The following is a 137816-nucleotide window of genomic DNA, read 5'->3' as shown; positions in this document are numbered from 1 at the left end:
TATGAGACAGCAACTGTGGAGAGGTTCTTAGGATTGAAATTTGGGATTTGAAGGCTAAATGTTGCCTAAAGCCCTTTTTCAGAGGTACACATACTTTTTTAATATCCTTAATTAAAATTTAAGTTTTTTATTTTCCACCCAGAAAGCAGAAATACTAGCGTTTCTTGCATCACTTGCACACCGTGAATGAAAATGTTAGGACTGCAAGATGATCCAGACACAGCTGCAACCTGCCTTATGAAGCTACTAAGCTAAACCAATTCAACCTGCTGAAGCTAAACTTATTCAACCTATAGCAGCTCCATCTTTCCGAGCATCTGAAGACTTGGACACTCATTTAATGTGTGATAATTCATAAGCAATCCTCTCTGCAGTAAACTTGATCACTCTGAACAGACATGTAACACTTTACAAAATATTTGAAAAAGGCTTCCAGAACTGTGAACCCTAGAGAAATAAGATATCATTTACATTTTCTGTTGAGAAAAGCAGTGTCCTGACAAAAAAAAAAAAAAATCCTAAACACTTATTTAGATATTCAAATATATATGAAATGCATATGTTCTTCTATGTCCTCCATATATTCTGAGATTGTTTCACTACAGATTCATTGCCCTTGCATGTGGAATGCTGACACTAAGAAGCATATTGCAGTAGTTCTGTAAACCACAGCAGAGAGTTTGCAGCCTTAAGCAGATATAAGTAATAAACCAGCTATGATTCTTGAATCTACAGGACTGAAAAGCCAGACAACAGAAATGAACACAGCACATCTATTTTTATCTCCAAAATGTACAGTAGTAAGATATCACGTATTAATAGAGAAAACAATATATTTGCTTTAGATCAAGTAACAGTAAAAAAATCTTTATTCAGCATAGATGAAAAGATTAACTTTTTCTTTCCTCTGTCTAGGCTACTTCTTCAATCTAATTTTCTAATTACTTATGTCTGTAGTTTTTTAGGACTCTGTAGTACATTTGTGGTTCCACATCCTTTCAACTCTCCATGGGCAAATACATCTTCTTTTAGGTGCTCATTTTCATAAACTCAAATATTATTGCCTTTTCCTTATGGGATACTGACCTCAAAGAGATTTTTCATAGTTTTTGTTAATTCTCTCTTAATCATTTATAAAACTACATCAGAGTATTAGGAATAGAATCTAATAACTACTTATGCAGCTACCAGTTTGGGTTTTTTTCCTCACTTTAAATGTAATTGTAAAACTAGATTATATCCGTTAGTTTGTTGTAAGTGACTTGACAACAGCCTCATAAATACTTTCAACTTGCAGGACATATAGACATGCATTTATCAGCTTGCATATTGCTGAATGTACAGAGCACAGGTATGGGAATACAAGCAGCCCTGTTGTTCTGTGCACAGAAATTGCTCCCAGAACCTCCTTTGCAGTTCCTGTGCAGTTGTCGTTGCACTCCCGTTGCTCGTGCTGGGTTCAGTATCAGTGTCTTCTACTTTGCGTGGGCCATTCTGCAGTACTTCATTATCATTTTCTAATTGTTTGTGATAGCACAAGGGACACAGCACTGTATTTGTGCAAATTCAAAGACCTAGAAACTCGTGACTTACTGAGCACATAGCCCTTACTGAGTGTGGTTAGGCAGTCAGTGACTACACAACCACAGGATACTCCCCCTTATCCCTTGCTCTTTGGACTGGGGTACTGCATCAATTCTGCCAGTTTATTTCATAGGAGGCACATGTGATTGTAGGTTTTGAGCAAGTTTTCCTCTCCTAACACTTCCACTGACCATGTGGATCTTTGTGATCTATGGATATCTGTGAGTTAGCAAATGGCAATTAAACAATTATTTACGTGAGGTGTAACAGACACATCCATACTAGGATACTATACACACATTATAAAAGATCCAAATTTGTCAGCTGAAATAAAAGGTGCTCTAATTTCGTGCTGTATAACAAATGAGCAGCCTAACAGTCTGATTTTCCCCATCAATGTGCCATTATAAATGATAAACTGACATAGTTTAATAAAAGCACAAAACAGAACTAACTACATACAACAGAATTGTATATTAAGGCATATTTATTTATTCACTTTGAAGAACTCTTCTGCCCTACAATCAGTGTTATTTCCCGATGCTGTAAGAAATTGCTGCCAAATAAGTTTTTCATTTGCAGATTTGTCTGTCTACTTAAATTGTCAAGTAAACCATCTAATTCTGACTTTCAAATGTCAGCTAACTTAATCTATACTGCTGAGTAAGTTGTGCTAATGAACAGTTGTACTTCGCCTACTTTACGAGAGTGTAGCTTCAGTTTCCGGTCAGCTATTTGCAACATCTTCTAAACTATCAATCTCCAAAATCTTTTCCCAGAAGGTAAATGTAGAGCACAGTCCAAAACACAGCTGACATGTCCCTTACTACAGTGAAATGATTTAACCGTAGCTGAAATCATTAGTTGTTTCTGGTCTCCAGCAATGTAAAACAGGATAATCATTGCTACAAAGCATGAAAACCAAATAAAAATATTACATTCTATTGTTTCAATTCTGCTCAGGATCATTGCTTATATGCCAACCGGACTTTTTAAACCTTATGTCATTAACTTGGAATCTTAGACCACTTGGAAAGGCTCTCTGATTTTATGGTATCAGTATAAAATAAAATATGATGATGTCATCTTCAGAAATTTAACAGATGGTTTACTAGTTAAAACAAAGTTCAGAAATATTTTGGTAGAATGTGGAGGCTGAAAATTTTCCAGACTCCTAGAACTAAAAGTCAGTAGTTCAGAGATGGCATTATTTTCAGGGACAGAAAAATTATTCTGGGAAGAAAAAGTAGGTTTGAGCAGAAACTGAAGTACCTGATAAAACTAAATGCCAAAGGATTAAAGAACCCCCTGAAAATGGATGGTTCCTTTCTCCTCTGTTTCCTAGATGCCGTGTTTCTTCACAACTGTACAGCACACACTTTGCCTCCACAGGCCACCCCCTCCTGCTACTCCACTCTGAACAGCACACTCATTCCAAGCAGCACAATCTCTCACACGGGCTGCATGGTACATGTGTCTGGCAGGCCGTGGGACTTTGTAAGCATCATCGTAAACACTGCCTTTAATTATGACCAAATGTGGATATGAAAAACAGCTATCTGAGAATCTTGTAGTGATTATTCATTGCTGTGTTATGCTCTCTCAGACCCAGATATATAAATATTATCCACTGTCTTATTGTCAGTCTTCTAGTTTAGCTGCTTTGCTGGCCCCTCCTGCTGTTTTATCTTTGTATTATTGATTTTATTTTTTTTTTAACTGAGAGACAAGGCAGTGAGATGAAGATTAAAGAAAACAAAATGCCTATGCTCCTCAAACTACATGTATTCCCATTACAGACTATAAATACCAACTCTTCTTCACACAGCTGTTAGAAGTGAAGGTTCACATCACACAGTGGAGCATATCACACAAGATTATCCCCTACAAGCCTTGTAGATTAACTGTGAAGTTAATTTCTTCTGGGAAGCTTCACTTTATCTGTAAGTGATCTGTATTTCAGTTGCATAGATAAGACTTGAAGCTCTCTCAGTTCATCTGAGAACTTTCCATGTTGAAGATAAAGAATCCATGAACATGACACATTTGTAATAGTGAACTGGCAATTTGCAAACAAAATGCAAACAAAGTTAAAAGTTGAAAATACTTTTACAAATAATAATAGCTTATTAAGTGGCATTGGCCTCGCATGGCCACTGTAATTGCCCATGTAAAATTAACTTCTAAAATAGCTATGTTTTGCTGTTTTCATTTAGCTTGACAGAAACTATAATTCATCCAAGAAAAGGTTATCAGCTTTTTTAAATCAGTAGTTTAAAAGAATCAGTAAATCTCTCAAAAAAGCATCTAGGACAGGATCACTATTCCTTACAGAAGAATAATACGGCTGTTGAGGAAGTTGAGGAAGGTGTATCTTTTATCTGTACTATTGTATATGTACCAGCTAACACTTGGCACCTGAATCTGTTTCACATTAGACAGCTTTCTGGTCCTCTTTCAGATCCTCTTTGAGCTATTCATTCTCATTTCAGGATCTAAATTCTGCTTTCTTTAAGGTCCATAATAATACTTCCCTTAATACTGCTTTGGTCAGAAATTCCACCGGAGTTGTATAAACACAGACAAAATAAAAACTGTCCAAGGAGAAGCAATTGCAGATTTCACTGAGTTAATCCTACTGAAGGCATTGAGTAATAATGTCTCACATGCCAGTTTGTGAAACATTAATAGTCAATGACTAAAGCAAATTTACAGCAGGCGCTCATGATAAGTCTTTAATATAATGGATAAAATACCAAATACTAGCAAATATTCAGGACTTGTAAAGGAAATAAATAGATTTATATTTCTTGTTGCCAGACTATCAGCTCTGAAATAATTCAAAGTGAATGGTTTCCAAGATTCTTATATTTCTTTCCAAACCTTTTTAAGAGCCAGTAAGAGTATGAAACATTAATGTCTTAATTTTAAATATATTTCCACTTGTAGTAGGGTTTTTCCAGGTCTTCAGCATATATTTAAAATCATGCTTCATTTTACATGAGAGGAAACACTCTGAGAACGAAAAAAATACTTTTAAAAGGAAAAGGGATGAGTAGGAGAGATGTCCTTCTCCTACTCTGGTACTCCTGAAAATGTTAGCTAGTTCTCCTTTCCCCCCTCTGGTGGAACACAGCTGAGTCTCCAAGTGATGTTTTTCCATTCCGGTGGAGGCCAATGATGCTTCCCAACACCACTGAGTTATTTCTTGTACTTCCTATCTTGCACACTGTGGTTTGGGTTAATTTGCATAAACCATTTCCATTTTCCAGACACATTTATAAAGTCATTTACATAGCTGACAACTGCATTTCAGTGAAAGATTCAGAGCGTAGCTTCTGATCTCCTGCTAATTGAGGTTAGAAAGGCATTACTGATGTAAAAATAGTATTGATATCCTGCAACTCAATACAAACCTGCTAATAATTCAGCTGTGGAAAGAAAATAATCTTTTCATATTCATTAAACATCATTTAAAAGCCTCATTAGTATTCCATGAAAAAGATCTTAACTGTTAGTGCAATACAGTCTACCAGTAAGAGGTTTAATTGTTTTGCTGATGGTTCACATTGTATGTAAACACTTTTATTTGACTTCAAGTTAATATTCTCCAGAATTTTAGGAAAAATAAGCTCCTAAAAGATTGAAGGCAAAGAGTTGGACTATTTTAAAAGCCTCAGCTAGAATTCATTTCTATCAAAGTTCACATAGGGTATTCCTGAAAACCAGTTTTGCACAACACAGTTCAATGAAGAACCTCAAAATAAGATATAACAACTTTAATGAACCTCTTGGCAAAAGTGACTCACAATGGAACATAATCTCATTTTCAGCTGCCTACAATATTCACATCCCTTGTGTCATATGTGAGTGTACAGCAAGAATTTCATGAGAAGTCTGCCAGGCAGGGACAGTTGAACATCTCATCTCCCTTAAAACATCTCATACAGCATATGAGATGTTTTGTACTGACCATGTAGAAGGCTTCAAGTAATTTCTGGCTCTCCACATATTTTCTTCCAGCCTAAGGAGGTCTCTCTCCCTTCTTCCCCCCTACTTCTCCAGGAGAGGGGTCTTGCCCAGCTACTGGGAGGATATCTGTCTTCAGTCCCTGAATCCATTTGAACACAAGCACTAGCTAATTGCTATCAAATTTGAAAAGGTTATGGCCCTAATAAGGTTAAATTCCCACAAGTATCCTGTAAATATCTGACTAGTAAAAAAAGCCCTTATAACTCACCAGTGGAGGAAGAGCTGTTTTGCAAGTTCTTAAGCTTTTTAGGCTACAGAGAAAAACCAGGAGAGAAAGATAACATTGCCTTCATTGCTCACAGGAAAGCTTGAAGCTGACTACACCTCAGGCATCTGTCAAGGCCCCTCCCTTGTTCCTTCCTTCCCTCTCTCTTCCTCCTCGTTTCTCTTGGGATGAGCACCAAGGCTGCTGTCTGACTGCCAAAAGCGGGGGCAGCGGGTACACTCATCCCAGCACCTGTACCGGTGGGTGTATCAGGGTGCAGGGATCCTTCTGAATACTACTGGCTGCTTTCCTCCCCCCGGCAGTGCCCTAAGGGAGAGATAAATTTCCCCTTTTTGACAATCACTGGTTGAAGGGTGCAATGAAGTTCAGGAGAAAGCTTTGACAAAATCGATCGACAGTATACAATAGTGTATTGTATCTGTGTAGTGTAAGAATCTGCCTATTCTTAACTGTCTAAATTTTTAGAAGTTCTTATTATGAATCTGTTAAAGGGTGATAGGTATCAAATATTTCTTTATAATTCCTAAAATGGACTTTTACTCCATGAATTTAGTGATTCCTAGATTAGATTCTCATTACCAACACTATAAGTGCACACAGAGATTTTGTATTTAGTCCACAATAAAACATAACCTTGGACAGCCTCATTTAAAAGCTCTTTGTGTATAGCTGTTTGGTGGTATGGGTGAACATGATTTTGTAAACTTATCTGCATATTCCATATTGTTTTAATAAAACTGGAAATTCCAGCGCAGCAGCATCAAGACATACAAGCTTCTTTTATCAAGGTATACATTATTTATAATAAAAAAATTTCTACTTTATTCTAAATTATGTATTATATTATATTAATGTATTTTTATTAAGTTTGTGCACCTGTTTATTTTTCTTTCCAATGTCTTCCTCGTTGCTAAAATGTGGCATAAATGTAATGCTCACAGTAACATAATAGATACTACAGGAATCAGAAGAGTTATAAGGCATCTGGGAGAGGTGTCATGCCTTTGTGTACAACTTACAAGATGGACCATGTCATCTGACTCTATTGTAATGCAAAAAAATGATCACTCCTCTCCCACTGATTCTGAGGGAGGAGTCATGTCTCCCTATATAATCTATATGATGGGTCAGGTCATTTGATTCTACTGTAATGCAAATAGTGGTCATTCTTCTTCCACTGACTTTGAATAATACTTTTCTTTCCTAAGCCACATTTCAAGGCATTAGAGCATATTAGTAAAAATTATTAAATAAGCCTCTTAAAATCCTTGGCAAGAAATTAACATTTTAGTGACAGGGAAAAAGAGGAACAGAGATGTTACAGATTTGGCTCCATTCTAGAATTTATTTTGAAATTTTAGAATCCAATCATGCTCCCTCCCCATCCTGCATGTCACTTTCTTGGCACACTTTCTGAGCTGGCATCTGCACTGTGTGCTGCAGGAGTGATGAGGAAATGCTGCTCTTTCTCCAGGCAGCATATGAGCCCATACTGAACCTCACTTCTCACGTGCCATGATGTTAGGAGGCACAAACTTGCTCTCCTGGGAGGTCACCAAGATTTTCCTTGGAGACTTGGCCCAGAATATTTTATGTTTCCTATGAGTCATAAACACCACGAGTCAGACCCGAGAGTGACACGTGCACAAGCATGTTGAACTTGCACACACATGGCACATGCTGGATATGTTAGACTCACATCAAATCAACTGCACACCAGCAGTGGCTCCAGTACCTCTCCTGCCTGAAATTTGGCACAGGATATGCCAAGTAAATGCCAGGCATGACAGCCAGGTGCCTCAGACCTGCCTTGTTTGCTGTCTGGTTTTGCTATCCTTTCCAGACTTCTTTCCATTACTAATTTCTTAAGAACTTTAGTCTCCGGAAAAAGCCTGAAGCAATTTGTACAATGCGTTTGGACAATGTTTTCAGGCACATGGTGTGATTCTTGGGTCTGTCCTGTGCAGGGCCAGGAGCTGGATTCGATGATCCTTGCGGGACCCTTCCAACTCAGGATATTCTATGATTAATATACAGTCAGTCACACTGTAGCTGGTCATGATTTGCCAAGATACAGAAAACTGCACTTTGTAAAACAGGATCATATGTCCAGAATCATCCCTGTGGTCAGAGGTGATCTATGAAGGAGGAATGTGGTCTAAAGCTTGTAACGCTGACACTGTTCAGCAGGAAGACATCAGAGGAACTTTAGAAACCAGATCCATGATCATGTATCCTGTCAGGAAATAGGGATGCTGACTAGGGCACTGGGAGAATGTTTAATTTAATAATTTCTAAAGCATAACTTTTACATACATATGGTATATGTAACTTAAAAGACAGTCAGATTGAATAACAGTTTTAATTTTTAATAAATTAGGTTATCCTAATAACCTTGTTTAAAGAAAAATTATCTTTATAAATGAAGATTCATGGATATGAAATTCAGATATCTTGTCTACATCTTCTTTTACATCAGTGGAGTATATGGACACTGAGCATTGCTGTAGTAAGCTAACACTTGCATTTTAATTTCATGAGTTTCCAACTGAAGTATAAGTAATTAGCACATGGATTCAAGTCAGAACCATCACTCTAAGTAGAGTTTACTTGTGTATAGTGTCCTCTCCATCCTTCCCGAACCATTCTGGGAAAAGTTACTGTCTAGAAAACACCAACCTGACCCTTTCCCCTCGTTCAGGATTTCAGAGAAGAGATTTGGATAAGAGGGTTCAGCTAAATATTTGTATTTCCCGTGTAAAAGGATTTTAAAATACCAACTCATCTTTACTTGGCTATGTAGAACTACAGGTGGTAATTATTGAAGAAGATGGTGGTCATTGAGCAGCAGGGATATAAAATGGTGTTGTCTAGGATGGATAAACTGAATAAGGCCTCTTTAGCAAAACATAAAAGGGAAGCAAAAAGTGTCACAAGTCAAAGAGCAGGGTGTGGAGTTTCACTAGGCCAAGGTCACCACTCAGAGATAAAAGACATAAAAGCTGTCTGGTGACCTTTGAGCTGTAAGCCAGGACCCAATACACAACAAAGCAATAGCTGGTGGACCTTGAACCAAGGAGCAATCCACCACTGGATATGGGCTAGTGGATCTCAAGCCATCCACAACAAGATGTGGGTTTGGTGCACTTGAACTGGGGTTAAATGGGGTAAAAACCTTTTATCTGTAGGCAGTTCTCCAGACCTTTTACCAAACATTTTCCCTAAAGGGACAGAGGATTGTGGTTATTGTCCAATTATGGGTTTCCAAGTAGAGTTTGTATTCATACAATAGATGGATTGTTGTGGTAGCATAAATGTGTAGACTGTAATTTAATTCTAACTCATATATAATGTATTTTTTGACGTACAAGTGACAATGACTTTTCATGGTACTTTCAAGCAAAAATTACTTCTGTTGGTGAATGGGCTGTGGGAGATGGAATCTTTTTACATGGTGTAGCATAAAACATACCCTTAGCTTGCTTTTAGCTACATTTATAGCAAACCATGAAGAGAACATGCAACTTCTTATTCTGAAACATAATGATCCTTTCTACTCCATAATTACTTCAGTTTTCAATCCCGTGCCATAAAAATTGATGTGATTTTGTTACGGACTTTATTAAAAGCTAGATAATGTGCTCAGGTTTTTAGTAAGTTAAAAGAGCATTTTCTTAGAAATGCATTAATGCATCTTTATGAAGAACAATGTTACGCTTTCTTCCCAGTTGCCGCACTGCATCTGGCAAATAATTCAAATACAGAAATGAAGTGTATTCTTATGGCACAGTGTAGTGCCATGCAGAAACACACAAGTAAACTCTGAATGAGCCACCACAGAACAGGAAGTCACATTGTCCCGTTAGCACTGTGCTCCATCCAGTACAGGTAATCAGCCTGGCTGCTGCAGTCTGTGCAACAGCCTAAGAAAACAATCTTTATTAATATGCTTTGGATGGGTAATTTGTTTATAATGGTCTTTCTGGAAAACAAGGGGCTTGCAAAAGCTTTTGCAGATTTATGTTCAAGCATTAGCTTCTCTAATTAGTCATCAAATAAATTGTTTTGTGCATGATTTGTTGACTCATGAGAAAACTAAAGAGAATTAAAGAAGTACATGATGGTTTGTTTTTATTTTTTTAAGTAATTCTTCAGTGGACAGGCACAAAGCTAGAATAAAGCTAGCTCCAACATCCAGAAATCTTGATTCACATTTTCAGTTTTGCTGGACAAAGAAAAAAGGATGATGTCTGTTCCACTTGTCTTGAGAAATACACTGTAGGAAAACGCTCCACCTAGATAAAGGTCTGCAAAATAGTGCTCCTCTCCCTGAAAGTCATGGCACTCAAAGTCTCTGTTTTTATTGAAATCTCTGCTTTGACTGACAAAAGCCTTTCCCATGTATCTGGAAGGTCAACATAAACAGAACATAAATCATCAAATTAGTACTTAATTGCATCTTATGAACCACTGGGACTGTATGCTTCATTCATCCCATACATTTGTTCTACTAAAATGAAAAATTACTTTGACTTCCACTTTTTATTTTAAACGTATTAGTCCTCCTCTTTAGACATTACTGTTATTAATGCTCAGGCTGCTGCAATGGCTCTGAATTCTTATCATTCATTCAGCTGATATTATTACCCAGTCAAAGCTCACATCAGAAATGGTACCTTAATATTAGAGAAAGAAATCGTGACTGGAATTATTCATAGATTACACAGCATACACTACTTGGAAGACAAAGAATCAGCAGAGGTGTTTTTTTAATAAGAATTTATAGCCTGATCCAAAGTCAATACAAAAATTCTCCATGACTTCAGTAAATTTTGATTTTAGCCCTTTGTAATGAAATTTAGGAGGGAGACCAGCAGTTGCGTCCATACCCTTTCTTCTCTATTTTGATATAATTTAGCAGTACTGACAAGACATTTATAAAAATACAGCAGAGATTTCTGTGTGTGTTCCCTGCAGAACTAAACAAGATACAGAGCAGCTTATGATACTGAAAAGTAACTAAAGGAAAGAATAAGCAGAATCACAGCATTTTTTCAATAATAATAAAGTAAATAATAATTATACTTACATTGCCCAAGAGCTAATATAAAGCTCAATACTTCCCAAACATAACTTATATAAAAGTGAGAAGAAAGATGTTTTCACTGTTAACAAAATTTAAAAGTGTTGTAAAGGTGAAAGAGACTGTACTTTCTTTCTAGATATTTTCTGGTGATGCAACTACAGACATTGTTTCTCTTTCCCTCAGCTGGTCCTTCACTGTTGATGTGTGTCTGACAAATCAAGCTTCCTGAGGTCTCCCTCGGGATAACCTCTACTATAACTGTAAAACAGAGATGATTCTGAAATCAAGAACAAGAAAATAAAGTGGAATATGTTAAAGCCACAACTTTATATAAATACACCCTTTATATAAATGCACACTGGAAATTTTGCTCTTAGCATATTTACTGACTTTTAAAATCTTATTATGAGTTTACTTGATTTTTCAACCTGTATTCATACACAGATCCAAAGCTATGAGATAGGAAGTCTTTGTAGCTACAAAGTGGTAATAATCCTTTTAACTGTGTATGGAAAGACCTAGGATGACTAGGCAGGGATGAATATGATTACATATGTTTGAGGAAGCTCTGATTCCCAGCAACATGGTTTTATCAAAGATAACAGGAGCCCAGGTAAATATCTCCTTGCTTATCTTCTAAAAACAATAAAAGGCTATTTTGGCAGATATTTGGTAACAGTTTTATTAAAAGAACATTATATTAAAAAAAAAAGAAAGTAGTTGGAAAACACAATGAGACGAGATGACTCTAAACCTTATCCCAGGAAGAAGTTGTCATCTATGATGGAAGTGCATTAAGATCGGAAACAGCTATGGTTCTCTGACAGTATTTAATAAAGTTTTGAATCACTGTGATGGGTGAAACTGGCAGTTCTGTCGGTACTTGCAGTGATTTACATATGGTGTCATCATTAGAGAACATGAAAGACAATTGCATGCAGTATTCCTCTGGTGACTTGAATGATCAATTCTTTTCTTGACAGTCTGGGTGGCAATGAGCAGTGGCTGGGATCAGCCTCCTTCAGTCATTTAAGGTCTTACAGAAGGTGTAGTTTTACACAGCATCTGGTTTTCTTGACGACACTATTTGGAGAATACAACCAGGAAGAGCAAGACTGATAACATCCTGAGCCCACTATCAGTTTTGTCAGCTTAAGAATATGGGAGCAAACTCCTGAGTGATCGGAGTTCGTTGGAATAGGAGCATTTTGAGTGCTCTCATTTGCTAAATAGCATTAGAACAAAACAGGATGTTAAGTGACAAGGATACTGATGAAAGATGCTGGCATGACTCCTTTTTGAAGATACTGAATTCTAATTAAAAATAGTCTGTTACCTAGCTCTGCTTCTGTGTGGTTAATGTTTTAGTTTTATTTAAAATGTCTTTCAGCTGTTACTTAATTGCACAATGGATCAAGATTTAATTAGCAAGTGGGTTTTTCTTAAGAATTGAAGCTTACCGCTTAACAAAACAGCAATTGAAATATTTGATACTAACATAATATCATGCAATATCAGCTTTTCAACTTGCTAATGATGCCTGTGACTAGATAGGCTGTTTTCATAATCTGTAATTGTTGAAAGTAGCAAGTTAATAATGAAGACTGAAAACCTGTTTAGCAAACATGTAAGAATACTGACATTCTGGTTACTTATTTAATAATTTGATGAAAATCATGTCATTATTATTATCATCTTAATAAGATTCAAGGGCTTTCAGATATGTATCGGAAGACTATACAGGAACATTATACAGGACCTTTTCAGATGGCTTCCCTGCTTGTTTTTTTTTTTCCTTTTTATTCCTTTTGCAATAGAGTCATGGAGTAATCTGCTAATAAAATATATGGTCTGTTTGCTATGTAAATGTACTCATCTAATTTAATTAGAGTTAGTAATGACAATCAAAAAATGGTAGCAGTGGTAAGAGAGTTGGTAAGACGTGGAACACCCCTTTTATAATAGACACCTTTCTTTTTAAACAAGGAGTTCATTAATAGTTTGGGAAAATGAGACTGACATACAAATTGCCTCAGCACGGTGTCTGAAAATGACACACCTATAGTAGGCTGCTATTAAAAGATTATAAGAGCATCAACAGGATGGGTAAGCTGCGGTCTGCATACATCTTTGTTCATTTCTTTAACATGCTTTTTCTTCCTGTATGTTGTCACTGTTAAACAAAACATTGATGAGTCAGTCATTTTAAACCACTTGCTGACTACTCATTTAGGCTTCCTGGCAGGAAGAACCGAAGATAGTACGAAACAGCTGCAGCCACACTGGCTGACTGACTATGCACAGCTGGTTTGCACAGCTGGGGAGCTCAGGGCATGGCCTCCACGTGGGGGGCTGCCAGGGAATGGGCCAGAAAGCCAACAGGAGCACAGTTAATCATCTCAACAGAAAAATTGTATTCATCTCACAGGCTCATACTGTGAAATTATTAATATGAATACAAACCAATCAATGGAAATATAACATAAACATAGTAAATAATAATCACAGAATCGCAAAGTCATAGAATATGCTGAGTTGGATGGGACCCCCAAGGATCGTCGAGTCCAACTCTTAGCCCTGCACAGGGCCATCCCCAAGAGTCACACCATGTGCCTGAGAGTCTCATCCAAACTCTGTCAGGCTTGGTGCTGTGACCACTTCCCTGAGGAAACTGTGTGCTGGACATTTTGTCCAGAGGGATACTGTGAGAAACAGTATCAAAAGCTTTTTTGAAATCCAAAAAAGATTCCACCAACTGGCTTCCCTTGATCAACTAGATGGGTTACCTCGTCTTATCAGGAAATCAAGTTGGATAAGCAGGACTTTCCTCTCATGAAGCTGTGCTGGTTGTGACCAATGACTGCATTGCCATTCAGGTGTTTTTCAATACTTCCCAGAATAATCTTCTCTATAACTTTATCAGGTACCAAAGTGAGACCAACAGGTCTGTAGTTTTCAGGGTCTTGCCTCTTGACTTTCTTGAAAATTGGGCTATGAGACCCAGTTATCTCTATGTCTAGATGGAATCATGAGTTCATTATTGTAGTACTATGAGATCTAAAAAATTAACTTTCCTATGAGATACTTTCAGTGTATGAAATAAACATAAATTCAATATAATTAAAATGGATTTGAAACATTAATCATGTCAGTATCATTTCCACACTTTGCTGTAAGAAGCTGTAGAATTCAATGTGCTATTTATAAATTGCATATTGACTCAAGATGTTATTTCACAACATCATAAGGAGATTATATGTCTAAACACTCTGAGTTGTGAACACCTTACATGTGGTTAATTGGGATATTATTTTATAGAAAATGTAAGTAAAAATGAAAAATAAGCCCCTTAATGATGACTTATAACTACAGTCTTAGTGGGGAGATGTACATTTTACCTTGTTATGTATAAATCCATATTTACTGAAAAATGGAAGATGAGTCATGTGGAAAAAAAAAGAAAGGTGACAAAGAATATGCAAATACTGTAAAGACAAATCTTCATATAGCAGTGCCACCAAATGCAATAATTTTTTGGATGGTGTATCAAGACAAAAATGTAAATAAAATTATACCTAACAATGAGAGACTCAGACCAGCTGTTACTAAAAGACATTTTCCTACTGCTTCCTTGAGCCTCAATTTTTCTCTCTGGTTATCTAATTATTGCATAGACTGTCACACTAGTCCTTCTTGAAAAATTGTGATGATGAGGATATTGGTCCTAACTTCAAATCTGAAGCAGTCAGGAGGGAGGTTTTCTCAAAATCCATTCATTTTCTGTAGATTTTGCAATATCTAAATTTTACTGTCCTAAGCATAATCCTTTAAGAAACCTCTTTGCCCTGGTAAGGTGAGAAATGGGCCCATCTGTGAACTTCAGATGAATTTAGTGCAAGGAGTGTCTTTAATCTGATGATAGCACTTTCCCCTTCTTTGAAACAACTGCTGCATTTCCCTGAACTGATGTAATCAAGTCACAGGTTATCAATGAGGGCAATTTGCAAACTCCTGTAAGAATTGCTGAGTTCCAGACAAAATCCCATGGAGATTAGCTCCACACTGAGCACTGGAGGTGTGAAAAGCTCTGCAGCTCTGCAGAGCTCATTTCTTCTCTTTGGCCTTCTGTTTTGGATGTGTAACTAATACCATAGTTGAAATTTTGGATAAAGTGCTTAAATTATCAAATATCAAAAAAACTAGAGGACCATTTTCTGCAGTAACTAAATTTTCTCTTTGTAATGTTGTTTGAAACATAGGCATCCAGATGTGACTGAAAAGTAAATAACGAGTACCGTCTCAACATCTGTCCAAAAGTTGGGCAGACACAAGACTAATGACTCAATTGCACTTTGACAAGTGGAGAGAAAAGAAATGCTACATTTATTTATTGTTTTGTGCACTGCAAAGAAGATACATGGGGTACCCTACAGCAATTAAACAGGATGTCAGCAGGAGGCCATAGGCCTTCTCATTGACCAGAGTTATTGTATCCTTCCTTCTGCAACTCTACTGTCTAGATGAATACTTCTGGCATACTGCAAGCTCATTGAAGGAGGAGCTTTGGTCCGTATTTATATACCTTGTACAAATACCAGTGCATCTTGGTCCAATACTGAGTGTCCCAGTTCCTATCACAACACAAATATGAAAACAATTAATGATATGGCAACACGTTGTAATTGAAAAAGACAGTGCAGCTTCTTTAGACCAGTGGACACCACAGCTGGAATAGGAAACTCTGAATGGGCTCTGCGATGTTGTTTGCTTTTCACTGGAGTACTGATTAATCCTTGTGGTATCACCCTGGGAAATAAATTCAATCCACTGCCATATGTAGTGATCCACATCTTTAGTGGAAGCAAGTGAAACACATTTATGCTAAAGCAGCTCAAGGGGTTAAAGAATGAAGGGGAAATGATCTTTGCAAGTCAGATTAAAATAATTCAGACAGCTGAAGATCCAATAATAATAAAATCTTCAGGTTTCCAGTTCGAGTTGCTGTATGCTGCAGTAACGTGGTCGTTACTTCTAAATACACTGGGAGGGCAGGGGAGGAAGGTGGAAAAACTCCACTGAGCACTGAATTTTCATGTTTTTGTCTGTCACAGCCCTCGACGCGGGACTACAACCCCCAGCAGCCCCCGCGCGGCCCGGCGGCCCGTTCGCGCACCCAGCGTGCCGCGCGCGGGGCGCTGTCGTGGCGCTTGTGGGTGAATGAGGCGCGGCCCCGCCGCCGAGCCCCGCTGCGGCCCCGCCGAAGTTTCGGCCGCCTCCTCCTCATCCTCCTCCTCTTCGGCTGCCTCCTTCTCCTCCTCCCGTGGCAGGCTCTGGGCAGAACCATGAGGCGCGCGGGGCTGGGTAAGCGCGGCGGCAGGGCCGGGCTGCGCTGCCTCACGGCCAGGGCCCGGCCCCGGGGAGGGTCTGGGGCAGGTGGGGCGTGAGAGGGGCTGTGCCCGTGGGCGCAGGGCTGCAACGGAGCTCGGAAGCTTTTTTGGGGAAACGCCGTCACTCCTGCTTCTGCCTCTTTCTACCTGAGCTGGATTTACGGAGCAGCGCTGGGGTTTGTATTTATCATAGAATCATAGAATGATTTAGTCTGGAATGGACCTTAAAGATCATCTAGTTCCAATCCCCCTGCCATGGGCAGGGACACCTTCAACTAGACGGGTTGCTCAGAGCCCCGTCCAACCTGTCCTTGAACACCTCAAGCGATGGGGCGTCCACAGCTTCCCTGGGCAACCTATTCCAGTGCCACACCACCCTCACAGTAAAGAATTTTTTCTTAATATCCAGTCTAAACCTACTGTCTTTCCATTTGAACCCATTTCCCCTTCTCCTGTCACTGCATGCTCTTGTAAACAGTCTTGGCTCATTTAGCTCTGATCATGATGTTCCAACGTGGTGTTAATTTGAGCCGTGTTCCCATGGATGGACAGATTTGTCACTCTTCAGTCAAGTCCTTTCCAATTTGGAGTTGTTTTTTTTTTATTTTAGTACTTCTGTATGTTTTCCTGTTATGTTTGCGGGGGGGGGGGAACAAAAACTCCCAACTATTATAAATTTGTTACAAATATAATCTGGTGCAAATGCAGAAATCTTTGCAGAGTTCCTGCTGAGTGTTTTGAGCAGCTTAGGCCTCATTTTTCAACCAGCAGTCATGTTGATGACTGTAAGAAAACTTTGAACTCCCACGTCATGTTCTACAACCACGTGGGTGCTATGACAGCATTGTTAAGCTTAGGGGATGTTTATGCCCCAGAAGTTTATGACTTAGTTCTGGTGCTTCTTCCTAGGAAGTATTTAGAGGCAGTAAATGCCACATGGCTAAACCAAGTGTGTCTAACACCAGCTTACGTTTACTTCTACATTTTAGATTTGTGTCACGCAATGGTATTTTCATGACATAAAACAAGTCTTGGGAACACTTCTTAGTAGAGCAAGAGAGGTGTTGGGATATTTATCATAAAAAAGCGGGCATTTGATAGGGCTTAGATCTTCAGTCCTTTCCTTTGTCAGACTGACAGTTTGCTGTTGAGTATGAACTGAGAGGGATTGGACTGGAGGCCACCCAGTGCAGTGTGCTATTTCTGAAGAGGTGATGGATGTTGGTGCAAGGAGCGCTGAAGAAAGAGCATGCTTTCTTTTAGGTTGATTCTGGCAAACAATGCCTTAAGAATCATCCTGAAACTGCTTTTTAAAAAAGTCTGCTGGAAGGTCAAGCAGAAGACTTAAATGTCTGTTATCAGCTGCAGTAAAATTTTCTACTTTACCTTGACATTTCAACTGTCAGTTTAGAACTATTTTTTATGTAATAGTCTGGAAATAGAAGCTGGGCACCAGCACTTAGACTGTTGTCATCATCTACCTGGTACCTCTTTTTTAGCCTGCAGTTGTGTTATAGCCATGTCCTTATTACGTGTCAATGAGCAGTGTTGTGGGACTGCCCGTAGAACTGCCACGCTGGACTTTCTGCCCATTGTGCTTCCTATGACATTTAAAGAAGCAACCATGCCTGTTGAAAAGCTTTGGGGCAGTTGTTCATATCTGCATTGTCACAGTCCATCTAAGAATCATAGTGTTTTGGCATGAAGCTGTGTGGTGTATTAACTTGTAGACGCACTCAAAATTGTGTCACAAAATACTGTAGTTAGATGCACTTGTAAAACAGACACAAGTGAGAACAACCCTAATTCTCTAAATGATAGAATTTTAGTCAGATTTCTGTATATGACATTGGCACTTTTGATTTAAGTGGGGGGAAAAAAGGCTTCTTGACTCAATGTGGTGAAATGAAAACATATATTTCATTGCAGTCAACAACTCCCTTATGAGGAGAAGAGGAGGGGCCGGCACTGATCTCCTCTGATGACCAGTGACAGGACTGAGGGAATGGCCTGAGGCTGTGTTTAGAGGAGGTTTAGGCTGGATATTAGGAAAAGATTTTTCACCCAGAGGGTGACTGGACACTGGAACAGGCTCCCCAGGGAACTGGTCACAGCACCAAGCCTGACAGTTCTAGAAGCGTTTGGACAATGCTCTCAGGCAGATGGTGTGATTCTTGGGGTTTTCCTGTGTAGACACAGGAGCTGGACTTCGATGACCCTTGTGTATCCCTTTCAATTGAGAATATTCTGTCATTCTGTGATTCAGTCTTGTTGAGGATCTGTCATTAGCTTAACTTGTAGAGTAACAATTTACAAGTACAAATTAAAAAATTGTCATTACTTAGATTTAAGGAATGGCTTCATGGGTTCATAAAATGATATCTATTGTCAGAATAGCATTGTAATTCTATTTTAAAATATTAATATTATGTATGCCAAGCACACAATGAAATGATTTGTAATGGAGTTTTCTCTGTGATTGGGATTGGTGTCTCTCTTCTCACCCTTTTTCCTCAAAAAGAAAAAAACCTCCACAAACACAAAAATCCTTACAGCATATTTAAAGTGCAATCAAAGGCATTCAATTTTAGTGTGCCATTCTGGCTAGCTATATAAGTATATATTAATGTTATAAATGGATTGTTAGTTGAATTAATCTAGTGGGATCTTTGTCATAAAGCTTGTAGTAGTTCTTTTCTGTTTGCATTTCTAAGTCTTGATCTCTCTTCATTTTTTTCAAATCTTAGATTTGAGGTCTAAGACTGATTTTTGTCCTGACTGGATGTGGCTTTAATTTTCCAGTGCCTATGCTGCTGTCCAGCTGCTGTCTGTAGGAAATCTTTATTAGAGGTTGGAGGAAGTGAATGTGTGGAGCTGAGCAGCTTTCACTCCTTTCTGCCGTGCATACTCTGCTGCCTCAGTTGTCTGGATGACAGTCCTGAATCTCCATCACCCAAAACGCCCAGGCAGGAGTGGGAATAGAACTGCAGAATGGTGACTGAAACAGAAATGCTCTGCTCAGAGGCCTGGCTTCTGCTCTCAGGTCTTGTTTGTAGAGAAACTCATGTAAGGATCAGAGTATGGTTTTTCCTTTAAATATGTAATCAAGTGATATTTGTCTTTGTTAGAGGATGGTCTCAACTCTCCTATTTTCAGTTTGGTTTCCCACATGTAGTGGCCTCAATGCTTCCTTCACATCTCTGTGTAATGCCTGGGTTGATTCCATAGAACTCATCTGAAAACACTGTCAGGAGAAAAATTTGATAGTGCTAAATTACAGCCATTCTCAGTTTTTCTTCTTTTATTTGCATATTGAAAGGTAACTTTCACATTTGGAAAAGGTAACTTACACATTTGAGTCTCTGTCTCAGGAGCAGGCAAATCACTTGTTCCAATGGTGTTTTCTGTCTCTAACTACAGACTGTTGTGTTTACAGGTGAGGGAGCACCTGCAGGTAACTATGGCTATACCAGCAGTGGATACAGTGTTTATGAAGAAGAGAATGACAGGTTAACAGAAAGTCTGCGTACGAAAGTCAGTGCCATTAAGTCGGTACGTATTTAATTACAGTGATATTGTCACATTTATTGAATTAAATTATATGAATCAGTGAAGCAGTAGACTTAGTTTAAAACATAAATTTAATACTGTGGTGAGTTAACCATGGCTGGATGCCAGGTGCCCACCAAAGCTGCTCTGTCACTCCTCTCCTCAGGTGGATGGGGACATAAAAATAAGACAAAAGACTCATGTGTTAAGGGCGGGGAGAGATCACTCACCAGTTACCATCATGGGCAAAACAAACTCGACTTGGGGAAATTAATTTAATTTATTGACAGTCAAATCAGTAGGGTCATGAGAAATAAAACCAAATCTTAAAATGCCTTCACCCTACCCCTCCCTTCTTCCTGGCCTCAGCTTCCTCCCCCTCTCCAATGCAGAGGGACAGGGAATGAGAGTTGCAGTTTGTTCATCACACATTGTCTCTGCCACTCCTTCCTCCTCGCACTCTTGCCCTGCTCCAGGGTGGGGTCCTCCTATGGGAGACAGTCCTCCATGAATTTCTCTAACATGGGTCCTTTCCACGGGCTTTAGTTCTGCACTGACTGTTCAGCGTGGGTCCTTCACTAATTGTTCCGATGTGGGTCCCTTTCATGGGATGCAGTCCCTCAGGAACAGGCTGTTCCAAGGTGGGTCCCTCACGGGGTCACAACTCCTGACAGTACACCTGCTCCAGCTTGGGCTCCTCTCTCCTTGGAAACACAGGTCCTGCCAGGAGCCTGCTCCAGTGTCGCCTTCCTACAGGTCACAGCCTCCTTTGGCATCCACCTGCTCTGGCCTGGGGTCCTCCATGGGCTGCAGGTGGATCTCTGCTCCACTGTGGACCTCCATGGCTGCAAGTGGACAGCCTGCTTCACCATGATCTGCACCATGGTCTTCAGGGGAATCTTTGCTCTGGTGCCTGGAGCACCTCCTCCTGCTTCTTCTCTGGCCTTGGTGTCTGCAGTGATCTTTCTCCCACATGTTCTCACTCCTCTCTATGCAATTGGTCTTTTGCAGTTTTTTTGCCCTTCTTAACTATGTTATCCCAGAGGTGGTACCACTGTTTCTGATGGGCACTGCCCTGACCAGTCATGAGTCTCTCTTGGAGCAGCTGACATTTGCCCTTTTGGACATTGGGGAAACTTCTGGCAGCTTCTCACAGAAGCCACCCCTGTAGCCCCCCCCCCAGTACCAAAAGTTTTCAAAAGTTTCCAAACCCAACACAAATACAAGAAATAATTAATGTCAGCCAGGATGCACAATTATTCCTGTGTAAAACTGATTCTTTCTTTAATTAGTTTTTTAAGCTAGAGATGTCCTTTTTTGTCTACCTTGAGCACACCTGTGGTTTAACTTATGGCTTACTGTCCTACAGAATGAATTACTATCCCTGCAGAATCTAAAATCTTTGAGTTTAGGTCAGTAACCCTGTTTCATTTAAGAAAATGGACTACTACTTTTTGGTCTTAGCTCACCGGTTTCTGCTGTATCTGCTTATAAATGTGTAATGTGAAAACTGCTCTTAGAAACACCATGCTAATATCCTCTGAAGAAGTTGTTCTAATGATTCGGATTCCTTCCAGAGACTGAGGACTTCTTTCAAACAAGTCTAACTGAAAGACAGCTCTGTGATTAAAATTATGTCAGTTTCTTGTTCTTAAAAACTACAAATTTTGTCAAATACATTCTTTGCAATAGGTACTGTTTCTACATGTAGAGTACAACCTAATGAATTCTTCCCATTGAAATTCTGAACTCAAAGTTCTATTGCTAATACTGCTGCTTAAATGTAATTTGTTTAGTCTCAACTAGAAACTAAAACAGATTTAGAATAAAAATTTAGAATAAGTTAAGGGGGTAAAAAGAAAAGTTTTGACCTTTGTTAGCAGATTTTATTTCTTGTCTTCTTCTTGATATGTTACATTTCAAAATCGATGTATGTCAACAGTGCAGTTGGCAGTGCCCCAAGGAGCAGCACATGTGCTCTTTCTGCAGTTGCATCTTTTAGTGCAACATAATAATCTTGGCGTATGGAGTAATCTTCGTATAATCTTCCCAAAAGCCTCATGTAAAATCAGTTTCACTCTTGCTTTACTATAGATTGCACTGAAATGCAGCAGTAAGAAATAATGAGATTCAGACTGTGACACATAAAACCAAATGTGTTCAGTCTAATCCAAAGCATGGGGGCCTGGAGCACATTTCCCTCCATTCTAGGAGTTGAGCTGGTTGTTCAAGGCCAGTGTGCTGCTAAGAACTGTGGCAGAGGAAAAGCTGCTAAAAATTAGGATCAGTGTCAGTTCTCCCTTATTTGATTCCAGAGCTGCTTTTAAGCCAAGGCTCTTCTGGCTGGCTCCTGTCTTTGAGATGTTGCAGCTGTGTTGCAGCTCCATCTGTGCCTGGTTTCATATCTCCCTGATTCCAACCCTTAGCCAGGTTCACTTTGTGGCTTGACCTTGGACTGTCTTGGGCTGCTCACCAGGCTGTTGCTGGCCCTGGTCACGATCTCAGGACTGACTCTCCCTGGCCTGTGCAGCTTTCCTCTTGGTCCTGTGGCTCCCTTGCTGTGAGGAGGGCTAGACAAGTTCACTAAAGAAAATCCCATTTATAGCATAACAGGAATTTGTCAAAAGAGACGCTTTAGCAGGTTACATGTGTCAGCTTGGGCTACACTGAGTCAAATGGGTGCTCATGGTCCTTTCTGCTGTGTGCCAGCAGTTTTAACAGTTGTTCCAGGAAATGGGCAATTGCTACTTTAGACTTGACTAGATCTTGAATTTTTGAAAGTGCATGCAATAATTCTAATAAGACATTATCTGGAAGAGGACCATTGAGCACATTCTGTGACTCTTTAGACTCACCTGATGAAAAATCTTTTCTTATGAGTTATTGATAGAATACTATGCATGTTATTTTGTTTTTTGAAAATATCAGGTACTGTTTTCACATTTTTCCTGGGGAAATGCTAGTCATGTTATGTATTTTAGACTGGGTTCTCTAATCTATGTATAACTGATTACTCATGCTTCATACTTTTTGGTGTTTTTTAACAGCTTTCCATTGAAATTGGAACAGAAGTTAAAAACCAAAATAAAATGCTATCAGAAATGGTAAGTATGTGGTAACTAAATTTCTTCAAATACAGGGCAGGACTGAGAAGTTAGTAATGTAAAGCATTCTGGTTTTTAGTATGAACATTTTTATTAAAATGTTGACAGCTTATTGACTGTAACACGTGACTGATTTGGTAACAGTATTTCTGTTCAAAAAGATAAGATGTGCAAATATGTTGCTTTCAAGGCACAACCAAGGCCTTTTTACTTCAGACGTGACTATTGATTTTCAATTAGAAAATGTATAGTACTATTAAAGAGGCAGTTCTATATTTAATTGTATTCAAGAATAGAAGAAGGAAGCAAAAAAATTAGAAAGTCAGAAATGCCTTTTTTTCTTGCACTTTGCTTTGGCTTGGGGAAAAAACAAGTTTTTCGTGGTTAATTTTTGCCTCTAAAATAATTTTAGTTTTGGAAATTTTGAAAAAACAAGGAAAACTACACTTAGCGAGCTGTAAGGGTATTTCTTTTCTCAGAGTAACCTGGTTTTTATTGCTTTGTTTGCTTGTTGTTTTTTTTAAATGTAGGAGAATGATTTCGACTCTACAGGTGGACTTTTAGGTGCAACTATGGGCAGACTGAGAACACTCTCCAGAGGAAGCCAGACAAAGCTATTATGTTATATGATGCTCTTTTCATTGTTTGTTTTTTTTGTAATATACTGGATTATTAAACTGAGGTGATGCACGGTACCTCTGGTTTACATTGTGTAATTTCAACTACAGTCTTAATTAATGAAGACATTGATCTAAAGTGGCATATTCTGTTGATAAAAAATGGTGAAATTGTTCTAAATTGCATTAACTATTAATGCAATGGTATATATAGTTTTCTTAATATGTCAGAATTTTTCCCATCATCCCTTGTTTTGGGGGGGATTGATTGTAAATACACAGAAAGTGCATAGTAGGTGGCTTTTTTTAAGGGAAAATAGTTTTTAGAATTGATTTTAAAAATACAGAAAACAAGGGGTTTTCGAATATGAAGTAATTGCAGAATTACAAGGCTTTCTCTTTCATTCTGCACCTTGCTCTAAATTAGAGCTCCAGTTTTGGGCATGTATTAATTTCTAGATTGCAAAAGCAATTGGTTTTATCTGTGGATTTTTAAAAGGCTGGCCTGAAGCTAACAAATGTAAAAGTGGTACCACCAAAAATTACTTTTGTGGCTAGATCTGATAGTGTTTAAGTAGCTTAAACTGTGTGCTTAAATGGTATTTTGGGGAGAAGTTAACTTAAAACTGGATTTTATTTTTTAATTCAAATGTGACAAATCATGCTTACACATCTCTTTTAAGCAAATGCCTTTGATCATTGGGATCAATTGGTATGGACACAGTACAAATGTTTTCTTTATATTTAAAGTATCAGAACTTAATGATTCCATTGAATCACAAACTTTTATCATTAGGATGTTTACTTTTCAATTTGTGATGGTCCCTAGATCTACACTGCATGATGCCTGAAATATAAGGGCAAATATTTTGAATTTTATATTAAAGTAAGTTATGATGCACCTGTTGGAGGTGCAGTCACAGTAAGGTTTTTTTATTTTGAAGACTTAGCTTTGGCTCACCAAATAGTTTCTAATCGTTGAAGCTATTATATTAGTGAGTTTAATGTACAAAAAAATTAAGTTTCCTAGATATTCAAGTTGTATCTACAATTTTTGAAAGACTTTTCTAGAAATACTGTATAATGTGTTGCCATTAATAACTAATTATGAAGTGTCAAATAAAGTGTGTTGTAGTATTATTCTAGCTAGTGTTGTTCATATACATTCTTCTCTATTGTAGAATACCTGTATAATTTTTGGAAATGGTGCTGCATTTAAGGGGCAATTTTTTTTTTTTAAATCTATAATACAGGCTGTCTCTTCTGGCTTAAATGACTGTTTTAGGAAGAGTTTAAGTAATTACACGCAATTTTCATATTAACACGTTTAATATTTTTCTTTAATAATTACGCACAAAACATGATACTTTGCTGCTGAAGTTCAGGCCTCCAAAATCTTCAGATACAATTAAAGAGTTGTTTATGGAATTCTGCAAATAAAAATCAACCACTACTCTCATCACCAAACATCCATGACAGAGTTGATGTGAACTTGGCAAAGATGACACAGCTCATTGTCATGATTGCTTGCTAAAAGTGAAAGATAGGGAAGGTACCTGTAATTGAGAGCAAAGGCACTGTTCTAGTATTTGGACATGGCAGAGAATCATTTGTGCCTTAATTACAGGTCTTAAAAGCAAAGCTACGCTGAAGTTAGATTAAACTACTAATGAAATCGTAGCTGTATCCATATAGAAGTTCTGTTTCTTAATTGGTGGCATAGATGCTCTAAAATGTAGATAAAGTTTGATTAAAGAACACATTTTTTCTGTGTGCTTAGCATGGATCCTTGAAAAACTTCAGTAACCTACTGAAAAAATGGAAAAATACCTTGCAGGAGGCTGCATTCTCTCAGGCTGCTCTATATCAACAGAATTTTGACATTGGAGAACACATAGAATGGTAATGCTGAAAGACCTGGATGTGCATTTTGATGACAAAATTACCATTAAGTTTTCTACTCAAAATGTACTGGCTGTTTACCTTCAGTGTGCAGCACGAGCCATGCTCTTGCTGTCCTAATTTTCCAGAAAGAGTGGAGCTGTTTCACTTGCTTGGAAGTATTTCCATGTATTTGCATATGATGGAAAGCATGGTTTCATCTGTCCCACCTCCTATTGACATCAATCTCAAGTCTCTGTAGAAATATAAAGAGTAGATTTAAACATGTGCATGCTATTCTGATGGTTTTCTGCTGGGAAACCTGATGAGATTACCTTCATGTGTCATACTAATTCCAGATGCCTGCAGAACACCTCATCCACTGCCTCCTCCTGGGGAGGTGGTCTGTGATACTTCCCTCAATATCCCTGCTGGTCCTCTCCCAAAGCGGTAGGTGCCTAAACCTGCAGTTGAATTTTAAGAGGGGAGGGAGTTTTTCCAGGGCCAGCAGCAAAAAGTGTTGCAGCCCTTAACTTTGATGAACTGTGTGGTAAATAAGAGTCAATCAGTACACGAGAATCGTACAGAGAGGGTACAATTTTCATTCAGGTTTTTTAACCAGTAAGCATCCTGGTCTCCCTAATGGCTAATGTGAGACCTAGCAGAACACAGATATATTATATAGCGGTATAGTGTTGTATAGTATTCTAGTTTAGTTTTATATAGTCTGTAAATCTGCTGTGCTTTAAAAAGGAATGGCTGCTCCAGGAATATTTGCTTTCAGTTTGATATATCTAATCACAGTCATTTAAAACCTGCCATTAACATCACTGAGTCATCCCTAACAGTATTGCCTAAATTTCCTGTGCTAGCCAGATTGCAAAATGCTGCAACCTCAAGCAACTTTACTCACAAATTTCTTTTCTCCTTTGGGGAGAATTAAAAACCACCATCGTCAACAAAAAAACCTACCAAAACAGTTCTAAACTACTTCTACTTAATAATCTGAAGATTCCCCACCTTCCTACAGGCCTTGTTGAAGGCTGCGGAGCTGGAACAGCGGTAGGTTACTTGTTCTTAGTGCTGCAGTGTTGTCTGCTTTGTCAAGCTGCAGAAAGCCCCTGCCCATGCTCAGCATTTTGCATCTTCACTGTAGCACCAGCAAGTAACTAATCCTTAGGACTCCTCTGTGATGCCGGTAAGAATCCTCCATTTGCAGCAGGAGTCCTGGACACGTGGCTTGTTTATAAGATGTTAGAAATGGGCAGTGGTTTTGGTGGTGTGTGTGACAGAAAAGTCAGGTTGTCATGTATAAAGACACGTTTTAAAAAAATAAAACACCTTTCACATATGTTTTGTGCATGTGTGTGTCTTTACAAAGTTGCTAGTAATTATGTTTTTGTAGGAGTGAGATAAGGAGTATTTCTTATATAATCTACAGAGAAGTGACTAATGGTGATCTCTCTCCTGGGGAGACAGGGTGGAAGGTTTCTCCTAATTTAACCAGATCAAGATGACAAAAGACTCAAGTGATTTTTAATCTAGCAACCCTCTTCTGGGAAAGAGGCTTTCAGAATAAGAAAACAAAATCATAGGACCAGCTATCCTGCCAGGAACTGCAAGGAAGCCGGGAAAGAGGACATAGTAAAGTAAGCTTTTATATCAGCTATTTATTGTATGCTTTTGGTTTGATAGTTTATATTATATCAATAATGCATAGTTAATATGGCACATAAATATTTTAATACCTATAAATATTAGAACTTAATTGCTTTACTTAAGCTACCTCTAGAATCTTTCCTGGCACAGTGACACTTTGCTTTCTGATTTCTCCATCGCCTTGTTACTGCCTCATGACAGAGCAGCAAGTCCTGCTCTACTACAGCCCCACTGAGGTGAGCACCGACCTGTCATGGCTTCACCCTGACCAAGGACAGTTAGGAACCAGCCTGCAATACACCATGCAGTTTTGTGAAGGTGTCATTGTGAGGAACCAAACCTCTAGCTGCTTGTTGAATGCTGAGAGAATGGGAGTTAGCCTGAGGAAAGAGAAAAATCCAGCTACTGTGTTCTATCCCTCTAAAACACTCCCTGCAAAGAGTTTCTTCTCATTCGGGAAATGCCATGCATCTGATACTATAGATTATAAGACTTATCCTAGTCAACCAAATCAAGAGATGTAAATGTTAAAAAAGTAATCCAACTTTTTGACAGAGAAAAAATTCTTAAAAGCCAAGTTAAAAAACTGCACTTATGAGGGAGCGTAAGGAGCCATTCCCACTCAATCCAGGTTATCAATGATTTCTAGTTATGTAGCAAAAAGAACCCTCTGTGTTGTCAAATCATGTTTCCCATCTCCATAGGTAATGTCATATAGCCTTCAGAAATGTGTCAAGCACTGCTTTGAGGAGAAAAAACAAGCTCCCTTTAATCTTGGACTATCCTAATTTGAAGGCTGTCAGATAACAAAGTTATTCTAATGATTAGGAACCCTCTAATTTACAGCCTGGATGTGTTTCTGAGTAGTATAATCCAATACAGTCTGCAGTTTAACATAACTCTGTTGGCTGTTGTTGACCCCTCTGCGTTCTGAGGGCCATTCAGCCTTTGCTTTGCACAAGCTAAGCCATGTCCATTACACTGCCTGTAAAGCAAGCAGCAAGTTTTGGTGACTCGAGCCCTGGTTTTCCCTAGTAGCCTGCCTTCATGGCAGTAGTCCCTCAGGAGTGGTGCTCTCTGCTTCCCTCCAATGGTTAGGAGGCCATTGGTAAATCCATACCAAGGTTTATGTGGCTTAGAGTAGCACTGCTTCCCAGAAGGACATTTTTTACACTGCTTCTTTTCAGCACAAATTGCACTTGATTACAAAATGTTTACCCTTTTTTTCTCAACAATTACTATTTTTAGGTTGCATTACTGGCAAGATTTTTCTCCACAAAATATACTGATGCACCCTCAAGCTTAATATTTTGTGATTTCTTCAATTTTCAGACTCAGCTAGTTTGCCTATAGGCTGTCCAAATCAAGCAGAATCTAAAGGAGACTGATCCACAGGGAGAAGTTTGAGCTGATGCCACTCAGTACAGCAGGTCTCTGGCCAGGCTGCCACAGCCCAGACACCCGAGGCTGTGCCTGCTAGTTCCCATGGCCCTGCTCTTTCCATTTAGGGACATTCTGAAGACCTAGCTGAAGAAATGGGCATCACCTTGGCCTGCTCTGGAGTGTAGCTCTGCTGTAAAGTCATCACTGTACAGTTGCTTGCTTTGATTTGCCATCTTAGAGCTAGGTGTCATGTGCTTTATCTCCTAAATTCCCTGTCAAGATACTCATAAAAGTTAAACAAAGTGGTAGACAGGCATCTGTCTGTCTCAAAGCCTCTGCAGAAAAAGGCTGAAACTACAGATTTTGTTTCACAGATGACAGAAACTGATATTAAGCCTTATCTCAACAATTAGCTACAGACTTCAAAGCAAATTGTTTTTGTCAGCAGAAATGGATGGATAGGTTTCATTTTGTTTGGTACAACCATAAATGGTTATAATGACAAAAACTGATTAAAAAACCCCAATTGTCTAGACTCACTCAAGTTTAGAGATTCTTTGTAAAGAAAGACTAGAAACAACAAAATAAAATGAATAAAATATTTCAAATTACTTTTTAAATATGTGAAGGATACAAAACCAGAAGGAAATCATTACTTATAAAAAAATCCACTTAAAACTGTACAGAAGTTTGTTTTTTTAACTATCCTCAGTTACAGGTAGAACTTCATATTGCAATAACAGGGGAAAATTGAAATCTGTTTGTTCTGCAGCTGTGTGCATTTGCAATGCTACTTACACTTCTATTTCACATGAATAGTCAATATTTTTCACTGCTGCTTTCTTGATTCTTTCACAATGCAGCAAGTAAAGAAATGGTAGCATTCTCCCCATCACAGCCCACAAGAGTAAAACTTGTAAGAACTGGCAGCAGTTAGACATGGTGATTAGTAACATTAGTCACAATCTTAATTTAAAAAAAAAAATCAACTCTTTTAAGAAGGCCACACAAGTTCTTCCTATAACAATTGAAGTGTACATAATTAGTATTATAATCACTATTAGATCACTACCTGAAATTTTTAAAAACTCTTTAAATTGGAAAAATTGCAATAAACTTGCTACTAGAAGGTTTCTTCCCTTTGATCTCTCATAAACTGGGGTTTTCATATAGATGATGGGTTTGTTCAATAACTGATTTTTCCCAAGTCATGATGGCTTTGAGGCCTTTCAGACAAGGGAGAGAAAAATAAACAATCATGACTCCAGGCTAGTGCTCTCCTTCTCTAGAATCCTGCTAGTAGGGTATATACTGGAAAGTCCATTCTTCATGGTTTTAATATTGGCTTTTATATTGGCTTTTATTTTTCTATGATACCCTTTGATATTTGGGCTCTAAACTTTTTTAAAAAAACCCATTCTCCTTATCAGAATTCATACAACTGAAAATAAACATTTACATATATAAAATCAGCCCCAGTATAGACACCTACATGGTGAAGCAGCTCTCTTTATGCCTTCTAGAGAATACTGCACTTAAGAAATGTCAGTTTTTCTACAAGGTTTAGAATACTCATGATTAAAATTACAGAAATGAATAAAGTAATCTGGCAAACAGTTTTGTTCCATTTCTGTTAATTATCTCTGTCCGACAGTAATAACTAAAATTCAAAGACTTCATGCACTAACCATGCATTGTGCTGTGTGTTCTTTCAGAAGTTTTTGAGCCCAACATGTCAAAGACTATGCAACATTTCCTTGGAAACTTTGTGAGGATTATGCTACAAAAATATTTGTGCATTAGGACTAGATGTCATGCTGTGCAGTTTTACTGCTACTACTTAAGAAATATCACAGTGACGTGAATGGTTACTCAAACTGCTGTACTGAAAAGAACAGATTTGGGAAAGTTGCTGCATTGCTTATCGTTACAGATTAACAAGATTCTCACTTGAACTTGTAATTGTTTATTTAGGTAATACTCTACTTGTCCTTTCCTGGACCTTTGGTTACTCAATGATGGAATTTTACTGATTCACAGAACAGTTTAGAGTATAAATATCTTATCCACCTTCAGCCTCATTTATAAAGGTGTTTGTGTTAGAGGCAGAAAGATACATTTCTTTAGCCAGCTGATCATGTATACCAATAGGAAACATTCTGGATTTCTCCTCAAGAAAAATGTGACTGTGCTGGTGTACTTGGAAACCACTCTGGAATCCACAGAGAAAACCTCTGCTCACAGTTAGCAATGCTATGCTGGGCTAGGAAATCTTAAGACAAAGCTATATATAAGCACATACACATTAATCTGTACAGACTACAACATTTACAGTAAGTGCTTCAAGACAGAGATTCATTTTATTCAGAGTGCCTACTGCAGTAGCTTTTAACACCTCCATCACCGGGGACCATTAGCTGTTAATAGAGGCTGTGAATAACATAACTAAGAAAAACCATCATAATGAAAGCTGGCTTAAAACCACCACCATAAAACAGTCTGTACCTTCACTAGGAAATTTCAGGAATCCACAAGTCAAAAAATGTTGAGGTTCTCTCTGATTTACTACAATGGCATTCTTATTCATAAAATGCTATTAAAAATAGAAAAAGTAACTCAACCTTCTAAGAAGAAACAAGGTTTTTGCAGATTTTTTTGAGTGTTCTGCTCTCACTTTACACAGATACATTTACCAAAACTTTCAACTAGCTAAACCACTTATTTTGCTAACCTTTGATTAGGTATTTTGTATGTAAGGGCTGAGTGCAAGAAAATTCAAGTTGCATTTTGGTCCATCTACAGAACATAAGACACTGGAGCCAGAACTTTCCTGAAGCTACCAAGAAAGCTGTTTGCTTAGAGAGAATTATGCTCTAAGTAGATATAGAGTAAAATTTGAAGGGACTTCAATTAATTTGCAAAAAGGCCTCTGTACCATTTTAATGGTCTAACAACTTGCTGGAAGCAACTACCTGTCTCATAGGTCTCACACAGTATTTGGTGTGACTAACCAGGTGGAGACTGCTATCAGAAAAGACAACTGCAGAAGACAAGTGGGGAACTCCAGTTTCACACACATGTGGGGAAAAAGATAAAGCTGATTTTCATTCATTTTGGAAGAAAGCTTCTGGTTTATTTCTGTCCTTATAATCAAGACTACAAGCAAACAAAAAGCAATGAGAAAAGAAAAAATCACTTGCTGCTAGCCCTTTTTTCCTTTGTTCTACTGTCTGGCATTTACCAGAGGACCATCAGGGAAAATATTGAGTTTATTTGACATCTAAGCCAACCTGTGGATAGTTCAGACTTCACAATCGTAATGCAAAGCCAAGATCTGGCAAAGGAATAGTCAGCCTGTGTCGTGACACACATCACCCCAAAATCAATTGCACTGTGTGTCCTTGCATCCACAACGCACATCAGCGACGTACCATTCCATAGAACAACACCGTTCACACTGGCTGGGAGCTGGTGCCCTTTTCAAGTAGGTTATCTTCTAGCAGGATGTTTAAGAGGCCAAATTTCACCACTTGCTTACCTGTAAAACCTGCTCACCAGAACTTCACTGGTGAATCCCATTCCTCCCCAAAACTGGAGACAGCTGTCAGTCACTTCACGGGCCAGACGTCCTGCCTTTAGCTTAGCCATGGAAGCATATTTTGTCACGTCATTTCCTTCTACATACAGAGCTAATAAAAAAAAGAGGATAAAAAGGAGTCACTGGCCACACCTACCTCTCTGGAAAGCACCTCCCTGTGTTGCTTTAGCCTGACAAGATTCTTTGCATGAAGAGAAGCACATCTGGGAAGGCAGATGTGGGAGCTCACCAACAGCACGGTGCAGCAGAGAGCGAAGGAGCTCCACTTCGGTTGCCAGCTCGGCCAGGCGGAAGTGCACGGTTTGGTTGTGCAGGACAGACTGGTCAAACACCTTCCGCTGGCGGGTGTAGTCGATAGTTTCTTGTATTATAGTTTCCAGTGGTGTCAGGACTTGAAGAAGCAAAGCACAGAACAAGACATGGTTTTAGCCAGATCTGTTGTTCAGCTTCTTGTTGAAAAAGACGTTTTTCTCACATTGTATAACCAATACATTAGGTTTTCTAAAGCAAGTTGTTCTACACACTTAGTTGGGGTGCAACTTCAATTCTGAAAAAAGCCCTCCTTGTACCTTAAAGACATCTATCTCACCTGAGCCCCAAACTGCCAAAACTTGGAGGAGAATCAAGGGAGGTGGATAGAAGGGAAGGAAAGTCATAGAAAGCAGTACATCATGATGAGTATGTAAACTTTATCCTTAATGCCTCATTTGGGGCCTTAGCAAAAGCCTGTGGTAACTCCTACTTTCCATTCTGCCTGTGTCCTGAGGGTTTGTTACAATCCCTGAAAAAATCTGAAGGCAGACAATGTAGTGTGCTCAGTGAGGGATGCTGTAGAAATGTAAATTGCAGGAAGCTTTCAGGGAGAAGGCAGAAACCTATTCCAAGATCAAGGAACACAAATTTACTGCTTATTATATCTGCATTCTGTAATTGGATTCCAGCATAGAAAGGAAGGGAAAAGATTCACAGCCACTTTTAATAAATGTTAAATAGTTCTTCTAATGGGAACAGAATCAAAATAGGATACTGCTGGAAAACAGGTTAGAGAGATGGCAGATGCTGCTTTAAAGCAAGAGTTTGCTTTAAAGCAAAGAAGTTTGCTGCTTCTCTTTGCGCAAACTGAAAGACACCCCATTTTAAACAAGAAGAAAAGGGAGAAGTTTCTTTTCCAAGGCCAGCCTTGAAGTGAAGGACTAGGCTATCAGTCTCTTGCAGCTTAGCTAGGATAAGAGCAGGTGCTGAATATGTGGAGAAATTTGTTTGGCAAATGTGGGCCCATGTCCCTATGGCAAGGAGCAGTGACAGTTCACAAATCCATCTGTGTAAGAAGGGTCACATTTTCTCTTTTCAAAATATGCATATCCACCTCAATTTACATTTAGAGTCTAAACCACAAAACTCTGAATCTGAAATGCAAAATAGAACCGAGCCCTGGAGTACTACAAAATCCCTTTTCCTACCTGTCAGTTACTCACATGAGAGTCCCTTACAGGAGCCTGATGTGGTTCCATATTCCTTTTTGCATTGCTTTCAAGACCACCTCTATTTAAATTTCATCTCTGTTCTACTCTCATATGCAGACTCCACATCCCACCAATTTCCTCGTGCCATGATCATTTACCAGCTCTTCCACAGAGCACCATTTTTCACGTGATGTCCCCACATTCCATAATCATCAGCTTTTGTCATTTCCTAAGTATTTTCCCTTTCTTTCTCATACAACTAGCCTCAGTGCTTATTTTTCAAAAGAGCATATACAGTAATGTCCTCATTTCTTCTGTGTTATTACACTATGCTGCCACACTAATGCTGGTTTTCTGGACAGGAAACTAAATTTCTGTTTTCAGGAACATCTCTTGAACAGAAATATTGTTATTCCAAAGGATTATGTCACACAACACTGTGGCATGTATAATACCAACAGCTTTTTCACTTGTATTTTTATGGTCTCCAGCTTGAAAGATGCTAAAGAAACAGGAAGGAATGTCCAGGTACCCCTTGTCCCCTGCCCCCAGACCAAAACCTGGGAAGCATACAGATGAGTCTGAGCTGCTGGGAGGGAAACTAAACTGTACATGCCAGTGCTAGGAGAGCAGAAGGAAGGCGGTAGGGATAAGGACAATCTTTAGTTGATCTGTCAGAGCAAGGTGCTCTAGCACAGCTTGTGTGGTTCCCAGCATCCAGCACCAGGGAAAGAGGAGATGGGAAACAACAAAGAGGAGGAAGGAGCAGGACCAGATGGGAGGGAACAGAACAAAAACTGTTTAGGTCCTGCTTGCAAAAGATCTGAAGATCATGAAGGGGCTTTGGCCCATCTCTGCTCAGGCTGTCACCATGCATCATGGCTCAGACCGGGTTCCTGAGAAAACTGCTCCCATAGTGTCCACCTCTCCACAGTGTCCACCTCTCCACTTCACTGCCTCCTTCCTGCCCCTGCTGATCCAACCTCCTATTTCCTTAGCTGCCTTTCTGCTTTTTCCAGGAACTGCCATTTGCACACAGAAATAAACAGAGAAAATCTTCTTAGGATTGCCCTGGGCTGCATCAAAAGCAGCATGGCCACCAGGTCAAGGGAGGTGATTCTCCTCCTCTACTCCATTCTTCTGAGACCCCACCTGCATCCAGAGCTGGAGCCCACAGTACAAAGCAGACACTGAGCTGTTGGAGCAGGTCCAAAGGAGGATCCTGAAGAAGATTAAAGGGATGGAGCATTTCTCCCATGAGAACAGGCTGAGAGAGTAGGGGTTGTTCAGCCTGGAGCAGTGAAGGCTCTGGGGAGACCTTACTGCAGCCTTTCCATATATAAAGGGAGCTTGCAAGAAAGACTGCAACTTTTTACCAGAAATAGTGACAGAATAAGGGGCACTGGTTTTAAGCTGAAAGAGAGTAAATTTAGATTGAACATAAGGAAGAATGGTATTGGAGTAGGAACTAGATGATCTTTAAGGTCCCTTCCAACTCAAGCCATTTTATCATTCTATGAGTCTAAGAAATCCTTATGATGAAAGTGGTGAACAGTTTGCCCAGAGAAATTGTGGATGTCCCATCCCAACAAGGAGGTTGGATGAGGCTCTGAGCAACCTGGTCTAGTGCAAGATGTTGGACTTGATGGTCTTTAAAGGTCCCTTCCAACACGAACTATTCTGTGATGATATGACTACAGGTATTTAGAGCTATGAACACAGCTCTTACATGGCAAGGTCTAGCTGCGCAGCAAACAGCAATGAAATGCAGCAGATCACGAATACCATGATGGCCAACACTCTTGTGCAACATAACAGCACACAATACTTTACCGGTCATACCAGTACAGAGAAACACTGAAACATTCACGACACTGAAACCCATTTTCCCTGAGAATTTTTTTCCCCTGTATATTTGTTTCCATTTTTCATCATAAAGTGTTCTCCACATCATCAGACAAATGTAGCCCCATGGGTTTCACCTGACAGCATATGCAGGACATATGTGATCTACCACACAGCTGAGAATTGTGAAAGCACTTGAAGTTGCCAAATGCAGAATAATCTTTTCCTCATACCTCCCTCCATCCAACTTATATTTTTCCACTTGAAACTTCTTCTCAATGTAAAGATGCTTTGCTTTGCTATGTTTCCTCTCAAAAGAAAAGGAAATAGATTTATTTTTCTTAGGTTGTGGCTGTAGTGAGATGTCCAGTGAGCTCTTAAGCTGAGCAATCTGTCTCTTAAGGACATGTGTTGCCCATGCAAAAGGACCTGTCATCCTGGTTACTGGCCATGACTCAATGGTGCTCGTAAAATTGAGATTGCAGGAGCAGATAGAAGTAATTAGANCCATGCAAAAGGACCTGTCATCCTGGTTACTGGCCATGACTCAATGGTGCTCGTAAAATTGAGATTGCAGGAGCAGATAGAAGTAATTACAAAAGCACCATTCTGCTCTCTCACGGACACTGAGACACCCTCTTTGTCTCCAAGTTAAGCAATTCACAGAACAACTGTTTGCTTTCTTGTCATAGCAACATTCTTTTCCTGTGATCAGTGCAACAGGTCCTCAAATGGACAGTATTTACCAAGTGTCACAACATGGCAGACACATGTGGCAGCTCTTCTCTTTCCATGAAGCAAGAAACACTGCGACTTTGACCAATGTCTTTGATAATGTGTCACTCAGAAGGAAAGACCACACCTGGAACCAAATTTTGCGATTCCAGGAAGTTAGTTTTCCATCTGTATTTTAAATCTGTTCAACCAAAAATACATTTTAAAAGAAAAAAAATCAGCGAAGAAGGAAACTGGCCACAAAGAATATAATTAATAAAGAGAAGGCTGGGGCACATGGTACTTGAAACTAAAAATACATAAAAAACAACCAACCAAACCAAAAAACCCCACCCACAACAAAGAAAAACCAAACACAACAAAACTACACCCAAAAACGAAAGGTGGACAAGAATGGTGATCAACTGCCTTCTCCAAGTTTTAGAAAGCAGTGAAAGTGAGGATGCCAGGACTGATCTGGAAAGTGTTTAAAAGCAGACTGACAATTTTCAGTGTCGCATGAATAGCCATGAACTGGGAAGGAATGGAAACATCATTCTGAGCGGAAGAAGTGACGATGAGGATTAAACGTGCAGACCTAATCACAAAACTACTGAAGGCACGTACATTGTTTTGCACATCTGAGAGCCTTCAGTGAAACACTCGTGGTTGGACATAGGTAAAACTATTTGAAGGAGTGGAAGTTAACAGCTAGATGTTGTGGTGTAACAAATCTCACTGATCAAATATTGGGCTCCCTTCTAAACAAGGGTTTCTAGTTTACCACAAATGGTTACCCCCAAAGTTTGGAACTCTGCCTAAACCATAGGTCTTGTCCCTGCTCCCAGTGCTTTCATGCATTTTATATCAGAGAGTGGATAAAAGCAAAAGCAGGGGGCTCAGCAAGGTATAACACAGTAGCCAGCACACTGTAGGAGGCAGATCCCTCTCTCTTGGTGAGCTCCAAGGCTCTTCCTCCCTGATGGCCTCTCCCTGGCCTTCCCAGGCTGCTCATCCAATGTAAGGGTTCACCTGCTTCCACTGGGTTGTTCTAGGGAAAAAGAAGAATTGAAATCTTGTGTCCCATTTCCTGGCAGAGCATGGTGACTGCCAGGCAGTTGTGCAAGGCTGGACAGTACCAAGCTGTCAGTGGTTTTAACAGGAGTGATCTAACCTGCCAGGCTTTGTGTGTCAACGCTGTTAGTGCGCATCACTTTTGCCTGGGGCATGACTAATGCTGCGAGCTACTCTGCTGCCTGGGGAGACTCACTGAAACTCAGAGCTTCTGATGGTTTGTTTAATTTAGACTTCAAACCAAGCATAAAAATGCACAATGCACATCCTTGCAGTCTGCGTACTCCTTGATTAAAACAGGACCAGTGGTAGGATCACATCTCTGGCTTGCCTGAGCCTGCAGTGACATCCCTTGCAAGTGTAACCTCCTGTCCTTTGCTAAAACTACTCTCAGGCTCTCAAACCAAAGATTTTTGTTTTAAAGCATTTGAACTCCAAAATATTTGGTCTGGGATCAACTCAAAACAGAGAGTCATTTTTTATTTGCTCACTGAATCAAAACACCACTTCTTAGTATTCCAAATTCCCCAGCCACACACAGACAGTAGAGACGGGAATGCGCAAGAGCACAAATACAGTGACATGATTAAGACAACCCCAAAATTTAAAGAGGACCAATTTTCTTACTGTGAACCACGTTATATTTAACTTCAAGAAGCAAACACTGGTGGATAGGGGGAAAGTTTGGAGGTTGAAAATGGACTATCCACACTTCGATCTGGTTTTCTGGAATATCCACAACTCAAGTACATGGATTTGAGTACTGCCTGAGTTCTGAGTAACAGAAACTCTGAAAACATAATTTCAGAGAAAGGAATTTGGTGCTGTAGCAATTTGGTGCTGTACAGACGTAAAACAGATCTGCAAAAACAAAGCTCTGGCATCCTGTAAGAGACACTTCTTTACACAGCCAATAAGTTAAATTTCTAAAATCCAGGATAAATATCATAATTTACTGTACTACAGGAGAAGTCAACGTCCTTCTATTTCATGCCAGTATTTTGTTAGCCTTTGCACTATATTTGTAGCAAACATAACAGGATGCCATATTTTCTTATCAGCAGAGAAGCACCAAGAGAAGGAAACAAAACAGCCTCTGTGATGCCTCACAAAATGCTTTCTATTTCAGGTTTTTCTAGAGAAATTGAATGTTGTCTGTATCTAGGCTACAACAGATTTCAAAAACAGGTTGTAAAATATCATTGCAGCTTACAAGAAAAGGAAAGTGCTGTTAGTCATGCGAAGAGTGACCCTTGTGTCCCTACCCAGCCGCAGAAGCGCAAATGATGACTTACCAGTGGCTACTCCCCACAGCCGCTCTTCTTGGAATTGCAACATCTGATATGTAAAACCCTTTCCTTCCTCACCGATGAGGTTTTTGCTGGGGACCTTTACATCTTCAAAAAAGATCTGAGCTGTATCCGATGATCTCATGCCCAGTTTGTCTATCTTTTTAGCAACATGAATGCCTAAAGAAAAAGGGGTATTAGAAAGGCCTCAAAAAATGAAAGCACTATGAACAAGTACAGCGTTTTCAGAAAGAAAAGTTTGCAGATGTGAAGGTACGTTCCAAGACTACAGTGAAACCTACCTTTAGGAAAAACCCAACAGTATTCTGGAGTAAAATGGCCCAAAACCCCTTTCGAAGACTTTTTCCATTTTATTTAACCAGCAAATCAGAAACTTGAATTGTAAAGGTCCCACTTTTCATTATGTCCCCAAATAATAAATGTTTACTAGTCATAATAATCTCACTTCAGGCACATATTCAAATAATGCATTATTTATTTGCTTATGTTTGATTTTTATCTAGCATTGTAATATAGTGCTGGAATTCAATCTGGCAGTATTTGCTGAGTGCCTGCACTGCTGTGAAACAGTAAAGAAATATTCAATAATGACAAAAATAGAGCTATGTTTTAAGGTGCAACTAGAGAATTTCTCCCTCTGGAAATCCTCTTCCTTCTCTCTCTTCCTCATTTGTTCTCCCCTTTCTATCCTACCCTGATTTTTTCTGGAACAATGATCATTATTCATTCCTCTGATTTTTCATGTGGACGTGTTTGTAGGAGGGTTTGCTTCCACAGAGACCTTCCTACACTGCACTGATTCTGACCCCACATGCAATGGTCTGTTGAAGATGAACCCATTTCCTTCAGGTCTGTCTATGTAAGAGTTCAGCTACCCCATCACACCAGGCAGAACTCCTTCCTGTTGTTTGTTTTTTCATAGCTTCAAGCTCTTTCTTCCTATTGTTCAGATGCCAGCATGGCTTATCCCACTGTGCCATGAGAGTTTAACAGGCACCTACTGTTTTCCTGTGGCAATTCCATTGCCTTCAGGTTTTACCTTCCTGTTGCTCTGAGGCTAATGCAATTATTCAGGATGAAAGCCAAGAATGGTTCAAAGGTAAAAGAAGGACAGCAACCAGGCACGAAATATCGAGCAAAACCTCCTAATTTACAACTGCCAAGTCAATACGTAGAAAAACTGTCTTCCAAATCAACATGTCTATCTTTGCAGAAAACCAAGCCTTTTTGCTATCCACATACATAGTATTCTAATCAGTTTTGTGATGAGGAGGTATTCTGTTAATATTTTTCTCTTTATTCTATCTTTGTCAATCCTCTACTACTCTCTAACGTGGCTCAGTAGGAGCTGGTCACCATGCACAGATTGTTGTGGTCCCTCTGTACTGGTTTGTACCTTGCTATCCTTCCTGGATTTCAGAGAACATCTATTTCGAACTAATGTAGACATCTCAACTTCTACTCATAGGAGGCTTTCAGCTGTGTGAAAATCACTTTGGTTTTGCAGCAGAAGAAGTTGGCAGTCATTTCCTTCAAATTCACTCTCTGGCTGCACTGAATAAGGTTGTGGAAAGTTTCATCTCTTCACAGAGATGAAATACTGACAGTATTTCCAAATGCCAAGACTGCTCTCAGAATAAGGTCCACATAGACATCCACAATTTTCACTCAAGATTTTCCCCCACCAACCAATCTGTAAACAGATTATGAGTTAGTTGATATGTGTTCAATGCGGGAAGAAAATCAGGACAGCTGTAAAAAAATTCTCGACTCTTGAATTGAAAATTATCCAGCAATTTGCACCCAGTCAGCCAAAAAAGCATTTATGGTTTGTTTCTGTATTAAAATCAGAGCTAAACAACCACATACTGAGCCATTTACAGGCCCAAATGATTTCTGGAACATTGTTTCCCATTGAAATATTACTACTTGGTTTCTTTGAGAGTCTCAAAGATCATGTCTTTGGTCTAAAGCCAGCTGGTTTTATGCAATCACTGTTCCTCACTCATATGAAGATGCACTTACTGCTCTTGTTAGTGGGTGGTTTACTAAGGTCTCTTCTGGAAAAAGCACAGCTGCTGCCAGTTCTTATATTACTAAATCAATCCTGTTGTTTTCTTCCCAGATCCACATACAACAACCATTGAGGAGAGCTCTAACAGGTTTGGTTGAACTAGCTAAATGTGCTAATAATTTCTGTTTGTAATTCTTCCAGATTGGGTTGTGTGTTCAAGTTTCATGAATCCAGCAGTATCTTCCTTTGTCATACCCCACCAGTTTCACTTGCTCTTAGATTAATTCATGGTTCTCTCAAACTGCATCAGCCTCCTGTAATACTCCTGTTGCTAGCACAGGCTTTACATTTTGGAAGACAGTGATACATAATTATCTCTTTGGCCAACATATGGGCATAAAAATCTTCCTTTACTTCATTTAATTATCTTCCTTCTCTTCATAAGGGGTACTATAAATGAAAAATTACCAGCAGCAGTACATGCCCAGATAACTCTTGGAATTTGTCTGTATTAAATAAATCACACACAATAACAAAAAAATCTGTATTTATTAATGCCAAGTGCTCGACTCACTAAAAGCATTCTAACAGAGCTATTTATGCTTCTTGCACCAGTATCACTGAGATGGATTGCTCTATTTCTTCCTGGGAAGTTCTTCCCAGACATCTTTGATTTTTCATTTTCTCCCACTCCTCAAGCCATCTGACAATCTCTTTTATTTCCTATATTCTATCTCACAAGAAAGGCAGTTGCTCTCTCCTAACACCATTTAGCGCCATTACAAATGGAAACAGACATGTTTGAAATTGCAACCTGAGAAATGTGCTCTTTTCCTTCTCCTGGATGCTTTTCTCTTTATTAACTCCTCCTTGCAACCTACTCTAGCGGTATCTGAGGGCTCAGAGGACAAATACTTACCAGATTAGAGCTGCAAGCCATTTATCTATATACCTTACACACAGACATTTTACAACTTGTTAGATTATTTTTCCTCCTATGAAAAATTCAGCTTTTTTTTTTAAAAGAAACTGTAAGTATGAGGACTATTCACCTAATTTGGATATCTACTGTGCATCCACACTGCTGCTACTGAAATTCCCTTTATGAGAAATGTATTCAGCAGTCTCTGTCAAACTAGACCATGATTTGCTTCACCTCAGAATAGACAATGTATACATCTAAAATTAGACAAAGCAAACCCTACTTCATATCTCCAATGAACTATCAATTGCTGAAATTAATAATTTGCTTTCAGACTTGAAACTTTTTTCTCTTTTTTTCCCCCACCACATCATAGAAGTATGAAATTATTTAGATTTTCATGAAAAATTATGGACGCTGCATGATGGATCATTCATTGCCCAGACATATAGGCTGGTGACTGCAGCAGTGAGTCAGACATTTGCTCTCCATTGCAGCTGTTCTGGAGCTTTGACACACATAGATCCACAGACGTTTGAAAGTGCATCATTCGGTGATATCCTCCAGCACTTCCTGTAAGTCTTGGTCTGCTGCCCTCCACAGAGTACAATCTTTGGCCAACAGACATCCTTAGGATGTATCAAAACAGATGGAGTTTCCTGAAAAACCTCACTGATACGACTCACCACTGAGCACAATCAGCTGTCTCAATACTTCATTTCAAAAGATCACCAATCTTGGTAGAGTGACCCTTTTGTAGAAAAATGTCTATATCACACATTAGAATTAAAATATACACTTTGAGGAGTGCAATTTTTGTTTCTAGGAAGACTTCTACGCTTCCTGCAGATCAGCTTCGATCAGGCAATCTTTCTACTCTAAATCTATTTAATGCAGGTAAAGAAGGTCTGCTTTGTGGCTGTGAGATCTAAAAACTTCCCCTTCCTAAAGTCAGAACAATTCATGTGTCTTTTTGGAATAGGCAAAGTAGCTGAAAACCTGTAAGTCAATTTCTGCATATTTGATTTGCCACTGACAGTGGGTCAGCTGCTTTGTTGTTTTAGGGAGACTGATCTCAGTGTAGTAGTATTGCATCTGCATTCTGACCCTTTCATGAAAAATCACAAGAAGGACTTCATTCACTTATCAGCAGACAAACCTGATAAGTGAATTTACCTGGAAATTCAGGGAGATTCTGGCTCTGAGTTATATGTTCACTGATCATTTATTGGTAAGGACAGTCTACAACTAGTGAAGCAGTTCAGGTCCGTCTCCTGTGAGCTCCCATTCAAAGCCTGTCCCAAATGAGCAGAGGTTGTAGAAACACAACCCACTCAGAAGTTGCTTAATTCCCAAGGCAACTCACTTGCTCAACTTACTCCATACTGAAATTCACTTAAAAGACATTCCCTTAGGAAGCTCTCATCATTCTCTTTTGCAACACTGGAGACCTGGGTTTTGTTCTCAGTCTAATCTGAACATATCACATTCACATCACTGCCGTGGTGGTGCTCCTACATGTGAAATGCCCATAATGCCAATAATGACATACATTTTGTATGTAAAATACTCTGAACTGAATTAACATAAATGCCATAAGCTTAAATGTTTTATATGTAAAATAATATACATTATTCAATATTAAAACAACATTAAATTTTAAATTATGTGTTAAAAATATTATATATTACATAAATTAATACATTGCATATTTTAAATATTAAAATTAATGACTACCAAAAATATTTTAAAACTTTTGAACACGTGTCAAACTGCAAAAGATCCCCACTGCTACAACCTTAAGTGCATCCTCTCTGAATAATGTCCTTCATGCATACAGCATATTATGTCTGCAAGGTCTGCAGACTACTCAGGAACAGACACTGTGGACTGTACCACTGAAACTTGTACCCATGGATCAGGATGTGTTTCTTCCACATCTTCACCCAAATTATTAGTCTTCTTCAAAACCAAATCCCTACTTCCAAGATATTTGAATCTTTTGCTCCAGCCCACGTTTAACTCACAGGCTATTTTTGTAATTTAGACTGATAGTGCCCTGGCAAAAAGATCCCTTTGCGCAGCACAGCCATGAAGCACTCACTATGCCTGCACTTCTTTTCAGCAAGCCCATCAGGCTGGATGGTGGAAGATGGTTATCAGAGGAAGATCAGGACACAGCACAGCATTGCATCCTTCTAGCATTTAATCCAACTGGTCAGTAAACCCACCCCAACAGCATCAGATCTGCTAATGCGTTCCTGGGAGGAAGGTAATGGCATATGGGATTAGAACTATTTTGAGAGGTATTTCCCAAGTTTGAAAGCTTTAAATTCTTTATCCTTCTATTTTCATATGGTTATTAAGCATTCCCATGCAAACATATCTTAAAAGCATCTATAAATTCATTGGTGGTGAAAAGGGCTCTCCATGTAAAATTATTTGGGAGTCACAAAATATTTAAATATTATTATATTAGTCTGCAAAATATTTAAATTTCTTCCCCTTTCTGTTTTTTCATAGAAGTGTGCAAATGCAATTCAGTATCAAATTTGTATGACACCTAACTTAGAATAACATTTATGGGTGCAGTCAAACACCTGTCAAGCACCTTTCCTTCTTTATTAGGCATATACAAAAACACCAATAAAATCAAATTAGATGTGTTATTACCAGGTAGATTCATTGGCAGACATATGAGAGATTTATTTCGATGGGGAGGTCCTTCACTGGTGTTTGCCAGCAGGCACATCCAGTCTGCTTGGCTCCCAGACGTAATCCACATCTTACCGCCATTTATGACATATTCATCACCTTTTCTCACAGCTGTTGTCTTGATATCTATTTCAAAACATAGGAAATGAAGGGTTATTCCTGTGAAGGGAAGATAAGTTGGTCCCTATACAACTGGCAGAGTCACTGTCTTGCTCTGACAGACAACTAATATTTGGTTCTCCCTCGTACCTCCCAAGTCCTCTAACCATTCCAGACACAAGATAAACCAGTATGGACAACTCTTAGAAAACAATCCAGGGAAACAGGACCACTACTCTTACCCTCCTTTAGGTGGAGTCTTCATCCCAGTGGATGAAAGCAGAAAACTCCCTTAGTAAATGTGGTGGTCAAAAACTTGGGACAGAAGCATTCCACTCTGAGGTGATCTATTAGTGGTTCTGTGCACATTAGGCACTGAGGAGGCCTTTAATTTCAGAGCCCTGACTTAAACATAAGTCTCAACACCCGTGTATGAATAAAGATATATCTACGTGCACTTCCTGCATGTTCTTGGTCAGAATGGTGCAATAAGTTCAAAGCTGGTTAACTATCAAAAGGCTAAGTCTAAATGCTATGAATGGCTGTACATGATGGAGTTCTAAACACCTACTGTTTATAGCCACTGTCAAAAAATTATTTTCTTCCGCGTGTTTGCACAGCCCTGGCTGCAACAGCCAGAGTGAATCATTAGTTATTATTTACACTTCAGCAGAATTTCCAAAGAACTGGCTTTTTTCCCCTGCAATTGAACTTCTTCAACCAGAACCCCATCTGAGGAAGACTCTCCAGTATATCCAGCTATAAATTGGTGATGTATAAGAGAACCCCACCATACCCCTAATAGCATCTATAAATCTAACGAGACTATAAAGTCTGTAAGAGCCCACCTACTGAGGGGGACTGTAGATTTGGAGAGTGGGAGTCAGAGAGCAAAGTGGAAGCACATTTGAATCATCTGGTTATACTTTCATACACACTCAATCTGCACATGAATGTTCTTCCAAAGGCTCTAAATACAAACCAAAAGCAAACCCAAGTATCTGATCTTCATTTACAAGACAAACTAGGACTGAGGTAAGCATGGCTGAAAAATAGTCTTGTTAATGAAGGAACAGGGGAAAAATGATGGGAAAAAATTGTATAAGGTATAAAACAAAGGAGTATGGGATATAGCTACGGCTAAAGGAATGTACAAGCAGATAATGATGAACAACAAAGAGATAGTACTAATGTGAATAAAAACAGCAGCCATAGAGCTATTCAGTCTGTGAAAGGACTATGCCAAATCTGTCCAAGGGACTTGATATGAAATCTGTATAATAATGAAGTCCAAGAAAGTGAAGGAATCTAAAGTACTGACGCTCATAATACATGGACACAGACACTGGAGACTAAATAACAAGCGAAGGACATAAAGAGCTGGAAAAAAAAATACAACTATACTGAAATAGCGTTACAGGGATGGCAACATACACAGCAATTTACATCACACATGTCTTTGTTGTGGAACAGCTACTGAAGAGATTAGATAGAGGTTCCATGGAAGGTCTGCAGAGGAATAATGAGCACTGTGATGTTACCACAAATGTAAATAGTTCTTGCAAGCATGGCGTCACAGGCTGCTAGTCACCCAAATACAGATTAAAGAACAAATGCCTTACTAATGAGAATGTTCAAGTACTCTCAGATTCAATGACTGACATTTTACTTCAAGCACTTGAGAAACAACTATTAAAAATGAACATATGAAGAGTTGATTCTTTTTAATTAGAGGAAAGATGATCAAGTCAATATGTTTTATGTTTAAAATACAGCAGGCTTTGAAAACCTACTTAACAACTTACTAAAGTCAAGTGGACTCAGTCTCAGGGATATGGCTATGAAGATAATTTGGAATGTTTGACTAACTATTCTCCCTGATAGAGCATAGCTCTGGGAAAAGCCTACTTCAGTGAGTAATTCATTTTTGCAAGCCCACGCCACTGATTCTCTAGATTTTCTAACTCAACAACTTACAGAGCATGTTGTAAGAACCCCTTCTATGAAAGAGCACAAGGCATTACTGAAAGGCATATGATACAATTAGTGCCATATAAGCAATCAGGGCTGGTCACTTCACTACTCAAATCACATATACTCAAACCTCAATTTTCTTTTTCACTGTTCTCTTGAGTCCAGCCATGCTCTAAACAGATTTGACTAAAGGCAAGGTTGGCTCCAACTTTGAAGGTTAATGTTACAATCAAAGATAAGCAACATATATTCTCAAAGTAAAATACGAAGAACACACATCTGGAATTTGCATCATCAGCAAAGGAAAAAAAAAATCCAAACTTTAAAGAAATACCTTCAAGTTTAACTGAATGAATAATCACTTCAAAAAAACATGAGATGACCTGCAGGAAAGGAACAATTAATCATCAAAGTAAGCTACAGTTTGGAGGTCAGAAATAAGAACCGTGACGAGTCAAACAAAGTTAAATTTTTTAGATGAGAACTAACAAAATCAAAGAAGATTGAGGTGGCAAACAAAACTCTTTTAGCCACAGAAATAAAAAGTGAATGGGAAAAAAATGAGGCATATAGAAGGCACCTCAAAAAGTAAATATTCCACAGGAGATTACAGAGAGATTCACGATATAGATGACAAAGTAAAACAGGAAGGAAGGACTGTACAGAAATTGAAATTAGTGTAAAGAGAGGTTGCTGGTTTTGGCAATCTGTGCAGCCTCAGAATACATTTGTAAAGAAAAGAGAATTCAATTTTTTCTGTGATATCTTGCTTAAACCCACCTGATTTATTATGAAAAGGGATTTTCTAGAGAAGAGCTGAACATGAAAAATCCTGTTAGACCACTCAAGCTAAAATTGACACTTCTAGGTAACTATGAATTAAAATTTGAAAAGAATTAGGAAAAAAGTGGAAATGTGCGTAAGGACCTAGTCAAGAGGGGAAATTGCATCAGGTTACATTAAAAGAGGAAGTGCTGATGTGCAGGGAGGGCACTGTTTGAGGTCCTCATTGAATATGAGCCTTTGGACAAAACTTATTGAATATTTCCATTAATGATCTTTAAAAGGATAGGAATACACTAAAGAAATTTGCAGGTGACACAAACCTGGGAAACATCATCAACACAGACAACTGAGATATTGCCCAGCAAGAAAGGAAAGATCTTTTTTCAAATTCAACATGGTAAGTACAAGTACCTCAACCCAGAAAAACAGAAGGACTGGATTCCACTGAGAAAAAATGGGGCAAGATATCTATGTTAAAGAGGTAGATATGAACAGCCTTATTAGGTACAGTTGCCTGGAAGACAGAACTTGAAGAAAGAGGAAGTGTCTTCCGTGCTGTGTTCTTACATATCCCCCACAGATAATCCCCAAAACATTCTATAAATTGTGGAATAGTAGTGAGATAGAATGAGACAAAATCATTAAAACTAACACAAATGTGTATAATTTGTGGTACCAAGAATCCTGAAATTAAAGACATATTCCATACCAACCGTACTGTACCGTTCTTCTTCTCAAGCCAAATCTGTACCAGATTTGTTGCACATAGTCATTGTACTATGTATATTGTATTATGTACAATATACAACAACTAAATTTGAAAGCAGACAGGTGTTTCTTCAAATTGACATGAATTTTGTATTAGACTAATGTTCACAGTACTTTTTGTTCTGATGAATTTTGGATAAATTAGTTTAAGGCACATTTCAGTTCTCACGTAGATAAACACTTCCTTTTTTTTCCGTGTTCATATCACTTTCAGTAATCTTGGAACTGGCAGCAGAAAATGCTAGAGATACCTTCCTCTGTGTCATTATTAAGTATAAAATATACCAGCTCACAGAGCAGAAGCATGTCCCCAACTCACTATGTCCCTCCACTTATCTGAGGGAGACAAACATCCTAAGAGCATAAGAAACCAAAGCAAGTACCACGAGCAGCTTCACACAGCTCAGTCTGCTTTAGAGCTGGACCACCTGAAGATAGCATATTCTCTACCTTGTGCAAAACAGTGCTACTCAGAACACAAGCTAGTGCTGCTCATTACTAAGTTGTCCATTAAATTATTCTTTGGAAGCACCGTAAGTTGTTTCTGAATTTATACCAGTAATCAGATCTTCCATGACAGGTTAGAAAGCATTGTCATTTCACCCTGCAGTCTGCCTTCAAGCTGCAGCATAGGTTCATCAGATAATCCTACTTGATTCCAAATTTGTTTGTAACTGCATTAATTCAGGTATATCATACCAATTAAACTAGATGATAAACAACAAGAATATTTATGTTACTTATTATCTGGAACACTGCATCAAACAAATTATATTCATAGTTAGAAATTTCTGATAATCACCTAATTAAACTAGAGGCATTCATTAAAATAAATGATGTTGTATTTCCTACATTAGCAAAATTCAAATTTCTGATTGTTTTAATGAAAAACAAGTCTATAAAAATTATGGAATTTTTTTTATGAACAAATTCAATTAACTAGAAAGGAAAACAGCAATTATCATTTAGTCCCATTATTTCATTATCCCCATTAACTCTCTTGAAATCTACCTGCTGCACCACTCCTCAAGCACTGGAAAAGTATCTATTTGTCTTGAGACAATGACATGAGTTGGGTCAAGGAGATAGACATAGGACTCCTCTGATCAAGAATTAAGGATGAGCGAGAGGAATCCGTTGTGAAAGTGATGCCATAACTTTCAGAACAGAGTGGCTCCACAGTTTGCCCACATTTAATGGAGAGGTCTGTTTTAAGGCAGTGCAAGTTTTAGTACAGTTGAACAGCTCATGTTACCTGTCATGTACATGTGCAAATTTGCATGCCTGACAGTGGCTGTGCAACTAACACGGTGCTGGAGCGCTCTGGCCACGGGTGAGCCCGGACAGACCGGGGAGGCAACAGCAGGACAACACTAGGAGAAAACTGGGGCCAGCACAACAGCTGCATTTAGCCTAGACAAGGTTATAGCTATTGATTCACCTGACAAATACATTAAATTTAATTGATTTTGGATGCATCATAAGCATGTGTTACCGCTCCTGGAATATTACTTTTTGCCCTCACCACACCAGACTTTCTATCCTTTGTATTTCTTACAAATGATAGTGGCAAACAGAAGGATCAGGTAAACAAGATTTTTTTCTATTAAAGTAACAGGCTGTCTAAAGTTGTCAGTTTGCTAGGTTAACTTACTTGCAACATCAGATCCAGCTCCAGGTTCACTGATTCCCAAGCAAGCCACAAAATCACCAGCTATAGTTGGTGCAAGGAACTGTTTTTTCAACTCATCAGAACCAAACCTGCAATAATATAATGAAAAAGATAGGATCTTAAAAGCTTTTGAAGGTAAATTTTATTTAGAAGTTAGTTACAAATTTTGCTCTACCCATACAATGATCAATTTTCCTATGACTAGGTAAAAGCTGTCCCAGAGCTAAAAGAGAGAATCGATACCCTCTAAAGGGTGATTCTATGACTTTATGATTCAGAGTTTTCACCAGAAATGCAGTCACAATCATTTCAAACAAGTTTTAATGAGTATTCAGGCATCTTACTCCCACAGAAATGTGTGGTCTAGATGCCCAAAATCTATCTTTATGACTGTTGTTTTGAAAGCTACCAGAACTAAATAAACATAACCCCTGGGGGTCTCCCCTCAATGCTCCTGCACCAGTCTACAGTCAGCCAGGACGGAGGACCTGCTCTCTGTACATCTTTTGACTTTTGCACACACCAGCTCTTTGCCAGGATTTAGTGGTGACTGAAAAGTTATGACGTGTGATGGACACCTTCTGCAAATATCAGTATTTAAATTATTAGTATTTCACATCTGCATTTAAATCACACAGTGAAATCCATTAGTCCTTCTTCTCAGCTGTCCTTCTAGTCTCCACAAAAATAAAAAAGGAAACAGCAAAGTGTTGATGGCATTTTAACACAAAAAATTCACTTCGCCACGTTTTAATCCCGTTAAGGGTCACATGCTATTTTCCCTTGCTTGCATCCATTCAAAATTTAGCTGCTTGCATCCATTCAAAATATTTCATGGTTGATTCTGTCCTAATTAACATTCACCGATTTTGTCTTGCAGTGTGAATTGTGAGTTCGTGGTCTAGTTCTCGAACCTCTCTCGTGCAAGTTCTCCTCAGGTCATGTAATGAGTTTTCTGCATGCAGAAATCCATAAAAGTTAAGTTCTTCCTCAGCCTCGTCTTTGGTATGAGGCTTCTCAGGTCATCATTGCCACTCATCTCCTTGGGCTCACTGGCTGCCTAAGAAAACTGCAGTTACCTGGGCTCTCCTTCTAAAATATTGTCCCAGTACTTCAAAAAAGTGATGCCATTCTAGCTAGGACTAAGCTGTCCCTTCCAGTCCAACCCTGGCACAAAGGACATAGGACAGCCAAGGAACAGTCTGGGAGCTGGCAGACACTTTCACTTAGTTCACAGAGGGAGCTCAGTTCCTAGTTCTATCTCTGCTGATAATCACTGCAGGAATCCCAAATAAATACAAGAAGCAAGTCTCCAGCATACTTGAACAAAGTCTTCATGGCTGTTATGTAGTGTAGTGCTTTTTTTTTTTTTTAAATTTTCCTTGGGACATGATCAAGTATGGCCAGCTGAACATTCATTAGACAGAAAAAAAAAAAATCCCAACCAACAACATGGAAAATCAAATTATGAAAGCAGCTAGTGGGGATTTTTGGCAACGCTTTCTGACGCTTGAAACTTTGCCAGCCTTTAGTATTTCAACTGAGGATTTTCACAGCAAGAACTTTTCTCAGAATAATGTTTTTGGTTTGATATCTTTGTTTGTATTAAGTTCCAGAAAATGGTTCAGTTCTTTCCAAAAATGAGGTTACAGAAGAAGTTATTTTGCAATTAAAGAAGTCTGGCAACACTATTTTCATACAATCATGGGTCTCTTTGCCTTGCAGGAAGCAATGCAGCTCAGCAAGAAGCTAGCTATTGTGTTAGAAATATGTAATTTCTGTAAAATTCTACCCATCTTATATGCATCCCAGAAAAATCTCAGTTTTGCACAAATGCAATACCCACTTCTTCCTAGTTTAACAGCTCCAGAATTAGAAAACTGTTCGCAATGAGATCGTGCTCTGGCTCAACACAGACATGCTTTCTGGGCTGGGGCCACATCCCTGAGCAGTTTCCCATGTGATTAACTGTGCAGATTTAGCATCACTCTAAAATACATTTCTATGCATGTGTGTATGCATACACACAGGAGTCTACAGTCAGTAAACCTTGCTGATGCTGAGTAACCTAGAAGTCCCAAGTGTGAGATTCTGACACAGGGCATTGCACAAAAGCGATCCATCCTTTCTTGCTCCACATTTTATAAGTAACATTGGTGTGATGTCATGAAAACAAAGACAAAAATGCCAGTGGTATACAATCTTGTAAACAGAGGGTAAAAGGAAAATAAAACCATGGCAAAATACAGAGGTAAGAACACTTCCGTGATCCACACAGTTACCTTTATATGTTTGGATTGACAGCTGCTGCTTCTCTCCTTTACAGCAAACAAGAAATCAGATAGTAAAACTAACTTTTTGGATATTAATTCCCAGGTATGCTGCTGTCTAGGGTGGGGAAAGAATCAGTGACAGGTAAGCTGATGAAATAGAAAAGCGCTCTCTTCCCGCTAAATAGTCATCATTATCCTTACTGTTTTCCTATAAATGATAGGAAAAAAAAAAAGGAGAGTTCGCTGCCTACTGCTGAGATAAAGCAGCTCTACATTGATCTGATATCACTCTGCATTTGACACCCTACGGGTTTGTTTATAAGGTGTGACAAATGTATATCCTTCACTTTCTCAGCGAAGAGTTGCTTTCTTCACTCTACTTGTAAGCAAGCAACTGAAGTATTAGATCTGAATGCATTTGGAAGACCTGACAGAAAGTTATGTTCTGAACCAGGTCCATTTGTGAATTATCTCTTTGAGCTTGTCTAGAATTGCCACAGTACACAGATATCTTTATAGAAACCATCCCTAGGCAAAATTTCCTGTAGCAACCAGCTTTCTCTTTTCATTACCAAGTTTCGCTTTTACATGTGAAGAGTGGGACATTTTACTGTATAAATAGACAGTGGAATTGACTTAACAGTGGGTGGAAAATTCACTAATACAGACACAAATTCAGTTAACAGATTTCATCAACTTAACGATATTTTCACACTTATTTTCCAAGAACATCCCCTCTAGGATTTCACTAGCACAAATGTGCATAGCTTCACTGCTTTACTACAGAAGACCAAAAAAACTGCAATGAAACAAAATCACGTCTTCTTTTACCCACAGATTTTCTTTAAATCCCTGGAAATAAAAAGCTGCCATGAGGGCAAGGTACTATTCTCTGAAGTCTTTTAAAATACAATTTTTATTATTGGTTGGACTATAACTAAGCTGTTTTTTCAACAGACATAGTGAACTCCATGCTTGCAGCAAGTTTTTGGTGTATTACACAAAGGAGAAGAAAACTTTAGGAAAAATTTGCCATAGATGAGATCTCCAAAGTCACACATACCGAGCAGAAGGATAAGTGGATGTCAAGGGAATAGAGCTTACATTCCAGACTACAGTAGATGTAGAGGCGTTTTCATTCGGGGGTGGGGGGGGAGGGAATAAAGCTGAAAAAACCACCAACAAATAACCCAACCCTAAAATGCTCTTCAGAGCAAAATTTCCCCTCTTGTATATCTGTTTTGTGCAGAGAAATTCCCAGTTTCATGATAATCATTTGAATTTCATTCCTACCCCCACCTTCCAAAATTTTAGGCATATTCCAGGGTCAAACTGTTGGACCAGCCTGTTGCCTCCCTCTAGTTTTGCAAACTGATGTTATGATGTAGAATGATTGTGAAACTATTACATGAAGAATTTGGTAATTGTCACTTCTACTGAGGGAGGAAAAAAAGAACAACAAAAGAGGTTCAGAAAGCACAGGAGCCTGAATGACAGCAAGCGCTAAAAAAAAGGAACGCTGACATAGCAGTTAAGAAAAAGTAAAATGATTAATTGCCTGGAATGGGCATATTTAGGAAGCATGATACATCTGCTACAACTTTAGGACATAGAATGACTCCTTGCAAAGCTGGAAAAGAGGAAGTAAACTATAAACCAGAATTAGACTGATCCTAATCATTACAACTAAATGCATCCTTAGTATGACTGCACTGGGAATATCTGCCTAAGAAAAAAGACAAATATGAACAGAGGGATTCTGGAATTAAAAATTTTCTATTGGCTGTGACACCAAGGTTTTGTGTTTGTAAACATATCATCTACTACTAAATAAGGCTTATGTTTAAATATGTAATAATCTAACATTAAAAAAATTTTCTTCCCTAAACCAAACTGTCTGAGAGAAGTAAAGAGTGGGTTCCTTCCTCAAGCATTACTGAAGAGCGACTGCACAGTATTGTTTTTTCCTACTCTTATACAGACTGGGTTTAAGGCCTACACCTAAAACAATTTGGGTTTTAGGCTAAACTAAATTTTCTGAAAATTACCTTGTAAGAGCAGGAGTAGCCATGCCAGCTTGCACTCCAATAGCCATAGGAATACCTCCACAGCGGATATTTCCCAGCTCTTCTGCCACTGCAATATTATAGGAGAAGTCCAAGCCCATGCCACCATATTCTGAGGAAAAAACAAATCTATGATTCTCATGTTCTAGACTGGCATAAGCAACAAGAAAAAAAATAGTATTGCTACTGCAAGGACTTGCCAACTGCAATCTCACTATTAATTTTTAAGTATTTGACAATTACCATCTTTCCTTTCACAAAAGCGATACCACACTATTCTAAATTGAGAATTACACCTGCTCCAATTACCTGTGTGCACATCAGGTCACCTCTAAATATCCTAAGTAGCCTCATTACTTTTACTGGAAATGGCAGGAAGAAGTGACATGCTGCTGAAAACAACATCAGAAGGCAAAATTATTCTTTCTAACAGTAAGGTCATATGAACAAATCACTCCACGAGGTAATAAGTGCTTTTATTTCTCCATGATAATGCCTGACACTGGCTCTCACCCCGCAATGCAAGCATTTTTCTCAGATGCAACACTCAAGTCAGCACAGAGCAAGACCCCAGGCAGGTCCTGTTTGTATGCTGAGTTACTGTCATAGCTCAAAGTCCAGGATTAGACACAACTACAATACAATGAACATGTGCATTTCATATCCTGGCCCTTGGTCTGGGCAGTCATTAAAGCATTCTTCGTTAGCAGGAGGCTGACGACCTGGGGTGCTGGCCAGGTCCCAGCACAGGCCAGTGCTCCCCCCACACACACATTCCAATCTGAAAATTCAATTAAAGAGGAAATTATTCTTCACCTTATTTCCATGCCCACTGATGATAAACCCACCATGTAGTGAAGCACAGTAAAGGGCTACGTTGCTATGATGGATGAGGTAGTTTCTAGTTGTATTAAACAGCTCGTAGTCCAAAGGAAATATGGTGAGAAAGTGAAGATTACTGCTTGACGTCGTTGGTTGACTGAGAAGCTTTGATTAGATAACATTTCCTCCTTTTTTTTTTTAAACTCATTTGAAGACTGATGAAGAAAATGTCAAACAAGTAGATATAACCCCCACCCCTCACACACACAATACAGGGCAATCAACCCTTTCTCTTTTCGCTTGCTGACATCAAACACTGAGCTCACCCCTCTACTGACCTGCTCTGAAGTTTTCAAAAAGCACCATTAAATAAAAGTCAAAACACCACAATGCGTACAAACACAGGGCTTTGCATGCTATCATCTGTTTTGTAAACCCACAGAAACTATCTTTGTGCATCCTTTTTCTGCTGAAAGAAAGGAAAACATAAATGGAAAAGGCTAAACATAAGTTCAGTTTTCAAACAGCATTTCTTCTTGGGTCATTCTGAATAGTCTGGATTGTCAGCATTAAAAATTGGCTACTTTTCCAGACTTTTGTCTGAAAGGAATGTTTCTTAGAAATATACACAAAATTCAAGTTCCTACTGGGAGCTTAAGCAGTGAAAGGAAAAAACCAGCACTAGGGGAATGTGTTTAATATAATAGATAATCCAATTCTCCTGCCTTTACAAAGCCCCCATCAATAAATACATGCTCTGAGGAGCAGTAAGGAATGCATGTGCATGTAAATGCAGGAGTATTTAAAGATATCTGGCATGAGACAGTTTTCGCTAATTTTATATGAATCCATAGCAGAGTTATAATACCTAACCTCAGTTTTGGCACCACACACATGCTTTTGAATTCATTTTTTTTTTTTAAAATCTGTCAATATTTTTATTGCCAAACTTCCGGTAATACTGACTTTATCTTTTGTTTCATCTACCAGGTAGTTATATTCCTGTCTTTCACTTAAATGTCACAAATCACAACCTTAGTTTTTTTGATTTGCATGCACAAAACTGACCCAAAGAAGGACCACTTTATCCAAGTACACGGCTTACAGGCGTTCTTTGTCCATTCCACAGTTCATTACATATTACCATGTAACAGCCTGCCTTGCTCTTATTTGAGATTAGTTACTAAGTGGCACATTTTAAAAACAAAATGCTGCAAAAGGCCAGCTCTCAAAGGGAGAAGGAATTTCCTACCAAAAGGAGTAAAGGAGCAGAATGAAGCTTTTGGAGCCAGAGGGGGAGGGGGAAGCCCTTCCAGGCAAAGAGATGATAAAATCCGAAGATTTTATAATCTGGAAATAGATAACACAAGAGACATCCACAGATGCAGGCAGGCAGGAAGGGCAGAAGCAAATGGTAAAAACATGAATCAGACCACACCTAAGCTTTCATTAGGTCTGTTCCAAGAGCCAAGGAGATAGAAATTCAGGGAGAAATGTGAGTGGTTGGATGGATAATTATAGGGAATGCCTCTTTTGAACCAAAAGTACTTGATCAAGACAGAGATTCACTTATCAGTGCAGTCTGTGCTGCTATATCCCCAGCAGTTTGGGTAACATGCCATGGCTGAGCACAGTTGTGTCCCATCTCTTTGGAGAATTGGACCTCTGCTCCAAGACAGGCTGCCAACAATATCACACACAGCAACAGCATGCAGTGCTGGCTCCCAGTACTGAAGGAACTTTCTTTCTTCCCCAGCACATGGGTGGCAGCCTGGTTCTTGCAGCCCTGCTGCCGGGCACTCCAGCTGGCTATTTTGGGGCCGGTCTGAGCACACTGCCTTGTGTGTCATGGGACTCAGCTCTTAAACTGAGAAAAAAACCACCAGGTTGTTCTTATTTCCACCTGCTGCAGTGATGCTGGTGAATGTTTAACGGAATGAATGTTTAGGTTTTTTATGGAATGAGACTTACTCTTTTTGGAATAACTCTTACTTGCAAAAAGAGGATATACTGTTGTTAGGAGGGTCATGTTTGCCAGTCTCATCAACAAACACCACCTCCTGGAAGTATCTGTAACATGATGCAATGCTAATAGGCCAATTAAATTTTCATTCAGAAAAGTGAACATCATGCCTAACATAATTTTTGGTGAAACATCCATAAGGAAGGGAACCAAATCAATTCCAGATTGGATTGCCCTAAAAAAAGAAAGGAATAAAAAGCTATATATAAATATTCACTCTCAAAACATTTCTAGGGTAAATATTTCATCTAAATTTCAAATAAGATGAGGGACCTTTAAAGAATTCTTTGGCTATATTACTGTTTTCAATTTACAAGAAACTTAAAAGAACAGACCAAAGACAAGCTAGGCAGAAAGTCTAATGCACTAATGCTTTTATAATCCAATACAGGTAGAAAAAGGCAACTGCTATTTTTGAAGTGTTTTTGATGATGACAGAACAATTTCCAGCTGTTAAATGGCTTAATTTGATATCATATCCATTGTTTGATTTCAGGTTAAATTACAAAACCCTAAGTGAGAACACAGGAACATACAAATAAATAAAAATACAAATAAATAAAAAATCTGCACAACAAACTACAGGCAGAACCCACATTGGAGGAGGTAAAAAGTGTGAGAAGGAAAGTGTAGCAGTGAGAAAACGCTGTGGACTGACTGCAATCTCTTGTCCCCAAGCCCCTGTGCCGTTTGGGATGCGGAGGGAGGTAGATGACTCAGGAATGAAGAACTGAAGCTGAGCTTAGAGGCGAGGGTGGGGGAACATGTTGTTTTAATTTGCCTTTGTTCCTCACTACATAAATCTATTTTAATTGGCAGGAAATTGCAATAATTTTCCCCCAGCAATGCTGCTTTGGCCATGATGGTAACTGCTGACCAGTATCACTGACTTTTTCAAGACAGCCAAGCCTGGCCATTGTATTTTCTCCCCTGTCCTGTTGAGGAGGAGGAGTGAGTGAGAGGCTGGCCACGGCAGGCCACTACACCACAGTCAGTATATTAACCTATTCTTTTAAATTTGCTCTGTGCTTTTCTACTAATCACAATCATCACCACATTATTTTAAAACTCCCAACCCCCAAGAGCTCCTTACTTCATACATACCAGCAAATTTCTAAATGTTAAGTTTGCGACACTAGCAGTGGAGTCCAAGAGAACACAGTGAGTTTTAAAAAACATTGTTTTTAAAAGATGCAGATGTACATTCTACTAAATTTGATAATTAAGGATATCAGGACTTTTATGCATGAATATAGGCACAGAGCATAGATGATGCCCAAAACTACAAACAGAAGTGTAAGACTACCTCATCTGCAGCTGCAACATGCCAAAACAGAAACACTGCTGGAAGATCAGTTGGGAAAACAAAAGAAAGGACTGTCTATGAAAAAGGACTCATAAAGGCAAATGAGAAGCTAAAGTCTTTCATATAATCATTTCATTTTTATGAAGATCAAGGCATTTCTTGTCACTTGTTCAGGCTCCCTATTCAAACATGACTCTGTGCAATGATGAGAGAGGCTCAAAGTCTCTAGTCCAAATTTTGTAAAAGTTTAGAAGTGTCTCTGTTTGAAATTTGCTTCTGAACCCCATCTAGTAACTGCCATTGGGAATGACACTATCTGTGGTGAAAAGCGTCTGTAAGTGAGCTGAGACAAGGCGAAACAGGGGGCCTTCAGAGTGTTTTAAGAATGTAAGTGAGCCTTGAAAAACTTTCCAAAGTTTGCAAAAGTGTATCTGCACCAAAGAAAATCACACAGTATTATTTCCACCATCAGCACCTACCTCAGTGCAAGAACAAATAAATGTGTGCTTTCTATTTCTAGGGACTAGAAAGGTAAATAATACATGAATAAAGTCCAGTTTTGAAGATAGGCTTGAGAGACTCCTACATCTGATACTAAGATGACAGAGCTAATTGCCAGTTTTAATCGCAGCCCACAATTTAAAATCAACAGAAGCAAAATTTAAGTGCTCAAACCTTACTCACCTGCCATAAATATAGTTCAAGAATTTTAACTCCAAGGAACTACAAAGAGCCCTGAATTAACATAACTGCAAATGTCATCAGGTAGGACAGTACAGAAATCCTACCATAATTCCTTTCCTCTTCTTTATATAAAAGGAACTTAAAGAATTACCAGAGGCGTACTCTCTGTGTTATACAATTTCCCATAAACCAAATCTGAAAAGCTGAAGCTGAAGAAGCTCAAAAAACACCTCCTGCCTTCTTGGTTATTTGCTCTGGCTGGGTGTAGAGGAAAAAACCTCTCATTTTGTGTAACAGAAACACCGTGATTCCACTTTAGTCTTGTTAAAATTAAGACATATGTATTTTTTGGCTACTTCCACAGAATCATTTCATGAAAAAGAAAACAAAACAACACAACAAACCATAAAAACACAACCAAACAAAAAACCTGCCCACATAAATGAAACCCTTGTGCCAGATGCAAAGATCCTTTCAACAGACTACCTTAGCCAGATAGACCAAACTCCCTCAGTGTGACTGAAAGTTTGTCCCAAACCAGAAAAAATAGTGCTTTATGATTTTGTTTGCTTGATCCTAGAAAGATCACAGCCACATGCAGTAGTTTATCTCTCATGGATATTCACTAGTTTATCCAAAAAATCCAAGGCAGATAAGGACTTATTCTGCTAACCAAAATTTTACTGGTAATACTGCTCTTGTGATCCACTAGCCCTTGGAAAAAGAAAATTATGGATTGGCTGCTCATTACTTTTCAAACATCCATGGTTATCAGCACAAGTAAAATCCCTGAGCAATTAACAATGCAAATTATGCATTTCTGTAATACTTCTGTATTCTATATGCTGCTCCTTCTTGCTATAGAAGTCATCACAGTTGCCCCCATAGAAACTAAATTTACTGAGATGAGTAAGGTGATCAGGTCTGTATGTTTTAGATTAAGACAGAGCTACACTGGAAAATACAGTGTAAGGATAAAAACTCCCCACCCCCCCCAGTGTAAGGATAAAACGAGAACACAAAATGCCACAGAGGAACTTAGCAGTGCCTGCCACTGAGCAGATAAATGCACGATAAATGTGCCACACTGACCTTGCCATAGCTAGTGACAGCATGGACATGTTCAAATAGGACACTGCTTTAGAAAGCCAGAACAGTATATTCTAAACCACTACTTGTCAACAGCTGTACTTGCTGCCCTCTGATTTCCAGAACTTCCCTCCCAACTTTGTAAGTTTTCTTAATTTTCTAAGGGGTTATGCAGTGTCACCCAGCGCCATCTGAGTCAGCAATCACATCTTCATAAAACTTCAAACTCAGATGGATATCAGAGCTCTTAAAAAAAAATACATACAAACCCCCAAACTTGCGTATGAACAATGTTATAGGGAAAGAAAAGCTAAGTTGCACAACACCATAGAATAAAATGCCCCCAAAGGGAACACAAGAAACACTAACAATCAAAAAGATGCAGTAGCCAAAAGAAAATGAGAAAGAAACAGGAAACCCAAGACTGCACACAGCCCCAAACACCAGCTGTTGTGTCAGCTCCAACTCAGAGAATAACTTTAAGCAATCACTGCTTACAGACTCCTCAGGCATCTTCTGTATGCTTTTAAATTGAGTTTATTTTTCCCCTCAGCTCTGACCCAACATCAATTCCACAGAAACTGGAATTTAATCGAAATAGTTAAACCACCCTAGAATTTTTTTCTTTAAGGTTAAAGAGTACAGATCTCAATTACTGTATGTTTGAAAATGTCAGTCAAACTAAATGCCACAGCATAAAGAAAACAAAAAAAAAAAACACACAGAAAAATGAAGTCAAGAAGTGTATAGGCTGAATATCACACCTCCTGAGCTTCAGTGGAAAAGCCTGCTACTTCTCATGGGGCTTTTTTTTGGACAAGCTCATAAACAGACAGTAGAATAGACTTCAAGAATATCAACTCTGCAACCTACCCGCTGCTTGAGCTCAGTCAAACAGTAGGAATTGCCGTCCTCCTCATGTACATCGAACACACACATTCCTACAAGCTGTTGCACATTCCCCTGGTTTAATCTTTGCTTGTGGACACTCAGGTTTATTCTCTGAGTTAAGCTTATCCAGCAGTGAATACTGCTTCTCTCCAGCTTGAAGGCTGACACCCTTCTGATGAACAGGTAAACACCATATCGACATACTCAAACACCGTGCATGCCCACTGCAGTCCTACTGACACCACTGTGAGTCAACCCTCAGAGGCACCGATATCTGCTGTCAGGCTGGGTGAGACATCTGTAAACATGTAAAATGTGCTCTTCCTCCCAAGAAAATGTCTGCACAGCTGCTAAGCTATCTTCTTTTAAACATATTTACTCGTTTTGAACAGGTAATAAAACAATCGATCTCCCACCTGTACAAGAATGAAGCAAGTACATCATCTTTACATGCTGCTGGTGCTCCTATTCAAGATTCTTGCTTTCACTTGAACTAGTAAAAACTCCTACAAAAAGTTCATGTTACTCTGCATCTGGCAAATTTTCTTCCAGCAGCATCTGACATGTGAATGCACAAATAGATATTATAAGGAATCTGTGGTAGTGTACAACAATGCAGAGGTCAAAAGGGAAAGAAAATGGGAACTGACTTATCAATAGGCAACAGACAGAGATATCCCAAAGAACCTTCCCCCTTTTAAGCACAATAGGGAGAAAAGATTAATAACAGGACTGAATATGTACATCAGTAAAGATTTTTTAAAAGCTGGATGAAAAGGGGTCACTGTACTTCGTTTTGTAGCGAATTCTATAGCAAAAAGCATATTTACTGCTTTCATTTCTTTAAGGGATTGAATTACTTTCATTTCTTTAAGGCTTCAGGATATAGAGTTGATAATAAAAAAATCCGGAGTTAATTATGTCTCTTCTGAATTCCAAATAAATAAATAATTAAACGAAGAAGCAATAGTAAGTGATTCAAGGATTACAGATTTATTAAATTTGCTACTTCTTAAAATTTCTATGCTAAGGTTTAATACAAAGGCTGATATTTATCAGCTGAAAGCTATGTTTAATTTTCTTCCCTACAAGATCTTTTATTCCAATCCAAGTTGATAAATAGCTTGTTGGAAATCCATTTTGGTCTTACATGAAGAACTTTAGCCACTTAGCTCAACATGTCACACACAAAGACATAATTTTTACTGCATCACATGTACCAAAACTTGCAATCTTCAAATGGAATAATAAACTGAGAATTGAAACTGTGGGTATGTGAGGAGAACCCTGAAAAATGCTGATTTTGAATAAATTAGGAAAAGAAGAATTTCATCACGGGTGCAGTAAATAATGAAATGAACTTCAGACATGCTCTGGAGCTAGCACAGGGGTTTTAGTTCAGTAGCACCAAACTTGGAACAGAAGTGCACTGCAGGGAGTTTCCACAGGAATTTCTGATCTGTACAGGCTTAAGGGGCCAAATGGCTTTCCAGTGGCTGAGTTTTTAAGTCCTTGAGAATCTGGACTAGATGCTGAGAAAAACATGCCATGCCATCCTAGAATACCTGCCACATTGCAGGTCAACATATTCCTAGCACAGTCGCAGCGAAGACATTAAAGAGACGTCTATCAACCAGTGCCACACCTAGAAGCACATTCCTCTCTCACTAGGAAATTCCTTGTTTATAAGCATTCACTGGCAAATTTCTCTTCAGCTGGTAACATCTCCACCTGCCCGTGATGCAGCCTTCAGCATGGGTAGGGCTGGGACTGCCAGTTCCACAGCTCCTCGTCTCTGTCAGCTCCCAAATCCTCACCCTGTGGGACAGCCCACTGTACTGCTGGAGCATCTCCAGAGGTTTCTGTTCCCAAGTACAGCAGAGACCAAAGGAGAGCATCTTCTGTATTTTGTGATTTTTTGTGAAATCTGATTGGTTTTGGAACTGCTTTGAGTTAGCAGAAGCAAAGCAATAAAAGAGCGTTCCTAGTTCTGAGCACTGGAGTGTGGTAAGCTTTTTAAGAAAAAATTCAAATTTGCAATTTTCTGGGAAAGCCAGTGGGTTTGATCTCAAACTGGGAACAAAAGTCAAATAAAAATGCAGAAATCTAAATATTTTTATAACATTAAATTGTATTCTTTTTTCAGGTTTTTTTTTGTTAGTTTGTTTTTTCCCCAAAAGACACACAAAGGAAATTTCACAATAAAAACCACTTCTAGGATAAAAATGAAAGATCTTTTGCAATGTCAGAACAATGCATTTCCCCTTCTTTTTCTCCAACAAAAGGGACATTTCAGAAAAACTTATATGTTCCCATGCTTGCTCCATTCTTGATAAATTTAATGGAGAAAACATTTCATTAACAACTTTTTAAGGAGGCTAAGGTTTTTAAGGTTTAAGGAGCATGGACAAACACTTTATGCCCTATTCTAGAGCTGAAAATATCTGATTTAGTTCTCATTTTTGCCTATCATACTGTGCACATCCTTGTCCTCCAGATTTGTCAGCCAGGCCATATCATGAAGTGGATTGTCCTTCCCTGTTAAAGAGCTAACAGAGCAAGGATTATAATATGAACTGCAATCTCCAATGTGAAATAAACTACACTGCTATTTCTATTTATGTTAACATTGGAGGGTATGCCCTGTATGTGATACTGGACACAAATGAAAGGATTTTCAGTATAGTGGAAAGCATGCTGGAAATCAAATTTCCTATTCAAGATTGTTTTCTTCAAAAAACTTTCTACTCAAAGTATTACATTATTTCCATAAGCATTTCATCATCCTATGTACTGTGCCCCGAGAAATTATTATTGATCAGGATTACCTGTTTCTTCTTATTGATTTGGTTCTAAAATCAGTAACAAATCAGCCCTCAAACCAATGAGAAGCAATTTCTTCCAAGGGGGAATGACAGTAACCTTCTGCAGAGCAGACAAAATTATAATATAATTTACTATTAAAATCACATCAAACTGCCTAATACACAATATTTGTGTCACACAACATATCAAGAGAATAACCTCAGGCAAAAAGGAACAGTGACATAATTAAAGGTATCTGTAGAAGACTGAGATGAATTAAGAAAATAAAACCTCAACACCCTGCCCAGAATTTTCTTGTCCCCTTACCCAAATCTGAATCCTACCTGAACTATAAGTAATGATCCTCAGCATTCATGCACCCAGCAGTATAACTACCCTTTTACTATACAGTTGAACTGCAGTTTTTTTCAACAGAAATAGAAAGTAGATTTAGTCATAGCAAATTAAAGTCTATGGTAAAGGTGCATTTGCACCTATATAAACACTTGCAGCTAATCAGACCTCTGTCAGTCATGAATACTACCTCTGCTATTTAGAAACCATCCAGGAACACAAGCAGGAATGTTCATGCAGTCAGCTACCACTCAGGAGCTCCAAGAATGTCAGAATGCATCACAATCATTTGCTTTTTTATAAGTAGCTATACAACAAATTACATCTCAAATTCTTATTCTTTAAATACCACATTAGAGTTACATAGTAATAGATACATTCTTCAGGACAAGAATACCTTGAATACATAGTCACATAGTAAATTTGCAAAGGAATTAAATTTTATCATGTCAGCGGGATCATTCTGCAAGGGAAAGTATATTAAATCAACATAGATTTGGTATTGTTATGGGATGGCCCTGAAACTTAGTTTTAAATATTTGCATTTTAAAATAAAAGTGGCAAAACAAGTTTGTATATACAGAAGGGAAAAAAAATACCCTTCTTCACAGAAATCAATAAATTATCCAGGACATATTTGAAAAATAATCTTAGAAGTATTGCCAAATAACTGAGTTATTATCTTCATGGCTCAGTAATCTAGCCAATAACACACCTTCCTTTCAAATCAAAAGAAAAATACCAGAGAAGATGGAGTCCTCTCCACCACCCACCTCCCAAGGAGACAGGCATTCCAGAGTCTTCATGCATCTCTCCAAAGCATCTATGAGTAGACAGAAAGTAGGAATGATGGGAGAAGGAAAGGTAGCCTCTTCAGGAAGGAAAAAGCTCTTGTCAAAACTACATATTATTACTATTTAAGCTGGTCTTGTACGATGGAATTTCCATTAGATCCATCTAATTGCAAAGAATTTTTGAAGTACCATCAGCTTGGCAACCATCCATCAGATACCAGGCATTTATTACAGTGCTGTCCATATTGTTTCTAAATGAGCAACTGAAACATCTGAAATAAAAAATAAAATCCCAGTAAGTATGTATAAGAATCTCCAGAAACAGAACATACAATTAGAAAATTATGTTAATATATTAAGGCTTTTTTTCATGTTTTTGAGTTACATTACTTTCCATCTCATAAGAGGAACTATTTTAGAAACACTAAACATCCAATAGTACAAACTACTTGCTGATTTTCACATGCATTTCTCTATCCATCTGTAAGAACACAAGCTTCTGAGGCCATGAGACCCTGCTGAGTAGCAGACGACTGTAAGGAAGGGAACCAAAGAGGATTTTATTACCATAGGCACCTTTTATCAGTGTTAGAGATCTCACTGTGTAGCCACTCCAGTAACGTTGCTGGTGAATCCTTTGTCTCCCTGTGGTCTCCCAGAAAGTATATTCTCTCTCTGTCCAGAGAGAGAAATATTTTCCACCACCTCCTTGTTACTTGTAAGTCACATCTCCAAAGAGATTGCTGATAAGCTTTCCAATATTTCAGAGACACACTAAGGAGGTGCTGGGCTGAATTTTTTCCTCACTTTTGGGCTGCTCATGACACAGGAGGTGGCTGGGACAGCAGGGATCATCTTGACCAACCATGCAAGGAGCCCATTGCTGCTGGACCTTTGGAGTTCACCTGCAGTTCTGATGCTGTGGGCTTTCCACATTGTGCAGCAGAGGTGGTAGACGTGCAGATGTCTGCCCTGAAACGGTTCTGGCTTAAAGACGCATCTCCAGTACAAAGCTTGTATCCCACAGCCATGGAAAAATATAACATAGTCAGCATTTCTGAATCCTTAGTCTGGTGAAGACACCAACCCCACACTGACTCCAGACTGTCTTCATAAACTGCCCAAGAGCAGCTCAAGTTTGTGAAACAGCTTTTTCATCAATATTAGCATGATCAAGGTCCAGAGCTAGATGTAGAAGAAACAAAGAGATATATATATGAGCAGCCACAACCAGTGACCCATTCTGAAGCTTCACAATGTCTCAGATGAAATTATAATAAATGTATTACAACTCATAAGTTTCACAATGCTGAATATACCACACATCCTTTTGGTGCTGCATTATTATAGTCTAAATACTACAACTATTTGCTAACTCATTATGATTAATCCAGGATACAGCATCTCAGCATTAGGTAGTCCCAAATTGAGTGATTTTGGCAACTGTAAATTAACAGTAAGCAAAGCAGCAGTGACTGTGCCTCTGTTTTCCTAACTACATCATTATACTGAACCATGAAGAATGAGAGAGAGCCCACATTTGAAACATAAATTTATGCTCAACTCTCACTCTATGTTTAAAATAGTTGAGGAAAGGGCGAAAACATTGTTCATTGAATACTGAATACTCAAAATTAGTAATAAGGTTTAAGACCATGCTATATGACATTGAAACAATGAAAAGTTACAAATGTAACTCAAATGTAAAGCTGAAATTCTCTTTCCATTAAAAAACAATAAAGAGAGGGGGCAAGTGAGGTAAGTTTTTCTTATGGAAAAGATCATAGCATCTTCTAAGCTACAGCCTCACTGCTTCAAGTTGGGAGATATAAAACAAATCAAACATAAATGAATGTGTATCTTCCTCCTCAAAAAAACCCCAACCCAGAAACAAAGGAAAAAATGAGCTTATTTATTTGTTCCCATTTATGCAAACATGGTAACTGTAATGACTGAGCTACAGATCTTCTGTTTTTCTTACAACACCAAGTGTCAATAAAGAGTTTTTTCTTGTTTGAAGTACTTCTCACATTGTGACTGTGACTAATGCTATTTTCTAAATTTTGGAGTAGCACTGATAAAGTATGGACTGAGAACAATTAAAGCAACACATGAAAAATTCAGCAAATACAAACTCACCTAAATAGCATGCTAAAACACAGACTTTAACAATTACACTTCCAAACCAAACCTTGCCACCATTCACTGCATTTTAAGGAGGTTTACACAAAAGAATAGATACATTTCTCTATTGTACAGATTTTTCTTACGTGTAAGAAATATTGCCATGGAAAGAGAAAAAAAAAGAAACACGAAAGAAACACCAAACTTTTACCATTTTAGGGAAATTTCTATGTTTGGGAGTGCTGCTGCTGCAGACTGAGGTTACCCTGGTTAATGTTTTACCACTGGAAAATATCTCCCACTTGCAATTTAATTGCAATTCACTCTGCAAGATTTGGCTTGCTCCTGATTTTGTGTCGGAGTGGTTAGTGCTGTTGGAGTTCTGTTTAATCTAGCCCTGCAGTTGAAAACATGTGTGCAGACAGTCAACTTCCAGAAAACTTTGGGCTAAATAACTTTAAGCAAAATAGAAGAAAAACTACCAAACTTTACTATATTGGAATGAAGAACATAAAGAAACTGGTTGCTCTTATTTGAAGACGAGTACAACACATCTTGATATGATTTTTGTTTGTTTTCCAGTTGTTTTCCATCTCTCAGAGTCTCCTTCTGTGCTGACTTTCCAGAGCTAGGATGTGTCTTCAGACAAATCCTGTCCTCTGGTTGATTTTTTTCCACCCTAACTTGGGGTGAAACTGCTCCCTAATCTCTTCCTCACTGGAAGGTCCTCATCAGTGCAACCCTGGCTTTGGGTGCTGTGCATCACTCAGTCTGGCTCCTTATGCTAATGAAGATTTATATTCTTATTTGCCACATTCTGGATGCTTTTAGAATATCTTATCAAGATGAATGGAAATTGCCAATTTGATTATTTGGTTGACTACAAACACAGAAAAGATGGAAAAATCCAAAACAAATTCATACCGATTTTACACTGGATCAGGAGACCTCTCTGTTCAGCCTGCCAGCAATGGAGAATGTGCTACAGCAAGGTTATATAAAAACTAATCATATTGGAATTTAATTATCCCTAATGTTTCCCTATTCACTCATTTGACTTTTTTTTTTTGATCTGACATCTTGCTAAGTTTCTTAACTGCTGTCAACAGCAGCCACAGTGCTGTGCTCTACCAACTGCTGAGCAAAAAGTCCTCACCTTCCCACACTGCTGTGCTGCCATCCCCATTTCTTGATGGTAAGATTTCATTTTAGAGTTACAAGGTACTACCTGCTATAAGGTCTTTCCTGCTGAGAAAATGTCATAAGGAAGAGAGGGGCCAAACACTCATCTACCTTCATTTTCTTGTCTCCTTGCGTAAGCACGGAAGCATTTTTTTATGTCTTTAAAATAAATGGTCAGTGAGGCAATAAAGCCTTGGTATTATACTATGGCCTTTCTTTTAAAATGCTTTACTACTTAGTGAAAACATTAAATATTTTTTCCCCTTAATGATGACAGCAGGATTTACAAAACTGGTAAAAGGCATGAAAGAGGATGGTATGGAAGGACAAATTAATTTACAAAAAGTGCATTGTCTGAAATTTAATATTGTGTTTTTTATGGTCTCTATGGCAAAGTAGATGCTGTGAGATAACTAACAGAAGTATAACAAACAAGTCTCTTGATACACAAATTACAAGACTTTGCCACAATTTCAAAGAAGGCAAAGGAGAAAAAAAAAAGCCTGAAGCTAGAAATAGTATAATTAATTAAGGAACACAATAGAGGAGCGATTTCAGGGAAGTGCACAGGGAAGTAAGGCAGACAGCTGGGGAGAATGATGCTCTGCATAGCACAAAACAAAGGAGAAGGAAGTTTAAGAATGAAAGTATTGTATTTTTAAACCTAATTCAGTGAAGCAGAGAGTGGAAGGCAGCACGAATCCTCACAACCAACTTGTTACGTGCTTTAACTTGAGATTCCTCCTGGGAAAAGCAAACAGTAAGAGAAAGCTGCTTCAGAGAGAGAAGAACTCTGAGTGGAGACTCTCGAGAAGCACAACCCAGCGCCACTTCTCAGAGTAACTCAGCTTTAACAGACTCAGCTTTTTTTACTGCCATCCCATAACCTTGTCTGGTATAAGAGCGGCCTCCGTGGAAATGGGCAGATACAGGACAAACCTAACCTTGGGGTGCCATGCAGAGACTGCCACCCCAAACACATTTGGGACTTCTACCAGCTGGGACTGTCATTTTCTTCATCCCACTGTGAAGACTGGTTTGAAGATAACAGATTATCCCTAAGTAAGTATGAACCACTGCCTCTTCTGCAAGCAGAAGTCAGCAGGAGGAAAATTTTTGACTCCTGGAGCTGTGATGAATGTCACACTATCCTGCTGTCAGCAGCTCTGCTGTTATTCCAGCCTAAGCAAAATTTGCCTCTGCCTCTTTGTTTCCCCATTCCTCAGCCACACAATCAGAACTGCCTGATGCAACAGAAAGAGTTATGAAATAACTGGTGCTAAAAAGTGGTAGATTGGTTTAAATTATACTACAGTATACTTCAGTGGTTATGCTGTCTCTCTACACAACGCAGTGGCCCCTACTTTTAATTCTTAGAAAGATACTTCTTATTTTCCTGAAGCTGTAAAATTTTTATTAGCTTTTGAAGAACCTTTGTGGCAAGAAAGTATGTTTCTACTTTAAAACTCCCTTTTTGTAATGCTAATGCCCATGCTACACGCTCTTTAATGATAAAAAGACCATTTGAATAATGCAAAATCAAACTAGATGTATACTAAAAACCTCCTGACCCATATCTAAACTCTATATGGAAGTTTCAGATTTATCTGTTTAATATCTTTCTTGGGTCTTTTAGATGACAGAATAGCAAAAAAAAAAATGGATAAAATCACACCAATTTTGGTGGTTTGTTCCACAAAACTTATTTTAAAAGTCTTTCCATCACATAAACTAACTTCAGTGTGACTGAACAAGATGTCTAGAGGGACTAACATGAAGACTGATGTTTTTCTTTTCTATATTATTCTGTTTACCACTGAGATTATTTTCTCATCAGTTTCACGATAAATGACTTCAAATTTTTCAATATTTTAAATGATGTCATGAGCAGGTTTTTTTTTTTACACAGAAACAGAGCAAGATCTTGTTTTTTAAATAAATATATGTGATAGAAATGTGCATTGCAAATAACTGGCAGTCAGAAGTGGTCTTTCTGCCTGCTTGCTAAAAGTCAGCAAACTTAAAAATGTGTTTGAAATTGCTTAATAAACACTTTTTCTGAAAAAAACTATGAAGACTGAACACAAACTGCCCATTGGCAATAACAACCTGATTCCCTTTTCATTATTCATACTCTGACACTGTTCACTGAAAAGAGACTTATTTATATCTCTCTTATCTATAAAGATGCTCTTAAAGATGATTGAAAAATGAAGACTTGAGGACATGAAAAAGAAAGCCAAGAACGTCTACCGATGCAATAATTGTAAAAGTAGTTGGCATATAAATTAAAGAATATTCATTTATGGAATTCCTACTTATAAACTTCAGATATAAGTATTAATATTGCCCATAGCACCTACTCTGTTTTTATCTTGGCTTACTGCCATTCCTACACTAAGTTATGAAAACTAGATTTGAAATTACTCATTGCATTGCTATTGCATTGTTATTTAAAGGAAAACCTTTAAAGCATTTCCTGAGTTTAATGGAAAAAAAAATTTGCGATCCTCATAACTTTTTTCATTCATCTTCGAAATGATCTAAAGAGATCCATAAACCACAGGCTGAAATTAGTTCCCTAATTTATCCACAAGTACTGAATTTGGTCAGTTGATTACTACATGGAACTTAATTACCCATATTAAAACTGAAGTCAGATGACATGCTCTGACAAGCAGTCCCTTGCTTGCCACTAAATCTGAATAAAAAACCCCAAGAAATTAAAGAATCCCATGAGTCCCAAAAGACTGAGTCCCGGCCATATATCTTCTCCTGCCCATTTAATGCAACTGGTATGTCTCTAGCAGTAAGGTTTCCAGCTTTTGGTGACAAGTCATAACCTCCCCATTTGCTGGCAGTTTTTCAGGCTGTATTTCTCCTTTTCTTCCACTGTCCTAAACAGCTCCTCCTTTCCTTGCTTATACTTGACACATACGTTGTAATCACATGCCTCTAATCACTCCCTAGCTCAACTACAGAGCTCTTTAATTGTTCCTACAAATCAATCCTTTGAGCTTTCTTTGCTTCTTACCTGACCTCATTAGTTTGCCAAAAACTTTCAGGCCAAGACATGCCCAGCTAAAAGCTTCCATTCCAAATCTGTCCTCAGTGTTAGTAAAATATGCAGTTAATTTGGTGTTTGTCCAAAGAGTTGCAGATGAAAATTCCCCGAAACACAGAAAAGATAGATTCCCTCTTTTTTGAGATTTCACTAGTAATTACAGTGATGACCTCTGCAACATGTGGTAAACAGATGCAGAAAGCAGCCTTGTAGCAAAGAGAAAAAGAAAACAACTTTTCAAAATAAAGAAGGGATCAAAATCTGCTCACGCTTACATAAAGGATAACTGCAAACTTCTGACAGTAGAACACGGTTCAGTGCTACTTACTGAACTTAGATCTTCTACTGGAAGAAGCAGTCCAGCATCACAGCAAAGTTATTCCAACAGTTAGACATGAAGAGCTTTCAAAAATGTCTCTGTAGTTGATGGAAAGATAGCTTACAAAAAATTAATTTTAAATCAAAATCACAGACCAAGTAAGACTAGATAAAATATAATACCTGTCTTTAGCAGCATGTAAAAAATGGTCTTTATTCAGTATTTTTTATTTTGGAAAAATAAAAGAACCATAAGAAATTAAGCTGAGTTAAAAAAAACCCTGAAAACAGATCTAAGATTTTTTTTTATTGCCACTAGACATGGCACATGCCAGGAAAAGGGCTCTGTTTTTTCTACCCTCTTAAACAAATTAACCACAGCTTTCCTCGTCAATAATGTGTACTGCATTAATTATAGATAACAGACTAAAAGACACCTCACTTAAGAATATCCTCAATTGCTACTTGGGATTTGAAGCAGCCAATGAATGGAGATCCAATACTAATCTTACTGCCGTCTAAATATGAAGGGTGACAGAAACTGCAGTCACCCTTCCTACCACAGACTCAAGTCATTCAGCCTCCAGCTCCTCATGAATATCCTCATGAAAATAGCTACACTTCATCTCCTATGTATTTCAGGAGACAGCACGGGAGGTTGGGAGACAAGCGTGAAAGCAGCCACAGTCTTTATGTCAGTGTGAAGAACAAACCCTCACACTGCATCACTGCAATTTACAGCAGCTGAGGATCTCTGAAACTGCAGGGCACCTGCAGTATTTTGTTTGGAAATACCTATTGCCACCACATCAGGAACAATTGTAAACACACAGAAATAAATCTTGCTAATATTTTCTCATCACAGTAACTTTTGCACTGATCTTAATCAGGCAGAAGTTGGGTTCACACTGCCATTTGAATAAAATGATGAACAGAAAAGTCTAATCTCCATATTTCTGCATGTCCAGACCCCACAGCAGCAGAGTGGTTTCTCAGACAGCAGGCTCTCTGCTCTGCCATCCACACCCTTTGCTGCCTGGCAGGGTTGCAGGTCTGTGGGAGAACAGCTAGCTGGGCAGGATTTGCACAGCATACCACAGCAGTGCTTCCATGCCCATAAGTCCACTGCTAACAAGTCACATCCAACCATTCAGCAAGATATAAGACTGAAGTCTCAGGTGAGAACCAAACTGCCAGCAGGAAAAATGGGCATCTTTGTTTTGGAAAATATAAAAAAAAATAGTATAATTTTACTTTTTATTCTTCTAATAGTGAGATCTGAGTCTGTATTTTTTCTGAAGTAACAAGGAAGTTCAGGTATATGTTCCTCATGACTCTTTGAGATTGCTTAAGAAGTGCTTACACAAAACTGCAAGAGTTACAAAGCATGAGCAAACTTCCTCACTTCAATCAAACTGGCACATTTTCAAATTTCAGTATGACACATTTATTGCAAGTTTACAGTAATGTCCATCTACCCAGAATTGAGAATGCAAAGCCTAAGAGTTTGTAATGCTTCACTGGAATTTCACTTGATGATTAACAGATCAGCATTTCCAACTAACAGAAGTATGTCTACTAGCCAAAAGAAAAAAAAAACAAACACGTTGAAACTCTAAGAAATAAAGCCTCCTGCACAGATACTCATACCTGTAAATCCAGTCAGGAAAGGGCCTAAGAAGAAAAGATGATGTTCCACAAGCAGTGCAATTATTTTGCCCTTTAAAATTAATGGCAAAATAAAAATTATTCATTAATGCTTCTTTAAAGCCTGGAATAGTTACATGTTTGGATGATGCTCTTAGTCACATAATTTAGTTTTAGGTAGTCTGGAGAGGGGCAGAGAGCTGGAGCCTATGATTCTCACGGGTCCCTTTGAACTGGAGGTAGTCCATGATTGTATGATGTGCTGTAAGATACATATGCACACACATTTGTATATGTGTAATAAAAGACACACGTCTTTAGTGGCAAAGCCACTAAAGTGAAAAGTTTCTCCTTGTAGGACAAACTCCAAGCACAGCATCAAGCCTGTTATGCCACTCACCTCTTTCCTCTTTGCAAATGACAAAAGGTTATAGACAAAGCTGGAGAGATTTCATTAAGTCTGTTCAGCCACGGCTGAGCTTCATCTTTGATGTAAAACTGAATCCACTGTCTTCATGTGGACCAATTTCTACATCTGCAAATCTGGGTAATTAATAGTCAGTGAATTAGTCCAATTAGTTTCAAATTAAATCTTTTAAAAACTGATGGAGAATTACAGCAACTAAGCCATCTTAATTAAATATTGAAGGAATAAGTGGAAATAAGCATCAGGAGAGGTGTTTCTGTGCTCCACTCCCAATGCACAAAGGTTTTAAGGGCATTTACTGGAACTCATTAATTGGATCTGTGAGCTTCTGCTTGACCCCTGATTTTTCTTTAACACATTAAGGCTGTGTAAAATATTTATAAATGTATAAATATGTAAAGCACAGCTACTGAAAATGGATTTATAAAGATTTCCTTCGAAAAACCAAACCAGTGAAGCCTTTGCTAAAATATCCTAAAGAAAAAAAAATACACTCAGCAATAGTAACTTACCATCTCAAAGCAGTACAGAAACACTCTATTGCCTGTGTGAAAAATATATAGTAAAAAAAGCACTCCTGCAAAAATAGCACAATCATTTCTCTCACAATATGTGCAACATTACAGTAGCCCAAAGTGTAGAGTGGTGAAAAATGAATCAAATGAGTAACCTGACAATAAGCAGAGAAACAGTGAGGATGAAAAATTCTCAGTGAAAGTGGAAGATGGGATGGAATTTTTTTCTATAAATATTTATGGCATCAGTGATGATCATTACTCTACTTGGTGAAGAGCAAACAAAAAAGAATTAGATTGTGGTATCTTTTGCCACCATGCCAAGGGAAATCCTATCTCATTGTTCTCTGCTCAGGGCTCTGCATCACCAGCTCCCCCCCTCCAGGCCCTCAGGCTGCAGGCAGGAAGGAAGCAGTGCATGGGATAAGTGGTTCCAAATGCAGCTGCCCCAGCTCATACCAAGGGAGCAGCTAAGACAGGTGTTGGGCCAAGAGAGTGAACAACTTCAACTCACACCACCACGTTTCTTTTCTTGGTGGTATGCATTATTGTCTTGCTTCTCTCCCCCATTAATGACTTTCTCGGACACACAGAAACTGGTTATCTTTGGGACCTTGAATTAATCTGACTAAGCTCAGTAATATCCAAAAGTATTAAAGGAAAATGAGCACTTAATAATGTAAGAGATTTATAAAAATACCTTTCAGTGCTCCCCCTTGCTTTGAAAGACCACTGATGCATACCAGGTAGCATTGGTATTTTTTCATCACAGCTATCTCTTTGCCCAAACTTTAAAAACTGTTCTGTTCCGGACAAGGAAGGGGGTGTGGTGACCTCTGCTTATCCCCTGGGTGACATATCCACTGGCGGCTCAGGAAGCTTCCTTTGGTTACAGAAGTTACATTAGATGTCTCCTGCCCTTTAATATAGGATTTAATAAAGTCAGTGAGGACGCTGCCTTTAAATCCACCATAAACAGTACTTGCCACCTATCTCATCGTTTCCTTTCTCTGCATTGCACCAGCATAATCATTCTGAGATACAGGAGAAGTCTACAGCAATGAAACACTTTGGACAGACTGACTGATCTGGTTACATGGTTCAATGCAACTTGAAAGCTTTATCAGAAACCAATGAGGAAAGATATCCTAAAGAAGTAAACAAAGAAGAAAAATATTTATGACATTATTTCTTTCCTCTCATTACAATCTCAATTTTCAAAAAACAAAAATTGTAAATATATGCCCAATTCTCATTGATGCTCAATAGCATTTAGGCCTTATATTGCACAGAGGTTATTTAAAGAAAGGCAGTTTTTGCCTCATAGTAGCTAAAGAGGCACAGGCAAGCAATAGTGACACTATATTCCATTATCCAAGTCTCAGCCAACAGCCCGAGTGTTTCAAGTACTCTTGCAAGAACAAGATACGCCTTCACAGAGTATCATCTTGAAAAAAAGTTTAACTATAATCCCTTGAGTTTCATCTTTTGAGACTGGATTAAAACACACATCTCACAAAAAAGAACAATGCGTTGATTCTGCTATTTATTTACCATCTTCACAAACATGATGAATTCAAAGCCTATGTTGAAAATGGATATTTTCATCTGGCCCTGTGCTTTAGAATGACTTCATATTGTTGAGCTATTTTTCATCCAAAATGATGCCCAGATCGGTTGCAATTTATTGCTTATGAGTAAAATTGCAGCTGACCATTAAAGGGTCAGCTGAAATAAAACCACCTCTGCCAAGTGATTTCACAGCCTGATGTTTGAGCAGCAGGAATGTTTTCTAATGTGTTTTAAAAACATTCCCCTTGTTTCTGAAATGAACCACTCTCACAACAAAAAAAACCAACCTTGACTGCAAAACATCACAGACCACAATGGCAAGGGTGATAGGGAGCTGAACAGGGATGTTGGGAGATGCTGGAGATAAGCACTTTTCTGCAAGGTTCATCTGCTGCAGTCTTTCAAGTCTTGGACTATAGTAACTCCCTCAAGATTTTCCGAGATCAAACAAAAACCATCCTGATCAGGAATCTCCTGTCATCGCAGCTATCCAGACTCCTAAATTTAGGGCTCAGTTTCTGGCTCTGCTCCAGATTTTGCTATCTCTGCATTTCAGCTCCCAGTTGTGAAGCCTCCTGACTGCAGGTGGGCAGCTACAAACAACCCAGAATCACAGGCCTGCTTACACTGGTGGCCTCTAGACAAAATTAAAAAAAGTATGACCATGTGAAGGTTTTCATCCCACTTTAATAACCCTGTAAGTGTAGCTCTTGGGCTGTTGTTTGGGGGTTTTTTTTGGTTAGTTGATTAGGTTTTTTGTTGTTATAGTTGGGGTTTTTTGTTTGGGTTTTTTTGGTGTGGTTTTTTTTTGTTTTGTTTTGGGGGGTTTTTTGTTGTTTTGGTTTGGCTTTGGGGAGGTTTTTTGGTTTTTTGTTTGTTTGGCTTTTTTTTTTGTTTTTCTTTTTTTCTTTTAAAATAAGACAATATTACCCTGGCATAAATAGAGATAAAAAGGTGACATTCAAGGGCTTGTGCAGCTCCAAAACCAGGGATAATTGCAAAACACAAGTCTTACCTCATCACTGTCTACTGCACATTTTTCAACTTTAGCCACAGACAAATTGGTGTTTATGTTATGTTTTGATTTTTCCTCTTATTTGCTGTCTAATTTTCCTACTTCTTTTTTAAAAATACATTAATTAAATGCCAATCCTTTTCTTTGCAAACTTTTGTTTACATTTGCATGTCCATGACATTAACTACTTAGAGTTATAGAATGGTTTGGGTTGACTTTTAAAAGTCATCTAGTCCAACCCCTCCTGCACTGAGCAGAGACATCTTCAGCTAGATCAGAGCTCTGTCCAACCTGACCTTTAATGTTTCCAGGAATGGGACATCTACCACCTCTCTGAGCAACCCAATCCAGGATTTTACCAACCTCCTTGATTATAAAAAATGTTTATCTTGCATTTAATCTGAATCAACCCTCTTTTAATTTAAAACCATTCCCCCCTGTCCTATCACTACAGGTTCTACTAAGACCTTGTCTCCATCTTTCTTATAAGCCCCCTTCAGATACTGAAAGACTGCAATGAGGTCTCCCTGGAGCTTTCTCTTCTCCGGGCTGAACAACACCATCCCTCTCAGCCTTTCCTCATGGGAGAGGTGCTCCATCCCTCTGATCATCTTTGTGACTCCTCCTCTGGACCCACTCCAACTGGTCCATGTCTTTCCTGTACTGGGAACCCCAGGGCTGGATGTAGCACTCCAGGTGGGGTCTCACCAGAGCAGAGTAGAGGGGCAGAGCCACCTCCACCGACCTGCTGGCCGCACTGCTTTTGATGCAGCCCAGGATTCAGCTGGCTTTCCAGGCTGTGAGCAGAGATTTGCCAGGTCATGTCCAGCATCTCATTCACCAGAACTCCCAACTGCAGAGCTGTTCTCAGCAAGGCTGCTCTCATAGTTCACAGCTAGTAGATATTTGGGACTCTGAGTTTGGGTATTTTTTGGATATTGTTCCATTTCACCTTTTCTCACCAAGCTCTGTTAAGACCAGAAATTACTGAATTCAATTAAGCTCTTCTTTATTATTATTCAGCAGAACTTTACTCGTCTTTCCCCCAAAACTGTTGACACGCTTCTATAACTACTTTTAAGGATACTTCCTTACAAGAAATTAAACTGCAAAGCCTTTTGATTATTTCTAAGTGTTGTCAAATTAAACTTAATATTAAATTAAAAGCTGTTTCATAATGTCAAAAGGAATGCTCTGGATAATAATTTGCCTTCTGATGGTAATTTTGTATAATCAATGCCACCTTTTCATGCAATCTTTTGTGTTCTGAACTTTATTCTGTACTCCTATGTGGAAAATTGAACGTGGAGGCACAGAACACAGCTCACAAATACATTGAATAAATAAAATAGTGAAATGAAGGGAAAATTATTTTAAAATATCAACTATTTCTTAATTTTAAGCACTATCAGTGTCTTCATTCAAATCAGAAGGAAGGAAATGATGTTAGCCAGTGTTACAGATTACCACCCCTCACATCATCACTTCATCTCCACATCAGGACATCAAAATTTTCTGCTGGATGTTTGCTCCATCTTTCATTACAGACAAGCTAGTTACAGCCCTCACTGAAGAGGTAGGTGAGGGGGCAGGTTCAGCCCCAAAGTCTACTGGTCATATCAACATACCCACGATCTATCCAGTTTCTCCTGACTAAATCCAGCAGTGGAAGATGATGCACACCACACCAGGGGACGAAGAGATCCATCCAAATGCAGGCAAAACATTTTAAAACCATGCAGGGCAGCCACATCCACTCAGCATGAGTCCCAGTCAGCTTGAAACTAGCACAAAAGACCTGATAATGTCTCCTGACTCCCCATCATGCAGGCACAAGGTACAACACAGCATGTGTCTCCCCCTACATCCTCCCTCTCCACTTTGGTTCACACTTTTCCTTGCAGAAACCACACTAAGCTATAGGTCTAGATAACAGTTGCTGCAGTAGTAAAAATCTCCTATGTAATAATCTCATCATTTTAGCTTTGGAATCTTTGCCTGAAACCTGGGGGCAATTGAAGCTTCAGCAAGATCAGAAGTGGAAGATGTTCATAATCCTCCATATTTACATGTTTTATGTTTCAGACACATAGCTAAACTGCTCAAAAAATACCCTTTGAGAAAGTCCAATTCATTTTGTTCCACTGTTTTACCTCTTTCCTAAGAGAAAACTGGTGTTTTCCCTCCCTTCCCTAGTTTAGCAGGCAGCACCATAGAATCTGTGCAACAGCCAGATTCTGATCCATCTCAGACAGGTGCAACTCTGAAATCCCAGGAGCTGCTTAGGGATTACACAACGCTGTGATTCTATAGGACAGGTCAGTTCTTGTATGATCAGTCTGCAGAAACATATTCAGTGGGCCCCTCCAAAATTTAGGGTTCCTTTGGTTTTAAACATACTACCCAGGAGAACCCTTAACACCTTTCATGTACATTAAAGATCTGCTGCTGACTCAAAGTTGATGAATAGATAAAGTTTGGAAAGATCAAAACACACAGGAAGTAGCAGGAAGTAAATGCAAAACTGGTATAAAATGAAATTTGTTTCTTGAAAATAGTTACAAAGTTCTGCCGGAAGGAGCCGAACATTTCCTGTTGAAATGATTCCTCTGTAAAAAATTTTCCTCCTGGTATTTGTTTCCTCTTGCGTTCTCCTCTTTCCACATCCTCCTATGGGATATGGGACCTGATGACATCCAGTTACTGCCTGTACAGAGACAGAGGATGGGATTCCCAACGCTGTGTTGTAGGGACATAAGGCGAAAATATAGGAAACTGCTTTTATTCTTGAGAGAATCTGGTTTATCTGGGCATCTCTTTACTGTGGTGCCTGGAAGTCCAGGAGAGGCCTGTCCAAAGGTAGCAAATGCATGACCATTTCCTTTATAGGTCCACCAGGCCACAGGTTTTACAAGCACAACCAAGACATATGGTTTACACAACTTTTCCCATGCAGAGGCATGTAAAGAGAATAATACAAAGAGGCCAGAGCATTTATCGTGATCAGCTGAAATCCCCCCCCACATCTGAAATGCAGCATTGCTACAACTATCAGCTGCCATAACTATTTTTTTAGCAATGTAGAACCTGACATGTAGAATATGAATTAGTCTATTACTCCAAGGAGGACAGCATACAGGTGACATGGAGAAGAAAGACAAGGAAGGCTTTTAAAGGGGGGAAAAAAAATTAAATTTTACGTGGTACTTTTTCATTCTTCCAAACAATCCCAAGTACAGTGTCACTGTCCAAACAGCAAGACAGACTGTCTTCCCTCCATGGTGCCAAAGGACATGGTTAAAAGCAAAATAAAAAGCAGTCTCAAGATTTTTTTTTCTTTTTTTTTTTTTTTAATCACATGCCAAGTATGACACCAGCCTTATGCACAGGAAGCATCTGGACACACTGGAAAGAATTTCCTGACTTGCTGCAAATGACAAGCTCAACTAACAGCTACTTTACACCAGCTACAGAAGAGCAAATTGCTCCCATGCTACTTCTCTTAGGAAAAAAGGGGGGGGAAATACCTCAGTATTCTACCTAAAAAAATGCCAAACAAACAAAGCCCAAAAAGCTAGTAAAATGGATTCAGAGGCTTTTTGGTTTGGTTTGTTTTGTAAACATGAACTTCCATAATACCAGGATTTAGCCTGAACTGCTCCGCTATGAGGAGAGAAACTTGGAAAGCAAAACCTAAAAGAATGTCGAAGGAGTAAAATAATCTATTTATCTTCCAAAACATAACTCCAAAAAGGTTATTAAGCAAAAACAAACAAAAGACCAGGTAAAGGAAGCACAGCATGTTACTAGCTCGAGGCAAAAACCATGCAATTTAATCTTTAATAAGCTTTCCCTACAATGCAAAATCTATTTGTCTAAATTTCTCTTAAATGACACTGGCTTTGAAGAATAAAATCACAGCAAGTAGATGATTAAAAAGGCCTCAATATTCTCAGTCTTCAGGATCTTAACTTCTTTAGGAATATCAACAACATCTGACTATAAAAGATTTATTTCCCCTCCCCCCTTATGCCCAGACTTTCATTAGTTTTTCACAAAATATTTTTATTACCCTCAGTCCTTCCAAGGTAAGTTGAAATAGAAGAAGTAGCAAATAGCAGCTGTTAGAGCAGTTACACAAGGGCCTATCTGAATCCTCTTAAGAGGGGAAAAAGGCAAGAAGGAGATGAGAGGCTCAGTGAGAAACACAAGTAAATAGAGGTGCTTGAAAACAACTGGCAAGATTTAGAAAACAAATATGGATAGTAATGATCCGTAAAAAATGGGATCATAACCATTTTAACATACAAAGAAGGAGGGAAGTGCAAAAATTAGCTTTGCAGTGCTGGGTTAAGGGTTGTACTCAATGATCCTAGAGATCTTTTCCAAACTTAAAGATTCTATGATTCTAATAAAAGGCTTCCTTTCTTGGGCTGGGAAAGGATTCTGTAAAAATTGAAATATATATTGTGGTTGTTTTTGCCAGGCTTAGGCCCCAGCACACAGAGTAAATGCTATTCAGTGGGGAATTAGTGAGCCAATAGAGGCCACAGAGTAGAAGACACTGTGAAATGGTGTATTCATTTCCTAAGTGAGTAGCTGATGATCAGAAATACAATTACTCTCCCTGACGTAACTGTGGATGGTGCCATCATCTACACCTTTATGTAATAGCTTCTGGATTCCTATTAAACTTTGCTCCTTGTGATTTCTGCAGAATGAGTTTCACAGGTTATACATAACGTAAAAAAAAGGAAAAAAAATAATTCCTTTCAGCAGGCTTATTAATCACTGACCTTCCACTCTGCTGAGAGACCCTCATTCTTGAACAAAAAAGCAAGGGTGAGCACAACAGTCTCATTCACTTCCTCTGACACACAGTATAGGAAACAGAATAAATGTTGACTAAAGTCACCTTCAGAGAATTTTAAACCATTTAATGATGCCATGAAAAGCTCAAATATGCACCCCTGTGATACCCATTCAAGGAAAATCTCCATTAATTCCCTCTTTGTTTCCCCATTCAGCTGTACAAGCCAAGCTGATTTGTGAATGGTTGAAGTTCTGAGCAAGTGCACATTTTCTCCCCGTCTCACAGGCTCAAGGAAAGTGCACGTGCACAGGTCATGGTGTTTCAAAGGTCCTACACAAAAAGTCCCTGCCCTCCTTCAGAGCTGTGCCATGTTCCTGACTCCTGCTACCCAACACTGAAGAGATCTCCCAGAGCAGACAAGACCACAGAGCGGGTTTGTGGTCTTACGGGAAACAACAGCAATTGCAATAGAGATGACGGAGAAACCAGCTCTTCTAGGCCACCCAGGAAAGGCACAAAGAGAACAAACAGGGATGTTCTTCAGGAAATACCACTGTCCTGCAAGAAGTGCTTTGTTTATCACAAATGGCCTCCCATGCCTCTGCTTGAGAAACAAAACAAAGAAAAAAAACCACACAAGAAAAAAACCCTGACACTGAAGTCTGACTTCAAAACTTACTCTGTAAAACTGAAAAAATATATTAAATTTCAATGTATGTACAATTGTGGTGATCAGAAGAACACTTTCCTTATTGCTCTGTTTTTCACAATTGATCTACACTTCACTACTCAAACAGATACTTTTTAACAAATCTCTGCATTTGAAAAAGGCTCCAACCTCTTTATATTACTGAAAAAGACCCTAAAAGATTAAGATATTTAAAGGGTTTCTTGAGCGAACTGAAGGAAAATAATTTTAAGAAAATAAAATTTTACTTCAGCTTCTTTTTCTCTGTTTTTTTTTTTTTTTTTAATGACACACACTTTTCATATGTTTAAATTTCCTCTCTGCAAACAGGGTGAAGCTGTATTTCCTCCAGGTGATCATGCCTTTCAAGTGACAGCACAAAACCAAACATACCTGGAATAAAAATGTTAAAAATCTCCACCCTATCTTGCAGCTTCGTCCCCATTTTCTCCCAAACCCCATATCTGCTCCCCAACATCTGCCCTAATAAGCTTCTGACATATCTCCTCCCAATGTTTCTGTCAAAAAGCTCAGCTGCAAAATAACTAAAACAGCTGCTCAAATTTCACTGGCACCACACTGCAGAGACAAGACTGCCACAAACTGCCTAGCATATCTAATTCACCAGCCCTGCTCAGTGCACCTTCTGCCCTCAAAGACTGATATTGTTCCACAGAGCCTTATGGTTCTGATATTTTCCCGTCCTTCATTTTACATTGCACTGTTCACCCATTCCCTGTGGAGATCGCTCCAGTTTCCTCTGAATGCTGTGTGTGTTTCCACTTAGAAGATGCTCTCTGCACCACTCTTTTAAAACATGTAGGAGATCAGAAAAACAAAACCCATGAAGACTACTACGCTGACCTTCCAGCATGTTGATGATAGTCTGCAGAGAAAACACCTTATCTAAGCAGGACTGGGATTTACCTGGCTGGGGAACAGCTCTGTGGAAAGAGACCTGGGGGTCCTAGTGGACAACAAGCTCAGTATGAGTGAACTGCAGCAAAGAAAGTCAACAGGATGCTGGGCTGCATCAACAAGGGCAACACCAGCAGAGATAATGAAGTCATTTTCCCACTCTAGTCAGTGCTTGTCAGGCCATGCCTGGAATATTATGTTCAGTTTTGGTTCCTGCTACACAAAACAGATGTAGACAGGCTGGAGAAGGTTCAGAGAAAAGCCACAAAAATGATCAAATATGGAGACTCTCTTTTCACAAGAAATCACAGGGAAAAGACAAGGGATAATGAGTACCAGGTACTCCCGGGGAGATTTTGATTAGACACAAAAGGAGAAGTTTTCACAACCATCAGCTATTAGAATAATCTCCCCAGAGGAGTGGTGAGTTCCCCAAAGTTGGACACTTTTAACAATTTAAATGAACAACGTGCTGGGCCATCTTGTCCAGCCCATGCTTTTGCCAAGAAATATGTGAACAGATGATCTTTGACATTCCTTCCAACTGGCATTTTATGATTTAATGATTTAAAAGAACAAAAACCATCAAAAAATCCCTCCGTCTCTCTATAAATATATATATATATTTATTGCAGAATTTACTGCAATATATGTAAAAATTTATAATGTATATACAATAAGGCTTATCACTATAAAGTACTATGCAGGACAGAATATTACTTTTCCATATGGGGTACATATTACATTCTGGAAAGAGCGGTTGCACACACCTAAGCTTCTGGTTCAGGGAATCTGAATTTTCATAATCAGAGAATTTTCATAATCCTCAGAGGTTTCAAAGCACACAGTAAATAGCACAATTCAAGTTATGATGGTGCCAAATACCTGTTTGCCTTCCCACAAATGAGCCAAGCAGTTGTCTTGCACTGGTGAGATTGTCCCATCAAAGGAAGAAGTTTTGAAGTTTTAAAGCATCCTTCACTCCTGTCTCCAATGTAACCTTCACTTCAAAAACAATTCACATGTTTTTACTAATCAACTGACAAACTGAGGGTACACAGATGATTTTTTGGACTGATACCAAATCTACTATACAGTACATTATTCAGATAATGTATATATTATAGCTTCATTATTCAGATGAAGCTATGAAAGACTTTCAACGTGATTGTACCAACAAAAAAGAGTGTAGACTCCAAATATTTCTCAGACCAATTTAATAGACTTTAAAAGTATTTTGTAATAAAACCCATCTTCTCACTTCCTACTTCACTTAGTATAAGATACCATGCAGTCTCTGATGTGCATATCAGTATTACATGAGAGTAAACAATGAAATCAAAGTAGGTCTAAAAGCAGCATAAACATAAGACCCATATCAAATAATAAGTTACAGATAACTTCCGGGTTTGTTGTTAAATGATGATACCTATTCCCCACAATACAGCATGATTAAAACCATATTTCAGTTCTCTTCATCTCTACCTCCAAACTCACTTGTTCCAGTCTATAAATGGCCAGCTCTAACCCTATTTAAGTATTAAGCCTGAAGGAACTAAATTCCTTATATTACTATCCCTCCTTTACACCTTTTTATTACTGTGTAGCATATGAATCTGTTTAGTGTTGTGTGCGCTACTTATCCTATAAACAAGTTGCCTGTCACATGCAGACTCACAAATACTGGGTCCATGCCTTTGCCTGTCCTCTTTTCTGGGATAAAACAGAATCATAGAATAGTTTGGGTTGGAACGGACCATAAAGGTCACCTCGTTCCAAACTCGTTGCCATGAGCAGGTACATGACCTGTTTTTCAGCTGCATGAGAAGGCACCTTACTGTTATGGGAACCTCTGAACTTCCTCTCAGATGCTGGAGTGACCAAGGGCTTATGTAAAATCTCCAGGGATTAGATTATTAATGATGCTTATGATTTTGCATGAACTGGGTCACTAGAGATTTAAAATGTTAGAACAGAATAGGAGAACTAAAACTAAACACCTTTCTTGTCTAGTTTTTCCCCTTTCATTTCTTCTTATTCAGCTAAACACGTTCAGGTTTGCACAGCCTGGACACTAGCTTCTTATCATGCTCAAATGCTGGGGATAGAAATACTTAACTAGGAACAACACACTTTTACTGCAATCTTGTTAATCCTCTCTTCAAGCCAGATATCATTCAAGGTTTTAAATTTGGTTATTGACCCATGGGATCTGCAAGTGTTGACAAGTCAACATCTTTTTAGAGATTTTCTATGTCATCCTCAGAATGACTGTTTCACAATATTTTTCCCCATTTCAGCCCCATGACAGAAATCAACCTTCGCTTCCAGCAGTTCATAATGCAAAAATGAGTGGGTAAAACTGAATTAGGCCTACACTTCACAAAGATAATTTTCCCATGCTCACAACACTCAGTGTACTGACATGTCTCAAAGAGTAGTAGGTGCACTCATACCTTTCAGAAAGATTTTTGATTATGCCATCCAGACATATGACAGGATGTCAAGAATCTTGATGGGAAAAGACAGCTATGTGTAAATTAGAGAGACTTGTAATACCAATTTTATTTTAGTATAAGCTAATTCATTGGCCAGGCTTTATCAAGAGGCAGTTTTGCCATTCGATCCACAAAAGTAAAGAATAAACATTATTCTTCTAGTGCAAACTTCCCAAACAGTATGTCTTATCAAATAAGGTCTCAATTCCTATATTCTTTTCAGGTATTATATGATTTCATATTTCTTTAATATATTCACCTGCTCTCTTTAGTGTGCATTCCTCTCTTATTCACAATTATAAAATCAAGACCATCAGATTTTTAGCAGATTTACCTCTGTGAAAAATCCCCAAACCGAACGATTTCCTACAAAACTGAGGGAACATCAAGTACAAGATAGGACAGACTCTCCTGCACAACCCACAGCAGAACAAGTACAGAACGGGAACAGAACAGCGACAGCTGCTTGTAACTATCTCTTCTCTACAAATGTAGTCTAAGTGCTCCCAGTCAGCTTCAAGACACTATAGAGGTCTGACAGTTTGTGCAAAGCCTGTGATACACAGAAGGGAATTTGGCACAGCAGGTATGACGTGAGAGAATGGTGCGTCAAGAGCTCAAGGATTTCATTGCACATACATAGGGGAGCATTTGCTTCCAGTTAAATACTTCTCACTTCCTCCAAGCAAGAGGCATTTTAAATTTCTTTCTCAATATCATTTTGACATAATCTGTAACTGCCAGTGGTACAAGTACCAGATTTCAGAAACTCCTAAGTCTGCCCCTGAGGTACTGTTATAAGCATACCTGAACCATATGAGGTACTGCTGTGTTGTGCATTACAAGTCAGAAGTGTGAGGATTTGCCTTATCTCAAGTACAAAAACAGAATCCCAGGAACTAATCTGATCCCTCTATCAACAAAACCTTTAAAGGAAGATTATCTCTTCCACAGAGACTGGCTGTCCTTCAGTAAGTCTGTTCTCTGCTGGGTGTTTCTACAAAACTGCTTTTGGTAGCTGAACAAGCTATTCCCAGAGATACTGCTGCACTTCCCAACCAGTCATGAAGAATGAAGCACTCCCATTTCCAAGTCATGTACACAGCTGAGAAAAAAAACAAAGATGAATTCAAGTTCTCATTTCCTTGTCTGATCAGAAATATCTGATGATCTGTGAAATGCAGCAAACTGTCCCCTCCCTACTATTTTCAATTGAATTTCATCCTGCACTTGCAAGATGCTAGGTGGGACTTGAATTGTCAGCATTTCACAACAGCAGAGGAGGGGAAAAAAAGTCTTAACCACACGTGAACTTATATGTGCACTTACAAAAACCTGTTTTCCTGAGATTTCAATGCAATCCACCAAATTAACAAGGTCAGATAAGCACCTGAAATTTCTTCTACTTATCTGATCAAGGTCTCCAAACTCCTGCCACCCATCACTAATTTTGTTATCAAATTGATTCAAATAAAGCAGTGACTTATTTGATCTATTGGTTTTTCAGAGGCCTATCAAAGTTATTTCTTGATTGCAAAACAGGTATACATGATAGCTGATAAACATTTCAGAGTGCTGATTTACTGGTTCATTGCTGTCTGAAAACATGGCTTCTCTCACAAACTTTTGGAGAGCAACTATTATTTATGAACTACTATCGCACTCCTTTGTAAGTGAAAAAGAGATAAGCAATTAGTTCAGCTGACTATGCTTAAATCTAAATCAAGTACAAGCATTGGAGCCAGTCCATTGTAACCATACAGAAATGGTTTGGGGCAAATGAATTCACTTCTGACAAATATATCCCTTTTCACTTTTATCCATAGATGTACCAGAAAAACTTTCAGTTACTCTATTAAATACAATCAAACACTGTTTCACCTGAACTACTAAATCCCTTTCTAGTGACAGAATTCACTGATCCTCCCAGGTCCTTCCTTTGCTCATTCCATATAATAAAAAGGCTTAGTATCATGGAAAGGGGAAAAAAAATAACCTCACATATTCTTTCCAAGTGATTCTCATAAGGTCCCACTATACCAGAGAAATGTACACATGTGAAGAAAACAAAATTAACCTTAGAGGGTAGTCTAGATCTATATTCCCACATTCACACACAGACACTTAGACAGGCTTTCTTAAGGAAAGATATTGCATCATTTTCCAATTGCAGTGCAATCAGTCATTTGAAACATTTGTTTCATCAGATGCTTATCTGTCTCAAATGACAAGAACATGCTGCTTATCACTTTCTCCAAGTAATATATCCCAGCAGTAGGGGAATGAGATATGTAGTGCAGAACTATACTTTCCCATCCATGTACAAGTCTTACCACAGTCTCCTGACTTTCCTGATATATTTAAGAACCTATTTTCTAAGTTCACTGCTAAGCGTTTGACAGGAATGAATGAAGGTTATTATTTGGACAAATCTGTCATAATTATTTCTAGCTGCTAATGCATTCTTCTAAATATTCCTATAGTACTGCCAGTGAAAACACTAATGAAATACCCAGAGTGGGCATCGTTAACACTCATGTTTCACTGTGATGCTATGTGAGTATGCAGGAGAGCAGACACTGCCCTCTTACAAATCTTCCTCTCCTATCCTTTATGGGATTCCTGTACTTATGCATGAGCTGATAAAATCAACTTTTAATCATCTGCATTGGCCTACACAGGCACAGAACAGTACATTTTGAGCCTGTGTATTTGGCAACACATCCTAAAATTTAGCAACAGCCAAGGCTTTGATTCATAAACCGTAAGATCACAAATGACCACATAGATCTTTTCAGCTTTTACTCCAATATCTCATCTCATATTTAATGTGCACATTAAATAACTGAAAGAATACGTCTTGCCCACTTCCCTTAAAAAAGCAGACAATGGCCAACAACCAAGACAACTTAAAATATTGTTGCTGCATACGCTAGTATTTTCAGCCCTTACTTTTAGGATTGTCAGTACCTCCATAATCCAGAATTTTATAATTTATGGATAAGTACTCAGTAAATATAAATGAAGAATAGTAAGTATATAGAGATGCTGGTTTTTTCCCCTCAAACGAAATACTTCAGGCTGGACTGAGTGATTCTGTAATAGAGCAAAAAGACACTTTCTATGCATAAATGATTTCACTTTTCTGCATGTATTTTACTAACAGGAAGAATCTCCCTATATAACAGAACACAGACTTTTTCCTAAGGAAAACCAGCATATGCACTATTTTTGAGTCATGTAAAAAATAACAGAGCAGACAAATGGTTCAACAAGAAGACACTTTCTCTGGTAGAGAATGGACCAGACAGTGCAATAAGTTAAATCTGCTTTTCCATCTTAAGAATTCTCCAATTATGGGTGCATGTTTGGGCCTTGCCCACAGTGTTTACACAACCCCTCCAACTAACATCCTGAACCACAGCCAATATTCACTAGAAGCATAAACAACTGTGAAAAATACATAGGAAAACTCTGTTAAGTTTGTAGCCCACAACTGACTACAGTGGGAGTTGATGGAACCTTTGCAATAAAAATAGTGCCCCAAATCAGTTCTCCACATGGAGAAAGTTTCCAATGATAAGGGACACATGTAAGGCACATTCTTTTAAAAACCTGCTCAAAAGCAGCTCATTGTTCATAAAGGGAATGGTGTTTACACAGGAAAAAGTCCACTTTCAACAAATCTGAAATCCAACAGATGTTTCCTTCTATCTAAGCAAAACAAGTTTGTGACCCTTTTCTGCCCAACGAAAAATCTTCAAAATTAATTCTGCAGGAAAAAAAAACTTCCATACTTGAGAGAATGATCTTGAAAAATGAATTCAGAAAAAATTGTATTTCATAATTGCAGCTGCTACTGAAGTGAGTTAACTAAAAGAGAATATTTTATGATCTGGATTTGAAGAGATGCAATATGATAATTATAATTTGGTTTGTGCTGAAAAGAGAAAGTAGGGCAGGTTGTTACTCACACTGCTCTATATTGCAATTGTTCTCCTCAAATCAATTTAGGCTCTCTTCTCCAGACCTCCCACAACATCCCTCCAAAACTCCCAGCTGCTCTTGGCTTCCACAAATCTCTTAAGACCTCTCTTCCTCTGCACACAACACTTAAATAACAGAAGCATCTGAGCAGAGCATAAAAGGCATATCTCTTAATTTTATTTTAATACTACTACCAGTACCTGCTAATCACACATCAAGTGTAAGTACTTTGTAGAAGTGTAAAAGAGAAATTTCAGGCTTTGCCTAAGTCATGCTGTTGAGATTGTGCCACACCTGAAACAGTCCCACACCTGACTGTTTCACTTACCATCATGAGAAAGTTTCAGGACTTTCAGGTTCTACCTGATGTCATTACACCAATACACAGCAAAGCTGGATCTGGTGACATTCTGTTGCACAACTGAATGCTGCAAAGACAGCATCTTCCAAGGGGTTGGTGCATTTTCTGTACCCACCAATACCTTGCTCCGGAAGATGAATTGAGATGGACCACATGTTTCTGAGAATTTTACCCATTTTTTATATCTTTTATAAAATGCAGCTGCAGAGGCCAAATAAATTACATTAACAGCTAGAAACAAGCATCAAGGCCAAAGTTAAAACAGTCTTAAACATGGGTATGACAAGTATAGTCAGTACATGCAACTTTCTGTGCCCAACTTTACCTCCACAAGTCCCCTCTTCACTAGATGTAACTCCAGTTATTTCTCGTCCTATCTATTTTGTGAGCATTATACAAAGTTCCCATCACTACAATGTTTTATGTGCAGCATGCTCAGCAACGAGGTTCCTTACCCCAGCTGAAGTCCCTGCATGTTCCAAGATGAATATAACAAGACAGGACTGCAATCTGCCAGCAATATAATGCACCACTATTACAACCAACACGAATATTAGCAGTGTGAAGGAGACCCATTGAGATGGAATTCAAATCTGCCTATGAAACAATTATAGCAGAAGGCAGAGATGGTTTTCTCCCTCCCCCAATAATCCTATTTGTCCTTTAAATAGATCTGAAGTATAATCTCAAACTGTCAGCATTTCTGTAAAGAAATACCAGCTCAGACCTAATTGGATTTGTCAGACAATCATAGCTAAACAGTTCTCTGAGCTCCAACTGAACAACTAGGGAAAAACCTTCCACATTGTAATGTGTAAGAATATGAAAGTTTATTTCAAGAGGAAAAATTTCCTCTGAAAGTAGGTAGTAGAAAGGTATAATTTGTTCCACAGAACCCTATCCCTTAGCAACATAATGATGTGGTGTGGCATACCTAAGGTTGTGTGACTTGCTCCATATAGGCAACTATCTAGAGTTACCTGTTCATACATTGTCCCTTCAGGCTGCTCTGAATTCACCCCAGTTGCTAAAAGTTTGCTTGTGTAAACCTGCCTTTGTTTTACACTTTTTGACCAAGAAGAAGAAAACAAGGGGAAAACAACGGGGAATTTTGACATGAACATGTAACAGTAGCATTCAAGAAGAAAACAAGTATATATATATTGCATGTAAACAAAAAAACTAGTGGAATATGTATTGTATCTGAAGAGCAGAAATACTTCTTATTCCTCTGGACTTCCTGACTTTTTGCATCACCTATATATATCTATATATGTAGATACATAGATATACATACACATGAAACTTGCTCTGTCATTATTGTATGTTAGGCTGTTCTGTTCAGGCTATTGTGGGCTGGAATAGTGCATTTTAAAGACAGTCTAGGGCATAATGGCCTAAAACCCACACTAACCTCATTCTTTGAACAGTGAGACAGACTACATTACAGTGACGTACAGGCTGCAACTTCAGGAAGTGTATAGGCCAAATCTTAAAACACTTTCAATGTCTTCAAACTGTGGTTTCATTAACGAAGATTTAGATTATTCCATATGTGTCCAGATCCAGAAGAAAAGTTATTATACAGATTTTATGTTGAAAATTGAAATGATGTTCATTTAACTGACTTTAAAATAACAGTTGTGCAGGTTTTAACATTTTTACGTTTTGAGAATAACAACTTGAGCATTCAGCAATGTTATTTTCTGTATTTGCAGAGTTGGCAACCAGCACATATGCGACTGAGGAATAAAAGTAAACTTTGCATAAATTCCAACCCATGTTTTGATCTGGGTCAAGAGGAAATTCAGATAATGTATTTAGTCTATCACCATCAGCATCAATACTCGGGAGTTATACACTCTCTTACCTGTTGGCTTATCCACACCAAGGAATCCAGCCTGTCCCAGGGTTTTAAACACTTTATGTGCTGGGAACTGTCCTTCTTCTTCCCACTTGTCCACAAAGGGATTAATCTCCTTATCGATAATCTAGATTTGAAAAATAAATTTTAGATGTTAATAACACAGACATTTCTACACAAACAACTTTGATTAATTTTTCCTAAAAATTGTAATCTAGGAAGAAAAGAGAAAGGTACAGGAAAAATTTTGAAAGCCCAATAATTTTCTTATTTCCTGTTGGATATCCTTATTCTCTACCCATCCACAATTATTACAAAAGTTTTAATGAAGCATATATTAATAATTATTTTAGAAATTACAACTACTAAAACAGTAAGCCACCAGGGATGGTTTAAGCCTGTCCAAGTCCTATAAAAATGGTAGTTTCCCCTCACCATTTGTTACCTTTTTGGGTACAGATCCTAGAAAGTGACAGGAAGGGAAATCCGGATTATCCTCAAAGGAATGTTGCCAAAAAAGGTTGATGAGTTGTTCACAATGATCACACACAGCACCAAGACAGGCAAGTGGGAGAGACTTCATTTCCTCTCCCTTTACCTGAAACGCTCCCAGGGAAGTCAATGCTGTTCAGGGCAGTTATGTTCAGTCTGTGTTTAGACTTTCCTACGGTCTGACAGAACATATACTGGAAAAATATAGTCTCCTTCCAGAATTTGTGATATTCCCAAGTCTAGTCCCTGGGCAACTCTTGACTATTCTACTGCTGCACACCTACTAAAAGTCAATGTCCCACGCTGCCTGGCTATCGTCCTTGCTCTATTCAGGTTGCTGTCTTCCCATCCAGCTGTTGCGAGCAAAACACATCTGGGATACAGCCCCTACATTCAGTAACACTTTCAGGTTTGAGAGCACAGGGGCCAGATGTTTCACTCCACAAAATTCCACATTTCCTTGGCCATGGGCAGGAAGCAAAATGGGCAGGTGCATTTTTGCTGCCTACCAGCCCAGTGTGAGGCAGATGCAGTTTCGACAGCTCTCAAAAGGAGTCAGATGTATCCTGACCACCTCTCCTACATCCACCAGCCAAACCAGGAGTTGGCACAGGCTGCTTCTACCATGTGGCCAAGTGCACCATGCACCTGTGTCAGCCAGCACAAGGGGGTCCAAATGGAAACAAACCCTACCAAAACAAACACCAGTTGCCAATAAAAAGCTAATGTTTTTAACCTGTGACCATGATTTTACTGCTACACTGTTTCATAAAGAGAGAATTTACTTTTTCAAGAATGTACTCATCTTAGTCTTCTCTCCACACTAAATAAACAAGCCCTGTGGTGCTAACTATTTCTTGAGCTGGAAATAGAATCCTCTCCCTCCCGAACTGCTGTGTTCTTGAGACCCTGAGGAACTTTCTTCCAAACTATCTATTTATTGAACATTCTTTGGAGAACTCCAGCCCATATATGGCTGGCTTCTGCCTTCCAGTTGGCCACAGAAATAAGCATACTTCATTGCTCATAACAGAAAAATCACTTTTTCAATTCTCTCACCAAATTCTGAAAAATTAATATACTAGATGTTCAAGTCATTCAGTAATTATCATCTCTCTTCCTCTCTTATATTGATTAACATAGGCCTCATGATCAATAGTAACAAAATACCAGAACCCTATCTAGGAGAGTTCACCTTTCACTTCTATATTGCAATATTCTAGATGCTCAGATCCTAAGATGCTGACCCTCAATGTTGAGTTGCAGGTGGTGAAATACCTTTTTGACTGTAGTAACATCTGACAATACTCATCAGGTAATGTCCAGGGAAATGCCTGAAAGAGGTTATGAAATACATAAAGTTTTCCCAGTGTTTTGATAGATCTTGGCAAAAATATGAAGTAAATGTACTAACAGAATTTTATGTTTGTTATGGCTGGTGCGGGGCCAAGCGTTTCACAGCCTTCATACAAAGCTACCTTTGAAGTTAAACAAAGTCAGAAAAATGACTGAGGCATGATTTCTTCAGATTATAACCTGCTTGCTCCTGTGCCTTTGAGGAAAACTCAAATCATTTAACAAAGCTGAATTATTACCAGGTAAAGTTTGCCATGCTGAGTAAAAGAAGATCTGTTTTGCATGACACAACAAAAAAAACCAGAGATAACCTCACTGCACAAACCACAAATGGTTTATGCCCCTAAACTCAAAAAAAGATTAATAGCACAGTCCAGATGCTGATAGTCACAGTTTTTTCTTAGCTGCTGAACGCTATTGGACTGTATTTTTACAAAGAATTAAATAGGTCCTATCAGAAGCTTTTACACTTCAGTCACAAACTTCTTCAAAAAGTCACACGTTATTTTATAATCATAAGGGGTTCGGGGGCACCCTTATGATTATAAGGTTTGCCTTGTACTAACACATACAAACACAAGCCACATTGCTGGAGAATTACAGTACTGCTCAGCTGGCTGATTCTTCAGCACTGATTATTGGATATTATCATCCCTTCCTAGAAAAGACAAACGGAAACAGGGAGAGGTATTTTCAAAAGGTCAAGTCAGCAATGAGTGAAGGAACACAAGTAATTACTAAACATGTGCTTAAAACATTGCTGAAGATGGGTCAAACAGTGCTGTACTCCTAACCACTGGATTTGTCCCTTTCCTTGGCTTTAACAACTTCCTCACATTTGTACCCTCAGAGAAATATTTCACACTTGAACTGCAGACAAGTATTATGTAGACACCTTAACTTAAACCATAATGTATACGTGCAGTGTTTGGAGAATATAGAGAAGTGAGCTTTAGGCAGCATGCAGCAACTGTTCTGCTGATTTATATATGCTTTATCATCCCATGGAAATCATGGGTGTCAGCATCTAAACTTGCATCACTAGGATACCAACTATAACAATATGTCAAACTTCTCTCAGTAGAAATATTTAGCACTGCATACTACTGATGCTATCTGACAGATATTCCCAGCCACAAAGGAAATCCTTCCACCTGGTCTAGCTAGTCAAATCTCAATGGCATATATATGGAGCCATATAACTTTCCCACTGCTGATAAAGTTCCAGTAAATCACAACAGAAACTCTGTTATTTTCCTGACAGCAAGGGTACAGTAAGTCTCATGTATGGGACTGGTGTTTTTCTCAGGCTGCTTCATCTGAACAGTGACGATGCAAACCTAAAGGACTAGGTTCTGGAGGCAGCCCTGGTTTAGCCTGCATCCCCACGAGAATTCAGGCTACTCTCTGGGGAGCCTCCCAAAGAATGGCCTCAGGGCTGGTATCAGCTGTGAATTATCTTGAAAAACACTGGTGGATATTTGCCCAGTCGGAAACTGATAGAGCCAACAAATTCGTTTTTTGTTGAATGATGGTAAGAAAAATAAAAGTGTTTTCATTAAAAATAGTTTTGACAAAGTTTTGTGAAAACAGCACCTGTAGCTTCCTGTCCAGGAATGGGGAAATGCAATGGCAGGGTTATAGAGGGGACAGATATGGAAATTCAAATTTTTAAAAAGTAGATTATTCTAATTTCTCTTTAAAACAAAGCAATTAAAATATCCCTCCAAATGATTGCCAAAGAGTTGCATGTTTTGACTATATTCTATTGGAATTTATTGTACTATTTAAATGAGAAAAGTAACAAAAATTTACAGTTGGGGGTTTTCCTTCACATAATGCTCAATATTCTGTGCTGATATTGTACCTACAGGTACCGAGAAACATTAGCAATTGCCATTTAATTCTCTCTGCATTCTAAAATAAATGCATTCTACAACAGTAGAAACTGTAATTGAATTAATTTGGGTACTGAGAGCATGTACAGATGTTCTTTACATCAATTAAATTTCTTTTCATTATTCACCAGCAAGTTTACCTTCCATCATGCAATTCAAACTAGAAATTAAAGGCCATACCACTTCTACACACAACACCTCTTATATCCACAGCTTATAATACTGTACAGTGGTAGCATATTTCAGCACACTATTAGCAAAATGATGAATCTTGAAAATAATACACTGAATTCTTAAAAAAATTACACAAACTTTTACTAAAGCTGAGTTATATCTCAGTTGAGATTAGACTAATTTACTAGAAAAGCAAGAGAAAATGTCCAAGCAAAAGTTATTTCATATTAAGATTAAATGGATTCTGAGGGGGCAGAATTAGATTAGATGTTAGGAAGAAATTCTTTACTCAGAGGATGATGAAGCACTGTAGCAGGCTGCCTAGAAAGGTTCTGGATGCTCCATCCCTGGAAATGTTCAAGTCCAGGTTGGATGGGGGCCTGAGCAACATAATCTAGTGGCTGGCATCACTGCCCATGGCAGGAGGTTGGAAATAGATGATCTTTAAGGTCCCTTTCAACCCAAACCATTCTATGATTCCATGACATAACTGTACAATATTATGTTAGGAACAGCATTTTTTTCCCTTTAAATCAAGTTGCAGTAATCAAACTTAGCTCTATTAATATAATAACCGAAGATGATGCAATTAATAGGATCTTTAATGCAAAAAGCAAATAAATAAGCAACAAACTTCTGTGCTTCCAGTCCCCATGACACATGCTAGGAGACCCTAGCAGAAGTCAGGAGCTGCCTGAGTGCCTGAGTCACCCCACATGGTAGTGGCAAGCCCGGACCTGACAGGGGCAGTGCCCCAGCAGGAGAGCCAATCATTCAGTCTCTGATGACATAGGGTGCAGAAACAGAGGCAGTATGTGACTTAAAAAACCACAAGTTAAAAAAAAAAACTCATTAAACAAATATGATTTAACCACACAGCAGCCAGAAAATGCTCCCTGCAGCACTAACCCTGTCTGCTCATATGAAGTTATTTAGTGCACTTTCTTCTGGCAACCAAAATCCAGTATTATGAGCTTGTCTGAATTCTGCCATGACCTAGAGAGCAAAGTTGCAGCCTACTGCTTCCTCTTTCAGGATGTATCACCACCACTGGGCAAAGGTCTCCAGGAAGTTTTGCAGGACCGTTTTCTGGTGATTGTTTTCTTTGGGTTTTTTTGTTTGTTTTTTTGTTTAGTTTGTTTGGTTGGGTTTTTTGGTTGGTTTTGGTTGTTTGGGGTTTTTTGTTGCTGTTGTGTTGATTTGGGCTTTTTTTAATACTAACTGAAGAAAGGGGGATAGCCCTCAATTCTTCTTTTATAAAACATACATTATTATTAGTTACGACGTACCTAGGAGATCTATGTAAAATATGACTCACGGCTATGCAAGGGGTCCTGCCAAGGTAGCAAATGTCCTAGATGCTGCCAAAACACTTCTCCCCTTTACAGAAGGAAGGCAGGTCTCCCTCTTGCCCACAGTGGAGAAGATTTGGCATTTGGATACACTCTGCACCTCATTCTATATTCATAGTTGACTACCCAGCCAAACATATGATGTGACCACCTGGGCAAATGACTGTCTACAAGAGTTGTCAATGAAGAATTTGTCCTATTGCAGTATGGGATTTGGGACTAGGCCTCAGTGATGATACAGAAACTTCTGTACTCTGAGCTATCATTGGACTGTTGCTGGAAAACAAGCCAAGAAAGTGTTTTCCACAATGATATGGGGTTGAACTGAAAAAGTTCAATTTAAGAGCAGACATCTGTTTCATGACCCTGTGAAAAACATGTGGTAGGGAAAAAAAGTCCTAAAAGCAGAATATGCAGACAATTAAAATAAAGAACAAAAATGAAGTACTTTTGACTTGAGCTTTTTAAGTTGTTTTTTTTTTTTAATTCCATACCTAAAAAACCTTAAACAGAAAACAAAATAATGGTTCCACCTACCCCATTTAAACACATTGCCAGTCCCCTTGCTTTGGTGGTATTACAGAAAGATAAAGTTAGGACCACACTGAAGTACCTGGCTGAGCATGGTCTCCATGGCAGACACTTAGTCTCACCATGCTCCTTTTCCATGGACTGCATTGCTGATCTTTTATTTTGCTTGTAAATGTACTAAGCACTTGACAGAATAAACAAAAAGACATATCAACTACGTCAGGTTACAGATAACCCCTCCTCAATCTACTCTGTACATGTGTGCACATTTACTTGTAAATACACAGATATTTCTGACGTTTCCCCTTTTCCCTTTCACTACGGGTGTTACATAAGCTTGAGACATTCAGGAAAAAAGTAATTCAAGCTTAGCACTATAAAGCCAGTTCAAAGGGGCAGATAATACATCATCTAGTGCTTCTGGTATCTTTAGGATACTTCTACTTCTTTGTTCATTGCTGCAAAGTGAGGGTGAACAGGCCTGGCTCACATCTGGGTTTCTCCACTGCCATTGCACATAGCTGTGGCCAGAGCTGAGCTTCCAGAGATGCTTCCAGTGGATTTTAAACCAATATTCACTAGTCTTATATAAGGGGGAAAAAAACCAGAAATTTTTCCTAATAGCTGAAAAATATAAGTCTGAAACGAAAAGCTGTATTTAAAACTGTTTAATTAGAGCACCACAATTCTTTTGTACCTTCAATAAAGCTGTGCCACAGGCAACAAAGTAATCATGAAATCTGCTACAGCACTGGGTACCAAAGACTGCAGTGATCAGCAGATATGGGAACAAACTGTTACTAAATTAAGTTTTCCATTTCTCAGAGGAAAAAAAATAGTGGAACGAAAACCTCTATAACACAGAAGTTGGCAGTTTCTCATTGTATAATAAAATATACCTGTCCTCATCTGTTTTTACAAAATCTAATTTTCTCATGGAAAAAAGCATGCACTTTATTCTATAATTTTGCCTGGTCTATTCACTTGGCAGTAACTGGACATACTTCTGTTTAAATCATTGTGTTTCTTCCCTTTCACTGTAACACAGTTCCTTGCAGCATACCTAATACATAAAGCATAAACTGGTTCAGAAAATCGAATACTGATTATCTTTTGATCCCATACATCTGGCTACAGATTTTACTTCAGGAAACCAGAAAATCCAAACCCTGAATCAACCACAAAGTTTTTGCCAACACTTACTGAAAGCTTAAAATCCTACAGGTCTGCCAGGAGTGCAGAAGCATGCGCTGCCCTCCACCCTGTGCGTATTTGTTGGCACAGATCTGGGAGCTGGCACGTCTGGGAGCCCCATTGAAGAAGCAGAGGGCACACGTCATCATCGTCATCATACTAAGAAAATGAAAGACCAGTCTAGGCACTGATGTCGGTTGGACAAGCCTTTTGGATGACTGGGAGCTCTGGTTACTCGTATAGTATAGTATACTATAATATACTATACAAATATGTTTGTATAGTATCCAGGCTACTTGTATCAAGTTGTGAAAGCTGTACAAAACTGAGCAAGTGACGGGTTTTTTTGCTCCTGCAACTCATACTTTTCAACACATAGATGCTGAGTTGAGGTACAGTGTAATGTCTACCAGATGCTGGGATTTGGGTCCTCCTGGCTCTGGATTACCTCCCTGTAGGAAGAAAAGTTTTCTCACTATGGCTCACACCATTACATCTGAACTGTCATGGCAAAACCTGTTTAAGCCCAGATGTTTGCTCAGTCATAAGCTGCTTATTAAGACAAAACTTTAGTTGTTGGAAGAAAGTAACTGAATTGCCTAATCTAATCAGATGTGGCAATGATAAAGCAATACAATAACTAGACCTGAGGCACAAAAGTATCCCTTAGGCACACAAAGTCTAACTCAATGCAGTGGAAATCTGTTCTAACATTAATAGGGGGTAGGAAAAAAATCCAGTGTTTGGACACAACAACTGCAATCTCAGATGTATGCAATACTCTGACACCAAGTAACAAATAGGAGCATTGCTTACAAAATTGTCTTTACTGCATTTTTGCTACACAATGAAGCATTCGTACATTAACTAACATTTGTCCTACTATTAGAAAAAGCTTTTTACAGATCGTGCTTGAATATGTTGAAGCTCTTTTTTTTTTCCCTCTTACTCCTCTACACTGATTTAAAAGCAACTCTTGGTAGGGCTCTCATGGATGTACTGGATGGTCCCTCTTATTACAGTGGTATATCCCAGCTGCCTCTTCCAATAACAACAAAATTCAATTATACAGATTTCCTCTCTGTTAAATTGACACCAAAATTCTTGGCACCAGCAACACAATTGGCCCCTAAATGTTTGTATGATCTTTCTATCAGTCACAAGATGACAAAGGCTATTTCAAATACCCCAGAATCTGGGAATACATTTGCTTCCCTTAGACAGAAGGGACAGAAGGGCACTCAGTACAGACTCTGTGAGCCTTATCAATGTCACATTTACCTGTTTTCTTCCTGAAACTTTTACCTCAGGTACATGATAAATTAGGTTTTAAAATTACAGGTGCCAGTATTTTTCAGATTCAGTTGTCTCTTTTCTCCCCCCCAACTCAGCGAGACACTAACTTTTAACTGATTTATTTGTAATACCAGCAACTTATTACTTTGCTGTTCTGTGACAGGGATTTATGATTTGTTACAGAGATAAATAAACCAACTCCATCCAAGGTGCTCCAGCGGTAATAGTGGTCACCGTTCAGTATTTTGCAGGTGGTCAAAAAGAGCCATATTATTTTGACAGAGAATTTACAGTAATTTTACCAGAAAGCTAAAGCAAATGTTAATATTTAATTTGGATCATTCGTGCACTAATATGAAAGGACATTAATTCTTGTACAATACATAGATGAATAAACAGAAACTCATGACACACAAGCCAAGAGTGCAAATAAGGTATAGATGTCCTTCGGTGGAGTTTCATTGTCAAGGGGGAAATCCTCATCCTACAGACACACTACACAGTGTAACTAGAACCAGTCACCACTAGGCATAAAATGAAACGTCATTCATATTACATGGCACTCCAGAAAAATATGTAGCAAATTTACCAATTTCTCAATATCACTAATGCCAGAGAAAAAGAAAAATGGATAGCATGTATACATCCTGTATGTATAGGAATATTGTTATGCATACATATCCAGAGTAGGTTAAACCTTTTTCCTTCAAACCAGTTATACTGTAATTTAATTATTGCAACAAGTCGTGGGATACCAGAACACTGCAAGCATTGTCCAACAAGTTAAGAAAAAGTCACATTTTCGATTTCCAAGAGGAAGGGTGGTGACCTATAAAGTTGTAAAGGAAACCACTCACAGGGTCATTTCAATACCCTTGCTAAAAACAGCCCCCTGGAATTATAAGAGTCTCTTCCTCATCCTGCTCAGAACAATTGGAAAATTATAGATAATTTAAAATACGTTAACTTAATATACTAAAAAACAAAATAAATGGAGACAAAAAAAATAACAATTCTCACTCGTGGAATTGCATTGCTAATTTCTCAGATTTCTCTGATAGTGGCATTAGGATTTAATTAGTGGAAAACTGCCCCAGATTGCATAACAGGTATATTTAAAATGTGGTGCAGATCCTGAGTGGTCTTTGTATCCCAAAGACTTTACTTTTCAGTTTATCCTGAAGTCATCAGGGACAGGCTTAACTTAAGCCAGAACAAATACTGATTGCTAGAAGCTTTAAGTGAACAACATCAGACTGGATTTGACATGAACTAGTAATTTTTCTGTTTTTCCTATATGATCAGATCAAACCTAAAATAAATGCTACATAAATATTTTTTAAAATAGAGGACAATGAAAAAATCAGGTTTATGTTGCCTACTGTGATTTTTTCTACAATATATTCATAACAAAGTTTTATGCAATACATGTACCACTACATTCCTTCTTAGCCCAGGATGCAATTACAGGCACTGAACCCAGCAAGGTAGAGCGTGTTGTTAGCAGCACTTCAACAGGTGGGGGGGGCATAGAAACAAGGGAGGGGAAAGGTTTTATAAAAAAAAACCACATTGTGTCACACTGCAGAACAGCAAACACTGCACCAGCAGACACTATAGAGCTACTTCCCCCTGCACTTCATCTCATCTCTGAGTAAACAAACAGCTGTGAACACTTGAAATACAATATAATGTGTGCCTTAACCTATCCATGACAAAGAAGCAGGACTTTTAAAATCTTCCCAGTCACTGTCTTCACAATGTCTGGTTTTGTCCTCTGTGTTTCAGGACACTGATTTTTCATCAATGCACTTGCAGTGCCGGGGTAGGTGATGGGGAGCGGTGTGCATGGAACAAGGTCATTGGGCAAAAAGCTCTGCAGATATGCAGATACACAGATACATGAAGGCTCCTTCCAGATGGGATCAGCACAAATTTGACACGACGGTATTAGCTACAAAATTCTGCATTCTCAATCCAGGTGAGAGAGGAGGATTCATTTCCAGCTTCTGCTAGTGATTCTTTCTCTGGCATCTTATTTCTGCTTTGCAAAGGGCCCAGGAATTTAGACTAATGAAACTAATTTACTAAGAAACTGACTGGTCATGGATCTCTTTCTCTTATTCCTCAGGTTTCTTTTGTCTTTTTTTTTAACACAGAAAATGAACTCACAGGTCCTAAAGCTCAGTGAAAACAGGCCTCATCTTAGTGACAGAAAACACAATTATTTAAATTGCTTTTGGGATATTTTAACACTGGAAGTGTGAAAGTTAATGCCTGAAGCAACACAAACCTGAGGTAAACATCACATGACTTAGAAGTAACTCCACTATCTTTTGTCCACAGTGAACTGGGGAAGAGGTGAAATTGGGGAAAAGTTAAATTTATCCATAGAAATATAAGATTCTTCAAGTAATTTTTAAAAGCATCTATTAAAGATAGAACAGCACAGCTCCAAACCCACATAGAAAAGAGTCAATATCTGGCAATTCAGAGCATACTGTTTTTAAAAAAACTACAGCAGAGCACTTCACTACCAGATAGAACTTGCAAACTTACCTACAGGTAAGGGTTAGGGTTACAAGTCTGGGACAAGTCCTTACACTCCTAACGCCTTCCTCTGAACTCACATACTGTTTGGTCCTATGTGGTTGCCACAAAAATGCTGTTTACTCACTGCAGCAGTTACTGAACTTCTGCACTTTTCTCACTGGTTCATAGTTCAAAGGTGGAGGATGTCTCTGACAAACTGCTGCCCCGGCCTCGCAGCTTGCACCACACCAGGGCTCCCTGCCGTCACAGCGGCTGATTCTCTGGCTTTGGCAGGTGCTCTCAATCCTACCACGGTGTTCTACAGGTGACACTGACCTCGCTGATGGGCATGCACAGAGTTCACCAGCACTACCGTTAGTTGCAGATTGCCATTTGACACTCAATTTGCACATTACCTTACCAGAAGTGCCTCCCTTCTTCTAGACTTATGATCTAGTTTCGCAGGAGCCTTCCATCACTCCCGTCTAGAGCTGGCTCAGTGACCGGCGGCATCCGGGGCCGGCCGGCACGGTTCGCCCCGCTGGACCGGGGCAGCACACGCCGGGAAGGGCTGTGCCACCCTGCGGGTCACAAGCAGGGGACCAGGGGACACGCTGTTCCGTTTCTGGCACTGGCAGCGACAAGTTACTTATCTAAGCACACCCCGGGCCGTTCTGGGCCGCTCACTGCCCTTGCCCAGGCTCGCTCTCCCCGCGCAGGGTGGCACGGACGGGTGTCCCCCGGGCCCGCCGCTACCCGAATGTTCCCCCCCGTACCTTTCTGAGGGCCGCCCGCAGGTCGCGGTGCTGCGGGGTGTCACCGCCGTCCCTTGGCCCCGAGCTGCGGCCGCGCAGGGCCGAGCCCAAGCGCGCCCAGCGCCCGCCGCCCCGCAGCGCCATGGCCGTCGCGCCCGGTCCCGCTCCAAAGGCAAGGCCGAGGGCCGCCAAAGCCTGTCCCGGTCCAAGAGCCAAGGGCGAGGGCAGCCGCCGTGCCCGACCAGCTGGCCCGGGTCACCCCGGCAGCCCCTGCCCCGCCCCGCGCCGTCCCGTCCCGTCCCCTCCCTCCTCCCGCTCTTCTCTTCCCCGCAGCAAGCCACGGTAGCTCTCGGGTTACGGGCAGGTTTTCTTTAATGCCAACGAACAGCCATGAAGCGACCGACAAGCGGGTGGCGAAAGGGCCCCGCGCAGCGACAGGAGCCGGCCCCGCCGGGGAGCAGGGCATAGCCGGCCCTGCTGAGCGGCCTGTGCGGGTCTCGGCAGCTTTCGGGTGGGTTTCTGTATTTTTGTAAGGAGAAATAGAAGATAACAAGAAATCCGCTCCTGTGCTAGTTCAACGCGGACCGGTGGCGGTAGGGACACGCTAGTGACTCCGTAGGGGTATAGGAGCAATGTCTGCTCCGGGGGCAGGCGCAGGGGCCGTTCTTCTAAGCGATGACACAGCCTCCCTTCTCCTTGAAGGGATTCTTGTCCTCGGGAACCCCCTTCACCAGCGGGTCTTCGCCCGACCGCTCCTCGATGTAGTTCTTGATCTCTTCGGAGCACTTGGACACCTCGAGGGAAAGGACAGAGAAGAAGCTGCGTTATGACCGGAGCTAATGAACATCAGAGGAGGGAACCCGTGAATTCACAACTTTCTCGTTTACCTTCCCGCCAAGCATAAAACATCTGACCACAGAGCAAGCACTAAGCAGATGCAGACTCAGCTTCTTTCCTCTTTTTTCACAGCCTGATATTCACAGAACATGTGAGTATCTCTGGGAATGTATATGCCACTTGTAACAGCAGCTGCTGCGTACTTAAACTTGCATTTAAGTTTACATAAACTTAGTTATCCAACGTAGTTTTATTAGGCTGCAGATCACACTCTTCCTAAGCATTGGCATGACAAGCATTGGCATGACTTACGGTCAATGGTTTCAGGGTCAGTAACTTTCAATTCAGCTTTAAAGTATTCATGTCTTTATGTGTTTTTCCCAAACAAAACATTCAGCAGTGATTTTTCAGTGGTAATACAAATTCTTACTTTGTGGTTCTACTAGAGCAACGATGCATCTCGAGTGACAGTAAAGACCTGACTGGGAAAGACAATATACTTACAGGTTACGCGGGGTTATTTTGAACAATAGTTAATAGAATAGTCTATTTTGTTATGAAAGAACATAATACACATAACACTATGCGTGGCATTCATAGCAAACTAGCACTGATGTAGGTAAGCCTGCACAGAACCTGCCCGTGGAGAAGAAATGTGTTCAGTTTTTGTTCACTGAGACAAGAGAACATGCAGTGACAGTATCTGGGGAGCACGAGAGTGCACAAGCGAATCTCACGAGCTCCAGAGGTTCCTTATCCACAAACTCCTCTTGCTTCCTTTCCCTGTGTCAGCAGAAACTGTCCTTAGATGCTCGAATACCTGACATGCCTGAGGACACACTCTTGCTCTGTCCCCACCTCCTCCCTTCCTACCCGCAGTCCCTGCAGTGGCACAGCTGTGCAGCGTCAGCAGCAGGAACCAGCTGTTGGCTAGGCCACTAGATGATTAGTATTTCTAATTTAAGGCCTTTTGCCTTCTTTGTTAATTATATTTTACTTCATAGGTAGAACTATAACAAGAGAACCAATGAATTTGCCTGCTCTATCACAGACAACAGAGCACGACCTGTGCAAAATTAAGCTTTACGCTATCAGAAAGAATAGACTTTATTCCCAGTTAAACAGTGTATAAAATAAAATCTAGCTGCCTTTGGACCTACAAATCCCATTGTATGTCTTACTCTTCTCTACCTTGCAAACCCTGTTCATTCAAATTGGGGCACCTTATCCCGTAGTAAAGTTGTGCTCCAAAGTCTATGCAGGACCAAGGTTTGTTTTACTTCAGTCAGCATTACCAGGATCATTCTCATTTATAAGAAAAAAAAAAGCCTGCTTAAATACACATTCAAACATTTTTAATCATTCAAAAAATTATTCAAAAGGACACTTCCTTTTTGTGCTGTAAAGGTATAGGAAGGAGTCAAGAAAACTTTGGCTAAAGTTTTTACTTTTGGTAACAACAGAAGTGTGGCTTCTGCATTTCCCTGTCCCTGTACCAACCATACACGTACCAGGGGACTGTGGTGACTATAACACAGATTTCATTCTCACAGTGAAACTTCTGTTACAATGCACTGGTAAAACTGAGCATGCTGTCTGTGCTTTATTTCAGGTGAATCTAAAATATCTGTTTCCCTAAAGTGATCAGGCTTTTGGTTTATTTCGAAAATGTAGACAAGTATTATTATTATTATTATTATTATTATTATTATTATTATTATTGTTGTTGTTGTTGTTGTTGTTTTGTTGTTGTTTTGTTGTTGTTGTTGTTGTTGTTAAAGAATAATAATAATAATGAATGATAATAATAATGAATAATAATAATAATATGAAACCTTTAGCTCCTGTAGAGTAAATTTCAGTTGCTTGGGAACTCTCTGAGGGATGATATTGCTATCTATAGTAGTTCAATATCAAGTCCTCAACACTGCTGGAGCTTTAGACTATACCATAACACCTACAATCACCCATACCTAACTCACAGCTAAAATGTAACTCTGGCGTTCTTATTTTCTGGGCTAAACACCTAGACAGGTGATTAGTAACTAGTGTGACTAATGCCACTGATTCCCACATATAAATGTATTTTTAGTCCTAACTAGAAGTGTTTATTTAGGTGTAGTTTGCTTCTGCTGGCATGCAGAATAAGAAAAAAAAAGAATATTAGCTTCACAGCAAGATCAGTTCTACACGTCTTTCATTTATAGAAAATGTAGAAAACCACAAACATTTAACTGGAAAGTACTTCACCTGTGGAAAGGAACAATCAGTGTAAATGTCTAAAAGCACAACTTTTCTATGGGACAAAGCTTGGCGAGTCACGGCTCCGCACCGGCAGCCTTTTGGCTCCTGCCCTCCGCCCGGGAACTGCATAGCGCAGGAAGAGGGAAGCCGGGGCAGAGAGCGGTGCTGCGGCAGGGCTTCCCGCCGCACAGCACCCATCTCCTGGCACCGACAGGTCCCAGCGCGTTCTGTATACAGAGGAGAGGAACACAGCGCGACGTGCTCCTCCCTCGCCTGGCAGGGCTGCCTTGTGCCGGCCTTGAGCTCCAGGGTCTCGCGGGGAGGGGAAGCCAAGGGGTGCCAAATGCACCGGGAACAGCCCCGGCCGGCGCGCCCATGCCAGCCTCTCGCGGCGCCTTCTCCCGCGGTGGTGCGCTCCTTTCCCCCCGCTCCACAGTCACCCCTGGGAAGGACCTACGCGGTGTTAGCGGTGCCGTGCCGACAACGCTGTCCCCGACCCCTGATCCAAAGCGGGTGGCAGGAGCCGTCGGTGCAAACCGCAGCCGTCCCAAAACATCCAGGGCTCTCCGGAGGAGCGGCTCTCACAGCCTCGCCGCCCCAGGCCCCCCCGCCCTCCCAACGTGCCCCTGGCCGCCTCATGAGCCCCCGCACCTCCGTCCGGGGACGAACGGGCTGCTCCCCGCCCCAGCCCCGGCCCTGGCGTCCGCCCCGGCGGCAGGGCAGCTTCGAGTCCTTTCTCCGCGCCCGCTCACCGGCTGCCTCTCCAGCTTCACTTCTTTCCGGAGCTGCTCCACTTCCATTTTCAGTTTGTCCTTCTCGCTCAGGTCCTCGATGTTGATGGCTGGCATCGTCTACACTGTCAAAGAGCGCAGGGAGGGAGAGAGGGACAACAAAAGGTTACGTCTGGGCAGCGAGGGCGCCGGGGCCGGAGCCCCCGGGCGGTGGCGGAGCGGTGGGACGGCCGCCCCCGGCCCGCCCCCGGGCTCACTCACACGCTGCCGTCCGAGTTGCCCCGCTGGTCGGCGGCGACCGCTTCCTCTCCGGCGCGCCCGCACCCCTTCTCCGTGCCGCTCCGGCCTTTAAACCTTCACGCTAATCCCCCCTAACCGGATTAGAGCCCTCCGTCCGGGCCGACTCCGCTGCCGGGGCGTTGACACGGGCCCTGCCTGCACAGGGAGGTCCGGCCGTCCCGGAGGGCCCCTGGGCAGTGCGTTCGGTCCCGCCGCCGCAACGGCGGCAGGAGCTGGGAGCTGGAGGACCCTGCTGTGCTGATCTCTCCGGCCTCTCCCTCTTCACCACTGCTGCGGAGAAAACGCAGCGAGGTCGGCTGGGGTGTTTGGCCCAGCTGTGAAATCTTTCTCCCCGACACCTCCTTCTCCTCTTCCACCTTCTGACCATCACAGTGTCTCATGCTTCTCCATGCCACCAGCATCCTTTGGCTCTGTGTTACTCTGCCCAGCAGCTAGGGTAGAAGCAGGTGGTTTGCATGGGCACATTCCTTGATACTTGTGCATTACCATCACGAAGGGACTGGACTGAAAAGGTAGAGAGGGGAAGGAACCAACTCTGATGTTAACTGCCCCAGCAGGCAGCCAGCCCATCAATGCCAGACACAGCAACTTTTGTTGGTAGATGTGTCTGCAAAGCAGAATTGCAGCTCTGCATGAGACAGTTATTGTGCCAGGCTTGCATCAAGGGTCTCTGGAATCATGGAGTTAGGAGAAGTGTTGAGAGTGGAGTACTCCACATAAGAGAAGTGAGGGTTTCAGAAGACACAAGAAGGAGCTAAGAAACTCTTCACCTGTGGTTGCATACATCTTTGAGGTCTAAATACCAAATAGAGCGCTATGCTCTTTAGAACAGGGTGGTCCCTCCCTGCCTATTTGTACAGCCCCTAGCATCTCTCATCCTAGCAGCTGCTTTCCTACAATACCACTGGAGGCAGAACTCAGAACCCTTCAGACAGAACATAGCTGCAGGCCATTAAAATGGGCTTGTAGGCCTTCTGTTATCTAGCAATTCAAAGGTCCATATAGGCAATCACCCTTCTCTCTTTCCAACTCTTTTTTTCCTATTAAATACACTCATTTCTCCTCCTCTCCCCACTCACCAGATATAAGCAGCTGTCTGCAGTATGTAAGATTTACATCTTTCTTCTCCAATGCTCTTCCTATAGTACTCTTGGGGTCCGTATTCCTTTTATTTTAGCCAGTTCACTAAAATCAGTTTTTCTCCCTCTGTCTATTATCTCTCCATTCCCAGCTGTTGATATGCAACTTCTACACTCACATAATCTACACTGACAGCTGCATCTCCAAACTCCACCAGCTGCTGGTCCTGGGCCAGTCAAAACAGAAGGAAGGAACTGGCCAGCCAGAGTCTTAGAGAGGCCAGGGCTGTTGCAGGAGCAGAAGCACTGTGGTGTGGAGAGGCAGAGAGCATGTGATGTGGTGGTGGTGGGCAAAGGTGCGGGAGTGAGCTGAAGGTGGGTTCTGGTACACCATTGACCTAGTTAGGGTTGGAAGAACTTGGTATCCATAGCTCTGTAATGGAAAGCCTCCAGAGAGCTGTTTGCTGACATGACTAGCTCTGTTGATGGAGTCAGTAGTCAGTAATGGACTTTCTACCACTTGCTGTGTTAACTTTTACTGTATTTCATGTATTTTTACAGATATTTACCTAATCTGAGTTATAGCAAAGGAGAAGCTAAAAAGCAGCATTGATGGATAGGTGGCTTTAGCTCACACTTTGATTGGTATGTGTGTGTGCACAGAGGAAATGAAAAATATGGAAAAATGGTGTTTGCATTATAGCATTCACTTTGCTGCTATTATTTTAAGTGGTATTTCAATTACTTTGTTTGCAACTCAAAAAATTATGATGAAAACCAAAGCACATCAGTCTAGGACATCATATTAAAGACCATCATATTAAAATCACTTGAGAGTTTCCAGTATTAGAAGGATGACTTTTTGCTTTCTTCTGGAAATAGAAAATGTATGTTTTTTTTAATTTGTTTGTTCTTTCCTGCCAGAGAGACATAAACTTTACTATAATTGCTCTGCCTAATAAGATGAGCAAATTCCCTAAAAATGAGGACACCTGTTAGTAACAGTTGTAGCTATAAAATACTAAAGGATGGCAGATGTGTCCCACAGTGATGACTCAAACTGTACCAGGGTTTATTTTCTTGTCACTAAAGCACCCACTTATCCTTTGGCAACTGGAGATTCTAAAAAAAAAAAAAGAACAGTGCTAAAAATGGAGAGAAAGAGGTGCCATTCATATCCTTTCAGAAGACATGTAGGTGGGGTAGGGATTAAATTTACTCCTTTCTTGCCTTTAAGAAAATTAAAATTATGTCAGAAAATCAGAAAACTAGGTTGTAATCCTTCATGATATAAGAAAAGCAGAGAAGTCATGGAGAGAAAGTCAGCTCCTGAAATAATCAGGGTGCTATTAAGTTCCACCTCCTTACAGCCCCTACGGACTCTGCTGCTTTCCTGCAGGCCACAGATTTCCAGGGCCCTGTATCTCAACCCCATCGGCAGCAGCGCTGGCCTGCAGGGCTTTGGCCAACGCCATTGCTGTAAAGGGAGCAGAGAAGAACAATAGGAGATCAGATTATCTTGTTGTTATCTATGGAGAGCACGCCTAATTTGCAGCCACTCTTATCTCTCTTACTGAATTCTATCTGGAGTAAACACTAATTAATGTAATGTCTCTAATAGATTAGAGAGGGGAAAGTATGCTGTTCGCCACTCATCCCTTTCTTCCCCTGATCACAACCCATTACCTAGTGGGATTAAAATCTGCAGAATAAACCAAGTCATGATATTTCCTGAAATCCATCTCTCTTTGCACTGGCCAGAGGTGTCATCGATTCATCTCCGTGGGTTTTCCCAGAATCCAAGCCCTTTGACGATGCTTCGGTTTTCTCAAATTCATCAGCGTTTTACACAACAGTATTAAACTAATTACGCGCGTTTGCTTCAGTGGCACTCGCTAGGCAGCCTGTACTTGATCCAGCTGTATCAGGACCTGCAGCAGGCTAAGCCTTTGATTTTCGGCGTCCCACCGCCCTCTACCCGGAGCCTCCGAATAGAGAGCGGCCTCAGGGGGGCGACGGCGACGGGGCGGGTAGAGAAGGCTTTCGCTAAGTGACCCGTCACGCATTTCGCCGTGATTAACAGGAAATGCTCTTTGAGCATCGTCCCGTAATGTGAGGAGGGCGGGGGACGGGACCGCCGGGGACCCCAGCCAGCTCCCCGTAGCCACGCAGCGGGAGCTCCTCCGCCATGGGCGGTGCAGCCCGGCGCGGAGCCAGCCCCGGCGGTGCCCCCCGCCTGATCTCGCTGCTCCCCCCGACGGCGGCGGGGCAGGGGGGGCTGCCCGCGCCCCCCGGGCACACGCAGGCGCGCAGCTGCCGCGCCCAGGTGGCGGCCGGGTCAGCGGGGACCTCCTGCCCCGCTGAATCAGACCTTCCCCTCCCACCACATGCGCAAGGAGGGAGGTGGCCCGGGGCAGCCGCCTCGCTGCATATAAAGCGCTGCCGTCGGGCGGTCCAGAGCCGCTCGCTCTCAGGACCCTGCTGCCGCCCGCCCACCGCGACATGGACACGGGCCGCCGCCTGCCGCTGCCCGCGCTGCTGCTGCCGCTGGCCTGCGCCGCCCTGGCGCAGCGCTCCCTCACAGGTAGGAGCGGGCGCTCGGCGGGACCCCGCGGGGCACACGTGGGGGGCTGCGCGGGGCTGGGGCCGCCTGTGCCGGCAGTGCCCTGAGCCGCTGGTATCTCCCGCAGAGAAGCAGCGCGCCTGCCTGCTGCCCCCCGACGACGGCCCCTGCCGCGCCCTGGTGCCGCGCTGGTACTACGACAGGCACACGCAGAGCTGCCAGGAGTTCACCTACGGGGGCTGCTACGGCAACGCCAACAACTTCCTCACCTTCGACGACTGCGAGAAAAACTGCTGGACCATCAAGAGTGAGTCCAGGGACCGGCAGTGCCCCAGAGCGCCCCGGGGTGGCAGGGGGCTAGAGGGGATCTGCGGGGACACCGGGGAGGCTGCGCAGTTTGCGGGATGCTTTGAACCCACCCGGTGTGTCATAGAGTCATAGAATTGTTAATGTTAGAAAAGACCTTTAAGATCATCGAGTCCAAGTGATGTCCCTCCTGCTTGTTGCTGCTTCTTGCTGATGTCAATTTTAGGCAGAGAAACCAGAATGAGTTGTCTCAGACATGACATGTGGAATTTATCTATTGCCGGAATTTAATATTGCACCTACTGGCTAATCAATGCATCAGATTCCTCCTGTAAATCTTATCCCACTTTATTAAAGAATGTAGGTGGGACAAGCTGGGACTTGCTTACAGCTGGAGTAATGATGTTAACAATAACAACACTACCATGTTGTTCTGTCTGTGAAGAATGATTTTACAGAGGATGAAATTATTTCTATTGCAGAAGTGCCCAAATTATGCCGGTTGGAGGCTGATGGAGGACCTTGCAGGAGTTATCTAAGAAGATATGCCTTTAACTTGAGCTCAATGAGGTGTGAGGAATTCATCTATGGTGGCTGTTATGGAAATGGCAACAACTTCAGAGATTTGCAGTCTTGTGTGGACCACTGTCTGCCAGAAAGAAGTAATGGTTGTTCCAAATTCTTAATAAAATAGATGATTTAAAAGTGATATGAAGATGATACTTTATTTGATATTTTCCTCTGGATACCCATGCCGTGGTAATTTTGAAGACTTCTGTGAAGCAGAAGTTTATATTGTCCACATTAATTTTAATGTGTTACTTGTCTCAGCTGTTACTGAAAGAGCAAAAATGCTGTGGCCTAAATACTTCCACGGCTACATGCAACTGATTTCTTGACTTCTAGAGTCAAGGTACAGGTGTAGCTGAAGGGAAATAACAGGGTTGGAGATCTGTGTTGAGCCAGATGTGTCAGACATTGTGGCAGTCGTGTTCAGGGCAGTGATACCGTAATATAAAGCAGAAGTGCCTTTCTAAAATTCAGGCCTGAGAGATGGTGTTAGGAGGCTTGGGTTTTTGGCACTCAACAGCTCAGATTCTGATAGAAGTTTTGCCTGATGTGATTCTTCACTGTCTCTCCATATAAGCTTTAAATAAGAAAGGTTGTAACTATGAGCAGGTGACTATAGCTAAGCATTGTCATGACCACCAGGTTAATGTCCAGTGCAAGATAGGATCTTTGAAGAAGAGAGATCTACCAGAGTGTATCAAAGCTATCACTGCTTAACCTTTATTAGTGCTTGATGACAGTTATTTGCGACTGATGACAGACTGTCAGCATTTTCTTAGGTGAATGGTGAATTATTTTTAATTTCTCTGTTACACATCCAGTGAGCTGATAAAAGGTTTACAGCAGGAAAAGTAAAATTTTGTTGAGGCAAAATGAAACATGATTCTTTTCAGAAAAGCGGTGGAATTTGTATTTTTTGCTGAAAGCATACAGAATTTGCTGGCAAAATTATAGCAAAATAGTGCCTTTATTTTCTCTACAGAGGTTGTTCCACTGAAATTATTGTTATATTTCTATATAGAAGGAATAAGACTATGTAAATATCTCAACTATCATACACATGGCACCACAAATGGGCAAAGCTATGAATTTCAGTTGTGGGACAATAATCCTGTTTTCTGGGCTGATCTGTTGCTGTCTCAAATTCGCAACTCACAGGAATTAGATGCAGTAAGTCTCTGAAGTCTTCAGTAATAGTCATGTCAGTTCACTGAGGGGAAAAAAAGCAGTTTAGACACAAAATTTATTGCAGGGTAAATTTTAAGAAGCCATGCACAGAGATGATATTTATATAATTTTTCTTCCTCTCTCTTATGTTTTTCTTTGTTGTTTTTTTTTTTTTCCCCAAGCTGGTCCCTTGCTATGCTATAGCCCTAAGGATGAAGGACTGTGTTCCTCTTCTGTGCCTCGCTATTACTATGATGCCAAGACTAAATCATGTAAGGAGTTCAAATACACTGGCTGTGGTGGAAATGCCAATAACTTTGTTACTGAAACAGATTGCTACAATGTCTGTAGAAAAGGTAAGATTTTTTTTATTTTGTCACTCATAAGCAGGTAAAGCAATCCACATACAGCAGCCAGTATTCGCAGTGTTCTTTTACTTGCCTTGGGTTGCTACAGGGGTATGCTTTTTGCATTTTGGACTTGATGTTTTCACATTAAGGGAAAATTGAAAAGCAATGCTAAATCCTTCTGGCAAGATCAGTGCAATGGAGGTGGTTACACCATATATTAATGAAGTGTAGAGAAGGCCACACAAAAAGACTGAGCCCACTTACTTACTGGAGCCCACAAGGAATCAATCTTTAAACTGCTCAGTACCTGCATGAACACTAATTAATATATCCTTTTATTCTGCATATTTTTAAAATAAGATTAAAGTGAGTTGTGAAATCAATTTACCTTTTCCCTTAGTATTTTCAGAAGTTACCATCCTACCTCGATTCCCTGCTGTTAACTCCCATTTCCTATTCCCATTACTAAAGATTTCTGCCTCATTAATTGTGCTGAGTAAACTGTTTCTGTGGCCTTGGGGGGAAGGCTTGGAATGATAATAGATTTTTCCTAATGGTTTTATTTAAACCAGCTACTGGCTGTGCTTGTAAATCAAAACAGTTATGCTTTTACTTGCAGTCATATGTTCATACCAGCTATTAAAAGTTTTAATACTCTAGTTTAACTCATTTAATATGAAAATAAGTGTGAGAGAGAAAAGCATAATTGTGTGTTGTTCCCTGGAAGATTCAGGAAGCAGACACGGCACAGTATTTTAAAAATTGATACTAATGGGAAAAGAATTTAAGACTGTATCTAGCATGTACATTGCCTTTGGAAAATAGGAAAAAAGAAAAACTTTAAAAGTAGCTTTGTTTTAAACACGAAATGCATGAGAGTGGAGTACTTCAGTATTGAAGATATGTAATCTGAAGTCTTAAGTTGGAAGACAATTCTTCGGGAAATCAAGAGCTGGGGCAAGGATTGCACCCCAAGCACTGTCCTCAGAAATAAAAATATTGCTTGCCAGTTAGTCATGACATTAATATTTCTGTGGATGACAAATCTGAGTGTGTCTCTGCCATTGTAGTATTATAAGAGAGTCTTTAATAGCATGCTAAGTTTATCTGAGATGCTTGTGATTATCTAATTTGCATCTATTAGTACCTGTGAAGTGGTAGGGCCAGGCTCCAGTCTGGAGTGTGCAGGGAGAGAGGAGGAAGGAAACTGCCTCTTCAGCATCTGACCTCCATGCTCTGTCCCTGCCCATGCCCAGCCAGATCCACCTGTGTGTTCTTTCTTCCTCACTTTTTTTTTTTCTGGAAGAAAGAAGTAGGGAAATGCTGTCTGTCTGGTAAGTGGAGCACCAGGATAGCCAAACATCAAGCATCAGTTATAAGCTTTTTCACCAACTTCTGAATTTCACAATTCAGTAAGGCTTGGTACAGCCAAAGACCAAAGTTAAGGGCATAATTAGTGCTAATTAATGTACTGCTGTACATATTCATTTCTATAGCTTGGGAGTGCATGGCAATATCAAGCAAATAATTCAGGCAACTTAAGCCACTCCTGTCCTACTCCCAGAATTTCCTCCTCAGAATCTTTCTTGTTACCTTCTGGAGTCTCAAGTTGAATTCAGTTGACCTTCCCTGTGCAAATATACAACTGCTCACTAAATTCACCTATAGTGTTTTAAGTGAAAAGGTTTCTGATTAATTTAATTTCAAAAAAGTTTATATTGGAAAAGAAAAATGCATTGGGGTGACAGCAAAAGGATTGAGAACTGCTGCTAGTATATAAGTAGCAAAAAGACAAAGGTTTTCTATCAAAAGTGTTTTCTGAACTGCACTCGAACATTTCATGCAGCCTTTGTAAGCATTTCTGGAATTAACTCTGACTGTCTTAGGCCACTCTGCAGCTTCTCTGAGTTTTGTGCAGAAAACACATTTCATCTCTTGATCTCCCTTAAGCACCAGTTATATTTTAGCCTTTTCCCCACTGTTCAGAGAAATGTAATGATAATTTGAGTTTTTTTACTTGTGTATGGTTTTTGGTTTGGTTGTTGGGTTTTTATTTTTTTTTTAGGGAGAGCAGTGTATTTAATTTCATTCTGCTTCACTGGATAAGGACAGCTAGATAAGACTTTGATGACTGCTCAGGAAAAGGGCAGCAAAGTAGGATTCCAGTACCAAAGGTGAACACACTGGAGGTCTTACAGTGTGTGAGAATAAGGTGTGCAAAACACATTTTACAGTTTCTGATTTGTTCGTTATTATTGGACAACTGTTAGAACAGCATAACATGAAAAAACCCCCTGCAAACAATAAAGAGTAGTAACAGTTTTGTCATGCTGTTTCCTTAAATCCCTCCTTTGTTTTGTTAGCAGGGACTCAGAAACCGAGAATCAACAAGCCAATGAGTGTATCTCGCAGAAAAATAATGAGAAAACTGATTAAAAAACCTCAGATGTATAACCAGAAGTCTTAAAGCTGATGTGCACTTGGATGTTTGAAACACCTTCTGTTGATTCCACTTTATTCTTTTGTAAGGTAGTTTCCACACAGTTTTATACTGACATGGTTCTGTCTTTCAGAACTCATTTTTATCTAACTTACTGTTTTATAAAGAACTGCATTTAATAGAGGAATGAACCTAAGTTTGGTTCTTCTGCTGTCTTGTCTTTGCAATAATACTTTGGCAAAGACAGGTGTTTAGATTTCCATGTTTTTATGGGGGAATATTACTACCGCCTTAGGAGAATATTTCAGCTGTTGCAAATCAATTAAAATTTGAAAAGTCAATTGTCTCTTAGAATAATTAAGAAGAGAACAACAGTTAAAGTCTACCACGGATTTTTTTTTTTTTTTTTGGCATCCTCTGCTTGCTAAAGAAAAGGAACATTTCAAAAGTATGTTCAGAGATTTATTGCCGTGGCATTTTACACACTTTGGCACTATCATTTAAATAGACTGTCTTTTACAGTTAACATTCATAGTCAAAGCTTTCAGAAGTCTTCATAACAGTAGAAGAAGTATAAACTTGAATCCAGTTCGTCGCACAAGAGAGAACTGGGAGTAGGGATACATTGATAAACACTCTGACAAAGGCAATGAATAAGCTAGTTGAGTATTAAAATAACAATGTAGCCATTACCTTTCATGACATTTGAAATTTCTGTTAAGTTACACTCCAGATTCTTGTATGACATAAATCAGCGTATTTGTACTGATTTTATGCTGATTACATCTGCAGAGGATCTTGATATTTGTGTTAATGCAGTGGCTGTTAGAGCAGAACAGCAGGAGCTTCTGCAAAAGTGTAATCCCTCTTTTGAAGGCACTGTTTTATTTCTTATGGTAGATTATGCCTATGGTGATATTGCACATTCTTGTATGTTTTGTATTTCAGTAACGTCTGAATTTCAATTTATTTCACCTAAATATTTTCTAAATATAAATTTGTAAGTAATGTTAATAAAATGTTTTTTGAGAAAAAGAGAGCTTGGTCTGTCATTATATGAGTTATATACAGCAGTATGTGTAATGGAACCTATTATTTGCTAATTATGACTCTAGCAGAGTTTAGTTGTCTCTTGAATCGTTTCCTTATACAGAGGTCTTCATTTGAAGAAAGCCAATAAATTGCATAGATGTCAGCAGTTTTTGTGGCCCAGCTGGCTCTCTAAAGAGCTACTCTCAAAGGGGTGTTTAGTTAAGCTGATTGTTTGCTGCTGGGTCTCCAGTTGAGTGTTGCACTATCTGGGTAACACGTTGTTTGCTTGCTTGAAACTACGTGGCTCTCAGATAGAAAAATTCAGATGTGTACTTTATACCCTTTTCAGAGAGGCAACATGATGGGCAAACTAGTCAAGATTTGTTTTCTTACAGATGTTTCTCTCATTGCTGGATTTTTAATTAAAGCAGTTGTCTGTGCTTGCCACAGTTTTTTAGTTCTTGGTCTCAGAAACCTTTCTTATTTCAATTAATCTATTGCTTATTGCAGATGAATGAGGAAACTCTGTGTTAGAAAATTGCGGTAACTAGTGACAGTTTTAAGTGTTTGTCCCATGCCAAACCTCTTTGGTAACCAGCCTTCAAACAGAAAGGGGCTAGTCTAAACTCCCTGAAGGAGCCACGGCACTGCCTGTATCACTTCCTCTGCGTTGTGAATTTTGGCCATGCTGTTTAGAGCAGCAGCTCAGAGTGTCCTCTGAATATTTTTTCATATCTAACACTAGTATTTGGGGCACCGTAGCTGCATTTGTTGCAGATTTCTAACCATGGCTTATAGAAACAAAAGCCTGTTTCAGAAGTTAAAGTTCAATTTAGACACTGTTTTTAACTGTAGGGGATGACTGTCTTTTAACAACAGCCCCAGAGTATAGTCTCTGGTAACATGTTTGAGAAATTAGTATTATTCCTTATCTCTCTGGATCTTTGACTTTTGCAGGAGTATCTTTGGATGGGATGCAAAAATGAAAGGGGACCTGAAATTTAAAGAGAGCAGCTCCAGCTCACTGGAGACTTTTTGGTCTTGTAGTTTGGTGCCTTGTCCCACATCATAACATGTCCTGAGCAATGCAATACCCAGCTAATGTCCTGGAAAGGATCCAAGAGTTTATTCTTTTGCTCGTGCCCCATCAGGGGCTCAGTGAGAGCTGTCTTGATGGCCTGGGCTGCACCCAGGATGCTGCAGTGGCCACTGCAGCCCTTTGTAATGCGGCTGCTCTGCAGGTGTTTTCTTTCCTTGAATAAAAACATAATTTAAATTCTAAGGAAAAACATAATTTACAGTCTGAGGGCTTACTGCTACTCAGTGTAATTTCAGAAGCTTGGGGTTTAATCCCTTATCTACCTCATATCACGCAGAAATTTCATGTAAGCAATCCATAATTTTTACAAGGTTTCCTAGCGAGCAGACTCTAGAGTATTCTGGAGGAGGATGAGGGGGCAGGGGAAGAGGAAAGAGGGAGGCCATGGAAGTTTTTTCAGTTCCTTATTGAAGCTATTCCATAAATTGTACCATATTCTCAGGTAAATGCCTTATTCTCTTCTTCCTTCTTCTTTTTTTTTAAGCTACAAAGAATTTCAGCTGTCACTGTGCTGCTTTACTTCACATTCTTAGGTTACTCTAATATCCCTTCAGACGGCTGTGACTTTGACTAATCTAAATAATTATCGTCTACAGCCTTCTGTGTGACTCATGACTTAATTCCCTTTTCAGTTTGCTGATGAAACAACACCAGCCCAAGCTTGGGCCAACTGTTAGTGTTTTGCCATGTTGAAAATTAACGCAGCCCATACCATCCTTCAAATTAGCTTTTATTATAGTAGCCAGTGTCCAGCATCTGGTGTTGTGTGTCACTGTGCAAATTTCTACTGCAGAGGATGGAAGCAGGGATTATAATCACTTGGGTTCATCTTGTCTTGCATAGGCAAACTGCCACTGAAACTCATGACTAGTGATTTGCATGGGGCAGTCATACCTGCCACTGAAAAGTAGTTGCTCGAATAAGCAGATTTTAATAAACTGCATTGCAACATCGCTGCTCTTTAACTTTCATTATGACCCATAATTTCAGTTCATTTCTTAGTGATAACTTGCAAAGAACTACATAAAAAGCTCCATAAAAATGAAAAACTGCACTGATTTTTCATCATAGATCTGTGACAAGAAATTGCTTTGTAAAGTATTTCCAGAGTAGGAGAGTAGCTTCATCTTTTTATTTCAGTGGAATTTTAAGTGTCAAAAAGAGAAAAGGAAAAAAAATCCATGGGGAATATTGTGGAATCCCTGTGGTAATATTTTTATTGATAAACTAAATGATGGTGAGCAGAATTCAGCCCATCTCATTTTAACAGTGATTTAACCCAATAAATGGCTTTCTTGCGGCTCCATACTTTAGGAGCAAACTGGCGATGAGTTCAGCTTGTATCCCTGGAGTCAGATTTCTGATTGCCAGAAGCATCCTTGTTTCTTTGCCACTTCTCATCAGCTGAGGAGGTGAAAAACATAGAACATTATTTTAGAAAAAAATCATCTATTAGAAATAATGTGCCATGTAAAAAAAAAAAAATTAAAAAAATTCCTAAACTTGTGTTTCAGATCACAGATGAGAGGTTTTATCCCTAAGCTTGAAGTCAGCCATACTGCTGGGGGCAGCTGTTCTGATCCAGACAGGGATAATAAATCTGTTCTACTGGATGAATGTAGTCCAGCTATGACTATGTGACTCTGGAAGAACCACATTATGCATGTGCCAGAATTATTATGCATTTATATTAGCATTATTGAAAGCAAAATCTGCCTCATTATCTTTCTGGAAAGAAAGATTATCACTGGCAATAATTAGCACAGAGATACTTGCTTCTCTCATTTTTCAGTATATGGTGGTCCTGTACAGTAATGTCTATCATCTGATAAATTACTTAATTGCTGAGAAGGGTGTTAATCATAGTATATACAGCCTAATGAACGGCAATGATATTTAAAAAGTAATCTATGTAAACAAGATGCATAAAAGCATGCTGTTTGAGATATTAGCCTCTGATGTGATCATGAGTTATAAATTCCAAATTATTTGGAAATGAGCATTCCCAGCTCATACTGGGAACTGAACTATTTATAAAAGAGAAGTTAAAGTTCAGGCAAGTTAAAGACTAATTTATGAAATGTAAAACATTGTATCTATTATGTGGGAATAAAACAAGCCACTTTTAATGAAGGTTCCCTTTGTACTGGCAGCGCTGACCATAATTTCAGATGAATATGGGCAAAACTGATGTCTTCCAGACAATAGGATTAGGTGCCTAACTGCTTGTGTGGGGAGGCTTTTGAATGCAGTTTCAGCTCACAGCACATCACATTGTCTCATTTGGTGGGGCTGAACTTCAAGCTGGTGAGCATACAGTATTATTGAGCCTTATTGTTTTCTCAGGCCAAATCCTTATTAAGCACCTTAATATATTAACTATAAGTTAAATTCTTTAATATATTTGCCATCTGAATTACAATGGTTTTACTCAGTGAGCTTTCTTGGAGGGAGTGTAGTACTCAGGAAGTTTGCAGCAACATTTCTAAGATGGCAATGCCTATTTACATTTTTAAAAGCTTAGTGTGAAATGCAGTACTAAAACTCATAGTATGTAATAAATGCTTATGAACACTATTGTCTATGGGATATTTTTTTTTGTATGTGGGAAGCAAGATAAAGAGGATAGATTATACTAATAAAAGCTATTTAAAGAGACAAGAGAATAAAGGCATTTACTGGCATTACCAAAGCAGAAAAGAGCTTCCCATCATCACAGTAATTTTCAACAAGGAGGAATCTTGAGTTTTACTGATGTTAAAGAAGAATATTTTATAAAAATACCTCCAGTAGAAAACAGCATAACAAGCAAGACTTTTTTCCTCTTTCTCCCTGAAAGGGGGAGGGAAGTCTCATGAGAAAAACAGTTATGACAAATGGTATTTACTCTCTCTCATGGATCCAGGCTGCTGCACTGGAGAACAAGGAACCTGTACAATCCCCCCTGTGCCAGCCAAAGGGATCCTACCACGATTTCAACAAGAGCTGGAGTGAGTCCAAAAACTTCAGTAACCTCTTTTAAGTGCAGAAACATGATCTGGCACAAAGCAGCATTCCCTTGCAGCAGCACGTGTATTTGCCTTACCCGAGCTCTGCTTTGCCAGTGCTCATCTGTGGGTGCAAGCAAATAAACAAAGGCTAAACAAAAAATTTTTGACCTTTATTTTAGTGCCTGCAGAGTTGCTGGATGTATGATGTGAAGGATTACATGCTCTAGTGGGGCAACTAACTCACTGCTTTACTCCACTATGTCTTCAAATGGGATTAGAACTAAAACTGCTATGAAGCCTGTTCTATAAAACACTGGAAAATATCTCTTTTAATATTAAAGGCATTTCCTTGATTAGGTTTTATCAGAGTTTGTTGCTTCCAATTCTGTCAAGAGTCTTCTTTTTAAATCTAAATCAATGTTCAGATAATTAGAGATCAGTTTATATTGAAGGAGGAAATTTAAAATCTCCCTAGTATGGTTTAATTTCATCAGATAGCTTGGATATTCTTCCTTCTGATATATTATACATTAGTAGACACGTAAGTGTAACTTTTGTACTGGCAATTAAAGTGGGTTCCTTAACTGGTCTCATAATAGCTATTTTGCATTCTTCTAGTGTGAATTAACTTAAGCAGTACTAAAATAAAACAGTAAAGTATGAATCACACAGATTCTAATTATCATAAAACTTTTTAAAGCCAGAAAGACTAAAAAAATAAATGTGTCACTGAAGTAGATCTCACCTTATTCTGTTTTCTAATTTTATATTTTCTTCTTTAATCTGGGACTCAAAAAAGATTACAGACTCTGCAGTTATGCTGATGGAAAACTGTTCTTGATCTCCAGATATACAATAAAGAAGCTCTTTCCAAACCTATTGTGATAGAGCTGACAGAGAGTCATCCAACTCTTTACTGCCTCATTTTTTGAAGAGACACCTGCAGTTTTTCTATCCCGAACAGACATGAATGCCTTTGAATACAACAGTGAGCATTCAGTAGCATTTAATATTGAAGTTTTCTTTTTTTCTCAGTTTTGAGAAATCTGATTTCTCAAAAATTGCTTTCTGATTTCAGCCCATAAAGTGTTAGGGAGGAGTGTGCTGAGTCTCAGCTGCAGAGGGTGAGGCTCCAGACCTCAGAGCCTCAAAATGCCCTTGAACTATTTATTGCTGAAACCCTCAGCTCTGTGAAGAAGCCACTGAGAAACAGCTCAGATGGCTTTGTGGAGAGAAAAGAGATGGGTCATATCTTAAGCACTTGAGAAAGGTAAATCAGAGGAAAATAAGATAGTCTCAGCTCTCACACTCTCCCTCCTGATCACGAGCTATTTTTGCTAGTTGTGCAGCAATGTTCATTCCCTGGCTAAGGAATCCTAGGCTGGAAGGAGGAGGGGAGAGCATTCTTTGACTCATTGCACTTCCTCCTGCTTTGCCCACTTCAACAGCCTCTACCTGCACCGTGTTCATGAAAAAACAAGGAACTGCCAGACCCGACCGTGTTCTCAGTGCTTATTAGCCAGGTGAACTCCAAACTCCTTTCAGCCCAGATTTTGCTATGAGTATGAATGACTGTCTTAGCTGAAGTAATGCTGAAAATGCAAATAAGTTTTCCGAGGACATCACAGAAAAACTAAGGATACAAGAGAGTCCATCCTTCTGGGTACACAGGGCACTTCCCATTGCCATTGCCTGGGGAAATCCCTATTCCCAGTGCAAGTCACAGCCTGTGCTGGGAGCATTGCTTTGATTTGAGGAGGACATCTGTCTCAGTGTTGTGCAGAGCTACAGGCAGCTCACTGCAAGAGACATGGGCTGAGGGTACAGAGCAAGAGGAGCAGGGCCTGGGCAGGAACACAGGACTGGGGGGTGTCACTCTGAATGGGGGTGGGGAAGTCGCTGTAGGGAGAGGGAGAGTAGGAGTGAGCAGAGGGGCTCCCACCACATGACCTGGCCTGCTGTGATGCTGAGGCCAGTGACAGAGCCCTCCTTCCCTGTCCCTTTTAGCAAATCCATCCCACTGTCTATTCTGTACAGTATGCTCTGTGATAAAAGCAGCATATTTTATTTCAAGGAGCAATATTGATTTACATTCTTTGAGGACTACATGATAAACTTGTTGGCCACATGGTCATATTACAGCACTATCATACACCAGCCAACATACAAAAAGCAAAAGAAATCAAAAATTCAGCTATCTGGACTTTCACATGGGAGCATAGAATATTAATAGAGCTTTGAAATGCATCACTCTACTGGTCAACAAGTCTAAAAGGTAGTGTTTTTCACCTTTAGACACCTGAAAACATAAAATAATAACAATTTTGTTTTCCAGTTGATGCAATAAATCTCAGCAGCACTGAATGCTTCATAAAGCCCACTAAAGCATGAGTGATATTTTTGCAACTGCTGAATGACTGTGACCGCTCTTTCCCTATGTTACTGCTTTCAAACTAAGCAAATGGGAAAAGAAATGGCAATAAATGCATACCTAGCAGTGGTATAGATTATTGGTAGCATTCATTCACTATGGTCAAACTTATTCCATGAGGAGTAGGCTTGATAAAATCTATTCCATTAGGAGTAGGTTTGATAATGTCTCTTTCAGATGCTTGCATAGTCATGGTCCAAAACATAATTAGGACTGTCTTACTGGGTGGTTTTTTTCTGCTAAATTTCCATTTAAAAGTTAGTTAACGTTCAAGAAAAATGCTTATTTTCCTAATCAGCAGGTGTGAAACTGCCTTGACTCAGTGCACTGCCTTAATGCATATGTTTGGCCTGTACAATGTCCCCTTTACTAGTAATGGAGAGTTTGAAGTCTGTACTTTGGTCTGTTATTTCTTCAGCATTAGTAATGAAGAAGAACCAAAAGGAGCTTGCTGGGTAAAGAACTGCACAATACTGTATCTGTACAGAGAGTGTTTGTACAGCAAAGGTGAAAACAGAAGGGATCAAGAAACAAAGACTGCATTTACAAAGGTGTTTGATTTGTGGGATTTTAATAAGTGCCCAGCTGCCTAACTCCTATTGATAAAGTGGGAATTTCCCAGGAACTTTTAGAAAGTGTCTAGGGTGCCTTATCCCTGTTCTTGGACATTTCTATCTATCTTTATTTATTAAGGTAAATATCTTCAAAAATCTGGTTTCACCTCTCATTTTCAAAGCAGTTGAAGACCAGATGGTTTACAGTTCATGCAAAATGTCCTGCTCAGAATCACACAATTTGGCATTGCCTAACATTAGGACTCTTTCCCTTCTTGTGTGCCAAGTGCCAGGATCTCACCATGCAGTGCTCAGCAGGTTAGGTCACCACGAAAAGGATGTGAAGAATTCTGCCTATTAGGTGGGCAGCTGTCTACAATGGGAAAGCTGAAAAAGAGGAAAATAAGCAAAAAATGCACATATAAATACCCAACTTGGAGAACTGGCCAGAAATGAGTGTCTCCATCTATGCAGAATCTAGCAGAGACTGAGCAGAGACTGGGTCAGATCCCATTCTCTGCTACCTTCTGCCTTTGAATCCGTAAATTTGGGGCAGAGAATTTTGTAACACTGGGGGTTACCCAAAAATTAATTAATTTGAATAAAGAAAAAAAATAGTATAAATTCCATAAATGCTGCAGTATGAGAAAATATCAAGATGTGAACCACCCCTGTTTTCAGATTTGCAAACCAGAAACCTGTCTGGCATTTTGTGTAATCAAAACCACACCCTTTTCCATTCAGCTTTGATTTATTAACTAGAAAGCTTCCATATCATTCCCTCTTTCCATGGTTGCTTGTACTATCTACAGTTTTAGATAACATAAAAGAAAGCTTGCTGTGCCAAAGATGGTAGTGATTATAATTTCCATTTTTTAACATAGTTATCATTTTGACTTCTACTTTATGTGTTTTCCAGTTCTGAAATGAATCATACATGGAAAAAAATAAAACCCTTCATATTAAATCAGTCTCAGAATACCAAAAAAAACCATCTACCGCACCCTGTGATTAATTCATTAATCCATCTTTCAAAACAAGCAATCTAATTAGCTTGCAAACAAGAATATGACGCACACGTGGCTCTTCAAACAGTGTTGACATACTGAATAGTTTGGATTCCTGCAATACACAGCCTTTCACTTGCTCCTTCCAGTTCCAGTAAGACTCAATACCAGAACATTTTTGATCTTGAAGGTTAGTTGATGGAATGAGCTCCTGGTCCAAGGCTGGGAAGCAAAGAGCAGATCTCTTTGAGGAAAGCTGGAATTTCAAGTGCCTCTAACTGTCAGCCCTGAACACAGTTGACTGAAAAATATGCAATTTTAAAAGGTCTGAGGGCTATCATTTGGCCTCTTCATGAGGACTAAAACACAATCAATGGCTCATACCATATATATTTATATACATGAAAGAGAAGGAGGACTGATGGAAGCAGACTGCCTGGTGAAGATTGCAAGGACGGATAGGTCTGTCAGCTCAGTTAGGGGAGCTATACCACAAGAGGCCACAAAGCCGTGTAAAGTAAGGGTGATAGTTTGCTGGGGGAGGGGAGGGAAGGAGGATCTGGGACTGAAGCTGAATTTAATATACACCTATCATCCAGTTGAAAGGCAATCCAGAAAAAGTACCAAATAAAAACATTACCATTCTCTTCATAATGATACAATTAACTTTAAATATTTCTGAAAAATCAACCAGGATAAACAGGCTGGTTTTAATCTCTTATTTAATAACTTTTGTCCTTAGGTGATGGTTGTTTTTATTCTCCCTGTTTATATCTGACTCGCTGCCATGCCACAAAATCTCAGAAGTGGGACTGAGATGAGCATGGGGTAACCCTCAAGGTCTCTGTCATGGCACCCACAGCCTCAGTCCTTTCAGCTAATGGAGATGCTGCTGCACTGAATTAGTCCTTGTCATCATCCAGCAGGGATGTGTTCTGGTACTGACTTCTTGACTTTTTGCCAACATTTTTTGGCACAGACTATGATATAAGTGGATTTTTTTTCTTTTTTTCTTTTTCTTTTTTTTTTCTTTAAATTTCAACACAAAAAACCTTAAGATGTTAGCTGTGTTGTTCATGACTTTGTTTATTTTTGAAATCTGTAAGGAACACAATCAGTTTCTAAGACTCAAATTCTCCCATTGATTGCAGAAAAAAGAAGAAAGCTATAAATGTTACAGCAACAACAAGGAAGATGAATGGTCTATCACATTTACCCATGTCTGACAAGATGTCTTCTGTCACACCTAATGTCTAGTTAGTGGCTGGGATGGGTGGAGAGTAGCATGAGAAAATACATATACACCTTACATGTTGTGTAATGGTTCTTGCGTCGGTTCCCTGCACATGAGCTGAATCAGAAAGCGCTTACAGGGTGGCCTTGTAGCAGATTATGGGAAAGGCCAGAGATTTGGGTTCATGTGGATCCAGTCATGCTAATAAAACAACAGGGAGGTTCACAAATGCATTGATGGTTGAGAATGACCAACATAAGAGTAAACCACAAACTGATGGAATTCATCCTGTAGAAGCCACACAGTAAGGAACTTATGGGAAGAAATCAGAGCACTCAGTACATGTGAAATGCAGGCCTGGTAAGCAGTGCTGCTTGTCATACCTCAAAATTTCTGTCCTTTGGTTAATCCCAAAGTCCCACAGGTGATGCATTGTTATTTGTACTTACGCTGTCCTGGGAACAAGGGAGGTCCTTTCATGATCGTTTTGCCAAGCAAGGAAGAGAAGTCAAATAGTTTCTTCCACTGCTAAGCTGGAACAGAAATAAAAGCCTAAATATCATGATTTAATGACAGACTAGTGTTGTAAGACTGAATTGCCTTTCAAATGTATAATTTTTTGTAAAAAAGTACAAGAGTAATCAAGTCCAACCAAAACGTCTGTAAAGTAAGGAAGCAAAATGCTTTGTTCCTTTCTTCCCTATGAAGTGTACAGAGAAGTATGTTCTCACTAAACAGTCAGTCTCACTCAGACTGATATTTCTCAACGCAGTTTGTTTCTTTTGTTATGCTTTGACAAAGCTTAGTCAGAGATTTCATTGTATACCCTGTACATATATACTTTTCATATCAATGAAAAATATTGGAAACCTGACAGATGAAAAATTAGTATGTTCGTTTGACTGAGAAGTTACAAAGAAATACAGGCAAAACCCAGTGTTACATCATCTGAAGATCCACAAGGCCTAGGAGTCCTTTCAGTGTGCTTATATGTACACCATTAACACAGGTATTAGGGATGCTTCATCTACAGACAAGTGCCCTGTATCTGAGGCGTTGGGGCTAAAGTTGAGCAGATAAGTGAACATAAAGAAAGTGTTTCAGCTTCTGCAGATGCACAGACTCCTGCAGATCCATATTATCCATCTCTGTGTTGTAACCCCAGGGCTTTCAACCTGGAGGTACCAGCCCAGTCTCAGCCTTGCATGAAGGCACCAAGGCTGCTGCTGGCCTGAAGTGACTTTAAAAACATTGTGAAGCTGTATTTTCTTGACACTGCACATGAGCTAGGAAATCCCATCAACAGGAAAACTGGGGACATCTTGGTCCCCAGCACATGGCTGAGCCTCAAGTCACAATCTCACAGATGCATTGTTAGTTCTACTTAGGCTGTTCTGTGAACAAGGAAAGTCCTCTCATGATCACAATGCAAAGCAGGAAAGAGAAGCCATGTCCTGTAGTCCAGTTAGACATGTAGCTCTCACAAAGTTAGTGAAAGTTACTTGCAAGTTGAATCATAGAGGACCTAACTCATTTGACTAAAACAGAAGAGAAAGACTTTGATATCAGGCAGACTTCAGTTTGGGGAATTCTGGTACCAAATGCCAAGAAAACCAGCCTCTCAAATAGGTAGTTTTTAGCACTACTACAGTCATGTCCAACTGGACCTCAGCACAGCAAGGCAAAGCTGGTCCATCAGCAGAAAGAAAGATGGACATACCCTTAGTTTATTTAGCCAAGTGTTTCCTATGTCAGTGCAATTTTATTTTATATTTAGTCTTATTACATACTTTTTTTCTTCTCTGCATTAAATATTTGGATTCTTTGCCTATAAACACATAGATTTGGAGTCTAGTATAGTGAAAAGCAAAGATGCTGCAGCAATATTTGAAGGCAGATACCAGTGGAATTATTTTCACATATCATTGACCGATTCCCATACCTCAAATCTGCTTCAAAAAATAAAACTCATCAATATTTTACAAGCTGCATAAATAGCCACACTATTTTTCCAAAGCTAAATCTGCTCAGCAGTTCCTCTTGTTGCACAAGACTGTCCTTTTTAACTTAGATGAACATCTTCTTTGATGTTTAGTAAAAGGCGTGGTCCCTAAAGGTTTACATCTAAAAGTTGGATGTATAGAACACAAATTATACCGAGAAATGTATAAGCGTATACATGAGCTCACTTGTATTTCATTTTTTTTATTCACGTAAAGTGGGTTTGGAAATCTTAATCTGGGTAATAGGCTATTCCTGCAAAGTCATAATCGTGGAACCAAACATCTATTTTTTCAAACTAAAGTTTATTAATACACTGTAATGTGAAAGGAGCCATTGTCTCCAGTTTAGTTTACTACATAAAATAATGCCTAGTTAGAGCTATTTGGAGGAAACATGGATGGTTCCTTCACTTCTGAAGTCATATTTTCTCCCAAAGTTAAAATAGAAAGATTCATTTATAAAGTGTTTGCAGTTAGCTTTTATTATGGACTCCTGATTTTATAATCCACTATTTTATGGTGTTCCATAAAACTAATCCAGAAGCATCCCACCATATCCATATTGTCAAAAGTCTAATCCTCCAGCCTTTTTCCAGGTAATATTCACTGAAAGTCTTGGGAATCCCATAGGATTGGGCTTTAAAACCTTCTTAGCTAATTTGATGTTTCCATTTGCTTCATCAGTTTTAATTTCAGGCATGCCCTACCACAGCCAAATATGACAATAGCATCTTTTAGAAAATCATGTTAGTTTTGCCCCATTAGTTTACATCCCCTAAAATTTTGCTTTGCGCTCTTTTAGCCCATGTGAGTCAGCTCATACTTTACTGACTTTACTATTGACAGACACTATTTATTAACTCTTCCCACACATTTGGTAAAAAAATGAAAACCAGTTAGCATTGCCAATTAAACCAGAAAAGGTTCTTAAAATGTAATAACCAGGAAAAATGCTGAAATAACTCATTTCTTATAATAAGGATTTCTTTCCAAGTTTAAAAGTTGTTTGAATTGTCCTGAGGGCTGTCCATTTTCTCTTTTTCTTTGAATTGTTATGACTCAAAAAGATATAATGTCCCAAAAAATACAACCATTCTGTCTATAAAATCATTCTTTTTCAGTAATGTTTTTGAGAAAGCATTTTCATGGCTCAGAAGGGGGAAAAATTCACTTTTAGAAATGGATGTCCATCAGATATCCCAGGTCCTGCTGTCACAGTGCCATGAAACTCAGCCCTTGTGGTACCATTTCTGTTTCGCTGGGGTTTGGCAACAGATTGGGCTGAGGAAGTGATCGTCTTATGTGTTATTAAAAACAAAGTTTGGAACATGCTGGGCTGGATTTGGACAGAGAAGTCATGTGGCACTGTGGCACTGTGGGACAACTATCTGAATTTCTGCTATGGAGCAGACATTACCTGATACAATTCTTTCTTTAATCCATTTTGATTCCAGTGCCACACAGAACTGACATACTCCACAATTAAATGAGATACCATTTCACTGATTACTAGAAAAGAGAATAGGAAATTATACTCATCAATCTTGACTAAGAAGTTTTTAAAAATACAAAATATAACTCAATTTGAAAATCATTAAAAAGAAGATTTATATCATTACTCATTACAATTCATAAATGCTGAACTGCTTCAAAATAAAAATTCCCTCATCTTCCAGGAAAGCCACAGGCTGGGGAGTGCAAAGCAGGGTCAGGATGGAGGACACATCAGCAGCTGGGGCCAGTGCTCACCATGGTTATTTGGGTAGGAAGCAGCATGTCTCACAGAGTTCCTGCTCTGGAAAGGACATGCTGCTTCCTCAAAACCTTCCCTACACACTCCACAGGCTCCCTACTTGCACAGTGGTGTACCATGCCACCAAAGCCCACATTCGCTGGGTCCTAAAGCACAACAGCTTCAAAATGGGATTCAAAGAGACAAGAGTCCAATTATACCAAGACAGAAATTTTTTCTCCTCTCCTTCCAGCCTGTTGGAAATACCAAGGAGTTTATCTTCAGAGCTCCCAGAGACTTTGAGGTTATTTTTGTATGGACAAATTAAATTCCTCTTTTAATGTGAGGGATATTTGTCTTATATGCAGTTAATCTGAAGAAATAAATATTTCATATCCATGAAAATTTACTATGAGCCTTGATCATGACCTGTTAACACCATATAGTGGGTGACTAATTTTGCCTATCATTTAGGGAGGTACAGCACTTTTAGGCTGTAATGAATGCACCCAACAAGGCCTAGTTGCTTAAACATGACAACTGTTCGTGATGTTTGTGACATCTCACATGGACTGCTGTCACAGTATTGCTGTGAAAAGATCCTTACCATCTACAAATTGGCACTGGTCAGCTGGATGGGTCACCTGAAAATCCATACCATATCCTTAAAAAAATAGTACTGATTCATCTTTTAGAAAATTTTCTGACTTCATTGCCATTTTTTACACAGGAGCTGACTTCCTGTTGATGAGGAAATTAGTGACTCAATAGCTTAATAATTATAATAACTCAAGGAACTGTTTTGAACCATTTTGATTTCTTCAGAATTGGATGGATTAAATATTTGCAATATTACTTGAACTTCTGCCTGAATATTTCCCCAGGTATAAGCTACATTTTCCTTGTTTCATGAACTGTTGATTTTCTGATTAAGTGCATTGGGTATCTCAAGAAATCCCCTAGGGATGGATAAGTAATAGGATGTTTCTTCTCTTCCTCTTGCATGATTGCTTTGGATGAATTACAAAGAAAGGGAGAGAAATGCTTCAGTAGGGCAAATTAAAATTGTTCTTTTGTCTAATTTTATCTGCAAGTAGCCCACCTGAAGAAATTCTGCCGAGGGTGTGCCTGTACAGTGAGAAGTCTCTGCCTAGCTACAGTCACTAAGAAAGAGAATGAGAGGATAGGGAGAATATCAGTTTAGAAAGGACAGTGAATGATTCGGAAGACACGAGAGAAAAGACACTCCTCTGGTTAATGCCATTTCACCCTGAGTCCCATGAACATGACATTTACTTAGAGGTATTAGCTGCATCTCTGCGCATGTTAGTTCATTCTCCTTTTTATCTCTAGCATTTGACCCCAGATCTCATTGTTGTACTGAACAGATAAATAAACATTTAAAGGATATTCTACCTGAACTGGTAGAAAACATTATTTCAAGCTGTAAAAAGCCCACATAAAGTCTTAAGATAAACAAGCAAGAAATATTTCTTGCTGAAGGGCCCCATGCCAGGCTGACATACAGCATTCCATGGGAGGCTTGCCTTTCAGAGCCACCATCAGTTTTCTGCTCCCCAGAAAAAAGAACTTGAGAGCATTTAGAAGCTGATTTAGATAGTTTCTAGAGAGACAACACAAACATGTTACAATCAAGGGCCAAGCAAGTGTGGGAGCACTCTTGATTGTTGCCGTTGGGGGAGTTTGCATGTCCCAACCTCCTGACAGCAGCAAGGTGCCAATACCATGATGTGTGCTTGTCTGTGTGCCAGCAGAAGCTTTGAAGTGTGCAGGAAAAGTTCAGCTGTGTTCAAAATCTGCATTGTTACTTAAAGATGATTCACCAAGCAAAATAAAAAATAAATTCAAGCATACTTAATCAGACTCATCACAGTTGAAATGTGGAAATTCATAAACTCCAATGACATTCTTAAGGCCTCTAAATTGTACATGGAGAAGGTTAACTACCAACAAGTAGTATCTATTATACTTGGCATTTAAGGTAGCCAGTACAAAGCAGTCTGCAAATGGGCCAGGGGGACTCAAGTAAGTCTCAGAAGAGTACTACCCTATCATTCCAGTTTAGTCACCACCTTAAACTCTTCCTTGTAGGGAAGTCTGTACTAAATAACATTGCTCCTACTGTTTCATCCATCAGTTCAGTAGTTATAGCCCTTAGGTGGTTGTGAAGACCCACAGTCAGTTCTTTCCTCTGCTGAGACGTTATGAACCACACATTCTTCTTAAACACTATAGTCTTACAATGTAGCCTGTTTGTAGCTGTTTCTTTCAATCTCTTTTGTGGAAATTATTCCATAATTCAGTATTCATTGAAAGACAAAGATGTTACTAAACATAACTATATTCCAATGGAATATACAAAAAAGAGAGAGAACTGGACTACAGTAACCTGCATCAGGGAATATTTTATATGAAAAACTTGGGTATCTGCCATCTAAATCTCTGCTACTTCAGAAAAAAACTCATCTTTACAGTCAGATTCCAGCATCTGATTCATCTCCCATCTCCTATGGGCCCTGTGTGTGCAAGGCTTTTTCGTGTATGTGCTCTAAGAATGCCAGTGTCCAGCTGATTATGAGACATGAAAAACTGACAGCTTGGTAAATCTCACCAGGGTAGTTATGAATGAGATGTTGGTTTACTTCTGGTCTTGTTTGAAAGATCTTTATTCACTTAAGATCTTTGGAAAAAAAAAAAATTGAGTATCTACAAAATTTGGAATCTCCAGTGTTAGCTGGAAATCTGAGGACCTAAATTTTGAACACAGAGAGCTGTAGAGCAGCCACTGACAAGTGCACAAAATTTCTTGTATGTGTCTTTTAATCTTGCTCTTCATAACTGTTTCCTGGAATGTTTCTCCTCTGTTACTTCTCTGGAGCTAGTGCTGTTACACCAGCATGCTCTGCTGGTGGGGTAAATCACAGCTGTTTCACTTGTGCTTCTGCACTGAACACCTTCAGCACCAGCGTCTTTTGAATGTTTTCAGTTTTATATTCTATATTGTTAGTCAAATAAAATAATCCCTAAAATTGCCTGTGAAACAAAGTGCAGTTACTGACCAATGACTAAGTTACAGAAATGAAATGTTTACTGTTCCAGATTAGTTACTTTGCCCTAAATATTTCACATGTATTTCTAAATAACTGCATGTTCCTTTCAGAGAACTGACTTCAGTTTTCAAATGCAATAAATCTTGTAGGTTAAATAACTGCAGCTGCTAAGCAATCCTATTTTATCTGTTCTAACCAAACATTGCACAATGCAGAGAAATAGCCAAGGAAGTTATCCAGCTAATGTGGTAAGAACACCTATGTTAACTCAAGGACTCCTCATCATGCTTTAAAGATCTGTTTTTACAGCAATACATTTAGACCAGTTGCTAAATCAGTTCAAGTCCCATGGAAAGCAAGTGTCATCTTGTGCTGTGATTTTAATTACCTTACACTGTCACAGTGAACTCTCCCTTAGGCTGCACCTCTGTCAGAGAAGTGAGGGAGGTTTAAATTATTCAGTTTAGAAGGCTGGGTTAGATAAGTCTAGATCCCCTTATGGAATACTTAAGTGTTGAACACAATATCTTTGCAAAAAAAGATTCTTGATTTTGTGGGGTAAAAGAATTGGATTGCAATTAAAATTCTACTTTCTCAGTGATTTCTTAAATTATACTTAAGTCTGATCTGTATTCCCTGAACAATTAGGGAAATTATTAAATACCTAAGAAAAGAATTCTGGCAAATTAAATACTGCCCTAAGTTCATTCCCAAGTAACTTTATAAAAATAGCACAAATATTCTCCTGGTTATTTTTTTTCTCAAATTTGTTTTTAAATAAAGCTTAGTAAAATAATGAGTGTATTTATTGCTATAGAAATTAGGATGAAATGGTGTTTGTACTGAAATCAGTGAATGAATATAATCTACCCACACTGATTCCAATGTTTCATTTCACTTCTTCTAGAAAAGCTGACCACCTCACCTACCTAAGTAGGCTCCAGGTATCTTCTTCTAAACTAAATCAATTTTCTGTTAAAATGATTAACTAACACATATGAATAAAATCCCCAGTGATGATTATCTACATTAAAGTACTGATAGATTCCTACATTTAGTCTCCAAAGTAGGTGATGATGACTGCATGTAAAATGATTGAGAATTTGATAGGCAAAAGGTGGTTCAGTGCTTACCTCAGAAGTTGAGGAATGTCAGAAATTGATGCATCATGTTAGTGGCTTTTTTGCACCTCCAAACCCTTCTCTGTTTTGCTCCATACCTTAAGCAAGACCAGTTGCCTGAAACAGAGTGTATGCAGGCTCTCAATAATACCCTGACATTACTGTGTACATTATTATGGACTGACCTAGAGATGTGAAGGTGATAATCTTCTCTACCCTTTCCTTCTTGTTTCATACACATTTATGCTATCACATTTTTACTCCAGCTAGGTCATCTGTCAAAGGTTAAGGAGATAGAAATGGAAGAGGAAATGGCTTTCTAACTCTAGTTTTGTGTCTGCCAACCTGACAGGCTTAAGCATCTAATGAGATTTAAGCTGTAGATGCAAACCATTTGTGAAGTTTGCTCCTTCAAGAAAACCTTCACTCAGCCACCAATTGACTTGTATGTGTAGAAAACCTTTCTCAACTTTTCTTTTTCACAGAAAAAAAGCTTGTTAGAGTAGAGCATCCTCACTTATATAAAGAGGGCATGAAAAAAAAAAAGAGGGAAAAAAGACTAAGAAAGATTCTGTTTCCACCTAAAACTTCCTCTAAATCTAAATGAAGAGGAACTTCTCTTTTGCTGGACAAGAAAGTTCTTAGCACCCACTTAGAGCTTTGTAGCTCTGGGTCTCAAGGAAATACGTGGCAACTCACACCAAACCAGACCAATCTGTTGAAATACTTTGCATTGTACCTCACCTAGATCCCTTAACACTGTTTGCCAAATGTAAGTGGCATTTATTTCCCACAATTATTGCTGATGAATAGGTAGGAAACCACAGCCTCCAACAGTCATAACTGTGAGCCAGGGTAGCACATTTGTCCTGTAAGGAGTCTGGTCTCACGACTAAGCGCAGCTATCTTTTGATGTCACTCTTACACTTGTTTCCACAGCAATGCTGCCCTTCTATCCCACTTAACTCTCTTGCAGATTTCTTTTGTAATGTCATCTTGATGGCCATCACAAAAATGCAAACATAAATTGTTGGATTTCACAGTTCGGGCTGGACTATGAGGAGCCAGATATTTTGTCCAACGAGTTTGTGCCCAGTACTATGAGACACTGCCTTCATGGTGAAGGAAGGCAATCCCCTGTATCAGTTGGCCTTTGACAAAGTCAGAAACAACAAGGAGTGTTTTTACTCCAGAAATTATATCTATGCAGATTGCAAGTGGTTTATTGTGTGACTTAGCTTTTGGGGTGTCTTTTTTCCCCTTTGCTTACACAGTGCCTCCCACAGCTCTGACAAGAGCTTCCAGGTTCTCTAGAGTCTTGGCAAACAAAACCAGTTATAGAAATGTTGAATATCAAACTAATTCCCATTTGGTAGCAAATGGCAATGCATCCCTGGGCAGTTCTTTCTAATACTTAATAGATCTGGAATCACTTTTCTATTTCAGTTTTATAGGTCTCCTGAAAAAATGCTTCCAGCAAACATGTGGAGGAGGTTCATTGTGTTGTTTGATGATTTCTAAGAGTTTGAGGAATGAACAAGAGGAAAATAGTAATATGAAATTGAAGCACTTTGCAAAAGAGAAAGAGCAGGTGCAAATATCCGTTTATTTCTGTTATATAAACCCAAATAAAATTCATGTCCACTACTGAAATAGCAGAGAATAACTTAACATTTTACACAGACTAGTTGGCTATTACAGAAACACAGATCATAGGAAAGAGAATGTAGAAAAGTGCTTTGGTACAAGCTTCATTACTTCATTTGTTTTGCTCTGGAGAGCACTCAAGGAAGCCAGAAGAACAACATGGTTTGCTAAGATCAGCAAGAATTATTACTTGGAGAGTACATGCACTGCCAGGAGCTGGTACTGGGGGAGTTAGAGGGAGGGAATTACGTATTTACATGTGGGAAAGGCTAGCAGAGATAAGAAAAATGCCAGCTCTGTTATGGAATCCAAGAAAGAAAGGGAAACAGTTGGCAAAGGGGAAGAGAAAGAGTGGGAGTCACTACTGCAAAGCTGACCCAGAGGATACTGACATTTCATAGCAAGGTTAAAAGTGCAGATGATCAGATTTTATTGCATTTTGTTAGAGGAAATTTCAGAAGTTCACTTCTATTTTTTCCCTTTTATTCTGCAAATATCAACATGTTTTCTAATATTAAAACATACACTGAAATATAAATTTCAGTAATAATATTTCAGTATCATATTTACCTCATATGACCAAATAGTTAAGACTGAGTTTTGTAGAATGTTTGAAAGTTTAAAATAAAAGGTTAGTTTATCTTTCAAAAATGACATTTTATCTTTCTCAAGGGCATTTCAGTGGAAACTCCCTTCAGGTTCCTTAAAAAGATTCAAACTGATACAAATTAAATAAAACCTGACCTGGGGATTTTATATGAAGATTAGGCAGTTGAGAGTCTATAACCACTGTCAGGTTAAAGAGACTGTGAACTGTGCTAAATAGAGATAAATGATTTTCAGCATTAAATGAGATTAAATGAGGCAAAAGTAAACCATCAGGCAACCTCTGAAAATTAGCAGGACACCTGCAGAGTTCAGAAAGAAGCTGTTGGTGTAGCTGCACCTGTCAGCACAGCCTTGGCAGCTAATTCTCCTCTGGGCACCACTTACCTTTCAGATCCATAATCCATTTCCATAACCCAGGAACAGGGAAAGCTAGTCCCCTCATTTAGCCCCTGAAAACTGGATGATTTTACCAGTGATACAAGACAGAGGTGACAGAAGTCCACACTCAGCTTTCTCTTTTAAGGGAAAAAAAGAAAGAAAAAAACCCCACCACTAAACCTTTCAACTTGCAGCAAATTGTCACTGGTCCTGATCACTGTTTCATCCTTTTGGGACACTGACACAGTATCAATGCCATATGCTCTCTTTGTAGAGGAAGTTGTTGACCTACTAGATGCTTTACCACAAAACTGGAAACATTGGCTGATGGGGTTGAGTACCATAACTTTTGCCTCCTGGAGCAGAAGATGCTGCATTATGGACCTTGGAAAAGAGCAAGCTCCCATATGTGTGAGCAGCACCTGCAGCACTGCTCCTCAACTCATTTACAAGGGTTTGTTGGAGTGCAAGATAAGTGCTGTTTCCTTGGATTTGCAAGTAGAGGATTGTGAGCAAGCGCCTGTCGTGTAGACAAACAGGACCTATAGGGCAAGAACTGACAATGGAGCAACTTCAGATGTTAATCCCATTATAGAAAAGGGATGGTAACCTGGGAGGCAGACTTTCAGATGTACAGGAAGCATGAAAAAAGTATTACAAATGAAATTATAAGCAATGTAAGGAAAATCTGTGAAGAAACACACTTCAAGACTTACAACTAAGAAAAAGTAGGACATTTTGAAAGCATCCAAATTTCTAGAAAGTTCTGAATTCCAACCCTTTTGGAAACCAAAGCTGTTTATCCTGCAGCATAATTTCAAAATCTGACAAAATAATTCTTTAACCTGAGCTTGTTTGGATGCTGCAGCAAACTGAGCAAAAGCAGAATTTATTAAGCAACTTCAGTTTTACTGCCCAGTTATGGGTGAAATACATATCTGCCCATCTCCCTAAACGTTTCATCAAGATAAAATGGGGACTATCAGTGATAATTTCCATTTGTTCTTGAAATGACACATTAGAGATTAAAATATTGTTTCCCATTGCATAAATGCAACTCTTAACAGCCTCCTGCTGTGAAATGCTGGGTCATCAATAGATTGAGAAGCCTTAGTAGTTTCAAAACAAATTTTAAAAAAGTTCATTAAGAGAGTGATAGGACGGAGTTGGATATAATGC

The 137816-nt window shown here is 39.4% G+C and overlaps 4 protein-coding genes and 1 long non-coding RNA gene across 8 annotated transcripts; 2 read left to right on the top strand and 3 right to left on the bottom strand.

Annotated features, from left to right (window-relative positions):
- Positions 1–16127: 16127 nt before the first annotated feature.
- Positions 16128–24725, top strand: BET1 (Bet1 golgi vesicular membrane trafficking protein). Its single transcript, XM_017817726.1, has 4 exons — positions 16128–16289; positions 19752–19867; positions 22912–22968; positions 23499–24725. Exons 1-4 carry the CDS (start codon positions 16271–16273, stop codon positions 23652–23654), a joined length of 348 nt encoding a protein of 115 aa, XP_017673215.1. The 5' UTR covers positions 16128–16270; the 3' UTR covers positions 23655–24725.
- Positions 24726–24895: 170 nt separating this feature from the next.
- LOC108498702 (probable acyl-CoA dehydrogenase 6) lies at positions 24896–103295 on the bottom strand. 2 transcript variants are annotated; one of them, XR_001875271.1, is made up of 10 exons: positions 103164–103295; positions 91569–91689; positions 53784–53913; positions 49445–49551; positions 44122–44289; positions 38498–38671; positions 32336–32497; positions 32047–32197; positions 25569–25722; positions 24896–25141 (listed from the first exon to the last, which is right to left on the bottom strand). XR_001875271.1 is itself a non-coding variant. In XM_017817725.1 (9 exons), exons 1-9 carry the CDS (start codon positions 103284–103286, stop codon positions 25632–25634), a joined length of 1227 nt encoding a protein of 408 aa, XP_017673214.1. In that variant the 3' UTR covers positions 24896–25631. The 2 variants fall into 2 exon arrangements, 1 of the variants encoding a protein (XP_017673214.1); XM_017817725.1 differs by having other exon boundaries at positions 24896–25722; positions 103164–103286.
- Positions 72848–83853, bottom strand: LOC108498704. The gene is made up of 3 exons (XR_001875272.1): positions 83738–83853; positions 73305–73447; positions 72848–73166 (listed from the first exon to the last, which is right to left on the bottom strand). It is a non-coding gene; the product is annotated as an uncharacterized LOC108498704 (long non-coding RNA).
- A 201-nt stretch (positions 103296–103496) lies between the features above and the next one.
- Positions 103497–107361, bottom strand: LOC108498658 (guanine nucleotide-binding protein G(I)/G(S)/G(O) subunit gamma-11). 2 transcript variants are annotated; one of them, XM_017817626.1, is made up of 3 exons: positions 107216–107361; positions 106976–107079; positions 103497–103936 (listed from the first exon to the last, which is right to left on the bottom strand). In XM_017817626.1, the coding sequence occupies exons 2-3, from the start codon at positions 107069–107071 to the stop codon at positions 103811–103813; spliced, it is 222 nt and encodes a 73-aa protein (XP_017673115.1). In that variant the 5' UTR covers positions 107072–107079; positions 107216–107361; the 3' UTR covers positions 103497–103810. The 2 variants fall into 2 exon arrangements, with proteins under 2 accessions (XP_017673115.1, XP_017673114.1); XM_017817625.1 differs by having other exon boundaries at positions 106976–107358.
- Positions 107362–110804: 3443 nt separating this feature from the next.
- Positions 110805–116689, top strand: TFPI2 (tissue factor pathway inhibitor 2). 2 transcript variants are annotated; one of them, XM_017817795.1, is made up of 5 exons: positions 110805–110917; positions 111024–111203; positions 111685–111864; positions 113122–113295; positions 115656–116689. In XM_017817795.1, the coding sequence occupies exons 1-5, from the start codon at positions 110836–110838 to the stop codon at positions 115754–115756; spliced, it is 717 nt and encodes a 238-aa protein (XP_017673284.1). In that variant the 5' UTR covers positions 110805–110835; the 3' UTR covers positions 115757–116689. The 2 variants fall into 2 exon arrangements, with proteins under 2 accessions (XP_017673284.1, XP_017673283.1); XM_017817794.1 differs by having other exon boundaries at positions 115653–116689.
- The last annotated feature ends 21127 nt before the right edge of the window (positions 116690–137816 follow it).

This window comes from Lepidothrix coronata, unplaced genomic scaffold (genome assembly GCF_001604755.1).
Source record: "Lepidothrix coronata isolate B3197 unplaced genomic scaffold, Lepidothrix_coronata-1.0 Scaffold62, whole genome shotgun sequence".
Taxonomy (NCBI): Eukaryota; Metazoa; Chordata; class Aves; order Passeriformes; family Pipridae; genus Lepidothrix; species Lepidothrix coronata.
The sequence above is the reverse complement of the archived record's forward strand: the minus strand, read 5'-3'. Positions and strand labels throughout refer to the sequence as shown.

Excerpts from the sequence above, each read along its gene's own strand:
- BET1 (XM_017817726.1), top strand. Across the intron at positions 19,868-22,911 it reads AAGTCAGTGCCATTAAGTCG|CTTTCCATTGAAATTGGAAC; the intron begins GTACGTATTTAA and ends GTTTTTTAACAG. Across the intron at positions 22,969-23,498 it reads ATAAAATGCTATCAGAAATG|GAGAATGATTTCGACTCTAC; the intron begins GTAAGTATGTGG and ends TTTTAAATGTAG.
- LOC108498702 (XM_017817725.1), bottom strand. The coding sequence starts at position 103,286 with ATGGCGCTGCGGGGCGGCGGGCGCTGGGCGCGCTTGGGCTCGGCCCTG. Across the intron at positions 91,690-103,163 it reads TGCGGGCGGCCCTCAGAAAG|ATTATCGATAAGGAGATTAA; the intron begins GTACGGGGGGGA and ends TTTCAAATCTAG. Across the intron at positions 53,914-91,568 it reads TGGTGTGGATAAGCCAACAG|AATATGGTGGCATGGGCTTG; the intron begins GTAAGAGAGTGT and ends TTTTTTCCTCAG.
- LOC108498658 (XM_017817626.1), bottom strand. The coding sequence starts at position 107,071 with ATGCCAGCCATCAACATCGAGGACCTGAGCGAGAAGGACAAACTGAAA. Across the intron at positions 103,937-106,975 it reads TGAAGCTGGAGAGGCAGCCG|GTGTCCAAGTGCTCCGAAGA; the intron begins GTGAGCGGGCGC and ends CTTTCCCTCGAG.
- TFPI2 (XM_017817794.1), top strand. The coding sequence starts at position 110,836 with ATGGACACGGGCCGCCGCCTGCCGCTGCCCGCGCTGCTGCTGCCGCTG. Across the intron at positions 110,918-111,023 it reads GGCGCAGCGCTCCCTCACAG|AGAAGCAGCGCGCCTGCCTG; the intron begins GTAGGAGCGGGC and ends TATCTCCCGCAG. Across the intron at positions 111,865-113,121 it reads CCACTGTCTGCCAGAAAGAA|CTGGTCCCTTGCTATGCTAT; the intron begins GTAATGGTTGTT and ends TTTTTCCCCAAG.